This window comes from Anser brachyrhynchus (assembly GCF_964034855.1).
Source record: "Anser brachyrhynchus genome assembly, chromosome: 13".
In the NCBI taxonomy this organism is placed as follows: domain Eukaryota; kingdom Metazoa; phylum Chordata; class Aves; order Anseriformes; family Anatidae; genus Anser; species Anser brachyrhynchus.
The window spans coordinates 10,690,598-10,826,418 of NC_137708.1; the positions used below are offsets into that span (position 1 = coordinate 10,690,598).

The 135,821-nt window shown below is 53.3% G+C and overlaps 8 protein-coding genes and 1 long non-coding RNA gene across 20 annotated transcripts; 6 read left to right on the forward strand and 3 right to left on the reverse strand.

Moving 5' to 3' along the window:
* Positions 1 to 15,669: 15,669 nt before the first annotated feature.
* Positions 15,670 to 25,386, reverse strand: DNAAF6 (dynein axonemal assembly factor 6). Its single transcript, XM_080553505.1, has 6 exons — positions 24,995 to 25,386; positions 23,214 to 23,277; positions 21,648 to 21,753; positions 19,655 to 19,751; positions 18,792 to 18,877; positions 15,670 to 16,453 (listed from the first exon to the last, which is right to left on the reverse strand). The coding sequence occupies exons 1-6, from the start codon at positions 25,091 to 25,093 to the stop codon at positions 16,324 to 16,326; spliced, it is 582 nt and encodes a 193-aa protein (XP_080409631.1). The 5' UTR covers positions 25,094 to 25,386; the 3' UTR covers positions 15,670 to 16,323.
* Positions 25,387 to 25,521: 135 nt separating this feature from the next.
* Positions 25,522 to 36,277, forward strand: NUP62CL (nucleoporin 62 C-terminal like). Its single transcript, XM_080553492.1, has 12 exons — positions 25,522 to 25,953; positions 26,692 to 27,095; positions 27,796 to 27,906; positions 28,341 to 28,469; positions 29,538 to 29,633; positions 30,751 to 30,853; positions 30,995 to 31,139; positions 31,457 to 31,506; positions 31,631 to 31,765; positions 32,433 to 32,544; positions 33,339 to 33,405; positions 36,064 to 36,277. Exons 1-12 carry the CDS (start codon positions 25,670 to 25,672, stop codon positions 36,153 to 36,155), a joined length of 1,728 nt encoding a protein of 575 aa, XP_080409618.1. The 5' UTR covers positions 25,522 to 25,669; the 3' UTR covers positions 36,156 to 36,277.
* Positions 36,278 to 37,112: 835 nt separating this feature from the next.
* Positions 37,113 to 43,020, forward strand: RBM41 (RNA binding motif protein 41). Its single transcript, XM_080553494.1, has 7 exons — positions 37,113 to 37,259; positions 37,375 to 37,491; positions 37,618 to 37,810; positions 39,802 to 40,006; positions 41,095 to 41,468; positions 41,937 to 42,084; positions 42,414 to 43,020. Exons 1-7 carry the CDS (start codon positions 37,252 to 37,254, stop codon positions 42,569 to 42,571), a joined length of 1,203 nt encoding a protein of 400 aa, XP_080409620.1. The 5' UTR covers positions 37,113 to 37,251; the 3' UTR covers positions 42,572 to 43,020.
* Positions 43,021 to 43,141: 121 nt separating this feature from the next.
* MORC4 (MORC family CW-type zinc finger 4) lies at positions 43,142 to 58,476 on the forward strand (the record flags this gene model as incomplete). Of its 3 annotated transcripts, none has more annotated exons than XM_080553489.1 (16): positions 43,142 to 43,361; positions 43,747 to 43,879; positions 44,920 to 45,137; positions 45,907 to 46,054; positions 46,528 to 46,690; positions 46,858 to 46,986; positions 48,490 to 48,609; positions 49,287 to 49,378; positions 50,430 to 50,528; positions 50,886 to 51,014; positions 52,567 to 52,641; positions 52,862 to 52,931; positions 54,396 to 54,577; positions 56,548 to 57,247; positions 57,464 to 57,747; positions 58,194 to 58,476. In XM_080553489.1, 16 exons carry the CDS (start codon positions 43,142 to 43,144, stop codon positions 58,345 to 58,347), a joined length of 2,916 nt encoding a protein of 971 aa, XP_080409615.1. In that variant the 3' UTR covers positions 58,348 to 58,476. The 3 variants fall into 3 exon arrangements, with proteins under 3 accessions (XP_080409615.1, XP_080409616.1, XP_080409617.1); XM_080553490.1 differs by having other exon boundaries at positions 52,862 to 52,922; XM_080553491.1 differs by lacking the exon at positions 57,464 to 57,747 and having other exon boundaries at positions 58,194 to 58,357.
* Positions 58,477 to 63,261: 4,785 nt separating this feature from the next.
* PRRG3 (proline rich and Gla domain 3) lies at positions 63,262 to 79,130 on the forward strand. Of its 3 annotated transcripts, XR_013938756.1 has the most exons (7): positions 63,262 to 64,045; positions 69,807 to 69,885; positions 70,552 to 70,631; positions 70,709 to 71,495; positions 72,649 to 72,690; positions 73,272 to 73,452; positions 74,243 to 74,653. XR_013938756.1 is itself a non-coding variant. In XM_080553503.1 (4 exons), the coding sequence occupies exons 2-4, from the start codon at positions 72,684 to 72,686 to the stop codon at positions 77,334 to 77,336; spliced, it is 699 nt and encodes a 232-aa protein (XP_080409629.1). In that variant the 5' UTR covers positions 71,402 to 71,495; positions 72,649 to 72,683; the 3' UTR covers positions 77,337 to 79,130. The 3 variants fall into 3 exon arrangements, 1 of the variants encoding a protein (XP_080409629.1); XR_013938757.1 differs by lacking the exon at positions 72,649 to 72,690; XM_080553503.1 differs by lacking the exons at positions 63,262 to 64,045; positions 69,807 to 69,885; positions 70,552 to 70,631; positions 73,272 to 73,452; positions 74,243 to 74,653 and adding exons at positions 76,454 to 76,614; positions 76,806 to 79,130 and having other exon boundaries at positions 71,402 to 71,495.
* CLDN2 (claudin 2) lies at positions 65,549 to 68,220 on the reverse strand. The gene has a single exon (XM_080553504.1). It carries the CDS (start codon positions 66,717 to 66,719, stop codon positions 66,024 to 66,026), a length of 696 nt encoding a protein of 231 aa, XP_080409630.1. The 5' UTR covers positions 66,720 to 68,220; the 3' UTR covers positions 65,549 to 66,023.
* LOC308176981 lies at positions 78,259 to 79,586 on the reverse strand. The gene is made up of 2 exons (XR_013938758.1): positions 79,505 to 79,586; positions 78,259 to 79,419 (listed from the first exon to the last, which is right to left on the reverse strand). It is a non-coding gene; the product is annotated as an uncharacterized lncRNA (long non-coding RNA).
* Positions 79,587 to 80,119: 533 nt separating this feature from the next.
* LOC308176977 (mitochondrial fission factor homolog B-like) lies at positions 80,120 to 88,929 on the forward strand. 8 transcript variants are annotated; one of them, XM_080553498.1, is made up of 7 exons: positions 80,120 to 80,225; positions 81,979 to 82,332; positions 82,727 to 82,893; positions 83,657 to 83,745; positions 84,632 to 84,793; positions 87,012 to 87,090; positions 87,524 to 88,929. In XM_080553498.1, the coding sequence occupies exons 2-7, from the start codon at positions 82,143 to 82,145 to the stop codon at positions 87,653 to 87,655; spliced, it is 819 nt and encodes a 272-aa protein (XP_080409624.1). In that variant the 5' UTR covers positions 80,120 to 80,225; positions 81,979 to 82,142; the 3' UTR covers positions 87,656 to 88,929. The 8 variants fall into 8 exon arrangements, with proteins under 8 accessions (XP_080409624.1, XP_080409623.1, XP_080409628.1 ...); XM_080553497.1 differs by having other exon boundaries at positions 80,154 to 80,225; positions 82,077 to 82,332; XM_080553499.1 differs by lacking the exon at positions 80,120 to 80,225 and adding an exon at positions 80,304 to 81,207 and having other exon boundaries at positions 82,077 to 82,332.
* Positions 88,930 to 89,039: 110 nt separating this feature from the next.
* CNGA2 (cyclic nucleotide gated channel subunit alpha 2) lies at positions 89,040 to 104,198 on the forward strand. Its single transcript, XM_080553493.1, has 6 exons — positions 89,040 to 90,633; positions 91,035 to 91,502; positions 92,043 to 92,213; positions 94,544 to 94,651; positions 95,080 to 95,186; positions 95,874 to 104,198. The coding sequence occupies exons 3-6, from the start codon at positions 92,152 to 92,154 to the stop codon at positions 97,259 to 97,261; spliced, it is 1,665 nt and encodes a 554-aa protein (XP_080409619.1). The 5' UTR covers positions 89,040 to 90,633; positions 91,035 to 91,502; positions 92,043 to 92,151; the 3' UTR covers positions 97,262 to 104,198.
* The last annotated feature ends 31,623 nt before the right edge of the window (positions 104,199 to 135,821 follow it).

Sequence of the window (135,821 nt, forward strand, 5' to 3'; positions counted from 1 at the left end):
GGGAGCAGCCCTGAGCCTGGTGCTTTCCATGCTAAAATAGATGGAAATGCCTTTTGATGTTCCCTTTGAATCACTCCTCTCTCTTCCTTCTCATCCCCAGGGTATTTTGTTGGGCTTCTTAATAAAGCTGGAGGGGGGCGAAGGGGGAAAACTTCTTTGAGCTTATTGTAAATGAGCAGAATCTTATCATCTGTCTGCTTCCTTTTTAGATTTACACCCTAATCGTATTTACAGACTGAATACCGAGAGCTAATCAGTAGGTGATCGATAGCTGAGAGGCTCCTTCCCGATCTGCCACCATTTCAGATCAATCTGCTCACGGGCGTGTGCGCACGGAGGCTGCTTTTTGGGTGGAAATGTGCTGGGGGAGAGCCCGGCACGGCCCCTCCGTGCCTGGGGAAGCAGCTGGGGGTGGGACACAGCCAAAGCATCCCCGAAGGGTCCCCTTCCCTCGCAGCCACCCCACCAGGCCACCTCCTCTCCTCCGGCCAGACCAGGAGCAACGCTCCCCAGGCACCACGCGCTGCTGCGGAGCTGGGAGCAGGCACCGGGGGCCGCGGGGAGCAGATCCCCCTTCCAGCCTGGGCTCGTGCTCGGGAAGGTGCCGGCCCCTGCCTGCTGCTGATTAGCACGGCTGCTGTCTCCTGGGACTGCCGGTCTGATTGTTTCTTGCTGCTCTTTTTTTCATGTTCAGCTTTGCCTTTCATTTACCTGAGAATGCTGGCAGCCCTCGGGGTGCTTTTAATTAAAAAAAAACAAAAATAAAAAAAAATTAGTTTTTACGAAGGGAGGGGCGGGTAGAGGGCTTGTCATCTCTCTGCTAATCTTTCATTTTGCCAGAGCTGGCAAAACCAGGTGGCAAAATTCCACCAAAATTCATGGGCAGGGTGCTCTGGGCTGCCTCTGCCCCCTCCCCTCTCCCTGTCCCCCTGTCCCCTCTGTTCCCCCGTCCCTCCCGCCCGCTGCCTTCTCCTTACTCAGCAGCAGCATCCCCCCAGCCCATTCATCATCCCAGATTAGCCATTAGTAAAGCCACCCATTTGCGGGGCTGCAGCTCAAATGAATTGTGTTAGTATTCCAGCCACCGCAATGAATGGCCTGACATCGAAACCATTTTGGATCACGGGGAGAAAGCGATCAATTACTTCCTTCCCCTGCCAGCTGCCAGTGCCCAGCCACTGGGGCTGGAGCACGCTCTGCTCCCTTAATGGCATTTGGAAACCCCAGTCTGGAGAACGGTGCATTTCATCTCCCTCCACGCCTGGCAAGCACCGAGGGGTGTTAAAACCCCCATCCTACCCTCCTCCGTAGCCTGTGACTTTGCTGTGGATGGGGTAACAGCGCAGCGGCAGAGGTTTCCTGCCAGGAGGGTGACGGAGGCTGTCCCCAGGTGCCACCTAGCACCGCTGGCTGTCCCCACACCCCTCCCGTGCCTCGCATCAGCACCCTCCTGCTCCTTGCAGCCACCTCCTGCCTGGGCAGCACCAGCCCCAGGTCGAAAGAAACACGGTGGGTGAAGGTGCTGGGTCCTTCGCTAAGGCACCGCTCGCCCCAGCAGCGTCCCACGGGACCGCCACGGCCAGCAGGAGGGGGCAGGACCACTTCCCTGCCTGCTCCCCGGTCTCCGCGGGGCTGACGAGAGCACAGCTCTTGCTGGCAGAGCCCGTGTTTGCTGAGGACGACTTGATGCTGCGCTTTCTGCTCCCGAGGCTGTGTGTAAATAGAAACAACAGGCTGGGCATGCCAGGACTGCTCCCGCTCCCTTCAGCTGCTGCTAAATCCAGGGAATAATGATTTCACTGCAAACAAGCCTCTTTTCCTGGCTTATGTTTCCAGAAGTTTCCGTCTCCCTGGGCATCCTGAGAAGACGTTGCCCGCTTGCTGAGCTCCCGGGGAGGAGGGACCAGGTCTCGTTTCACACGTGTGGAGGGGAGGTGACCCCCAGCCAGCTCCCTCTGCCGCTGCCTCTGCCTTGGGACTTCCACTTCCCTCCACGGGCGCCTTATGCGCCCTGATTAACGCTGCTATGGAGCTGCACAAGTGCTGGTGTTTTACTGATGCTCCCCCCGCTGGGATTTATGCTGCAGCCATGCTCCGTGTCACGACAGGGCCAGGAACACCAGCCCTGGCTCCTTTGCCTTTCCTGGATGAGCAGCAGCCCTCTTCCAAAGCCAGCATTCAGTCAGCAGCTTCCCCTCCAGCCCTGGGGTACCAGCCGCCTCTCCCATGCCTGCTTCACGCACATGAAGGCATTTTCACTCAATAACAAAGACATTTTCACTCTGTAACAAAGACATTTTCTCTCTGTAACGATGCACAAAGCGAAGGAAGCCCCCTAACAGCACAACAGCAAGACAATGCTAGCAGAGGCGATGTCCTCCTCGGTGCCCCATCCCAAAGCAGCGTGCAGTGGCACTGCTGGAGAGCAGCTTTCAAACACTTCTGCGAATGACTTGATTGCGCGGCTTTTCTCTGTGCAGGCGCGGAGAAGCAGGCTGAACGCAAGGTGCCGGCTAAATATTAGCTCCGATTTAAAAGATAAGTGACAGTAAGTGCTTTCATTGTTTGGGAGCAAGGACTTCCAAACTGTTTGCCGAAAGAGGCACAACCAGCCCCAGCAGAGCCAGTAATTAAAGGTAACTGCAGCCCGAGGTAGTTACAGCGCTAATAAAGCAATGAATGGAGATTACGCTCCCCCTGCCGCGGCTGTAAAACCAGCGCTCTTCGGTGGCTGGGCATCCGAGGGAGCACCCGGCTGCAATCGCATGAAAAGCGCTAATTGGAGAGGAAGATTTCTTCCCTTCTCGCTCAGCACACAGCGAGCCTGCAGGAGGGGCAGCAGCGAGGCACGAGGGAGGGAGATTGCTGAGGCCAGAAATGCTGTGCCGGCAGCCTGACCTGCGGGCTTCTCCCCAGGTGCCCCCTTTGTGTCCCAAAGGCTGGGAAAGGCTCACGTCACGGCCAGTGGAGCAGCACAGCGGCCTTCTAAGCACCTCCATACCCTGCGGGGTCACCGGGGACCGTCCCTGCACCCCTGGCAGACGGGGAGCAGCACGCTCGGGCTGCCACCCAGCTGCCCTCCAGCATCCCCGCACAGAGAGCGGCTCCCAGCGCCTCTTGAGCAAGAATGGAAGCATCCCTTGGGGACGCAGTCCTCGCCACATCAGGCTTCCGGAGTGGGCTGCAATATTTACATGAGCAGAAGTGAAAAGATTCAAGAGGCAACGGGAGGCCTCTTGAAGAGAACGAAAGGGATAATCTACAGCGATGAAGAAAAGAGACGGCGCCTGAGCCACGGCGGGGACGAAGGGATCTGAGGAGGAGCAGGCGGCGGTGCCGGTTAGACACCGGCGAGCGCAGGGGGATGCCGCGCGCTCCTGCCACGTGCCGGAGGGACTCCTGCAGCCTGACGCGAGGGAAGGTGTCCATCCGCGGCGTGAGCCTCCTCCTGAGCTGCCCCCGCGGCCCACCCGTGGGTCAGGAGGCCACGCAGCTCACGAAGGAGGAGGGCGAAGAGGAGCGGCAAGGGACGGCCCTCCTGCCAGCCCTGCGGCGCCCTTCACTTGAGGGCCAGGCAGCTGCCACGGGGGGATGGCTCCTTAACGTGGGGGGAGGCACGGCTCGGGGTCTGCGCAGTACACGTGCCCCAGCACGGCAGGAGCTCGGCCGCTCACGGCCAGCGCCTGCAGAGTGAAGATCTCCAGATCTCTGCCAGGCCTGTTCTGCAGGAGGCAGCGGTTTTCTCCCTGCTCTGGAGGGATTTATCCCCCGGACAGTTCAGGACTGCCTCCTCTCCCTTCCCCTCCCGGTGCTCGTGAAGGCTCTGCCCTGACACCAGCAAAAGGAAGCGCCTGTCCGAGAGAAGGGAAGATTGATCAGGCTGCAGATGCTGCCAAATGCATAAAGCCAACACGCTGGGAGAAATGAGGAAGGCAATTTTATCCCACTCGCTTTCAGCAACGGCGATGTTAGGTGTTATTTGATACAAAAGAAGAGCCAATATTTCCAAACTGAAGGGCAATTATTTAAACCGGTGTCTGCAGAGGATCTGGAAGTGCTTCAGAGCAGCATCATCTGACTCAGGAGCACACTTATCGAGAGCCCACACATTTCTTGATGGTTTTACCCTAGTCCAGACTTCCATTTAAAGAAAACCTCGGGCAAGGTTTTCAAACGCAGCGCTGTCCTAACTCCTGTCTGAAATCTATAACCACCAGCTGGATTAGAGCTCGGAGCCAGTGCCGAGAGCTTTTGCAAACGCCGTGTTTTCAGCTAGAGGGAAGGAACAGTCCTGTTCTCCTCGCCGAGCGTGAGCTCTGGAGCCCCATCATAATAATGTAAATGTCAATTGCTGAACCTCCAGCCGGCCTCTGTGGGTGTCTCTGGCACAGCAGCGCGTTGCCAAGATTGTGAAATATTAAATGAGGAGTCAGAGCCTAAAGAACAAAATTACGCATCTGAAGGCCACTTTCCAATACCCTTAGGGTTTGGCTCCGAACGCCCGTGACGTAAATGGGTATGGATTTATGGCAAACCCGCCCTGGCACAGGCAGGGGACGGGAGGTGGCTCCTCCTCGGTACCCGTGTGCCCCTGCCTCGTGCTTCTGGTGGTGAGAGCGCATCCACAAACCCCACCAGCCAGCACGGCGCTGGCTGTGCGCGGCTCGCATGATCCAGGTCCCCGGTGGCATTCAGAGCCCCCCCATATCCCTCCAATTCCAAGCAGGAGGCAGGGCTCCCAGGGCTACCCGCAGGGCCTGAGGCAGAGGATGGTGCTGGATGAAGGCTCCCCCGTGCCAAGCTATTGCTTTCCCCGTGGATCCGTTCCATTTTGCCAGGGGAACAGCCAGCAAGCTGCAGCACAGGGACGCCGTAGGTGCGTCTGAAAAGCCCCAGCTGATGCCTTGGTGCACCCGCTGGCACTGAAGCGGCTTTGAAAGCTTGAGCTTCTCAGACCGGATCTGCCTGAAATGAAATAAGGAGGCACTGCCAGAACGGCAGGGACATCCTGGAGAGCGGGCAGGAAAACAGAGAGGGTGCAGAGAGGAGAGATGCCGAGATACTGCGGGCTGCAGAAATCCAATTCCCTGTTAAATTGGAAATAGGCAGTGCTTTGAAGATAATGCTGATAGGGTAACATCTCAGACAGAGATGAGGCTGCAGGTTGGAGATGCAGAAAGGCACTCGTGTGTATACACACGGGCGTGTAGATGGAGATGATTGAGAGAGCCCGTAAGAGTAATGTTGGAGAATATGGAAATGAACACAAAAATCAGCCTGGAAATTCAAATAACCAGTGCGACGCAATGGACTGGATGCGTCTGGAGCAGCAAGCTCCCGAGTGCTCTGCAGCTACACAAGGGGGATGCGAAGCCCGAGACATCGGGAGCAGCCGTTAGGATCACTCATCTCTGGAGGCTTTTTAGGAGCTATTTTTGCATTTCTGCGCAGTTATTCTGCAGGATGTGCACCCCCACCCCCCAGTGACGTCCACCCTTTAGGGGACAGCACCTTTAGCACAGCGCAGATGCTAAACACGTTTACAGAGTGCAACGCAGGTGTCAAGCACCAAGCCCAGGGCTGCCTGTGCTAGCCTGGGTCCTGGGCTGCCGCAGAGCACAAGTGTCAGCGGCACTCGGGCTGTAAGAGGGTGAAGAGGTCCTGCTGGATGGACAGGGTTATCTCCACTCCTGTCGGAGCTCTAAACGGATGCTGCTGTTCTTACAAGGAGCCAAGGAGGCTTTCGTGGTTGAAGGGAAGGGTAAGGAGATTTTTAAGTACCCTTCTTAGGCATAACGTGACCCACAAGTCAAGGGCTCCTGGTGATCTTTTTCTTGAGAAAAAGCAAAGATAGTGACAGGACCGTAGGGTGTTGGGATGTGAGATCAGTGCTGCCCGGGACAGAGGCGGTGGTTGCCCTTGCCTCAAGGAGGCAGGAAAGCGGCTTCCAGTGCACTGCGTGCCTACGCCTTGGGACCACCAAAGGGGTTAAGGGCTTACAGGTCCACATCTTGTTAATCCCAGCTCTTCTCACCCTGCTGCTTCTCGAGCAGCTCAGGAACAAATGTGGCCCGTGAGCAGCCCTTCGTATCTGCATTGCTGGACGTATGCAGCCTTCACTACGTGCTCGTGTTGTGCTACTAGTCCTTCTGGCTTCTGCCACATAGCTCTTCTCAGGATGGATTGTTTCACTCACAAATCCCTCACAAGTATTTTTGACACCAGCTCTCCAGCAAAATTATTTCTGCATAAACAGTCACTGTTCTCTGCTCGCAAATATTTTTGTGCCTGGAAACTCATTGAGTCAAGAGGGTCCCTGCAGCCTCAACACCTGTCCCTGAACTTGAGAGCATCATTTCTGAGCGGTGCCAGACTTTCCCCAGCCTAATTAGGGCTGTCTGAATCCGAGCAGAGGCAGCCCTTCCCCGAATGGCCAGCTGCTGCATTGTGCCGCTAGCCCGGAGAGAAAGCGAGCAACTTCGGCTGTACTGACAGAATTCCTAATGGAATAATTAAACTCAAATAATTCAATTAACATTGCAATTGAATAATCGTGTTTGGAGCATTGCTCTAATTGAGCAATATTTGTATTGTCCCGGCCGTGAGGATGGGCACAGTAGCCTTTTAGCAGGCAAAGGGAGACAGATGGTGCTAATGAAGGGCAGAAGATAAATGCGAGGCCACTGAATTAAGCGCTCTTTCTTATTTGGCCAGAGAAGAAAGTCAAGCCATTGTGATCCTGTTGCCTTTAGAAGCCTGACTTGGTAACAGAAATAGAAGGGACTCTGCAGGATTGCAGGAGTCTGCTCTACCGTTAATTACTTCTTATTGAAAGCTCGCAGCCCGCTTGGCGTTGCATCAACGAGGCGGCAGCCCTGGTCTCTGCCCAGCTAGTCGTTATCTTAATCCAGCGCTGCTTCAGAGCTCAGACGGCAGCAGCGAATGGGGAGCTAAGACTTGTGGAGGAATTTCTGCCTCCCTTAGCAACCTGAAGGAGCCTGCAGCAAGTGTCAGGCCAGAATTCGGGAGCCCAGATCTCAGGAACGTAAAACGGAGACAAAAATAAAACATTGTGCTTTAGGATGCCGCATTTGTAGTACCAGGTGTAGCTGCGCCTTGGGAGGCTGCAGGCACAGCAGAATTGCCACGCCAGCACAGTTCTGGGGAAGAACATCCAAGGTAGCTGCCTCACTGCCCGTTAAGCTTGGTCCAAGCCAACCCACTGACCTCCCTTCCCTAAAAACAAGAGGGGGTCCTGCCGAGAACATAAAAGCCAGTATTTCCCATTGTCTCCTCAGTTGCTGGGTGTGTGTCTGTCCCTTGAGGCTCAAGCAGGTGGTTAGCCATGGGAGAACAGGGATTAACCAAACAAAAACTACAGCTTACGGTTGTCTGTATTTGCAGAGAACTTAGAGATACGGGTGCCCAACTTCATCACGCAGCCTCTGGTGCCGGGAACGGGCGGGCTAACAACATGGGTTTTTTGCAACATTGCCTTCAGGTCTGCTAAGTCATTGCGAGCATTATGCACATCACCTCCAGCTACTCTGACCTGGGTCCACAGCTTTGTTCTTGTGCCATGGATCTGCCCATCTCCTCTCCCCAAGCAATTGCAGTCTTGTTTCCCCACTCCCAGAGCTCTCTAAGCAATTTAATTTGTTTTGGCAGAATTTCTTAAAAAAAGGCAGCTGATACGATCATGCTGTTTGCAGCTCCTTTCCCCTCCCACTCTCGGTAACTTCTGAGCTTGGTGGTTAATTACTATGAGACCTCTACGCCTCTATCAGTGTTAGCTGGAATTATGTTTTTACACCCTGCATGTCAAGAAGCAACTAGATGGAAAAGAAACCTACTTGTGCTCCTACAACGGGGGAAAGCAGGGCATGGGTTCTGGCTCTATCACAGATCAAAATCCACAGGGACTACAGCCGCAGCCTGCTTCTGCAGGAGAGCTCTGACCACCAAGGTCTGCGTTAGGTTCTCCTCCATCTAAGTGCCTGTACCTAAGGGTTGGAGATCTAAGACCTAAGCTGATAAGAGGCAGAAAGAGAAAGCAGAAGCAGGCCTGCTCCTTTGGATAGCGAGGGTCTTGCTGCAGACCCATGGCAGAGTAAGTCACAGATCCGAGTTCAGGCTCCTCTTCCTTCAAGAGACACAGCAGTGTGAGAGAGGACAAACACGTCCTTGTGACTGGAAAGCCACATGACGGTGACGAGTCTGCTTCTGACTCACAGCAGAAGCGGTGCTGTAATATGGCACCGCTGGCCTGCTCCGACCACCCCAGTGTCCAGGCAGAACCTAAACATTCACTCCAGGATCCCCTTTTCCCACCAGAAGAGCAACTCCAGATCACACGCTAGCTGGTAGAAAAGCAGACGCTGCTGGTTTCAAGAATGCAGTCTTCAAATTCCCTTGTTTTTGTTGAAGAAACCCCAGACCAGTTGGTTTTGCCTCAGACTGAATGAAGGATTGCAGGTTGTGGGAAACAACATCACAAAGTTTCTCTGGGTAAGGAAAGCAGGACTCGGAGTCTTTACCTCCTCTCTTTGATCCAAGTTGAATGTTACAGTTGTGCTGCTGGTCCGGAAGGGGTGAAAAGAATCAATTTATTTGCAAAGCCCAATTTACTATTGGGCAGCTATTCACTGGCTGATATGAAACAAGCCCATTTGCACTTGGAAAGGCTTCCGCATCCCAGAAGGCACACCAACCATCAGCTGTCAGCCCCAGCAGCAGTGCCAGCAGCTGACTGCAGGACGAGGAACAAGCTGCTTGCCCGGAGCCCCCACGCCAGCGGGCTGCTGCCCGGTCTCCTGGGCCAGGTGCCGCGAGAGGAGGCAGAGGGCTGGCCTCAGCTGCTGGCCTTGGGGGGCCTGAACAGCTCCAAGCCTCACCAACTCAAGCATCAACACTTTGTCCACTCAAGCATTCTTTTTTTTTTTTTTTTGCTTCTTTTCCGTTTTAAAGGGCATATAACTAGCAAGTAGGTTCTCTCTTTTGAGAGCTTTCCTCCATTTTTGCCACAATGCTGGACGCTGGCTGTTACACAGAGCACATCTTTGGAACAAGGAAAACTATAATAAACTCATACGTAAGTGGTATTTAAGCTGGTCCACAATGCTTCAAGGGAGAACAATGCCGACAGAAAGAAATCTAGCTTGGTAAATGCTGCCCAGGAACATCCCCGACCATCCTTCCGCTGCACTGCACAGCCTTCATTAACTTACAAATGAATTCCTCCTGCGTCTCATGGCTTTCTTCAGCTGTTATTATTCCAGCCTCCAAGGACATAAACAGTTCTCTTGATTTAAGGAACTAGCCTGAGATGCTGCTCGACTATGGCTTGGGGAGGGGCAACAGAACTGGAGAAGATGTTTTATTCAGGAAAACAAAAAAAAACTACTTCCAAATAGAAGCAGAGGTCTTATTGAAACCCACAGAGCATAAGCTGGGGAATTCACAGTTACAGAGAACAGCAGAGACAGGGTGTTCTCATTCAGTCCCCACAGCACAGCAAACAGTTGATCAACTTCATCTCTCTCTTATCTGAGTGCTGGTCCAGACAACCTTCTGGATGATGAAACCCCGGCTCTTCATCCAGGAGACATCCTGGCCCGGAGGTAGCACCTTGCTGCAGAGTAAGAGCAACTCTAGTCTCATCATTTATCTTAGATTATTTTATTTATTTTTTAATTAAATACAACCAAAACATGCACCCAACAATGAGATGTGCTCTAAACGGGGAAAAGAGCGGAGCCAGGAAGGCACGCACACGGCCCTAGAAGCAGAGGTGGCGGTCGGCGTTGCAGCACGGCGGCTGACACCACACACTTCACGCACTAACTCTGCTTACCCTGAAACAGCCGCAGCAAGGGCGGCACAAAGTCAGGCTGCATCTGCGAGGGTTTGTGGTCTGCGGCCACGTTTCCCCCTCCTCCCGCACCAATTCCCCTTTCTTCCCGTGCTGATGAAAGTAATTGCTGCGTGCCACCTTGGGCTGACCCTGGAGCGAGACAGGGTTCCCGGCTCAATAGATCTGTGCAACCTTAGCTCTCAGCTTCTCTTGGAGACCTCATAGCTATTCCAAGCACACTTCCCTTTCCACAGCTTCTCTTGGCCCAGTATTTCTACGGCTGGTGACACTCTAACAGAGGTATTTAATCCGTCCTGAGCTCTGTCTGCTCCGACCTTTCCCTTCAGCACAGTGGTTTTAAGGAACCTCGATACTTTCCCTCCCCTCCCTACCGCGCTCTTGCCCAGCACGCCTCACTTCCCCACCATCCCCGTCTCTCTCCATCACCACACACGATTCAGCCTGTTGCTCGCTGCCTTACAACACAGTTCCGGCTCTACGAGACCCCAGCCCTGACTTCCCACAAGGCCTCCAGTGCCCACATCCTTCAGAGCCCCACCCCCCGCACACATACACCTCATCCAGGCCGGGTGGCGAGGCACTAAAGGCAAATCACGATGAGGGTGGTGCTTGGTGGCACACTCAGTGTTTTCTTGGGGCCGCCAGAAGCCGCGCAGCCCGCTAAATCACACTGACGCTCAAGCCTTCTCGCAATGCCCGTGACCCAGAACAAAACCAGAAACATTTCTCACCTTGTCAGAGCTTCCCACATCCGGCCGTCACCCAATTATTTCTTGAATCACCCCGGGCACAATGCAGACAGCCCCAAAACCAAGACAAATCACATATCTTCCAGCTACCTTCCTGCTCCTTGCAGAGCAGTCATACCCCCTTTCTTTTTCCCCTCCACGAACACAGCACGGGCTCTTCCTGCTAGCTGTGCACCCGTTTAACCCCCCGGATGGGGCCCTCTGACTCCCAGGTAGCCGGGATCAGCTCAGGTGAGACCAGGCCGAGCTGGCCATCCCAGGTGAAGACAAGCCCTGCCTCCCCTTCATGAGTTTGCCTGCTTGCCTCAGTGCCACCTGGGGCTCTGCCTGAGGGACAGAGCTGCAGAAACCTTGGGGTAGAAAGTTGTTGGTCAGGAGAACCCCTCACCTGCTTCCCCAGCCTGAGAAAAAGGCATCATCTCCTTAAAATTTAACGAAATCCACTGTATCCATCCCCATTCCTATCCCTCCCCTTTTTATACAGCTTTCCAATGGGTGAAGAACTTTCCAGAAGAATTTTCTTCTCTGCCTTGCAGCTGCAGGAGACAGGCGGCCAAATGCAACCGAGCTGCCTTAGCAACCTTTGCTGGGTTGTGATACCACCAAGTTAAAATAACTTGGATTATCAACTTCAGAAACGAGCTGACAGGCTGCTGGGATCCACAAAGGAGGCTAATAATTAAAGAGAGATGGTCTCCAAGGATTGTAGGTGGACAGCATCAGCTAGCATACTGGTAAATTCCTATGATCTTCTCTTCAGAAACGAGTGCATGAAGACAGGAAAGAGATGAATAGGAGACATTGAGTTGAGAAAGGCCAAAGTGGTCAAAGATTTCACTGGATTGAGAGAAATATTCCAAAACCAAAGGCGTTCCTGCGTTGTCTGTGTCGCTGTTGCCGTGGGCTGGATCTCAAAAACTTCTTTAAGCACCCTGCTGGGACACGCAGAGACGTATCAGGAGCAAAAAGAAACTTTCAGGCTTTGGGAAAGGCTGAAATGCTGAACGATTCCGGCTTTTTCTGGATGGACTCACTATTTGCACCAGGGCGGTGTGGGGCTGGCTGTGTTTGAGGAACAGACGCACGCTAGGCTTGTCTGTTAGAGGGGCCCCTTCCCATTTTTGCCCAGGCTCCTTGCACAGCTCTGCCTTGGCCTGCAGCCTCAGACCTTCGATGTAACTGCCTCATGCACTTCGGGTTCTGACCTGCAGCGCTGCGGTGCCCCTGCACGCACGCGGAGCAGACGCAGAACAAAGCTTCAGCCCTGCATTAGGCTGGGCGAGGAGAGGGGGATCAGGCACTTCGCCGACATCTGGCACGTCCAGCCAGGGTCAGATGTGCCGAATGCCACCTGTGGGGAGACTGGTGAGACACGTCCGAATGTGAGGACGACTGGGGGAAGTGAGATGAAGCACTCAGGGGAGATCAGAGTCCCCTGAAATGAGACTGGAACAAATAACTGGGAGGGAAAGGGAAAAATGGGGCTGCTCGGCATCACAATCCGCATGTAAAATCTGCCTGAAGGAGACAGAATGAGTGAAGAGGGACAAACAGAGAAGTTGTCCCCTGTTTGTGGAGATTACAGGACAGAAACAAGACACCCGCAGTAGATTCAAGGCACCTTCCCCGGGTCCAAGACAGCAGACTGACCAACTGTGTCTGGCAGCAGCTCCTGAAGGAGATCCCAGAGAATAAGGGTAAATCCAGGCTGCAGGCACCACAGAGCAGAGGGTAAAGGTCTGCTAACGCCAGCAGGCCCAAAGGCACCCACTCTGGTGTGAGACGGTGCACGGGCAGTGGTTGTATGAGCGCTCAGCGAGCACACTGGCCACGCTCAAGCCGCTGCCTGCGTGGCTTGGTGCTGCCGCGTGCTCTTGCCATCAGACTGCCTTGCTGTATATCCGGGAGCTCAGGCTGCCAAATATCTGGAGTAGGTACTGCTAAAAGCAGTCCCCTGCTGCCTGAATGAGACAATCTGGGATGCCCTGGGGACAGTGCTTCACTGAAGGTTTCCTTTGTGTATTGGTGTTCCTCTGCCGGTGCCGGCACTGCAAGCTGCGAGGGGCGCAGGGAAGCTCGTCCTGCCCCCAGGAGCCCCGTCACACACAGAGCACTGGGGGCCAAGGCTAGATGGGAAAGACAGAAGCGATACTGATCTTGTCTCCTTACTTTCTCCATATGCTGTAGGGGAGTGAGAGATCTGTCTGTATACCGAGCTAGTTATTAGATCCAGCTTAGCTATTTCAGATAACCTTTATCTGGTGGGAAGCAGATACTGATAAAAGAGTGTGTCACACGATGAAAGAAGTACGTAGAAAGTCTGGATACAAACTTTATGCTGAACAGCAAAAATGTGAAGTAATTTTTGTTTTAAAACAAATACAAAGGCTATAGCATGCTGCTACCTGGATGGAGAAAGATAGAAATGAGAACAGTCCAGAAGCTAGTCTAAGGGAAAAATCTAAATTTAAGTTGTTGTTCTGTCTCAGGCACTTACATGGAACAACTCCTCTAGTTTTTCTGTTTCTCAGGCTGTAGAATGAAGAAAGTAGCTTTGCCTCAGAAGTTCAACACGTAGGCAAAAGTGAACGTGAGGAGAACAGAAACAGAGCAAGCTGGGCTGTGTGCTTTAGCACAAGACCGTGGTTCAGATGGAAGGCAGGAGCAAGTCAAAATGGGAGCAGTGACTCTGCCACCACAACTGGAGGACGCAACGCATGACCGAGGCAATACAACAACCTGCAGTTTATCAGAATGCTACTGTAAACAGCCTCTATCTCATTTCCACAGCTACAGTACCCTCTAGTTAACTGCAATACATTTAATCAAGATGTTTCTTAGGGAACCAAATAAAGCTTGATGATGCTTAATGGCTGGGGCTTAATGGCTGGGTTGTTTAACTGGGCTCATAATTTTGATTAATTAAGATGCCTGCAGGTGTTGGAGTGGTACTTAGGCAATAGCTTTGATGTTCAGAGGCAAAGGGGGTTTTGTATCCCCTTCAAAAGCATTTCTACCAGAGCTAGTTCAGCAAAGCAAAATTGCCTTCAAGCATTGCAAAAAAGTTAACTCTCTTGTAGCCAGCTGTACCTCCCAATTTTCTGGGAAAGTTAGCTTGCATGTCCCTTTGACCACCTTCCTCTTGGGATGATCTGCAGAAAAAGACTTTTATTCTAGGGCAGCCTCTGTCTCCTTGATGAAAAGGAAGTAAGAACACAAGAGGATCTCCAGGTGGTGATGCCAGTTGACCTGATCAGAACAGCAATCTGCACATCTCTGGGCAGATGTTTCTACTGTCTTGAAAGCACAACAATAGTTTGTCCTTTTGAACACTGGAAAATATGAAGCCTGGCTTCTCCTGAGCTTGTCCCCTGTGTTTGGGCACCCTAACACTGCAGTTTCAGCGTGCCCTGCCCTGCAATATCCTCTCTATCAGTTACGTCACCAGCTCGCCAGCTTCCTCCCATGGACTGGTGAGGATCATCTATTGTAGCCTGGAATATGGGTGTAGAGTGACTGGCCAGCATATAAAAAAATACAAGCCCCAAAATACACAAGAACTTCCCTTTAGGCAGAACTAAATTGTATTTCCCTCCCATGTATTTGTATTCAGCAGCCAACTTTCTTATAAAACATATGTACCTTTGAGATTTTTGTCTCTTGAATGCAGATGAAATGTACCCAGGTTAAAAAAAGATCTGGGGAGAAAACAGGACATGAATACCAGTGTGGCACATTCTCAATTCCTATTAGAAGGACTGGAAAGAGGCACAATGAGCCAAACTCACCTTTGTAGTCAGTATCAAGCACTAACACTAAATTATGCAGAACTTACGACTGAAAGCTTAGGTAATTACTACATCCAACTATAAGGGGAATATTGCCTTGTGGTTGGAGGACTGGAATAGGGCTCAGAAGAGCAGAGCTGTACTCTCTGCTTTGCCATGGACTTACTGAATGACCTTTGGCAAATGTTACGTTCACCTGTGTATAAATACAGTGTCAACCTTCCATTTTGTAATGTACATAAAAAATGCAACAGCATAACAGCATATTGTCTAGGGACCTCAAGGCAACCTTTTTTTCCAAGAAACAGCATTACTGTAACTTCTTGGCAAACACACGCAGTACAAACTGAGTCAGGAGGAATGATCTCAGCCTCTTCATACATCTGCATTGTTCCCCTCCACCATGGCTTCCCTGGAGTATGAATAAGAGACATTCAAATGCAATTTATGGAAACTTTAGCAAATACAAACTGGAGTAGCCCCTTAGCGTTGTCAGCATATCCAACTGCTTGTGATGAATCATAACAACCGAGGTACCCATTTTCCATGCAATCCAGTGCATTAACACTAAAGTAGAGGTTGAGCAGTATTATTCAGACCCAAGGAATAGGTCTGCTTTAAGGGAAGTGGTTGAAACATACAAACATCAGCTAACTTCATCCTAGAGTTATAAGGAAGTATATTACAAACAAATTCTGAAAATTCTAATTGACCAAAAAGATGTCTGAAAAAATCACCATCAGTGTCTTTCATCCATCATGGAAAATTCTTCTTCTCGGTTGTCTCAGTTCTCAGTCACAAATTTCCTGTCACAAATATAGCTGCATGGATACTATCCACAATCTAGCTAGTCTCTATTTATTTATTTATTTATTTATTTATTTTTATGCCAGGCAAATTCAGGACCCAATCTATTTTGTTGTTAAAGTGATTACAAGATTTTAGTTAAGCGTGCTTAAATTCCATCAAAGTGTGAGTCCTGTTTCTCCTCACCTCTTTGATCACTGAGCAGATATCTTTGCTTGCTGCATGACTAACAATGCTAAGTGAATGTATTTGCCCAGAAGCTGGTAACATCATGGTTACTCGTCTCTGTTGCTCTAGATTAGACCCAAAGGCCAAAAGAAAAGCTCCTGTGCACTTCTGCCCTTTAAGAAAGTGGTACTTTGTTATGCAAAGTTCCTCTCATTCCACGTTTAGGAAGTCTCTCAGGACATAATGCAGAGAAGGCAGAGTGAAAGGTAACTGGAACAGTTCATTAGAGCACATTCTTTTATTAACAGAAATCAGAAGAATAGCTGGAGGGACAGCAGGTGAATAGATGACATCGAACCATACATTGTCAAAAATTGTTCAAAAGAGCCAAGTTGTTCAGCAACACAGTTGTAGTTGGTTACCTTGTTCTGCCAGGGCAAAGAAGCCTTGGAGGTGTGGGTACGGATCCCTGATGAGCTTTGATTTTCTCACCAAATAGCTAAGAGTGGGTTCTGAACTGGTCCCAGTGCCAGTACTGGAGGCCAAACAAATATCACTTGCAAGTCTTCTAACAGTAACTAAGAACCAGCGTCAATGGCCAGGGCACCATTGTGCTACTTATCAGCCATAACCAAAAAAATACTTTCCCTGGCTTACAGAATTTGTAATCTCCTATCTTCTAATTCACGGAGGCTGTAACAGACTGAAGGAAGCAGAATACTAACCGGATCAGTGCAAGAGCCAGACGGCTCCAGCTTACAGAACCTATGGGTGCTATAAATAAGTCTTTTTTCCTCCCGACCTACTGAATTTATCCAAGGATGTTCCCCTTGGACTGTTCAAGGGGAACAATCTCCTATTTCAGGACCACTTAGATTTTGAGAAGACTTCAAATTTAGAGATTACTGTTTGAAAACTTTCTCCACTTCTCTATCCGTCAGGCAAAATTGATGAAATCAAACTCCCTTGTCATCCTCAAGGTGACTTCTAAGATCTCCTCCTCAGAGAGGAAACGAGCTTTACCATTCTTGCTGTCTACGGGGCAAGGGAGATGCAGCAGCAGCTTCCTGTAAAAGAGGACACTGAGTTTTAATGTTCCAAACTATGTGAGCAATTAAGATGACATTGAAAGTTACTCTTGCAATTCACCAATCAGTATACCAAGGAAAGTCCATTCAGTATATCCTTCTCATGATAGATTGTGGAGTACCTGCAATACTTGATGCACAGCTATACAGGCCCTGGAATATTTCCAATGCTTCCTTTCTTTTCTCTGTGGCTACGACAACAGCTTCCAATGATGGATTGTGAGCTCTCTCCACTGTTCTTGCTTATACACAATGCCGCATTTTAAATGCAGATGAAGAGCTGCACTGATAACGCTCTCCTGGTGGTAAAAATCTGAATAATGCCTAAAGCCTGAAAGTGTCTTTAGGAGCTTGTCTTGTAAGAAATAACTAGCACAGCTGGAGATTCTGGACAGTCCAGTTTCACAAAAGATATATCTACACTGTAAAACACAGTTACAAGAGTGAACAGAGTTGTAAAGCTGTTGAAATTCTTTTTTGTAACCTACATTGAAGATTAATTCAGTGATCCCCTACCTTTGGCTCAGGCCCATACTACACAAAGGTTAGACATTTGACTCAGGAGTTATTCGACATTCCCTTGCTATGGCAGACATTCCTGGAATGTCTGACAATACTTCTGGTTTATCTCCTCATTAGGATGTCTAGGTCTGGACTCCTTCAACTCTAATAATAGTTCAAGCTTACTTGCTCATGCAGAATCTGGACTCTTTCCTCTTTATCACAGGCTTATCTATTGACGATATGAATGATTGGCCAGTCTTGGACCTCCACTGATTTGATAGTGCAAAGAGAACCAAGTAGACTTTAGAATAAAGAAATTTGCCCAGCCAAACACTATAAAGCCCTACAAGACAACATGGTAGCGTGGATAGGGGTTACTTCAAACTGGGGTTTAAAATCATGGTGACTCTTCCAGACCTTTTCATCTGTGTAACAGCAGCCATAGATGAAAGCAGCACATTCCAAACATCTTTGCATCCCACCTACTGAAGGCAACAAGTTGTTATAATTTGGAAAAGTCCTTAAAACCAGATGGGCTTAGAATCAACCCCAGGACTACAGAGTTGGAAACAATTCCTTTGAGCTTTCCCATACATCTGTGAGATCACAATGTTTTTTTTTGGTATGGGGAACTTGAAATCTTATTTGTTTCTTTCATACTGAGAAGATTTGCACTTAAATTTACAAAAGCAGCACTGGCTCAGGCTGTACCCAAGCAACCATTAGATTTACAACAAACTTTGATTTGCTAGGCTTGTGACAGCTGGATACTAAGATAATGGCAGATCTGAGTCACCAAAAAGACAGAATTGCAAAAGAAAAAGGAAGCTGAAGCTTTCCTACATCTGCAGTATTGCATTAAGCTACCTCTTTTAGTAACTACAGGTCATGCTAGTTATTAGCTGGACAATTATTCCTCCTGCTTTACCTGTTTCAGAGCCAGAACTTTCAAACATTCTTTTAGTACTGTTGCATCTTCAGGTTAAATTCATGCAAGGGGTAACCGATTCAGGCTGGTTTTGTCTATGAGAAAAGTGACTTTTCTGCAGTTAGTTCTCTAGGGAGAGAATTTATTTTGGCCTTAATCTATGGTGCACACCTTGAACTGATTTGCCGGAAGCTATTCACGTATGAATCTTCTCACATCCCATTCAGTGCAGAAAGGTGCAGGTAGAGGGTTGAGCTTTCTTATGAAACACTTTATTGTGAAGAATTTAGAGCAGAACAGACATGGCAATTACCTGTGCATCTCAGGCAGGGCAATTGCACAGATGGAAATATCGAGGAAGATTGTAAGAAGCCTGAGTATAAGTCAGTCAGTTTGTTATCTTCATAGTTTTGAAATAGCTAGCCCTGTAACAAACTCAAAGGGAATCTCTTCAGGGAAACCTTGTACCATTTCCATGTCTGCATCCATGCCTAGTTATGTCCAGAGTTTCAATACCTGAAAGTGTCTGCACATTTTTGAGCACCTTCAGTTGTTCATTTGTACAAATTAGTATTTAAAAAGCTAATTCCCAAGAAGTCCTTAAAGACTGGGCAGTTTTTTTGCCAGACATTTTGGGCCCTTGAAGCCCTACTGCTTAGATAACCAAAACTCTGTTTTAAAACTATTTTTGCTTGAATAGTATCACAGATTTAAAGCTAGCAAACTATAGACATAAGGGTGAAATATAGTTGTTTATTTCTTCTGTGTAATTAATAATCCCATCTTTGTCTCTACCTTTGATTTCCAGCATTCTCTGGAAGGCTTGATTAATCTTCCTTTGAAATAATATATTACTTGTACTTCTGTCAATTATGTTTCACTTACTTTTGGGGAGTTCGAAGGTCAAGAACCTTGTCCTGGATATCTAATGTGATGTCTGAGACCTTTGTCTCCGGCAGCTTGATTTTAATCTGAAATGACAGGCAGAGGTAAAACTGTGATTAGAAATATAGACCTACAAGCCATAAAATACACCATCTCCACGAACATTTTGATGCTAGTGTCAGAGCAACATTCTGAGTAGGTAATATGTATTAGAGAAAATATGACAAAGCGATAATTGTTTTCAATAGCTTAGTGATGTGTGTTGATACCTTAATTTTCTACAAAATCCTGGGCTGATAGTATACTTGGCAGGTATTCTTTACCCACCAAAAGCCCCTGGATTTGTGTATTCCAAGGACAGCTTGCTTCAGCGAGAAAAATTGCACAGCAGTTATACCAGTCATGAAGTTCAGAAAGCAGGGAAGTCTTTGATCATATAATAATGGGACAGAATCTGTTCCCTGTAACTTTAAAAACTGTCGGTACTGTGGCATTTTGCTAACGCACACACGGTAATAAATGCAGACAGATGAAAACTCTCAGTCCCTCTCCACCCCAAAACTGTGTCCATGATGAAAACTCATTTTAGTTACTTTCATTTCCCTCTGGTCTGTGTGGCACACACTTTAGCAGAGATTCTCTCGGGTACACTAGGTCCTTGAGGAGATACACATGAGTTCCTCAGGTTAGCAAATGTAAATATCTACAGATGCTTAGATAACTGTAAGAAAATCCTACAGGAAGCCAAAGACAGCCATACAGCTTGGTGTTTACATACTTTCTCTCAAGAAGAAGGACAGATTGAAGACAAGTCTTCAGAGAAAGGGCACAAGGAAAGGATGGGAGATACAGGTTTAGCTCACCACCATATCTTCACAGCAAGCCGTGGAAGGGTCTTTCCTGCTCATCCCAAAGAAGACATCTTCTGTTCCCACCTGCTGTTTGAATAAAATCTCATACCTGAAAAAGAGAAGTAGTTGCCTAATACCAGAGAAGAGGCAGGAAACCAAAGGAGATTGTATTTCTCCGGGGACCATAAACCTTTGTATGAATGCTGATATCCTTATCACCTTTCCTCCTACTTTTCAGTCTCCCTTCAAGCCTTCAAGCCAACCGCACTGGAATTCTGTCCAGAGTCATGACAGAGTTAGCTACAAGACACGTGAAGAACATTCACTCCATCTTTTAGGATAGTCACCTTGCTGTCTCTACTTAACTAACCAGCCTTTGCAGGATCATGGAACAGAAAATGCATTCCAAATGAAAATGATACTTATCAACTAGTCAAAACCCAAAAACTCTTGAGAAAAGGCTTTGAAAAGGATGCTGTCACAATTACACGTGTTCTGTTCTGTCATTCAGCCTATTCTTGCAGCCCGAGAACACCACTGTTATCTTGTCTAATTTTAATTGCTTTGCATTTGGCCAACATCGATTTTCTTCCCCTCAAAATCAATTTGTTTAATTTAGAACCCTACAAAATCTAGAATCACATGTTCCCTTCCACTTGATATTTAATGAATGAGGAAATGCAAACTAAAAGAATGTATTTAGAACATATTACTCCTGCTAAATTGAGCAAAATAAATGGAGTCGCTTCTCAAAGCTGTTGGAAAAAGTGTATGGAAAGTCTTTTTTACATCTCCAGTGTTCATGTGCATATGTAATAATTCCTAAGTCAATGAGAAATCTGTCTAACCACTCTGGATGCACCTCTAACCATCTGTTTTCCTTTTGGGCCTTTTTCCATGATTTAATTTGATGAACTATTACAAAGATTTATATTCTCTTCTCATCTGCGCAACACAGGACAATTACTTGAGGCTAGAGAAAGACCACACTTTACCCAGCAGAGAGGGGAAGGTCAAAAATAGCATGAGAAAAGCCTCTGTTGTGCACCCACACAAAGAAAACATGTTCTGTACCTCACAGGTGACAGTTTCAAGAACAAGCACACAACAGTATGCAAGGATGCAGCTGAAAGCCAAACCATTTTTGGAAATGCTGAGCCTAACTTCAGACTGGGCTCAGTCCAGTTTTTATATCAGGAAATTGAAAAAATAATGGCATGACTTATGTGCAGAGAAAAGTGATGATTCTGGACTACGATCTCGTGTGCAATATGCAGCTTCCTGGATTTCAGTGCATCTGTTCTGACATCTCAAACTCTGGCATAGTGCATCAGAACACAATGGTTATAAATTCAAAGTCTTCTTTGTGAATTACTTGACCCTGAAGGCTTTCTGACCTCTACAAACTGCAGCATAACTCGCCTCACTATCCATTTCGAAAACATTGTATTTCTATGACCAAAGGAAAAGACTGGTTTTAGGCTGTCCCTTGACAGACTATGATTGAATAACAAGATTTTAAAAAGTTTAAAACTGCCTGCATGTAGCCTTCTTTCCTACTGTAGTATTCGTCTCTGAAGAGTTGAATTATTTGAAATATAAACATGAGTTTTAGTATTTTATGAATTTGAGAATGAAAAATGAACATGTTTCAGTTGCAGCAGGAAGAGCCAGGTATTCCACACAAACTTGGCATGTTTCAAAGATAGTAAATCACTTTGCTGGTCTCCTTCCCCTCCTAATCCCATTTGGTACAAGTATCTGACACTGCAAATAATCTTGTGACAGCAAAAACCAACTCTACATTTCTGTTACGAGATCAGAAGGCTTCCAAGGGAGAAGTTAAAATCCTTCCTCGCTTGTTGCTTTAGTTGAAACACTGATGTCATTCCTTTGCCCTTTCATGACTAGCTTTTCAGACTGCTATTTTTCACTCACATTGAAGTTAACTCATTTTTCCAATAAAACTATGTAAAACCCATGCACGCCGTCTCAACTGACTTACTCTGGCTGTTCTCTAGGATCCCAGGTATCATCAAATTCAGATCCTTCTGGGACCTCCTCCGTATTCCAAATAGTTTTCTTGTTTTCAGATTTCACTTCAGAAGTACCTGTAAGTGATGAGAAAAATCACACTGTCATGTTTTATAGAATGTCTGTTTCTCTAGGTTTTCAGCAAACTTTCATTTTTCTAGACTTAAGAAAAATCTTTGTATCAAAAAAACACATTATAATTAATGATTACAGTCTCCTTCCCCTCGATATGATATGAATCAGAATTTGCAGAGGGAGGATGTTTTCTATTCTATTCCCTTAAATCTCCTTTACTCAACCTCTATGTCAAGGAAATTGTCCTATCAGGCATGAAATATCTAGTCCTTCAAAATGTGTAGAAGTATGAAGTATTAATCTTTCCCCATGTCCCTGACGTGAGATTTTAAGTGAGCAGAGTCATTTACAAAAGGATCTCTTCCTCACATATAAATCCAGTTCTTCCCATTAACTATTGAGCACAGCACAGATAAGGTACTGAAGACGCATGAAAGTCCACGGGAAGAATAACATGGTTTATACCTATTCTACAACAAAAAATACATTTTCTAGTTAGCTGGTAAATCTGCAACCTGGAGGTTTTTATAGTAAAATCTCTGGTTATTTCTGGATTCCAAGCAAAAACAGTCAGTTGTATTTACGACAGTTCCTTTCCTGTTAATTTCATCCCGGTCCTTCTTAAACTGTCTTACAGGTTTAAGCTGTCCAATTACGTGACACAGTTAGTCCCAGGAAGAACTTCACATTAACTTTGCTAAGACTAGACTTGTCTTCTTTTCTCTCCTGAGTACAATTCGAGGTGTTGACACAAATTTATGAACCTTCAGGGTATTTGTTCTCGTTGTCTGAGAGTCCGCCTTTCTCTAGGATGCCAGAACACCTGGAGTCAGCTAGCGAATTGAGCTGAACTGGGTTTCAAGGCAAAGAACAAGGTGCAGTAAGGAAAAAACTGAAAAACAGCTCTGGGTTTGTTGAGGGCAGCCCTGAACAAAGCTTATTTTTCATCTCAAGTGTTGTCTAAACAGGGTTGTGAAACTTTTGGGAGTAACAACATCTCTGTGTTTCATGGTATATTTCATAACTCTAACACTACAAGCACAGACTCAGTTCCATGCAGTTTACTCCATGAAGATCCTTTAGGATGCGTACTGAAAGTCCCATCTTCTGTGTTTGCTCTAAGTAAGAAATAACAATTCCATGAGGTGCTTATTTGGAGCCTTTTGCTGCTCGGTTATGACTCACCCCCCCGCAGCCCATGACCAGGCTGCATTCTCTGCTCAGGTTATTATCACCACTTGAGGCTGGTACCCTCTAGAGTTACCCTTTCTGCTGCTCTTTGTATGCTTTGTGGTTAAGTTTTCAGGAAAATGAGAATTTTAGCGTAACCAAAATGCAGTGCTATTTCCATCTCAAAAGTCCACCCACTTACTGAAGCAAACTATTTGTGGTGATTTACTGCAGCTGTTACGGTCTGCTAACACACAACTGAACGCTACGACATACAAACACTCCTGCTTACCAGAGGTCTCTTTCTTTACTGGTCCAATGCTACCAGGAGTCATAGCACTAACAGAACAGCGTGGCTGCAAAAAAAGTCAAATTGAACTCCAATTAATTTTCATAGACAGCAGCCCCATAACAACGAGTATGTATGTCAGTAAGCATAACATTATCTGAGGTCAAGTAAATCACTGCTAGAAAAAAAAAAAAAGAATTCTCCCAGTTTCAAGCCTGAATCTCTGAACATGTTCTTTTACTCTCACTTTGCAGAGAGGAGCTTTGATAACTAACTGGGTTTAGACAGGACTCCCAAAAGTAGAGTTAAAGCCAGATGTGCTTCTTGAGCGTTAGTTTCTATGGCATTTTGACAAAATTGTCTTGCTTTGCCTGCCATGAAAATATTGAGTGAAAGCAAGGGGGCTACATGCAAATCCCATCATAGCATTTAGATTCCTTTTAACAGAAGAGATCATATGAGGCAACAACATTTTCCTCTAATTATGAATCAATTTAGTGTTAATAGGCCAATGTGAGGCATTTCTATACATAGAGAAATTCCTTGGTTCGATAAAAAGTGCCTCATATGCACAGAACATTAAATTAAATCAAAATAAAGATTTCAAATTACCCAGATTGACTCAGACTTAATTGACATCACTTGTGGCAATTTTCCATTTCTGCCTCTGAAGTGTCATTCATTTTATTAATAAGATGTAAACAAATTATTTTAAAATCAGGATGTTTACTGCAAAGATGTACAGCAGTAATACTAGCTTTAGAAATCAAGCATTAAAGAGAAGTGTAGCTAGAGTATGATGGACCACATCTATCATCTACTGAAAGAAACTTCAAGAGAGGCATCTCTTTTCCCCAAACAGTCCCATTGCCACTACTAGTGCACAACTGCTGGGTCAGCCAGCTGGCTCCTGGAAGAACTGATGCCACAGAGGAGCACTGAGAGCTTTGCCAATTTTTGTTATTCATGTCGCCATACAACTTGTTGAAAATCCTCAGACTTGCCAAAGTTTTGAGCTTTCACTGAGGCTGTGCACATTGTGATTGGTGGTACCTGTGGTCTTCCCTGAGCGTGACAGACCTAGGTATTTCTCCCCAGTACATATACATGCCTAAATTAAAGCAGCAGTTGTATATTGCAGGAGAAGCAGACATTTTTTCCAAAATATGTGATTTTCTTCTAGTCCTGAGGTGAACTAATAAAAAAGAATAGAGAGATATTTCTCTCATTAACCATTCGGATCTTTCATCTTAGCATGGTTACTCACTCTACCATATTCTATCATCTCCAACATATCTAGTGTACTTCAGTGATCAGTTATCTCTACAGTTCTCGGATGTCTGATGCAGATTTAATGTATTCAGTTGCCTCTGGATGTTTTAGTCTTTATGCAGAAATTGAGCAGCAACTTTTTTTTTTCTTCATATGAAATCCTAACCGTAATTGCCTTCACCTCTAACAGACTTCAGGGGAAAGTAGATGGAAATCTAAGTAACTATACGTCTCTCAACTACACGTTCTCATTTCCTTTAGGATGAAAAAAGTGAATATCCCTCCCGTTCTCTGGTCACAATCTCTCCTCATACCCCTGGGACAGCATCTTCCTTCAAGAGCGTATTACGTTAAAAATATCTCCTATCTGTTTCAGTCGCTCCAAAACCTTCTAAGGTTTTAATTCTCTTTTTACTCAGACTGGGAAAAAAGGGATTTGCATCTCCGTAGCTGACACGGATCGGCTGCGGTGCAACAGGTGGAAGAAGCACCACTTCTTGTGACAGACTCACCCCTTGGTCGTCATCATCATCGTCGTCGTCAGGCGCATCACTGAGCAGTTTGGCGAGGGCCTGCAGGGAGGAGGCTGAGGAAATGCTGCCCAAGTCCATAGCCGCTGCTGCAGGCAGAGGAAAGCACGGCTCAGAGACTGAAGGAGCCGCGCTTTGCTCTGTACTGACACTCCTCAGGGGCTTTATGTTCTAGGGGCATTGCTCTCGATTTAAATATTGTGTGCGTCAATACATGCATAAGGGGGCCCGATCTTTTTGATGAGGGACCCAAACTGCAGGTTTTTGCCCCCAAAAGGCTCTCTGGCTGCAGGGCACAGGGACCGGCCCGGGCCGGGCCCAGCAGCACCTCACGGCCCCCCGCGTCCCCGTCCCCATAGCAACCGCTCTCCAGCTCCTCCCCGCTTCTTCCAGCCAGCCAATCCGGCGTGGCGGCTCAGGAGCGACGGCAGGCTTAGCCAGTAGAGAATGAAGGCGGTGAAAAGCTGCGCGGCGATTGGGAAGCTGGGCGAGAGGGGCGGGAGCAGGGACTCGAATGCCGCCGGGCGCGTGCGCGGAGTGCGTCATCAGCGCGCGCGGCGGGGCCTGGTCGTCGGTGGGTGCTGCGGGTGGGCTCCGTGACGGGGCCGGGGGAGGCCGCGGGTCCCGCCCGTCCCGCGCCGCCCAGGCCGCTCCGCCATGAACCAGTTCAGCTTCGGCTCGGCCTCGGCCGGCGGCGGCGGCTTCACGTTCGGCACGCCGAAGACCGCCGCCGCCACCACCACGACGGCCGCCGGCTTCTCCTTCACGCCCGCCCCGTCGGGGGGCTTCAGCTTCGGCAGCGCGGCGCAGACGCCCGCCAGCAGCCAGCCCGCGGCGCTCTTCTCCTTCAGCACGCCCGCCACCACCGCGCCGCCCGCAGGCTTCAGCTTCGGGACGCCTGCCTCCGCCGCCGCGCCGGCAGCCAGCGTGTTCCCCATGGGGTGAGCGGCGCTCCCGGGGGCGGGGGGGGCCCCGAGGGGTCGCTTTGGTGCTCAGGGTTGCTTCCGTGCTCCGGGGTCCTCCGTGCTTACTGCGAGCAGCGAGACCTGCCGCCTGTCAGTACCGGTGCCCGGAGCTGGCTTTAAGAGCTGCCCGTTCTGTAGCTCACCCTGCCACTGAGTCATTGGGGGAAAAACGGCTAAGGCTTCAGCCCTTAATATAAAGCATCTTTTGTGATCCAAATCTGAAGCACTGAGAGCCCCCCCCTTGGTCAGGTGGGGCTGTTTTGTCCTTGGAAGTGACTGCCAGGCTTTGAAATGTTTCTTCAGATTTATTGTTTCGGAAGCCTGCTACATCACAGCGGTGGGAAGGGAGCTTAACTTGGGGTTAGTTGTGATGCGTAATTAAAAGAACAGGCTTGTGTGGAGGAAGTGGAAAAGATGCTTAAAAGCTGAGAGAATAAACAGCTTTATTACACCGCTGTAAATGTCTTATAGCGTATTAATAGGCAGAAGTAATTAAGGGGGTGTCAATGTAAGGAGACTTAACAGTATCGCAGTTGACAGGACTTATAATACAATCTTTGTCAAAACAGAAATATGATCCTGGTAGAGTGCCTGTCATTTTCAAAGATGCTTTCTGTTGTTTTGTCAGCAAACGGTCCGTAAGAAAGCTGACTCAGTATTCACTGGATGTATGTCTTAAACAGACTGACTCACTGCTTTTTTTTTCTTTTGTAGGGGAAATGCACCCAAATTAAACTTTGGAAGCAGTAGCACAACTCAGGCTACTGGAATCACAGGGGGGTTTGGGTTTGGTAGCTCTGTACCAACCAGCACACCCTCGAGTCAAGCAGCAGCCCCTGCTGGCTTCGTGTTCGGAGCTGCTGCTGCTGCCACCACCACGACGACAACCACCACCACTCAGTCTGGGACAACTGGAGGCTTTACTTTCGCTAGCGGTACCACGACCCAGGCGGGGACAACCAGCTTCAGCATCGGTGCTGCAAGCACCACGACTCTGCAAGCAGCGCCTGCGGGGCTGACCTTTGGAGCAGCACCCGCTGCTGCGGCCACCACTGCGGCCGCCTTAGGAACCACAACCCAGCCTGCAGCCCCCTTCAGCCTTGGGACACAGTCCTCGGGTGAGTGCCTGGGCTTGAAACGTGAGCTGTCTTTGGCAGAGTTTGTATGTGTAAGTGAACTAATGAGCTTGCCTCTTGGCTAACAGTGTGGCTAGCAAAGTATCTGTATGGAGAAGTTGCTCAGAATGGCACCTTGCTCTGGCTTTGACAATATGTCTGGGCTGTTGTAGGGAGGGCTTGAGTGCCATGGATACAGGCTTCTAATCTGAGTGGTGTTTTACAAGTATTACTTACGTGGTGGGTTTGAAAAGTGAGGCTGGAATAATATTAAAAGGGTGTGTAGAGGTGCCAGCTCTATTTGGAGTCTTATAAAAAAATGTTCTTGGTGGCTTTCCTAATGCGAGGGGAAAGGGCTCGAAGCAGTGGGGAAGGAGTGCTGCGGGGTGTGCACGAGCCTGTTTGCTTCTGTAGAATTGGCAGAAATTCAATTCGCAGCTTTTGATTTACTTGGTGATAGTTCAGGCCTTTGAAGGAAGATCTGGGGTGAGGATGATGTTCATCTGCATTAAATCATTTGTTAAAGCCTCTTAAGTAATCTTCCTAGCTCTACTTCATTTGCTGGATAATGCAGAGTATTTGTTACATTAAACATTAATGTTTTGCTTAAACTGTTACTTCTGCTGACTTGAATACTGTGATCAGTTTCTCTGTAGCAAGAGGTTCATCTTTCCTTTTCTGTGTATCCTGTGTTTTGTTCCAGGTCTAAACTTTGGATCGTTGACTTCAACAGCAGCCACTAGTGCACCGACGGCAACTCTGACTGCTACTACCAGCCAGGGACCCACTCTGTCCTTCGGAAACAAACTGGGAGGTAGGAATAGATTTTAGGAGATGATTACTCAAACTCGGTGAATCTGTTGCCCTTCTGGGTATAGTTTTCTAAACTGGCTTCTGGAGGTGGTCTGGAACCGTTACTGTGAGTTTGCAATGGCATCAGTACTCTGTGAAAGCTCATTGAATGTAATTATAAAGCTCGATTAGTGTGCTGTGTTGTGTCCCGTGCGACATTCTGTTCTGCACATCTTTCTGGAGTGTAACGGAAGGGAACTACAAGTTTAAAGGGTACATTAGAAAAGAGAGAGTTCAAGCAGAACACAGGAAAAATAATTTAAAATTCTCTTGTACCCATGCAAAAGATGGTCTGATTAGGCAAATCTGTGTCCCACTCGTAGCGTGGTTCTTCTGAAATGTGTGAAAGCCCCAAGGGCTCTGCTTGTACAAGATCTCCACTTCTTCTGTTTGTAGTAACATCCACAGCTTCCACAACGGCGGCTACCACCACAGCTTCTCTTCTTGGTTCAACGGGCCCTACTTTGTTTGCGTCTATAGCAAGTTCTTCAGCACCGACCTCATCTACCACCACAGGCCTCTCACGTGAGTCACAGTATGCAGATCTGGTGTGTTGGGGGAATAAATGAGTAGCATTTATTGATGAGGTGCTGTCTGTCCGTAGTGAAGCATCAGTTGCTGAGATAATACGGGACAAGGCTCTTCTTGCTGTTTGGTGCCTTCCCTCTTTAAATTGTGGCAAAACTTCTTCAGTAGCAAGGCACAGAAAATTTTGTACAAAATAAAGCATGCTTTAGATTCAGTGGGCAAAGCAGCAAGTGGGAATTTAATCTGTATGTGAATTTTTGTCTGCGTAATATCACAGCTGAGCTTTCTGGTGATGCTGCTGTTTTCCCAGACCAGTGCCTTGAATCTGGTTACATCTGCCTTTGACTCTTGTATTAGGTGCTCACGCTTAAAGGGCAGAGTGGCCTGTGACAGTGGAGGTGCAGTGTGGTAAAAACACACTGTATTCATACAGCTGTACATGTACAGGTTCCTCTGGTAATAATTGACTTGTTTCCTCTTGCAAAATTATTTTTGGCAGGAAATAGTATCTGTTAGTATCTGTTTTCTGACAGCTTCAAGGCAGAAGCTGAAGTTTAAATTGAGTTCTAACAGTTTCCTTTCTCAACCTGCAAGGACATGTTAACACTTCGGTTTCCTTTGATTATGGAGACTAGCTACAGCAAATGTTAATGTTTACTAGAGTTAATACAACTTTTCCACATAATAATACTGCCTTACACCTAGCTCTGAAAACTTAGTAGATGCTCCCAGGGAGCTTCAGAAGTTTTGTTAGTCATCATTTTTAATTAATCGGTTGTAGTTTGAGTTAAATGTCAGATAATTCAAAGTAAGAGAAATGGTTGTAGTTTGACAGCTGAGCTAGTAGTTTTCTATAAGTATCATACGAACAACAATGCCACTGGCTATTTTATGACTTCAGCCTACCTCTTTTCATGTGTCTGTATGATCCTCCATGTAAACAGTGATCATGGCTAATGCAAACAGAAGACCCAGTGAAAGTGGGTGGACAGGCAGGGTGGTTTTTTGGTGGCGAACTGTATTTAATGGGACATGCAAACTCTTAATGTTGTCTTCGGTTCACAGTTGGTGCTCCTTCCACTGGTACAGCTGGTCTTGGAACTTCCGGATTTGGCTTAAAAGCTCCTGGAACAACAGCTGCAGCAACAAGCACAGCCACAAGTAAGTAGTTGCAGATAAAAGATGAAGAGAAGGAAGCCTGACTTCTGTCTAGGAGTAGTGTAAAGGTCCATGCTAGTGTAGCAGCACAGCACAGTTGTGCTAATTTCTAGTGTCCAGTGACTGAAAGTAATACCGTATTTCTTTCTGTGATCCTCCTTTTTCATATCCACAAGTCCACAGTTACTTACGGCTTCTGAGAGTGTCCACAGCAGGGTGTGCGTGAAGGCCTTTAGGGCTTTGATGTTCTAGTCTGGAGTAAGCAGGTACATTAGCTGCTTCTCCTCTAGCCTGTCTGTGTAGATGCAAAATTGCTTTAGATTTCTCTATTTGGGATAGAAGGGAAGGGAGAGGTCAAAGATTTGTAGGGAAAGTTAGGGAGAAATGTTTTATGTTTTGATTCTGCCCTATTAAGCTGTTTTTTCCACATTTTAAGTTTAAAAGCATAGGATTTCACTAGCTTTTCTTCCCAAAAATGTGGTGCTAAGTGCTGCATTTAAATGTTGACACTCATGTGAAGATCTGCAGTGCTGCACAGTGTTAGGATTCAGGACTGAGCATCCTTTTCGGGATGCAGTTACCTGTCAGTGTTCACTGTAACAATATGGATGCTGCTCAGCTCAAGGCATTTCTCAAGTTTGTTTCTAGAGTGACTGAAGAATTTAGTTCAATACCTAAGGTGTTGTATGACTGGCTGGCAGCATCATCTGGTAAATGTTCCTTAGCTTTGTAAAAACAGAAATCAATCTCCTACAAAGCGCACCATAGCAGCAATGGTTCAGGGCAGGAACTGGATGTGCTGACAGATTTTAGATCTAATATTGAAACACGGATTGAGAGGGGTGTTGGCTATGTTGTGTTTCTTTGAATAATGCACAGGTTAAGGGCAGATTGTCAGTTCCTCATTTGACTAGATCTAGCAGTCAGGTATTTACAGTCCACTATTGTTAATTGTGTCAAGATGTGCTTGGTTTCCTTCTTGACACACCCAGGATTTGCTTTTTGTTAAAGGGACATTTGAGCTCATAAAGCACTGCATTCGAATTGTGTATTGGATCTGTTCTCAGTTTGTTACGTACCGGATGTTCTTTCGTTATTTGACCGGAATCTCTTCATTCAGGCACTTCTGCTTCTAGTTTTGCTTTGAATCTTAAGCCATTAACTACAACGGGTGCTATTGGAGCTGTGACTTCTACAACTGCTATAACCACCACAACAACCAGGTGAGTCTTATTACAACTATTTCCTGACTGGGACAAGAGTCAGTATTAATGCTGGTATCTGGTGGAGGAAGGGGAAACAGGCGTTACCACACTTGGACTTTTTTGATCTCATATTCTGTACTGTCTCACGCTTCCTCTCAGTGCGCCTCCAGTGATGACTTACGCCCAGCTTGAGAGTTTGATAAATAAGTGGAGTCTAGAACTGGAAGATCAAGAGAAACACTTTCTTCATCAAGCTACGCAAGTTAATGCCTGGGATCGAACACTGATAGAGAATGGAGAGAAGGTAAGGTGATATCCAGTGTGAACTCATTTTGCTTGCTTAGATTGTTAAAGGCATTGTGCCACAGATGCAGCAAGCCCTCTGGTAAGACTTCCTGCTTTTAAAAAGATAAATGTGAAATGCCTTTGAAAAACTCAGTGCCTATTCTACTCTCTTTTTATAGCCAAAACTCCATTAGTAAACTTTTTATCTGTAAACATTCGTGCAACTCTTTCGCTTTACTAGAAGATAATTTTATGATAATAGCTTTCTCAGTTCCACTCATTTTCTTTTGAGATTACTTTTTGAGTATTCCTGCTATAATTGTCTTCTGCTTACAGATTACTTCATTACACAGAGAAGTAGAGAAAGTGAAGCTTGATCAGAAGAGGTAAACTATGAACACTTGAGATAATGTTTTCATTTTTTTGCATCGTTTTGCATTGTGTGGAAGTTCTAGAATGTATATAGCCTCTAAGCCTGTTCTAAATTGTAGGTGTTTTCTTTCTGTTCAGATTGGATCAGGAGCTAGACTTCATTCTGTCTCAGCAGAAAGAGCTTGAAGACTTGTTGACCCCTCTGGAGGAGTCTGTGAAGGAACAGAGTGGGACTATCTATTTGCAGCATGCAGATGAAGAACGGGAGAGGACGTAAGACAAAAATCTGTTTGAACATGTGCTAAAACAGACTAATATGATGATGATCAATCAGAATTATAATTGGGATGCATGATACATAACTATCAATGGCCTTTTTCAAATATGTAATCCACTTTTATGCATGGCAACTTATATTTTACGCATTAGAAACACGAGAATTGCAACTGGAAGCCCCTTAATGAGCATGAAGAGAGCTTTGTTGGATGTTCTAATCAGCTGTCTGGGGAAAGGTTTCTAATTTAGGCATAATCTCTAAAAATTAATGATTATTTGGTGATAAGTGATGAGAACAGAATGCACTATGTGCAGCTCAAGCTTTCTTCTAAGCATAAGTGTTGAATTTTAGCAAGATAATTAAAGTGTTTTGTTCAAGAGAGAACCTCGAAGAATCTGGACAGGTGGTTCAATTCTGACTGAACCTTCCAGAAAGAGCTCAGCAGTTTTGCATGTCTGTCTCTATATCTTATAGAGTGAAATACATTAGGAGTTAATTCATCTGTGTAATAAAATGCCTCTCATGGTGCTCTTCACGTATCTGCTATGCCCTGGTTAAAAGGCACGAATGCTAGTTCTGATTGACTGAAGTTAGTGTGATTGGTCGTAGGTCTGCTGAAGTACACTTTAAATGTTCTGACCTTGGTTCCCATGCATTTCGCAGCTATAAGTTGGCTGAAAACATCGATGCTCAGTTGAAGCGTATGGCACAAGATCTCAAGGACATCATTGAGCACTTGAATACATCAGGAGGCCCAGCAGACACCAGTGACCCGGTAAATCCAAGCTTGATTTTTTTTAATGCTGGAAAAGAGTCACAGGATATTTAAACAGTGCTGACTCTTCATTTGCTTGCTCATGGATACTCTGCTTTTAGTTTCAAGCTAGGAAACATATTTTGTTTCATCTTTCATTTCATTCACTTCTGATAAGACTTGCATTATAACACAATGCAAGCCAGCCTGGCTTGCCCATTTAGTCTGCGATTGTTAGTAGCTTTCAAAGTATCTAATTCTGGTGTGAATTTTTTTCCTCTTTTGGTGTAATATTGCCTAGATAACTAGTTTGAGACCTTTCTTGACTTTTATTCCACTACCTGCTCCTCCATTTTGTATGAGATGCAGTAGCTGTTGAATTCTTTCTATACTACTTTAGAAGAAGACCAGAATTGCTAGCTTCCTGATATGTATTAAATTGATCTTGTTACCACTTGCATCTCTTTACTACAAGGCTTTTTTCAGTAAAAATTTCCATTCGGTGGTTCAGACTGAGTTTTTTCCCTTTTTTAACTTCTTCCACCTCAAGACTGAGATTAATGATGTGGTGGATCTTACGGTTGAATTTGGCTAAAACTAAGCCACAGGCATGTACTTGGTCTGTTTTCTTGATGTCAAGGAGAAGCAAACTAGCACAGTTGCTGCACAGCAAAAATGACTGCTGTGTTAGTGGAGTTGTATGTTTGAGAAATATTACTTCTATACCCCGAAGACGGGGACAGGAAGGCTGTCTTTTACTGCTGTTAGTTTTAATGTACTGTAACAAATAGCTCTCACCTTCTCTTTCTATTCAGCTTCAACAGATCTGTAAAATTTTGAATGCACACATGGATTCATTGCAGTGGATTGACCAGAACTCAGGTGAGAGTCCATCTTGCAGCTTTGGGGGAATGTGAATACGAAGTGTGTAGTGTGTATGCAAGTGTACCTTGGATATATGAGTTCCTGAAGATCACTGAGGAATCTTCTCCTCCTTGTCTTCAATTACATTGTCCCTTCTCTGCTTGAATTCTCTTGATGTGCCTTGAGGGCCTCTGCTGAAAAGTGATTTGTGATAACAGCTGGTATTTTATAAAAAGTACTATTTGAAATGCATCAATGCAGAGCAGATGACGTGAAAAACCTTATCCTTGGTTCCACCAAAATGAGGTTAAATATTTCAACTTCTGAAGTGTTCCTGGATTCCCCTTAGAAATAAGAAAATGTATGTTTTGAGGGGGGTGGAGATAGGGGAGGTTAGTGTTAGCAGCATTCCCCTGTGAACTGTGGAAAAGCCAAATCAAGGCAGGACTGATCTGCATGTGTTTATCTGCAAGCATGGTAACTGGAGTAATAGTGTGGAAATGTCAAAATAGCAATTGCTTGAGAATTAATGCAGAGCAGAAAATGTGCTCTATAGTGAAAACTTGATAGCGTAGTTACTGTTATTTCATGTTTTGGATTCACTCAACTAATATAATGTGGTGCTTTCAGGGCTCAACACTGAAAACAAAACAAACGAACTCTTCTGTTAGGGTCTGTGTCTTTCTGAGAGATTCAAGAATTCTGTGGCTTTGCATTTAACAGATGTTAGCAGCCACAGGAGGGCATTGCAGAATAAAGCAGTGCAGCTCTCACCAGTACCAAACTGTGGCTGTCTGACTGCAGGGCTGTTCACACCTGCTGTAATTCTTGGGTGAAAGCAGGCATGCTAGTAATTTATTTTTAAATAGCACTATTGGCTTGCTTAGGTCTGGATTAAATTTGCCTTTTTCTTCTAGAAGACAAATGCTAGCTTTCACATTCCCAACATGCCTTTATCATGAAATCTGGTATAGCTCCTTTGGCACCAGAACGCTGACTCTACAGAATGTTTGAAAAAAGCAATCTGTTTCATTTCAGCTTTACTAGAAAGGAGATAATTTTTTCAGTCATTCTATACTAAAGTAATTGTCTTGTCAGTTAATCATAATTCATTATCTTTACTGATAAATGTGCATTTTCTAAAGAAACAGTTCAGCTTCAGTTTATCTTCAAATAAGAAGCAAAAAGCCTAAGAAAATGCAGTTAAATTAATATATCTGTTTCTGTGGAGTTCTTGGCAAGGAGAAGAATTCCTGTTATTGCAAGGGGGAGGAAGATGCAGTTCTGAACGTAACCCTCCCAGCAGCTCTTGTCATTAGTAACTTGAGAGTAGGCCTGGGAAAGATCCATTTCTTAACATTCTTTTTTAAATCAAAAACAAATGAACAAAACAACTGAACTCCACAAAAGAAAGACATCTGTTCTGTAGGTGGTGTTATCAGTTTTATCAGTTTTATTTCCCCTGAAACACCTTCGGGGCTGTCTCACAACAGCCAGTGATCTTTTCTAGGCCTGTGTGTACACAGCGGTTATTAACTTGTCTGACGTGTTCAAGAATTATGTGGAGCTGGGGCACTTTAATCAAGCTAATGTTAACTTGTCAGTGTAACAGAAGCTGAACATGAATGGACTTGCTGAACACGGGTACAGGGTGATGTTCCTGCCATAAGGTGGCCTCAGTGAAAGGAGGATTTGGACAAAACAGTGTTCTGAAACTTCCTTTTTCTGAGAGGAACAGGAATTCTTTTCTTAGTTACAACTGAGTTCTGAGTGGAGATGGTGAAGCAGGCTGTCATTTCATGCCATGATAATTTTTGCACAGTGAATTTTTGAAAACTGACAAACTGCAATGTGGTGTTTAATATGTTACTGGAAGATTCTGGGTTTGGCAAACTCTAAAATTAAAACTTAAACTGGAATATCTCCAAGCCACAGACTGACATAATGCCGTAGCCCTGTTGAATAACTTCTGATAAGCTTTCATGAAATTAAATTAAACATTGCTCTAGCTTGTGCCAAGAATTTTTGTATGTTGCAATGCCTCCTGCATTTAAAGTTGATAGTCAATCAGTTTATTTGCAGATCACTGATTTGGAAATCTATATAACAGGTTATCTGTACTGCGACTGCAAGTGATCTGCAGCTCTTCTGTATGATTGCACTCTTTTCTGTATTTACAGTTAAAAGCTTGTTATGGCTGTGTGATATCCTGCAGGAAAATATGTATATACTTCAAACAGATTGACTAACCTGTAATTTGCATAATTCAGAAGTAGTTTAGCATGAGGTGGGCAGGGGAAGTTCCTTCATACAGCAATTACTTCCTTTCAAGCTGCAGACCAGCTTGCAGCTCCTGTTCAGGAGGGGTTTGCTCTGCTCTCTGGTGCTGTGCCCTGAAACGACAAGCTGGCTCAGCAAGAAGTGTGAACATGTCAGGTTTTTTTTCTGATTCTGCTTGCTAGTCCCTGCCACAATACTTTTTGGACAACCTTTAAAGGCCGTGGAAGGTTAGCAGTGCTCTGTGTTGTGTTTTCCTGTTGCACTGTGCACTGTCAAATTCCAGTGAATGTTAAAACGGAAAAGTATTTTTCTTTCTCTTTCCCCAGGCTTAACTGTGCAGGGTTATATTTTAGGATGATTGTGAAATTGATCACTTTTTTTTCTTCTTTCCCCCAGCCTTGTTGCAGAGAAAGGTGGAAGAAGTGACAAAGGTTTGTGAGAGCCGCCGCAAGGAGCAAGAGCGCAGTTTTCGGATCACATTTGATTGAAAGTTTCAAAAGTTGTTAATATTAACCTAATATCCACATAGGAAAGAAGCTGGTGGGGACCTAAGTCTAAACTTGTGATCTGTTTTTCTTTTTGTTGCAATAAAGTTCGTTTTTACTCCAAAGCTACTCTTTGTAGTGTCTTTGGAATTCACCAACTCTGTTCTGAGAGCCTGCATGAAGTTTGTGCTCAAAGTATATGCTTTTGTTTTCTGTTTTTTATAGCTGCCTGCAGATTGTTATATATACAGTGCTCAAATCCCTCAAGCACAGCATTTTTGTGACTTCACAATGGAGCTCTCCAGCTCTGTACTTAATTGTAACTTGAATATTTTCCATCAGAACTCTATGAAATTTATTCAGAGCCTTACAGAGGTGGTTTAATGAACAGCTGTCCTCACAAGAAGCTGTAGAAGTCTGATAGATCCAGCTTCCCAATATCACAAGCTGGAGGTTGCTTCCACTTCAGAAAGTGGGCCTCATTTCCTGTAGTTTTTGGATGAGCTGCTTTTTACTTTGTGCCTTCAAATGTTCCAGTAAGCAGGCTTTTTAGTTGAAAAAGATTAGATATTTTTCAACTAAACATTTAGGTAGTACCAAATTCAGTAGTGGAACGTGTTCAGTTGCAAGGGTGAAGGAGAACATGTTGAAAAATCTGCTGTGAAGACTTAAGACGAAGGGTATTTTAATAACAATGTAGTTTATGCACATTCCATGGTATATTTACTAATGCAGTAAATGAGTAATTGTGTATTTAGCAGAGCTGCCCCAATTCTCATTTGCCCTTCATGCAATGGGTGTGCTTTATATTTACTTTTTCTCTTCCCCCCATCTTCCGTACATAATTATTCTCTGAAATAACAGGGAAGGGCCACCTCACTGTAATACTTCACTGATTTTATTGGAATCGTCGCTTTTGTCCTCGGGCCTGTTCTGCGCCGCGGCTCTGCCCGCGCTCCCAGGCGCCAGGCGGCGCTCGGTCCTCCCGCACTACGATTCCCAGCAGCCCCCGCGCGGGCCCGCCCCCCGCCGGCCGGCAAGGCCGCTCGCGGGGGCTGCCGGGAGTTGGAGTCCCGGGCGGGAGGCGAGAGCCGCGGCCATGCGGAGGTGAGCGGGCCGGGCCGGGGGGGAGCGGGTCCGGGGGGGGGTGGCATGGCGCTCCGGGAGCCGTGCCGGTGTGTGGGGCTGCGGGTGTCCCCTGAGCGCTGTCTCTGCTCCCCAGGGTCAACAGCAGCCTGGCCAGCGATGAGGTGCTCCTGGAAGACTTGGAGACGGAAGGCGAGAGGCAGCTGAAGAGCCTGCTCCAGCACCAGCTGGACACCTCCGTCTCCATCGAGCAGTGAGTCCCCACCTGCCCGGAGAGCCCTGGGGGGGGGGGAGAAGCGTGGCCGTGCTGGGGGACGGCAGCGGTGTCACCTCGCCGGGGCCGGGGACCCTAAGGCACTTCTGCCTCTTCGGGTTGCAGGTGCAAGTCGAAGCGGCGATGCTTTGCCCCCGCGGCTTTCTACAAGCCTTTCGGGGAGGAGGCCGCAGGAGCCCTGACCCTGTCGCAGTTCCAGGCCCTGCAGGAGAGCGACAAAGAGACTGCGGCGCTCCGCGAGCTGGGGCTCTCGGACCCGGAGATCCTGCTCTGGAAGAACCGGGCTTCGGCGGGGAAGGTGAGGCACGCTCTGCTCCATCCAAACGTGGTCAAGCCTCTCTAACCCCACAGAAAACCCTTTTCTACACCCTTTTAGAACGCTCAAGTTCTTTGTAAGTCCTTCGGTGAAGGATGGCCGCTCCACGTATCTCCTGCCTGTAGCCAGCACTATCAGGTATTTTTTCTGGCCCGTTTTCTTTGGTTAAAGGGTCTGTGCTAAAAGCTGTGGCGGAAAGAAGAGTTGGTTCTTTGCACCACAGCAAGACCTGGCTATATTCCTGTCACAGGCCACCCTGATGGCCTTGAGCAAATCATTTCAGCTGTTCATACGCCTGAAAGACGGATTTAAAAGCTGGACCAAAGCAGGTCGTCTCCTTCCCCTGCCTTTGCCTCTTTCACATCCCAGAGACAAGGTGCTTTTGGGGTCATTCTGTCAGGTGTACTGGAGCGTCTTGCTCTTAATTTGGTAAAATAAAAGGTGCAAAATAGGACTTGGCCACCCATCTTCTCCTCCTCCTCTTCCTGATCAGTAGCCATGTGCAGAAGGAAGCTGTCTGCAGTAATCATGGGTTTGCCTCTCTTCAACTGAAGTCATTTCTCGCTTTGGTGTTTAAATGCAAACCCAGCCATGGTGGAGCCTGCGTTTAAACTTGGGTAATTTAAGAGTGAAAACAAATATCAATGCTACAAGTTTGTTTGTTGTATTTGCTATAAAATTGGTTCTGGGGTGTTCAGAAATAAAGAATAGAATGGAAAACAGTACTCTGACAGAAAGAACCAGTGACATTAGAGTACGTTCTCTACAGCTCGTGAGAGGAGAAGAAAATGTAGAGAGTTCAAGTCCAGTAGAGATGTGCAACTTTGTATGTGGAGGCCCCGAGTGAAAAGATTCCACCAAGGAGGAATCAGCTGAGACAGAGGACTCCAGATTGCCTGTGGAGCTCTCAGCAAGGTATCAAGTGTAGGCTGCTGTTACTTTCAGCTGCTAAATTGCAGCTTTTTTGAAAACGAAGTGCTACAAATGATTTCCCAGAATTGCTATTCCGTATAAATAGCCTTTTGTGCCCCAAAGAAGCCGTGAAACGGTGAATGGAAGTAGGGCAGATACTGGCCCAGGCAAGGAGGGAGAGATACCCATGGGAAGGTCTTTTAGGTTGTGAGCAGTGCAAGGAAAAAGCCTGATTTCTTGCCTGAAACAGAAGCATTTGCCACTAATTCTTGAACTGAATTTGAGAAAAGAAAATCCAGCTACAACCTCAGAAAAATGTATTCTTGGGATTCTGATAGAGATTGAGGTGGGGGCAGAAATGGCCCTCCAGGTGTTGGGGTATGTCAGTGGGCTTTGGAGTGCAAGTCTGGTGAATCTTAGTGGTGCCCTGGCCCCATGCAATGAGGTTTATTATTCATACAGGAAGATTTAGTTTCAGCTAGGCTAGCTAGTCCAGTCTGAGGTGCAGGATCGGGATGGTTACTGAAAGCTGGCTTGTGTGAAGCTGGCCAGGAATTTAGTCCTCAGCGTAAACCTTCCCTCAGGTGCCAAGCTTGGGGTCCACCTCTCAGCAGACAAGGTTCTCCAAGGGATGTCGGGGTCGGACACCAAAAGCTTTGTGGAGGTTTAGGCTTGTGGATGCTATAGCTGTGGAAAAAGAAATGCCAAAGAGGAGTTTGTGCAGTAACTGTAGAGGGCTTTAGAAAATGCCTGTAGGTGACAAGAGATGGGGACTGCTGGGAAAGAGGACACAGACACCGTAAGACAGTGAGGCTGGGGAGAGGAAAGCAGATCAGAAAGGTCAGGAGATAGGGGCTGTTTGTCCACTTCTCTCAAGAACTGAGGCTTTCTCAGTGCTTGTATTTCCGTCCTAACCTTGCAGTAACAGGACTTCTTGGTGAGCTGCAGTTTGGGGGGTGGTTCCTAGCTCCAGGGCTGGAGAACGTGAAGGCTGGCTGCTGAACCAGCCTCTGAGGAGGAGGCACGTGCTGTGCCTGAGCAAAGCTGTGCCTGTCTTCCAGGGCTCTGGGCTGGGAGCGGCCCCGGAGGCCACGCAGGACCGGCTCCATGCCATCCAGGAGAAGATGGAAGAGCGTCAGCGCATCCTCGCGCTGCCCCAGAGGTTTGCTGGCAGCAAGCAGTTGAGCCGGCGGGAGATGGAGATTGAAAATGCCCTCTTTCAGGGAACGGACCGCCACTCCTTCCTCCGGGCACTCTACCACCAAGGTTTGTGTGCTGGTGGCTGTTCCTGTCTCTGCTCCAGCAGGGAGAGATGGGTGCGTGGGGGTCTGACACATTTCCGTCTGGCTTTCCTGAAGGTGTTCTGCTTTGGCACCATGTGGGTGGGGGTGTTTTCAAGGGTAGAAGAGAAGCAAAGGCACGGAGCAGGAAAGAGAAGTGACTTGTTAAAGGCCCTTCCTGGTAGCCCAGTAGCAGAGGTGGAAATGGAGGCCAGCTGCTGCTTCCCAGTACCCTGACCATTGCATGACACCACTTCTCACCTCAGCAGTGTTGTCTCCGAGCCAGTGGTTTCATTTGGCTTTCTGGATGGAGAGTCTGGTGTTGTTCAGAGTTGGTAACAGCTGCTCCAGTCTGCTTTAGCTGGAGAAATGTACAGGCATGAACCCACTGGGATTTGTTTCTAAGACAAATAACAAACAAGATGAGGAGGAACTCCTAAACTTCATCTCCTATCTCCTAAAACACCACTTTGGTCAGTGTTTGCTCTATAAAGTACAGCTGACCCAGCATCCTTTGTCCCTTTCTCCCTCCTTTGGTGTCAGTGTTGTGGAAGTTAGCAAAACGGAGAAGTGGCAAAGTTGAGGCTGGTAGGCGGGGAGATGTCCCCCTCAGTTCCATGCTGCAAGTCCGTGGGATGGACTTTCTTTAAACCCAGGAGTTTAACGCGGTGTTGACCCTAGAAACCAAATATTTATATTCCAAGTAACAGCGCAGAAAGGTAGCATGGCACATCCTGGCCGTGCATGCAGGAGGAGCAAGGGTGTGGTGAAGGAATCACTAGAATGTGCTGAAGTGTGGCTGCAGATAAGCTGCTGAGGTCAGCTCTGGAAGAAATGAGCACTGCACAAAGCACTGCTGGTGGTGCTGCTCCTGCCTGTGGGTTTGTTCTAAGCAGGGACACCAGCACCTGCTGCCTGCTAGGGCTGCCCTCCCTATTTTAATTAACCTGCGTGGAGGCTGGTTCAGGACGGGGTTTTTCCTGTTTTGGGGTCCCGTCTGTGTCTCTTTTGCAGTCTGCATTTTGCAGGTGTTTGGTGGTGGTCACATTGCCATGTTTCTCTGTTGCGCATTAGATGACACTCGGAGGATAACAGATGAAAAGGACCCCATGGTTCACCTGGACAGTGTTTACCAAGAGCTGCTGAGCAAGCAGCTACCTGAAGAAGTCCAGCCAACCAAGAGTGACCCGTGCTTGCTCCCTTCCCCGGCCCCACAGCATCCTGTGGTCGAGGAGTCATCGCTTCCAGACCAAGAAGAGCAGACAGACCAGGAAAAAAGCCCCAGCCTTCCTTCAGCAAAGCCCCATCAGTCCCCTCCAAGACCTGTGACTATAAAAGAGCCAGTGGAGTTCCTCCCAGAGGAGGAGATCTGCAAGAACCGTCTCTCAGAGGAAGAACTCCGAAATATGCCCAGGTTTGCTTCCTACCATCCTGGAGAGCCCAACAAGGTATTTGGAGATGAACCGTGATTTATTCACCTTCCCAGCCAGCATGCCCGAAAGCTGCTTCAGCAAGCAAAAGCTCCTCTTCCCTGCTGCATGGCTGCTGCCTGGAGGGTGCTTGCTTGATGCTGCCTGCCAAGGGAGAGCAGGGGGCTGATGGCTCTAGTGGGAGGTTACACAGCTGGCAAACAGCTGTGCTGCAGACACTAGCCCCTCCTGGCTCTGGCATGTCCCTAGACAAAATGTCCTCTCCCTCTCTGAGCCCTTCGGAGACTGGCTGTGACTTTATTTAAACTGTGCTTAACTGGTAGCTGGTGCTTGTGTTGTTTTATAAATACGGCAGATGGTTTATAAATATGGGATGGCAGGGTGGCTGAAATAATTCATACGCTTGAGGTGTACAGACTGGGAATGGGCTAAAAAGCATCTGTTGGCGTGGCACAGGCCAGCTGACCCTGTCTCTCTCTGTTACAGGTGCTGTATTTGAAGAACCTGGGCCCTCGAGTGACGATGAAGGACCTAGTGTCGTTGTTTGCTCGGTTCCAGAAGGAGAGTAGCCCGCTGATCCAGTTCCGCCTGCTGAGCGGCCGGATGAGGGGTCAGGCTTTTATCACCTTCCCCGGTGAGTCGCTGCCTCCTGCCTCTCGGTTCTTCCCTGACTCCTGAAGGTGCCACATCTTCCCACTGGGCCCTCGGCTGGCGCAGAGTCCTCTCTCCATGGAGCAGGAGGGGACTTTGCTCCCTTTCCTTCATATCATGGCATAGTCTTTGCTCTGGGCTGGGGGAAGATTCATCAAAACAGCAGGGATGCGTTCTGCTGCTGTATTTATGCAGCTGGAGAACCCCAGAACTGCGCTGGATCACGGTGCAGACTGATGACGTGTGAGCACCGTGTGTGTCTGTGTCAGAACCTGCTGTGTCATCTCAGCCCATTTTGCTCTTTTCTTGCAGATATTCAGTCGGCCCAGGATGCGATGCTGTTGGTGAACGGGTACATTTTGCAGGGGAAGCCGCTGGTGATTGAATTTGGGAAAAGCAAGGGGCAGCTGACAGAGGCAGACTCTGCCGCCCCCTGCTCCTCTGCTGGAGAGACCCCCCCCGCCAAGTAAGGGATGGAGGAGCGGGGACCTTGTAGACTTGGCATGGACCATGGGAGCTTCTTGGTCATAACTGGGACAGCGAAGGACTGCTGGGAGTTAACGTGGCAGTCTGTAAATCTCAGAGTGGGGAAGGGAGAGAGCTGGGGATTTAGGATTTTGGAGGGGAGAAGCAGCTCTGTCCCAGCCTGAGCCAGCAGGGATGGCTTGGGGTACTGGGGCTGGACGTGGCCTCTCGGAATGGTGCTGAGGAAGCGTGGCTTCCCTCTGCCTTGGTGGCACACAAGGATCTTTGTGAGGGCCTGGGCAGCGTGGGGCCTCCTACGTACAATCCTGTCACTGTCTGTACGCTGTGCGGGCTGTGCGGGCTTTTTCCTCCCGTTCTACCTTTGTGTCTGCATTCTGCCTTTTGTGGCAAGGAAGGGGAGGGGAAGCCATGTAAATAAATGTATTTATAAGGTGTCACTCTGAGTGCTCATTTACAAGTCACTGCAGCCGCGCAGGGGCGAGGAACGCTCTGAGGCCCCAGCTGTGGCTTGGCGCCGGCCGCCGCCATCTTCTTGTACGGCGCTGGGCGCCGCCATGTCGCCCCGCCGGGGGAAGGAGGAAGTTAACGCTTGGAGCCGCCGGCCCGCGTGGGGGCCGCCATCTTGCCGTACGGCCGCGCCGCGCGGGGGCTGCCATCTTGTGGCATGCGGCGGGCCGTCAGGGTGCGGCGCCATGGCCGCCGCTGCCAGCCGTTACCTGAAGGGCTGCGGCTCCAGGCACACGGGGCCTTTCAGCGCCGTGGCCGAGCTGCTCGGTAAGCACCGGGAGAGGAGCCTGGTGCCTTGCCGGCGGTGCCTTTGGGCTCGGTTTGTGTCGCTCACCCCCCGTACCCCGGCGGTGGGGGCACAGCTGTTGGAGCCCAGCCGCTCACCGGTGTCGCGGTGTCCCCCTGTGCTCCTGCCCTGTGGCTCTGGAGCAGCTCGGCCTCAGGGGGGGGAAAAGATGTCCCTTGTCAGCAGTTGGGTTAGCGGATGTGCCACCCCTGCTTCCCCGGTGGTTGGGAGAGATGCGGTGGGAAACTGACCCGCTGGAATTGACCGGAGGGCAGGCAGGGTTTGGGAGGGAAGAGGGGCAATGTCCCGTACTGCTTCCAGCCTACGTACCGTACGTCTCACCGCCCGTGGTTCTTCCTTCCCTAGACAGTGCTTCAGATCCCGGTGTGACAGCTAAGCTTCTCTGCATTGATGTCGTGAAGCTCAAGGGTCACCTTTGTTTAACTTTTACGGATAACGGGGCAGGAATGACTCCTCGCAAGCTCCACCACGTGCTCAGGTAACGAGCCACAAGCCCGCCCGCATCCAGCTGCTGGGCTGCATTCTCCCACCTGTCAGCATCGCCACTGGCCTTTGGCTTCCAGTTGTCAGCATCCAGCATAATGTGTGCACACACAGGGAGGACGTTAGGTGCTACCTGTAGTGAAGAAAATACGACAGAATAAGTGTTCTTCTGAAGTCAGTCACAGGACAGCAGAAATCTGGTTTTTTTCCTTTAACTGCCTCTTTCATGTTTTTAAGAGGCTGTTGTGTTGCTGGCAGGTGCCCAGCCTGCACCTGAGGTCTCCCTTCTTGCTCTTCCGTCAGGGCCACTTCCATGTTCCTGGTGTCATCTACATCTGCAGCATCTCCTTCCTCTCCCATGTCTGTCAGAAGTGCCCATGTGGACAGGGATGTCTCCTGGTGGGGGGTGATCCTCACACCAACCATGGTTGTCTCCTGTCCCAGAATTGGTGCTGCTACAAAATGTCCTGGCTTTGATTTTCCTGTACGAGTTGCTCCTTTTCTAGCTTGCTTGGTAAAGCGTGGTCATTTCAGGGTTGGAAGTGGAGGGGTTAGGACCTGGTTCTTTATTTCTCTGACAATTTGATTTGATATAAAAAAAACATGAGGGAGCAAAGCAGATAAACTAACCTTTCTTGAAATGCAGCACACACAAAGTCCACGGCTCTTCAGAAAAGCAAATAGGTTTCAGGAAATAAACAAAAAAATCAGGCCATGTCCCCTTCCTGCCCTGTATTGTGTGGGAAGGAGGAAAGAAATGCCCTGGGCTTGGTAATTTTTTCTGTACTTGCCTGTGAATCGAAGTGGGGGAGGGTGACAGAAAGCTTCAGGAAACCTGAATGAGATACAGCAATAGCAGATGGAAGCTCCTTGCAAAACCTTTCTTCTTTGGTAAGAGAGCAGAAAGCTGGTGATAGTAAGAAGGCAGGGAGGGAGGCAAAGCATTAAAAGCTGCTCTGGGGCAAACATGTAGTGGTCTAGGTTGAGATGTGGCAGATCCACGAAATAACAGTCCACTCCTTCCTATGCTTTCAGCTTCGGTTTCACAGAGAAGGCTGAGAACAGAGACCACCCAACCTCTGGATTGAATGGAAATGGCTTCCAGTGTGGCTCCATGCGGCTGGGGAAGGATGCCATTGTGTTCACCAAGACTGGAGGGGCTCTCAGCGTGGGGCTCTTTTCCCAGACCTACCTGGAACTTGTACACGCTGAGGAAGTGATTGTCCCGCTGGTGCCATTCAGCCAACAGAACAGTATCCTTCCTGGCCGAGTGGCTGAGCTGCTGCTCTCATCCAAAGGGGCACGGGAGGGCAGCAGCACTGCCATGGTGTTTGGAGGGATGGGAGTAACTGTAACGGTGCTGTACCTGGAGAATCCGTGCAGCAGGCCTTGCTGTTAATACACTGCCATCCAATATCGTTCCCTTCTGCTTGGGCTGGAACTTGTCATGTGTCTGCCTGGGGGCATCTGCTGCTAGCCTGGCTCCTGGCAAGCCATTGCAGTCCTGCTCCCAACCTGTGGACTATCTGTTTCGGTCCCTTTTCCCCCATACAGACCCATGTATGCATGCCCTGCCCAGGAGCTGTGCTCTCTGCTGCTTTTCTGCACCCATACTGGTGCTGCCTGGGGAATGCTAGCATATTTCTGGGCTGTGTTTCCTTCGTGTTAAAGGCATTTGATAATACACAGCTCTCCGGCACTGCTGGTACGGCCCTGCTTGTACGTTATCAGCTGGCATGGCGTTATTGCCATATGTCTGTGCCCTACCCTGCTTGATACTTGTGTTGATAACACAGCTTGATAAATTTTTTTCTTCAGAGCATCCTACTGTCATGTCTGTCCTGGCTCAGTCTTTGTCTAAGACCATCCTCCTGTAGTCTGCGTTGCGTCTCATGTCTCTGAGAAATAAGGCCTGTGGCAAGCTCTTTGTAGCTGATTTTTTATTTCTTTTTTGTCCCCCTGTGGCAGAAGGGAGATAGGTGGAGTGGGCAACTCTGTTCTCCTTGACCGTGTGGCTTCTAGAGAAAATAATTGTTACTGAAGACTCTCTGCTCAGCCTGAAGGCCATCCTGGAGCATACCCTGTTCAACACTCGTGAGGAGCTGCTGGCACAGTTCGATGACATTCCAGGCAAAAAGGGCACGCGCGTCCTCATCTGGAACATTCGCAGGTATGGGGCTGGGGTGCCCGCTGAGGCAGCAGTGCCCCCTAAGCATGGGGAAGAACTGATAGCAGAGGCAGCTTCTGGACAGTCCTTGGCCTGGGTGGTCTCGGGCTGCTTTCATCCAGTCTGGCTGCTGGAGGAACAACTGCAGGGGTTTCCCCCTTCTCTATCGGGATGACTGAGTGCTTGGGATGCCCCGCTGTGAGTTAGAGAGATGGCTCTAGTTGTCTGTCACACCTGTGCAATGGAAAACCCTCATTTTCTGTGTACCAAGACTGCTCTGAAGTGTTCTGCTTCTTTGGCGTTCTGCACTGAAATGTCTAATTAAACAATTGACTAATGAGATCCATGGGGCGTGTGAAATAAGCTGGTTTATCAGCTCCTCAGGAAATTCCCTTGGGACCCTGATACGGAAGAGCAGACTGGGGAGCTGATGACTGGAGAAGATTGTCCTTATTTTTGTGTCTGGTGTTTTTCAGAAATAAAGATGGGAAGCCGGAGCTGGATTTTGATACAGATAAGCACGATATTCGGTTAGCTGACTTCCTTGCAGACAGTGCAGAGATTCCAAGGAGAAAGGGGCTGCGCTCTCAGGAGAAGGTTCAAGAGTTTCCTGCCCCGGAAATGGAGTACTCGTTACGGGTAAGTTGATGAGGGCTGAAAGGGAGCAGGGCGGCCTTTCCCTGAGCTTGTTATGCACATGAGCTGCAAAAACCATGAAATCCAAACTAGATTTTGGGTTCACCTGGAAAAGATTACACAAGACTAGGATTCTGCTTCCTGTTGCGTTGTGCCGTCCCTTCTCCTAGGCATACTGCAGTATCTTGTACCTGAAGCCTTGTATGCAGATCATCCTGCGGCAGAAGAAGGTGAACACTCAGCTGATCACCAAAAGCTTGGCGAACACTGAACACGATTTATACAAGCCGAGATTCTCTGTATCCTTTCTGACGCCTTTTGGCATTGCTCCCTCAGTACATGGTGGCAGTTTACCCCAACATCATGGCTAGGCTCAGGCCTTGTCTAATGCATAGAGGAACTCGAGAGTTAAATGAATAGAGAGGCTGAATTATTTTCTTCTTCCCATCTCCTGGTCATCTTTGAGAAGCAAAGTCCTGATGTGAAGCTTAGAAGGGAGCTTTCAAAGCTGCTTCGACTGGAGCAGTGGATAACAGGCTGAGGGGTCAAGCTGCATGTCAGCCAGTTCCTGCCGTACCCCAAAGGTAATGTCCTGTGGTAGGGCAGAATGACACGGAGAAGGACTTGAGGCTTTTCCTGCCTGGTTAGTTCTGCTTTGAAAATACCTTCCAAAAGGTTGACGTGCTTTTGGAGAACAGTGCCCACAGAGCACAGACTATTATCCCCAAGTCAAAGCCAAGTGCAGAGAAAAATTTTCCCTTCAAATCTCTCCCAGAAAGAACTTTGCATATATTTTTTTTTCTTTTCACTTTGTTTTGAATTACGTCTGAGCATCTTTTACCCCCCTTCCTCCCACGTGCTTAACTGGTGGTTTGGGGTCCTGAATTTCTGTGCTTACATTAATATGAAAACATTGATCAAATATGAAAAGACTTTATTTGCTTAGATTCTCTACTTACATACTTGCTTCAAAGGCGCTTTGTCCTTGCATAACCAACGTGCGTGAAATAACGGCTCCTCACGATTTGGAGTTTAATATCTGCTGTGTACGTATGAAGTGGCATTGTATTGAAAAGCACACGATGACTGTGTACATTGCAAAGACATGAACTCTGACTTTAAGAAATAAGCAAAATAGAATGTATTTAGACAAAAAAAAAAGGATAGCTAAATATTTTAATCCTACTACCACAGTTCCCTATCCGAGAGCAGTCTGGAACGGAGTTCATGTAACAGCAGTCTGCTGAAGGTGAGCTCTTCCTTCTTTGATGGACTTTAGTGTCATTATTAGTTGTTAAGATTTCTGCAGCCCTGACTGAATGTGCTTATTTCGTTTTGTAAACACTGGTTGCTTATCTTTTAATAGCAAGTAAAATTACTAGTCATTAGTTATCTTGTTTGTGATTTCCTCAGAGGCAGCTTCCTTGCACAGATCTGCCTGTTCTATTATCAGGGCAATGTAAATGACTATCAGAGGTTTTATTAAAGCTATAACCAAAGCATATTTTGACTTGGCAGGAACAAAGTGACTCCACTCAGTACTGCTGTATCCAGCTCACCTTCAGTCAGTTACACTTGTTCTTATCTGATTGTTGGCTGCGTGCACGAGGTGGTTGTTGGTAGGCCGAGTGCTGTTTTCCTCCCGAGGAAAGGAGGTGGCGTGCTGAGGAATGCAGCGTGGGCTGCTTGATCCTGCAGCCTCTCTGGTGTGCTTCACTTCTTCCTGCGGAACTCATGTGCATCTCCCCTACTCCTCCTCTGGGGCTTGTTGTTTCTTTCTTCCTTGACGTGTTTTCCCTCAGAGCGAAAGGGTGAAGATCACCTTTGGATTCAACTGGAAGAACAAAAACCACTATGGGATCATGATGTACCACAAGAACCGGCTCATCAGATCTTATGAGAAGGTGGGCTGCCAAAAGAAGGTGAGTGGCTAGTGTCTTTTAACCCTTTTTATATGGGAGAGGGGAAAAAAAAAGGCTTGAAAGCAGCCTTATATCTACTTTGCACAGTGTTCAGAGGTGAACTAAGGGGCCTGATGTCAGACGCCATGTCCCTAGGATCAGATCAGTGTGTGTCTGGACAGCAGGTGGTTGTCCAGGTTTTAGTTAACTAGGAATGTCCAGCTGCTGTTTAATACTGCTGTGGCTGGAGGTGCTACCAGAGGACAGGCAGGCTTGCCTGTCTTCCAGGGTGGTCCCCAAACGGTGATCTGCTCTGGCAGGATAGCCTGCACCCCATCAGGAAGCTGTCTGGGAAGTACTGAGTTCTAGCTGTGGCCTTGCAGCAGTATCTCAGAGCTGTGGCACACCTTGGAGATGGTTCCATCGTAGCCTTGAAAGTTCTCATCTGTCAGTTAAACCAGCATGTGCTTTGCTTTCTGGAACAAAAAGCTCCAGTATATGCTCAAAATACCCTTATGGCATGGGGTTTGTACCTCATACATGCTGCTGGCCTACAAGACACAGGCCATGGTGTTGCCATCAACCTTTGTATCACAGGATTTGGGGCATCTGCACTCCTCAAAGGGCTACTTTCTTTTTTGTTGTGAGCAGAACTGGCTAAAGCAGCTCTTCCCCTTGGTTTCTGTCCCCCAATGCAGGGAGAAGGTGTAGGTGTGATTGGGGTAATTGAATGCGACTTCTTGAAACCAACACACAACAAACAGGACTTTGAAGAAAGCAAGGAGTACCGGTAAGACAGACCTTTGCCCCAGGGATGCTGCTTGGAGAGGGCTTTTCTGTGATACAGCCTTTGTTCTGAGCACTGCACGTGTTCTTAGGTCTGGTTATTCTGAAGTAGCTCCAAATTAGACCATTTTTACTTTCTCTATTATGCCTAGAGATCATGGAGAATTTTGTCCTGGAAGTCTGGTGCAAACATAGAGCCCTGGGTTGAGGAAAGGACACAGTGTCTGTGTTCCGTCAGGTCTGGCATCCATGCTTGTTCCCCCACAAGAGTCCAGCCTTGCAATTGGACTCTGTTTGGAACACAATAGAGTCGAGTGGAGTCAGTGATCATGTTCACTTTAGCAGAGCTGCCCAATCTAGGAGCAGACCTCCAAAGTCAAAAAAATAAAGTTGGAAGCTTTCAGGGAGCCTCCAGTAAAGGGGTGCAACAGAAGGAGGCGACATCCTCCCTCTGGGCACCAGCCCCTGCTCTCCTAGGGTTGCAGCACTTTGGGAAGTGCTGCGCCTGGGGAAGGGGACTTGTGGCAACTAAAGCTTGTGACAACTTTAAGCAAGACGGGGGCAGAACAGGCCAAAGTAGGTTTGTGCAGAACTAGTTGGGGTGGGTCTAGCCAGGCCTCCTTAGTTGCAGAGGTGTGGAATGGCCATTTGATGCAGTCTAGCATGTTTGTGCTACCCGCAGGTTTGTGGCCAGAGGGACTGGCTCCCCATGTGCTGTGCAGCCCGTGGGTCCCCAGGCAGGCCAGGTTTTGCTCTGGTTTTCATGGGAGGTGTATGTGACTTTGAATACCAAAACTGACACACCCCAGAGAGGATCAGGAAGGGTTTGAGGCAGTGGAGCAGCTCTTGGGGATGGCCTGACATTTTTTATGGTGATATTGGCCCATTTTTGGCAAGTGTGGGGTGGGTGACAAAGTAGGGTCAACCTAAAACCTGGAATTGCAAGTCTGAATCAAGACCTTGGGGAAGGGGGTTGTGTTTGCCCTGGTTCTTCCTTGTTCTGCCCATTGTGCCAGTGGGATTAGTCCGACTTCTTATGGAGTTCTTCCTTCCAGACGGGTGATCTCTGTGCTGGGACAGAAACTCAACAACTATTGGAAAGCAAAGATGCAACAGATGAACTTGGAAAACATGGATGCAGCTTGTGTAATAGCGTAAGGACCAGCTTGCCACTGCTCTGACCTTTTCCAGCATTAAAAGCCCAATGTTCTCCTCAGCCAGCGCGGGATGGGGATGTGTCACCCAGAGGGACAGAGGCTGTGAGGGGGTGACTGGACCCCTCCTTCCTATAGGGAACTGAAATGTGAACCTGGGGAGTTAGGCCCTGTGGTTACTGGGGGGATACCACACCCTGGGCAGGCTGTCCATGGGAGAGCAGAGGCGTGCTGGCTGCCCCAGACCATTCCATGTGCTGTGCTGGCATTGCCTTGGGATCAATGCTCGTTCTGAGCAGCCTTTCCTGGTGTTTGTTCTGCACTTGAGATACTCAGACCGAGTGTTGGTTTTTGCAGGGACAGACCAGACCAGATATGGGTACAATGTGAAGAGTGTCTGAAGTGGAGGAAGCTCCCTGACAGAACTGACCTTACATCATTTCCAGAAAAGTGGTTTTGTCATCTCCATCCACTCCACAAATACAGGTAAGGGACTCGCAGGTTGAATCCTGAGTGACTTTTCTCCATGCCATCATGCGTCTTTGAAATACAAATGGTTTCTGCCAAATGCACGAGTTCCTGCTTTCCCTCCACATACCTGTGAATATACGTATTTTTTAAAACAGACGGTGTTAGAATAGGAACCTATTTCAGTACATGCTTGCTGTGGTCACTGTGTGATCTCTTTTTCCTGATGCATTTAAAATGAGACTGAGCAGCGGAAGCTGGCCATTTAAATTAAAAGCACTTCTGTAGGAGTGGGTGGGTTTTAGTTAAATGTACTGATTGAATTACAGCCAAATGTTAAACGCGCTAATAACAAAATATGGTTTCTCGTTGAGATCTGCTGACCTATTGGAAGATAAAAAAAGCTTCGCCTCCTTGCTAAGGATATCAGCTAAAGTGCTAAGCAGAAAGAACTGATAGACTTGGGACTGAGACCAACTGTCTAGATTTTACTGAAGGAGAATCCTTTCCTCTGATGAACAGATTCTGGAGTGCAACCAGTTTAAAAGGCTGAACTGCCTTTATCCATTGAAATTTGGCATTCCACAAAGATAAATAAGGTAGCCTTCATAATACTGTTATGGAAATCATTTGGCTTTGGAGCCAAAGAGGGTAAGTTTTTATGGCATAGGAAATAGATAATAAAGCCACTTTTCAACAGAGAAAGCTAATAAAGGAGTGGCTCCGTTTAAAGCTGCTTGATACATTAAAAGTCTGTGACCTGGGAGAGGAATCAGCATAGATTACAGATTTGAGACAGTTCTTTGTCAAGCCATACAAATGGACTGTGGGATTTGTGAGTACCTTCGGAACGACCTGGTTCAAGTGAGCAATCACACAGCAAGGTACTGGCAGAGCAGAGCAGGCAAGTAAGTTACTGTGGAAGGAGTAATTAGGATTGCCTCGGTGTACAGATCATTTCTAAATTAGCGTTACCGTCTGAGGAGGGAGACCTAAGAATGTGTTTAACAGTTCAGTGGAAGCATCTGTGCACTACTTGTGACTGTCACAAAAGTGATGCTTACATTTATTTTTGTTGGCTTTGAAAATCTGTGTATGCAGAATTTGTACCCTGTGCTTCAGGACATCCCTGCAAATGTATAGTGGTGCACAGAGGGAACTTTCCTGTTGTCCCGTGGCTCGTGACTGTGACAGTTTCTCTCCTTTGAAGCAGCTGGTATTAGTGGTCTACACTGCCCACACTGGCTGTGATGCATTTCTCTGTCAGCTCGAAACCGAAGCAGAACTGGCTGGCATACTGTATAGTGGGCTGAACTCCATCTCGTAGCCTGTACTTTATTGCTCTTCATTTATGTTACTTTGTGACTCAAGTGGCTCTTTTCCATTTAGCGTTTCAGCACAGAAGCATTTAACTTCTTCAGTTATTCTCTTGATCCTCTTTTATATGAAATCCTAAAGGATTAGCGATGTTGCTGAGCTGTCCAAAGAGCGGAGATTTTTGATGGGTGAGGGGAGTCAACCTGTTCTTTCACACACTCAAATATGGTTGACTGGTTGACTGCTCTTGTAGAAGCTGTTTGGTGCCCGAGGAACTGGAACACAGTGATGAGAATAGCCCCAGATACAGACAGAAATGCAGGAAGCGGTGAGTATTATCCAGTTCTACTTTGCAGCTCAGCTACCTTGAGCAAGAAGTGGGGAAAGGGAGGCATTGGGTGTCCCTTATGCAGCAGTGGCACGTGGTTCTAATGTAGGAGATGTCTGCTGCGTTCCTCCTCTATCCCATTCTTCTCCTGGCAAAAAAACGTTGTACTCCTCAGTGTGACAGCAAGAAGAAACTTGCTTTTTTCCCTTCTGTGTTCTAGGGAGCAGAGTGGAGAGAAAAAGAGAAGGTCATCATTGTCTGAGGAGAGTGTGGAACAGCAGGTGAGGCAGGTGGGAGAAGGCTGCAAGAACCAGCACAGGGAAAGCCTTTGTGCTTGATGCTCTAGGGCTTGGCAGGTTCTTACCCCTGCCCTGCTGTTGTTCGCATTCCCCCAACAGGAGAGACACCAACACATGATGTTGGAGCATCTTATAAAATGAGACCTTAATTTTTATCCGCCTACAGCTTAGAAGTGCTTCAAACTCTTAACAGTAACAGGGACCAAGGCAGTTCCTGACCCTGTCCTGCCACTCCTGTCTGGAAGAGGAGAAAAAGAGCAGAAAGCTTCCTGCTGCTGTTTCTGGGGTTGCAGGACATGTTCTGTGTGGCCTCCTCTCCTGTTTTCAGGTTAACTGGTTACATAAAGACTCTGGTGTTTTGAATTTTCAGGAGAACTGTCTTTCGGACACGGCTGCCCAGAATGGGTTCTCCGGGCAGCTCTGGACACTGCAGCATGCGATCAGGTTGGCCATCCTGTAGGGACAGCTCCCTCCCAGCACTCACCATAGTGTCCAGATGCCTTCCTGTAGCCCTGCAGCTCCAGCCTTGTCCCTCTGTGTGCCGTCTTCCCAAAGACACCTTCATGTCACATGCCTTCAGTTCTCCATACCTTCATGTCTTTTTCTCAGTTCGTTGGAAAGGGCAAACCTGGTAAGGACAGGGGATTTCTCTTCCTCCTTCCCACAAACCATTTTTCTGCTGTGCACCATCTCTAATCAACTTGCCTAGTGCAGACCACATAAGTAAATGAGAGTTTGTTCGCTGTCATAGAGAGTCTGCCCTGATTTGAGCCTTGGAGGGTTTCTGGGAGTAACTCTGTCCTCACTCACGTTTGTCGCCTCTTCCATGTTGTAGCATCCGGTTCTTCCTTCTCTGCTTTGCTCACGTTTCCTCCATGACATGGTAATTTCATGTTATTCCAGGTGCATGGATGTAGAGGCAGTGTGTCTGTTGCGTATTTGTCTGTAATAAGCATGAAAGCTCTCACTGCACAGCAGCAAGTGCTTTGTCAAAGCACAGAGGAACTAACACGCTGTTCCCAGATCGAGGAGATACGCTTCTGCAGCCTGAAACACCACCTGTGCTTCCATGGTACCGGGCAGCGGGGTGGCAAGGGAGCGGGCATTACTTTGTGGCCAGTGACTGCATATATTCGTCGTGAGTCAGTTAACTGCAAGGAGGCCAGGTCGCAGCTGGCAGAGCTCCTTGGAGTGGTGTCTGTTGGGAACAAGACCGGCCCCTCGTAGCCAAATGGATATTAGAGGGACTGGAAACTGATCCTTCCTGGCTGAGTCCCAAGGATCGTTGTTGCTGGGGTGTATTGATTTTAGTACCTGCCTGGGGGAACCTGCTCAGAAGGGCCTTGGTTGTCTCACTGTGCGTCTTTCCTCTCGGCTAAGTTTTGGTTTCCCCCAGTGCAGCTGATGTATCGAGGGCTGTTGTTTTACACTCCTCAAAGTTCATTTCTTCCCCAGGTGTCACCCCCTGCATCAGTGTCATTGCCTGCTAAAGCCAGCAGTTTCACCTGCACCGGGAAGCTGGAGCCTGAGGAAAAGGACGCTCATGGGACTGCTGCCTTTTCCCTTCCTCTCAAAAAGATAACTGCAGTCCAGGGAGAGGATGGACCTTGGGAGCGAGACAGCTGCTTAACAGCAGGGTAAGTGGTAATAGGTTGCATGCTTCTGCCCCACCCGTGTTCTTTCTTCTGCCCACGTGTTGGGATCCATTCTGAGGTCAGCGTGGAAGGTCTTGGTGAGGTGCAGTTTGTTGGAAGTAGTGCGCTGGCCAGAGCCAGTGGATCTGTCCTTATCTGTCCTCCCTTACTGGGAGACTGGTTTGCAGGGCTCAAACGCTCCTTCATCCTCCTGTATCCCCACAGAGAAGGTGAGCAGGGAGGAACTGAGGAACGATCAAATTGATGGTTTTAAATCTTCCAAGTTTCAGCTCAGCCAGTGGCCTGTCCATGTCGGTGTTAACACCTTCACACCCCTTGGACTTAAATTAACTTCCATCGTTACAGTTCTCCAGCCCCATGGTCAGTCTGAATGGCAGCTGATGTGACTGCCAGAGCCAGAGCATTCAGCTCTAGGAATCGCTCTGTACAGAGGATGTTTCTATCCAAGGGAAGCTGAAGACCACGTGGCTTCCACTACGAAAGAAGGTTTCTGGAGAAAATAATTTCTCTAAGTCCCACATTCTCTTCAAGTATTTTTTTTGAGATATGGTTTATTTATTTGTATATTTTCGAATTATCTTCCTTACCCCCTCCCGTGCTGTTTGTAATTCTGTAAGTGCTGACACTTAGTGCACTTCAGGAGGGAGCAATGTGGCCTTTTTCCCACACGGTGGCACTGCCAGCCTGCCTCTGCCCCAGGTGGCAGCCTGGCCGAGGGGCAGCCTCGCCACCTCCCGCATTTCTCCCTGTACGGCCTCTGGGCTGCATCAGGGCAGTGCCTTGGGGCTGCTGGGGTATTTTTGGAGAATGGATGCGATGCGCTGAAGTGGACCCTCACATTACTCCCGCTCTCTGTGGGATCGTTTGCACGTGATGCAGCTGGTTGGTGTATCGCGGATCCGGCTGGCCTGATGCTTTTCTGTGCTGGGATCTCTGGGAGGGAGAGGCCCAGTAGATCATACCAGGTTTTAAAACATTGTTTGATAATAGTCCTGCTCATCACTAGCTGACTCAGAGTAGTAATTCTCAAAGCTGCCTCTCATTGTGGGGCCAAACGCCTGCTGCTACTCCAGTTACTCCTGTCTTAGCTATTCCCTGGCCCCTCTTGTCTCTCCACTGCTGTCACATTGAACTGTTCTTTCCAGGCAAGCTCTCCAGAGCACCTCTAACAAGCTGCACCAACATCTTTGCGCTCCAGCCCTGCTCACGTCTTCCAACATCCCTTTTACCCTCCACTCTGCTTTTTTCTGAGCTCCTCCTTGTGTCCACATTACCTGTCCTGTCATCTGTTTGCCCAGCGCTGTTGGGAATCCACCAGAGGGCCTGGGACGTATCACAGACTCGCGAATAGACTGGCCTTTCCCTTCCTGAATTTGGCTGTTACAAACAGGTCAGGCATCTGAGGCTCTGACAGGTGCAAGGTCTGGTTGGGTTTGTGGACAAACATGCTCCAAATGATTTTATAGCTGAAGAAACTTAGAGTGGCAGCCCATTGGGAACAGACCTGCCTGGCATGTGAAATGAAATGCATTTGGCAAATGAATTTCAGATAGGACGTTTCGCACATTTCTGAATTGCTTTTTCCAGGGATCACAGGCCAACCCCACTGCTGTCTCAGATGGGGGACGGGCAGTGGGGCTGGGTGGTGGGGAGCCAGGATCCTTCAGCTCCGTAGGCCTGATGTGTCCCCTGCATGAAGTGGGCGTGACAGCTGCTAGTTGTAAGGGCAGAGAGGGAGTGTGAGGAGCAGCATGGTATGAAAGACAGATACCACGAGTTTTCCTTAGCAGCGACGCCTTGTACTGGGCAGCAAACACCTGGCCAGGAGGAGGATTGATCCCCACAGTCAAGAGCTTGATAGTGTGCTACAGTTGCAGCAGCTACTGAGGTCAGCTGTGCTGTGAATTGGAGACACTCCTGCCTGCTCTCACCCCCATTTTTTTGTTTTCCAGCAAATCCAAGTTGACCAAAAAAGAAGAAATATTGGAGAAGTCTGAGAACATAGTGGTGGTTTCACCCCCAGACCTGACTTCTCCTAGCCCCCATTCTTCCTCTCTTCAGAAGAGCTTTGTGTTACTTCATCGAGCAAGGGAAAACCTTTTGTGCAGAAAACAGGAGGATGTGAATGTAGGTGGCAGCTTGCACACTTGTGTGCTTGAAGAGCAGCTGGGCACCAGCCTTGCTAACAGTGTGTCACGCTGGGAGCGATGCTGCCTTAAGGCATTGCCCAGTAGCTCAGCAGAAGGTGAGAAGAAGACTGGCGTGATCCAAAGGGGGCAGAAAGAGCAAATGCCAAAATTGAAAGCAAAAAGACAGCCTGCAGACATGAGTGTTTGTGTAAATGCATGCAGGAGCACAAAGGACATAGAAAAGAAACCTTTTGTGCCAGTTGTCAGTGTTTTGAAGGCTACTACGGGCAGTGGAGCTCCCATTCAGCTCTGCCCTTTTGGATGGAAGCAGGAACTTCACAAATTAAAGGTGGAGAAAGCCCCACACCTCAGTGATGGAGACAGAGGAGGAGAAGAATTGCAGGTCCTCAACACCCAGGAGCAGGAGGGTATAACAGAGCAGGAGGATGTGAGAAGAGCAGCGGAGAATACCTCTGTGGAACTGAAGAACATTTCTGCAGAGAGGGATTTGCTTCGGTGCAAGGTAACGAATATGCAGCTGTGTATCCCTGCTGGTTGGGAGGGTTTCGGAGAAGGTGGGTCAAAGAGGAGTGAGGAGGAGACATGACGTCTGCATAAAGAATGCATTGGGCTTTGTCCTTGATTTGCTGACTCTTAGCTCTTCCTTCGGGCCTGGCAAAACTCATTTTATCTTGCTGATTGATACCATTCCTGTGCATGCACCCTCCTCACATTTCAGGTGGAGAAAACTGAGCATGAGAAGTGTTGCCTGAAAACAGAATTATTGAAAAGCCAAAAGGAACTGGCAACGCTCAGACCTCAGAAGGTGGAAGGCTTGTACTGGGGCAAAAACCACATGGGTTACTGCCAAGCTGAGCTGCAGGAGCTGAAAGCAAAGCTGGCGAGGTCCACAGAGGAGAAGGCTGAGCTGATGGAGAGACTCAAGGATACAGAGATGCACTTAGAGGCGCTCAAGGAGGCACAGGTTTCCTGCAGGGGCCCAGAGAAAGACGATGTGAAGAGGTCAGAACAGTGGGCTGGCCGTTCGGCGGTCCCCATCATCCCTAACGTGGGGGGAGAGGGCAGGAGTAACCATGGGCTGCCATTTCCATGGGGCACTGCTGCCCTGATACTCATCACGCTGTGTAGGTAGCGGGATTACAGCTGAGGATCCTGCTGCTGTGAGGAGGCAGAATCAGCAGATGGATCCACGTAATTTGATGAGGCTTCAAAGATGCCTTACAGAAAAGTGCTTTGTCCGTGCAGTGTCAGCGCTACACTGTGGCACACTGTTGCTGGATCCCTCCCACAGTGTTGGGTCTGTAATGGAGATAATTATGGGATGGAGCTGGAAACCCCAGCGCTGGTGGTACTCCTAGCAGGGAAGGTGGCAGCTGTGTGTGTGATGGGAGGTATCGGATCCAGGCGCTCACCTCTGACTCCTCTCTTGGCTTTTCTCTCGCCCACAGTGTTACGGAGAGACTTAAGAACCTGCGTAGGAACGTGAGCTGGCTTCTCTCGCTCATCCTCCCCCACTTGGAGCTCCGGAATGTTGACTTTGAGTCAGATCAGGTGGATGAGATCTTGCAGACCATACTGGAGGCAAACCGCACGCAGGAGTAGCCATCTCTCTGCTGCCGCTGGGCCTTTTGCGCATCACCAATAAAACCCTGGTTTCTTCACTCGTGCTCTAGGTGGTCATTCTGGTGGGGCGGGAGGTTCTCTTCCTCAGCCTCCCCTGCTCTGACAGGACCTGCTTTCTGCTCTCTGTCGCCGGAGGCTGGGTTTCCCCGGGGGCTGGGAACCCGGGGGTGCTGTGAGCCGTGGCGGTGGCGCAGGCAGGGCTCTGAGCACGGTTAGCGGTCGGACACTGCCGGGGGGCAGCGTGATGGCGAGCTTCTGGGCCCTTGCGCTCGGGGAGGCGGCCTCGAGTGCGCGCTCTTCATCAGCCCACGCAGCAGCTAAACTGGGTCCCTGCCTGCGTATTCCTCCTGAGTGCATCTGTTTGTTTGTTAAATAATGTAGCAACACAAGGTTCCTCGAACTAAATTTATCTCCGTATGTAGCTATGGGAACAGTCGGTGGCATGGCGACGCTGGGGCGTGCAGTCAGATCTGCGAGGCTCCGGGCTAGCGTGGCTAAGGCAGCTTCTTTCCGCAGTAGCTGTCCTGTGGGGGGAGCTTCTCCTTTAAACTTTCTTTTCAGGCCTGCTTTCTTGGCTTTTTAGCCAGCTGCACGTCCATCCTTTTGGCTCAGGGAATGCAGACGAACATGATGCAGACGTCGGTTTTGAGAGCAGCCAGGTACGACGCAGGAGAAGGGTCACACGGACCAAAGGATGCTGTAGCTCCCTGTCCTGCCTCCAGCAGGCGTCAGAGGAAGAAAATAAGGGCAAGCGCATGTGGCAGTCTGTCAGTATTGTTCAAGCCCGTATTTATCTCCAGTTGAGAAGCTTCCCAAATCAAATCTGGTTTCCTGCAGGTATGAAATGACTGGCGTAAAGGAGCTGAGGAGAACCCCTCTCAAATTCCCGCATCCCCTGTTCTGGCTGAAGGACACATCCTTCTCGGGCACGTTCTCTTGGTGGGCCTGGAGGACAGGGCGTGTGTGTGTGTGGCCAGCACAGCTTTGCTCTTCTGACATGACTTAAGCCCTTCATTTATCCTGTGAAGGCGTGAGACCACATGACAGAAACTGCTCCGGTGGTGTCACCAGTCATGCGGTTTGTGTTGCCTGAAAGTCAGGAGTTGAGCAACCCGGCTGTGTGCACACAGCGTGCCTCATCCTGCGTGCTGAGGACCTTGCTGCCGCCTTTTCCCCTGTGGCTGGGCTTGCGTGCAGTACTGCACCACTGACTTTCGCTGTTGCTGGTGCAGGCAGAAAGGACGTTATCAATACAACTGTGGGGTTTTTTTTCTGCGGTCTGTAGGTACTGTGCCTGTGTCTACAATTTTTGATTTCCTGTCCTTCTGTTTGAATCCTGCTCTGTTTCTAGCTCATGTTTCCAGATCTCAGATCTGCGTCTATGAGCTCTCTTGACATTTTCAGATTGAGCTGTCTGCTGTGTTTTCAGGTCGGTACTGCAGGTGGTAACACTTGAGTTTGAAGGTAGCTCCCTTATCTCCCTCCATTCATGGTTTGAAGGCAGCGTTTCTTATCTCCATTTATGTTTGCTTTTTTTTTTTTTGTTTTGACATCTTGCCAGCTGGTCCTCAAACCACAGGATAACACCCCCATGGCATTTAATTTTCAACAGAGCTATTGAAGAGATCAAATCTCCACCGGGATATCACAATGAATTGAAGTTCCCTTTCACAGCGTTTGGGACACTTGCATGAATTTTACAGTTGCGTGGAGTACAGTTTTGCATAGCCAGGGAGATCGTGGGGAGCTGTCATGCTTCTGGCCATGCTGGGAAGTTTTATACCATAAGCTAGTCATCCTTTGAATCATCTGCCGTGGGAAGGGGAAGAGACGGAGCTTTATTTTCTTCTCCAAAGCTGCTGCTAAAGCAGGAAATGTCTACACCTCCATTAGGCTTGATCTCCACATGTGTTAGCTAGTAATCTTAGTTGCTGCTGCTCTTTGCATCTTTTTTATTCCATCCCATTATAGCTAGCTCTGGGATCTGAAGTTTATCCCCAATACTACTTGACCTTACTTCTTTACGAGATTATTTACAGACATCCCCGACGTTTGTCCTGCCTTGTGCAGCTGTACCCTGTCTCCAGGATCTTGGCTGCTGCCGTGGTGGGAGCCGTGGCAGAGCCTGAACAACTCAGGGCTGCTCTTGTTTAATTCCTGCCACCCAGGGAACGGCGACCGTACTTGCATGACACACACAAATAAGGCGCTTGGGCGTTAGCGATAGGAATGAGCTTTTCTGAATGAGGAGGTGGTGAGTAAAGGGCAGCTTTGATGCAAGCATCGATCGGCAGAGATCCATGCGCCTACAGAAATGTTTAACAGCTTGTGAACAGTTAGCGGGTTTCGTATTCTTACCTCTGCGTCTCGCATTACCAGCAAGGCAAAATACAGGCTCTCTACAGTAATACGTGGGTCTTTGACATTTCTTGAGCTGGTTTGTTTTTCTCGGAGTAAAGAAATAACACAGAAAGCGGTTGCGCGATGGATCATTTCCTAAATGGGTATAACTTGGCAAACAGTACAGCTGTTTGTTTTCCTTAGATAAGCTGATATCAAAGTACCTGATTTTGAAACTTGGCACTTGTCTCCTGCATCTCTGAAAGCACACCGAGCAGCGCCCGTGCCAAAAGCTCGCGATGCCGTAATGGTTTGGGGGAATTAAGTTGTGTAGTGAAGATAAATACTTATTGCGGGTGAGGAGGTCAGTAAAGCATCTCCAAAGATAAGACCACTTGGCAAAGCTTTCTCCTCCTAGAGCTCTCCAGGTCCTCCCTATCAGTACCATGCCGTGTCTCATGAAGCCTTGGAGCCGCAGCAGGCAGCCCTGGCAAGGCTCAGTGGAGGAACCCAGCCTGTCCTCCTGCGCCGCGTGGGAGGCGTGCAGGTGCCCTGCTGCAGCCTCGGAGCGGTGCGAGGAGCCGGGGAAGAGCAGGGCTGCGTTTCCCCTCGGCTCGCGCTGCCGCGAGCAGTGCGGCTTGCTCCATCCCACCCGGGAGCTGGGAGTCTTAGCGCTGTGTTTCGTGGGCAGCTTCCCTCTGTTTTACAAAGATTTCCCATGGGGAGGGGTAGCTGCGCTCAGGGACAGCCGAGGATAAGCTTGTCTCTTCCGACATGACGGAGCTGCCATCGGAGTGCCTGAGGGCACGATTATTCCTTTTGGCAGACTTTTACTCAGCCAGAAGTCCCAAAGCTGGGGGAATTAGCTGCACCTGCCTGTGACCTGTGCAGTAACAGCTGTCTGCAGCTGCAGACTTACGAGCCAGGGGCGTATATGGGATGCTAGGCACTGTATGGTGCGCTTGGGAGGGAGGCTACTTCAGTTCTGGGGAGCAGGCTGTAAGGCACAGCAAGACCCTTGTGTGCAAACAGGCCCTGGGACATTTTACCTGCTTCGGCAGGGGGTTTGGACCCGACGATCTCTTGAGGTCCCCTCCAACCCCTACAATTCTGTGATTCTGATCCCGTGATTCTGCCGAGGGCTTGGCTTGGGAGCAGGGGCCGTTGCCCTTGTTGAGGAACGCAACAAGGGGACAGTCCCCAGCCCTGCGGTGCCCGCTCTCCTTGCCTTGAAAAGGAGGAGTTAATTATTCCTGCCATCTGCCGCCTCTTATCTGTGCCCCCTGCCCCAGATGCCGAGATGGAGAGAGCAGCCTTCGCAGCCTGGCACCACCGTAGCAGTGAGGTGGCTTGGGAAGAGCAGGAGGCCAATGAGGAAGTGTGCAACGGCAGGAAAGGCAGGGCTGATCAGAGATTAATCGATCTCTCCCCTGCACTCTGACAGCTGTCCCCTGGCCTCTGCTGCAGCCAGGGGAAAACTGAAAGGCAAAGGGCAGCATGGTCTTCCCAGTACAGCCTTACTGGAACAGCTCAAAGGGTGTGGGAGCATCAAGGTTGGGGAGCCAGTGGTGGCCTCAGCTCTGCAATGCCTGCAGACCTCTTGGGTGTCTCTATGGCTTGGAAGAGCTCTTCTTGCTTCCACCCACCCCATAAAAGGAAGAGGGCTGAAAATTTGGGTAATAATACATCCGTTGTAGCAATCTTGGGAGTGTCTGCCAGGTGTAGCTGGTGTTGTGGGACTTTGCTCTGATGACCTAAAGAAACTTAGAGGTCTTCTAGGGAAACAAGTTCAGTGTAGTCATGCTGTTCTGTGACGTGGGTTTTGTCCTGGTTTTAGCCTCTTTTAGCAAGCTGGACATCCCAGAAATAGAGACGGTATTGCAAGTTCTGTGAAAAAAGGCACCTGCTCAAGGAAAGATTAGTTCCCCGGTGTGGGAAAGGCTTCTTTGAAGCACACCCTTCCTTTGAAATCCTGAGCAGAGGCAAGAGGCAGCCCCGGGGCTGGTGAAGCCTCCGTGGTTCCTGTGCTTCTAGGATGACTTCCAGGGTCACGCAGCGTGGCTGAGAGCCTGGAGGGGCTTGGCTGCCTCTCGGGCTGGGTGTCTCCGAGGTACAGACCTAGAAGTTACCTGCAGAAGTTACCTAGAAGTAACCTACAGGTTAGCAGCTGCCAAAATAGGGGTGCCCCTGGACCGCAGCCCTCAAATGTCCCGGTGTATCCTGAGCATGGGGACAACAGGCTTGCTTGGGATGACTCTGCGGCCTGGTTAACGTGGTTGCAGCTCGGTTTGTTCGTGTAAAGGTTTAGGACCCTCTGGCCTCGCTCTCTTCCTTGCAGCACGCCACTGGTTAACCAGAGGTGGGCAGTGGAGCTGCCCAGGGTGCGGCACAACTTCTCTTCAACTCTCCAGGTGCTTCCCAGTTCTCCAGGATGGATTTTGTCTGGAGATGAGTCTGCTTTCCCTGGAACAGGCTGCCCAGTGAAGCTACTCCATCCCTGGAGGTGTCCAAGACCAGGTTGGACGAGGCCCTGGGCAACCTGATCTGGTGGGTGCCATCCCTGCCATGGCAGGGGGCTGGGACTGGGTGGGCTTGGCGGTCCCTTCCGACCCAAGCCATCCTGTGATTCGGCGATATTTCTGTGAAGTCCCTGGTGTAGCTTCTATTTACACTCCTGTACAAGTGTTTCTTGCTGATAAAGCTTGTTTTGCTGGCTCAGTTGGTGTAGGCTGCACTGATAAAGATTGTTGCTGCTGCAGATTGCATGTGTGCTGGCTTTGCTGAGATCGCTAACCTGGAACTCTTCTAGGGTAGATTAGACTTAAGTTATGGAAAAATGTGATTATGATATTAATGTAATGCCATGAAGATCGAACCTCTGTGTCCTTTTCATGAGTCTAATACCTGATTTTTCAAGGTAAACAGTTTTTATAGCTCTCCTGATAAATTTCTGAGCTGTTTTTCGACCTCAACCAGGAAAGTGCTTTCTAGGAGCCTGCTCTGGTGCACCCAAAGGTCCACTTCCCCTCTGTGTCGTGGAGTTTGTTCCGCCTTGCTTACCTCATATTTTTCTGTCAAGAGCAAAAGATCCTTTAAGGCTCCTCTGAAAGCTCACTTTTCAGAACATGGGTAGCCGTGAGGCGCAGGACCGGCTTTTCCTCCGACTGAAGGTGCTCCCTGAGGAGGAGCTGGTTCCTCACCAACCCTCACCCGCAAAGCCTCCCGCTAAAACCAGAAGAGCCGGGCACCACCGGCCTCACCTCGGTGTCCCAGCTCTGTGGCTCCAGCCAAGGCCGTCCCCGAGGTTTTGGGAGGGCAGGAAGCCTTTGGAGGTGAGGTACGAGTGCCGTTGCTGCCGAGGGGCCGGGAGGCAGCTGGGGAAGGAGGAGGGCAGAGGAATGCGGAGGCCGTCTCCAAGTGCCTCGGCCCATCAGGAACTTGGCCTCAATTTTCTTCCCCTCCCTTCTCTCCTCTCTGCGTGCTTCCCTGGGTTGCACGGGGGGAGAGACGGTCTCCCCCAGCACCTAGCCCCATACTCCTTAGAGAGCCTCCGTGAATTATTTGCTGCTTCGGATCCGCTGTCCCGGGAGGGAAGGAGGCAGGTGCGGGGTGGCAGAAGGAGCTAACCTCCGGCTGCCTGGAGGGCTCCTTGGTGCTGGGGGATCCTGCCAGGGCTGTCCCTTTTAGTAAGTGCTTCGTGTGCTGCGGGATGCCCGGGGAAGGCGGCATCACCTGCATCTGTCCCCAAGGCAGGGGGCACCTCTGTGCTGCTCGGGGGCTGCCTGCAGAAGGCTTGGGGCCGAGCGAGTGTCCTTCTGAGGAGGAAGTTAGGAAAGAGTGACGTGCTTGAGAACCACACTTCTTGCGACTGGCCTGGGAGGTTGCAGCCCGTGGCCCAGGTGTGGCTGCAGGCTTGTGTGCTGGGCGTTTATAGTGCCTCTATTGCTTCAGAAGATAAGGGCACGTTAATACTTTATTGCCCCCCTTCTTTATTTGAGGCACCGTCCGGAGCCGCAGCTCTTGCTCGTTTTGCACCCCCGGCCCCTGTGACCCCGGGTCTCCTTCCCCAGGGCAGCACCGAGCAGCTCAGCTGGGCACGCACTCTGTGCCCCGGCCGTGGGGAGCGGGGGAATGGCCTGTGCCGTGAAATCGCCGTGGTCCCTGATAGTGAGCATCTTCCTCGGGGAGAAGGGGAGAAAGCGTGACTCACGCTGTTATCGGCAGCGTGTTAGCCCCGCGGGTAAACACGGTTTCACTGGCGCAAGGTTAATGGTGACGTCTCAGTGGGGAACCCGGTGCCCTCCTCGCCGGGACCTAATCTAAATCGTTTTATGGGGGGCTGGCGGGTGAACTGAAACCCCCGTGGGCGCAGGGGTTATCGCGCCTCTGGCAGTGGGATGCAGGACCGACGGGCATCGGAGCTGGCGCGGGAGTTAAAACGCACTCGTTCCTCCGCGGCGGGCTGCCTGCGCCCTCCTCTGCATCTCCCCTGCCCTGGCACACGTGGCGCTGCTCGGTGCCGCCGGCAGCCCGCACCCGGACCCTCGCCAGCTGTGGGGCTGCAGCTGCACAGTGCCCAAGGGCTGCGTGGGGAGGGCTCGGCCCTGCCTCCCCATCCCAAACCAGCCCCTGCAAGGCCCCCCGGGCTCAGAACCCGCCTGCGAGACCCCGCTGTGTTTTATTTGTCTCCTGTAAGACCCGGAGCAAGGGATGGGGCTCCCTGTGCGTGACGGACGCCAGGCAGGGCAGCACAGCCCCACCACAGCCCGCCCTGCCAAATGAGACACTGGGGGGGCTCCTGGCCCCCTGGTGCCGGAGGAAAGCTCAGTCACAGCCTAGCTAGAAACACAGATTTATTGCGACATCAGTTTGTAATCAGCACTGCACCCCCACCCGCCTCCCGCAGGGATTCAGGGCCCCCGGGGGTGCCCCGATCCCCCCCCCCCAACCCCTCCGTGGCCAGCGGCTGAGCCCTGGGGGCACGGGGTGGCTGTCCCTGCTGGGGCTGGGGGCTGCGGGGCTGGGGGCTGCGGCCCTGGGTGCGCTTCCAGCCAGCCCACGGGGGCAGCTCCTGCGGGCCGGCGGCACCGAGGCGGGAACAGAAGCCAGATTCGGGGTCCTTCGCTGCCAGCTGGGGTTTCTGAGCAGTCAAGGTGACCAGAGTCAGCGAGTCAAACCCCCAGGCATGCACGCATGAAGGAGAGGGCTGAGCAGGGGAGGTGCTGCCGCGTCCCCTCCTCTCGCCGCCTTCCCTTGCTGCCAGCCCAGGCGTTCGGGGGAGCTGGGAGAGGAGCCAGGCAGGGGCCCCGCCGCCGCTACACGTATCCCGTCAGGTTGTAGGAGTTGAACTCGCTCTTGGTCTTCTGCGTCGGGCTGACGGAGGGCCGGGGGCTCTTGCTCGCCAGCAGCCGGGACGGGTAGGCGTTCGAGTAGGTGACCGGCGGGTCCCGCGAAGGGCAGGAGGCGCAGAGGATGAAGCCGCCGATGAGGGAGAGCAAGGAGGAGATGATGCCCAAGTAAAGAGCCTCCCCCATCTCGTACTTGGTGCTGTCGGGGAGGATGGGGTTGTAGAAGTCCCGCAGCACCACGTGGATGTTCCACACCAGCGGGATGAAGCTGAGCAGCCCCCCGAGGACAAAGACCACGCCACCCGCCACCGCCACGCGGTCCTTGCCCGGCGAGCCCTGGCCGAAGACGGTGCACCGCATGCCGGCCACGGCCAGGAGGCAGGCGAGGGAGGAGACGGCGCAGGAGCTCACCATCAGGGCCTGGGCCGCCTGCACGTCGGAGGGCAGGTTGAGCATGGAGCTGTAGATGTCGCACTGCGTGATGCCCGTGCTGTACGTGGCGCACTCCATCCACAGCCCCTTGGTGAAGCTCATGGCCGTCACGATGCTGGAGCCGATGTAGGAGCTAATCTTCCAGCTGGGCAGCAGCGTGGTCGTCAGCGTGCCCACGTAGCCCAGGAAGGCGATGGTGTAGCCCGCCAGCTGGAGCCCCATGGACACCATGGTGGGGCCGGGCGTCGCCTCTCCCTGCCGCACGCTTACCTTCCCATGGCCCTGCTGGCGGCTGCTCTCCCCGGGCCGTGCCTTCGCCCCGCTCCCCTGGGCGCCAGTTTTGTGCGGGCCCCGCGCGTGGGTGGGAGCAGGGGGGAGGAGAGGTTACCTGCAAGAGTGGAGAGCAATCCCTCCCCGATTAACGATTGACCCGAGCCTGCGGAGACGCGCCAAGCACCCTTTCGCCTCTGTTATCTTCCCAGGCGAGCTTCAGAGGCACAGCAGCGCCGCCCGGGCAGGACGCCAAAGCTCTCCCCGGTGCCGCGGCCGTGGGCAGGGATGGGGAGCGCGCCCGGCCCCGCGGGGCCATCTCCCACGGGAGCAGGAGGTGCAAGGGCAGGGAGAGCGGCGTGTCCCGGTGCGAGCCTCCCCAGGTGCCTCTCCCTGCCCCCCGTGTTGTACGGGACGGAAATATTTCTCTGCTGCTACGCGCGCCTCGAGCTGCTTTTGTAAGCTCAGCTAATCCTTATCTTCCGCTGTCCGGAGGGAAAAAGCCAAAAAGCTGCAGCTGCGTGCGGTGTGTTTGGGACCTGGCGGTGGCGATTTGGGAGCTGACCCCCGAGGCTTCCCCACCGGAGGAAGGGGGTTGCTCCTGTTCCCGTCGGGGCTCGCTTAAGGCTCCTGCTGCTGCCTACCCGCCCTGCGCTCCAGCGGGGCTGGGACAAGAGGATGCGCTCTCTTGAGGCCGAAATTCGGCTGCCAGCTTTTCCATGGCACGGTGACAGGGAGGAATGGCAGGTGCCGGTGACACCTGTGTCCCCAGGAGAGCCCAGAGGCCCGCAGAGGACAGAAACGCATCGGGCACAGCAGGGGTGACCCGCCCTGCAGCGGGGTGCAGCCTGTGCTCCCCACGGGGGTGCTGGTGCTGCGGTGGGAGTTTCTGCCCCTCTGCTGCCGCCGGCCCCGACTCGGAGCGGGCAGCGGGGGTTTGGCAGGCGCAGGTTTGTTTTCCCTTCGCCTTGTTTCAAAATTCCCCCTGGTGCGGTTCTTGCGAAACGCCAAACCGCACGGTGCCGCCCGGCCACTGGCCTCCCGCCCTGGGAAAGTTGCCGGCTGAGGGCGCAGCCCCTGCAGCACCTCAGATGTCTGCTACCAAAGTTCCCTGACTTCTGTCTCCTTTCCCAGGCACTAACCAGCCCCTCTGCTCGATCTTAGGGCTGCCGCTGCTAAATTAGCACCCGGGGCCCTCGGGGGCTGGCAAACTGAGGCAGGCGAGGGCTCCGTACTTACAGAGGCGGCTGGAGATGCGGCGCGGGGCCGAGGGAGGCTGCAGGCGTGCGGGACTGGAGGAGGCTCGGCGGGGCAGGGCGAGCGGCCGGGGATCCGGGGATCAGGGACTGCGAACTGTTCGCGGCGGCTTTGCAAAATCCATCCGCAAATCTCAGCCCGGATCAGAAGCTTATTGTAGATCAGAATTAAACCCTTTCGGCATCAGGAAGGATTGGGGAGCTGGGCCGCCTTGTTTTGCTCGTTTTCTATTAATTATCAGGGTGGGCGTTTGCCTAAGTGGCTTGGGGTGCCAGGCTGCGGGGGGCTCGTGGCGCGGGGGGGAGCGAAGGGAGCCGAGCGAGGAGGAGGAGCAGCTGCAGAAATAAAGCCAAATTCCTCCCTCGCCCTGCATCTCCGCGGGCTCCTGGGAACCTTCACCTTTGGCGGCGATGCCCGGCTGGCGGGGGGCACATCGGGGCCGTCGCTGCCTGCGGGGCTCAGCAGCCCCCGGGAGCTGGCGTGGCAAGAGGAGAGCAGCTGGAGCCCGAGCGGGCGTGGGGCAGCGCAGCGGGCAGGGGGGCGAGGTGCCCCGCGGCGCCCCGGCACCCGCAGCGACGGGCGGCCGCGCCGTTCTCATCTTGTGCCCGAGTCTGAGCCGGGCCGGGCTGCGTGCCCGCTGCTGGCAGGTTGAACCCCCCGGCCCTGCTCGTCCTCTGCGGGGTTTGTTATCACAAGGCTCCTGGCCCAAATGAGGAGCAAATGGGGACGGTAATGAGGGCTGCGCTCGCGCCGTGCCCCCTCCCGTTCCCCGGCTGCCGCAGATGGAGAGGGGCAGGGAGGGCCCCCGGTGACAAATTGCACTCGGAGCCAGGCCAGGTCCGGCCGGTGTTTGGACACTGGCAGAGCTACAGCAGCGACCATTTGCTATTTTCTTTCCTTGTCCCAAAGTGAAACTCTCCCAGGACCGCGAGGTGACCTGACCGCCGGCAGCACCTCGCCTCGAGTGCCCGGGCAGGGGCATTACGGGGGGTCAGGACACGGGATGGTGCCAGGGGGGTACAAACCCGGGCAGGACCGTTTCATCCCCCGCCATCCATCTTCCCCCTGTCCCCTCCTGAGCATCCCTTCACCCTGCTCCTGGTTGCTCTGTGCTCAGCACCGCTGCAGCCCGTCACGCTGCCCCCACCGTGCCCATCGCATGCCACTGTGGTGCCCCAGCACTCCCGAGCCCTTCCCAAATCCCCTCTCCCTTATGCAAATGGCTACGAAGAGCACTTAATCATCCTCGTTAATTGTCTCTGCCCTCCTCCGTTGCCCCCCTGGTGCCCCTGGTGATTTTCTCACAAACGGTGTCTGACTTTTCCCTTCTGTGTTTTGCTTTTCCACCGGAGATCCCAGCACCCCGCTCCCGGTCCCCCCCAACCCTCTGTTTACACAACTGGGACAAATTTCACACCCCGGGGACTGCTGCCCCCAGCCCCGCGCTCCCCTGCCCTGAAGAATTTGCGAGTCCCTGGCCGGGGCAGGGCTATAAAGGCGTCCTCGCCGAGGGCCCGCAGCCTCGGAGGGGACACACCGCTGCCCGCATGGAAGCTGCTGCCTGCCGCCTGCCTCCCCGCTGCCTCCCGGTGCCTCCCGGTGCTCGCCTGGCCCCGGGGCTGGAGCAGAGGGGAAGGTACCTCGGGTGCCGCGGGGCGGGGGGTCTCGGGGCGGGTGGGCTCCGGCTGGCTTTGGGCGAAGGCTGCGCTGCTCCTGGCTCGGGTGGGGACCCCAGCACTGGGGGTGCAGAGCCAGCGCGGCCACCGCGACCAACCCGCTGTCCTCACCCAGGCCCCTGCCTCTCTGGAGACCGTGGCTGCCCCGAGAGGAGGAGGAGGCGACCGGGCGGCAGCGGGGACGGACGGACGCTGTGAGTTTTGGGCTCCCTGCTGGGGCTCCCCTTTTCCCGCCGGCAGGGTTGGGGGTCCACGTTGGGCAGAAAAACCAGCCTTTGGCCCCACGCTCCTTCACCCCTGTGTCCCCCGAGGGTGCCCGCACCCTGCCATCCCTTCTGCCCCACGCCAGCACTGGCTGGAGCCTGCGTGGGGGTGGCCGTGTCTGTGGGGAGAGGGGGGTGAGAAGGGGCCACCCTCGGCGCCCACGTCCCCCAGCACATCGCCTCGCCGGGGCAGTGCCAGCCGCGGCGAACACAGCTGCTCTGTGGGGGCCTCAAAGGGCCGCCTGTTCCCGGCCCGGCGGGCATTCCTCAGGGGGTTAGCGGGACGCCTGGGCACAGCGGGGGAGATTACTCTGGCAAAAGGCCCTTGTCTGGGGTTTAGATGCCAGCTTCCTTTTGCGGGGGCGCAGGGACCTAAATCCTGACGGCAGAGGAGCAAGGAAAAGCAGGGCTGGGAGGAGCCCGGCCCCTCAGGGACTCTGCACAGGGGCTGTGGGGTCTGTAAGGGGTAATCCTGCACTGGTGGGCGAGAGACGGGAGAAATGCCCCTGCTGCCACCCGCCCTGCCGGAGCGCCACGGCAGCAGGAGGGGGCAGCAGCAGCCCCGGGGCAGCTCCCACCCCGGCTCCCTCTCCTCAGGCCCAGCCTCGCGACGTGGCGGAAGCGTCGAGGGACGGCAACCCCAGCAAGGCGCCGGCGCTTTTCCACCACCCGGTCAGGTACGGCCCCGCCGCCGTGCCCCTGCCGTGCCCGAGGGCGGCGGGGGGAGGCCTTCATCGCCCATCTCCCCCCGCAGGCTCCTGTGGCCCAGGTCCAAGTCCTTCGACTATCTGTATGGCGTGGGGGAGAGGCTGCTGCGGAACTTCCCTGTGCAGGCCACGCTCTGCCTTTACGACGACTCGGGCAGCGAGGACGAGGAGGAGGAGGAGGAGGAGGAGGAGGAGGAGGATGAAGAGGACAATGATGAGGAGGACGCTGAGGAAGGGGAGGGCAAAGCTGGGGGTGCTGTGCCTGCTGTGGGGGCTGGCTCCTTGCGGCCAGCAGCCGGCTCGGCCAGGCCGGTGTGAGGGCGGTGTACGTGGCGTGGGGATGGAGGAGAGGCCGTGAGCGGCGTGGGGCCGGGGGCCGGCAGCGGGCTGGGGGCCGGGAGCACCACAGAGGCCGGGAGCAGCGCAAACGCTGCCCTGCTGCAGGGGCAGGCGGGAGCCCGGCGCCCCGACCGGGCGCTGCCAGGCTCCGCGGGGGGCTGGAGCCGCCTTGCGGATAAATAAAGCGTGCGGGGCCCCGCCTGCCCCCCGCGGGCGGACACCTCCCCGCCGGGCCGCCCGCACCGCAGCCCCGGCCGCGGCCCCGCAGCGCCGCCTGCGGCCCGCACGGCGGCCCCGCCGCGGGACTACACCTCCCGGCGTCCTCAGCGGCAGCAAGTCCCGCCCCCTCCGCCCGCCCACCTATGGCAGGGGCGGGAGGAGGAGGAGGGGGCGGTGCGGGCGGACGCGATTGGGCGGGGGGGCGGCGAGGGGGCGGGGCTCGCGTCCGCATCCCTCCTGCCCGGCGGCGGCGGCGGGGCGCGGGGCCGCCATGAGGTACGGGGCGGGGGGGGGGGGGGAGCTGGGGGCTCCTCACAGGGCTGTGAGGGGCTGGGCTCGGCCGGGGGGCTCCGGGCCGGGGGGTGCCGAGCGCGGCCAGAACCCAAAGCACGAAACCGAGCGGGGGGGCTCCTCCTGCGAGCGGGTGGCAGCGCCCCGCGGTGCCGCGCGGCTCCGGTTCGCCCCTCTCACGGGGCGCGGGTTTGGCTCCGAGGTGCCCGAGCGGCCTTTGCGGCCGGGGGGCGGACGCCCCGGGGAGCCGGGGAGCCCCTTTGGCCGCGCTGCCCCCGGCCTGGCCGGCCGGGCCCCGGCAGGGGCGAGTCCTTTCCCCCCCCAGCCCCGCGGCCGCCGGTCCGGCAGCGGGGAGCGCGGCCCGGCCGCGCCCGTTGCGGGTTGCGGGAAGGAGCCGCAGCAGCGGGACCTGGCGGGGCGGCGACGCGGCTGCGGCGCGGAGTGGCTGCTGACCCTGCGCCCGGCCAGCCCCTGGAAGGGCAGAGCAGCAGCCTGTTGCCGGCAGCGTCCGGTCACCCCGGCTCCCGAAGCTGCAGGGGTTCTCCTTCACCCTTCCCTTCCCTTCCCGGGGGGCTCGGTCAGCCCGTGGGCAGGGTCCCGGCGCGGCACAGACACCGCAGGGGCCGCCGCAGGCGGCTGCGGGCAGCAGGCGTGCCAGGCACGGGGAGGCTCTGGTGCCAGCTGTGCCGTCTGCGCTCGGCAGAGCATCGCCCGTCGCTTCCCAGCCGCGCGTCCTTGTCGGGCGTGCCTTGGTCCCGTGAACGGGAGGCTCTCCCTTTCGCTCGTTGTCCTGTGCTGGCTGCTCTGGAGCCTCCTTTTCTCGGGGCACCCTCATCACTTTCCGAGCATCCGTAGTTCTGTGCACTCCAATAAAGTCAGGAGCTTGACAAGGTTGCAGGTTGGGCCTGTTTTACTTTGCCCTCGGCCAGAGGCCGCATCAAACAGGGCTGGGGAGGGGGGGTTCCCTGGCTCTCGGAGGAGGTAGCGCTTGGCTGGCAGCTGTCGTGGGTCCTACAGATATCGCGCTGCACGAATCTGGCCCTGGGTGGTGGAAGGCTTGGGCTTCAGGGGCTGCTGGGCTGAAATTTAAGCTGTCAGTGACTCTCCTGTTGTGTTTTTTCTTTTTTTTTCCCTGCAGGTAGGTGGGAGCTCCCTGTAGCCGAGTGAGGCAGCATGGCAAGTAAGTGTTCCCCGCTCTAGGTGGAGAGGTGGCAGTGGTGCTGGAGGGGAGAAGGGGAGTGTTCTGCAGTCACCTCACAAGAAGGGGTGCCTGTGCTTTCCTGGGGGCTCAGATGCCGTGACTGTTATCCCTGAACGCGGTCTGAGGTCCAGCCTGCCTTGTGCCTCTCTCTGCGCAAGGTCGGAGTTGAGAGGAGGTGCTGGAGGGCTGACCTCTCCAGGAACGCCTGTGTGCTGCAGCGTTTCTTTACCCCCATTAGGCTTGTTGTGCACGGCAGCCCTCCCTGAGGCTTTTTGGTGCCCCAGGGAGGTGGCCCATGACTTGTGCCGTGCTGTCCTGAAGCCCTCGTGGCCGGGGGCACTGTGGCTCTGCGCTCCCAGCAGGAGCTCGTGCAGCTGGGGCACGCTGCATCTTGGCGTCCGAAGGAGCCCGTGCCTGGCAGCTGTGGCCACCTGGGGCTGGTGGCCGCAGGGACTGGCCTGGAGAAAGCTGGGCCGAGGCTAGCGAGGGTGCAGGGAGGAAAGCGGTGCGTGGTCTGGGAAGGGCTGCGCTCAACCCGCCCTCCTCGCTCTTCCGGGCAGCCTGCGCGGAGGCTGCGCGCGGCGCTGCGGTGGGAGCTCGAGGAGGACGGCCGTTGTGAACGGGGGCAGGCCGGCGATCTGGCTGGGATCTTGGGGTCCGCTCGGGGTGTCACCGGAGCCGGCTGCGAAGGTGGAGGCCGCGTCCAAGCTGGGCAGGAGGAGGAGGACTGCGGGATGACAGGTACGTCTGCTTTTGTTGTCTGCGCTGTGCTAGGTGGGGGAGGCAGCAGGGATCGTCAGGCAGGTTCTGCCCTAAACGGTGCTTTTAAAAGGCAGTTTTGACCTTGCCCTAATGAGGGGGGTACCCAGCTGGCTCCCTGCCCTGCTGCCCTTTCTCCCTCCCAGGGCTTGGGTGCCGGCGTAGGAGCACTTGCTGTCCCCGGGAGGTGTCCCTAGCGGCGGCAGTGCCCCCTGCCGAGCGGTCCCTTTCGTGCTGTCACTTGCAGGAGCGCTGTGTGGTGGTCAGCACGTTCCCGCCGAGCCAGGGCTGCGGCCCTGTGTCCTTCTGCAGGGAAGCAGCGCTGGGGGTGTCCCCAGGGCAGGGCAGCCGAGCTGTGGGCAGAGGCATGGCCCAGCCTGCCTACCGCCAGGGGCCAGCAGTTCCTTAGGAAACCTCGCGGGGATGGCAGCGAGCTCCTGCTCCCCCTGCCTAAAGCTCCGATCTTTCCTGAGCACCGGTGCTCCCACTGGTGTGGGGAGGCTTGGAGAGGCACGAGGAGTCAGTACAGCCACTGCTGGGCTCTCTCTACCATTTTCCTGCTCTGCTCGCCAGGCCTGTGGGAACTATTAGCGCTTTCCACGTGAAAGAGAGGAGGGAGCAATGACTTAGTTTCTGCTCTCCTGTCATTTCTAGGTCCCTGAGGGAGGTTGGCTGTGGGAAGAGGCGCATGCCTCCATCGCAGCATGCTTTCAGCTGGGGCGTTGCTCCTGATACCTGCCTGTCCGTGTGTCTGTTTTTATTTCTGTCGTAGTGGCCAGTTCAGCGAAGCAGGGACGGGCTCAAGTGACTGGTTTCTGCGGGGCTGGAGAGCCTGCAGGTGAGATCTGCAGCCAAGCTCGTTGCTCCAGGGTGTGTTGAGGAAGCCGGAAAGAGGCCGAAGGCGGTGAGGCCAGGCTTCTCCACTGAAAGATGGGACATTTGCAGAACGGATACTATCTTTGTAAAATTTCGTCTGTTTCTGGAGAGGCTCAAGAGAAGGCCGGCCTGCCAACCTGCTCGCTCTTCAGCCAGGACAGCGCTCCTTGGCTGGGAAAGCCAAGGCAAGCTGATCCCTGCCCTCCTGCGAGATGCCTTCTGTTCCTCTTGAAGATGCTTTTTTTGGTTGTCCTTGTTATTTAGAAAGAAAAAAAAAAGGCATAATAAAGTCGCTTCTGAAGGGAAAGTCTCTGACTCACATCATTCATGCTGTTCTTCATTCACACCTCAGTGGCTCAGCCCTCTGCAAGCTCTCCCTGAAGCAAGCCATTAATAAATCACAGGGGAGAAAACGCACCTACACAGCACAAAGAGAGCACGGTATCTCCAGGCACGGCGTGGCACAGCACTGTAGTGCTTGCTTACTCTGTCCCTGCCCTGACATTTTCAAGTTTTCTCACAACCACCTTGCTGCCTTGCTTTAGAAGCAGGATGAAGGGAGGATGGAGCAGAAGGAAACCTGTCAGTCTCTCTGGTGAAAGGCTGCTAATGAGCGTTACGTTTGATCGTTTGGCGAGCTCCTTACAGAGGGAGGATTTCTGCGTTACAGCCGAGCTGCTCTGACGGGAGGCTCCAGCTGTCCCCTCGCCTCCTCGCCCTGCAGCTGCTGCGGTGCGGGTCGGTTCGTCTGGCTGAGCCCGAGGGCGAAGGAGGCGAACAGGCTGCAGCGCGCCAGCCGCCCGAACCGATCCGTTTGGCTCAAAGGAGGCGGCGAGGTCGCTGCCAGCCCGCAGCTGCGCGTGGCCGGCCGTGTTAGGGAAGCGCTGCCTTACAAAAAGCGCCCGAGGGGCCGTTGCATCCTGCGAGGGTCTGCGTGCGCCGCTGCTTTCTGGGCAGCAGCTCACCTGCCTTCCCTGCGCTGCCACGGGTCCTGCAGGCGCTTGCTCCCTGCACCCCATGGAGGCCTCCCTCCTGCAGAACGCGGGGGCAGAGCTTTCGGAAGGGCTGCCTCTCGCGGGCAGCCAAAGGCTGGCCCTGCTCGGCTTTCTGAGCGCGTGCTCTGTGGGACGTCTCTCAGGGTGACGTGGGCAAGCTGGAGTCTCCCGGGCTGTGGGAGCAGAGGGAGGTTCGCGAGGCCTCCGCGCCCAAATGCGGCAGGGCTGAGAAGGTGATGCCAGGCGTGAGGAGAGGTCGCTCAGGCCTGTTCAGTGTTGGGCTCACGATCCCCGTGCTGTCCCTGGGTGTGGAGGTTGCTTGCCCTTGTTGGTCCTGGGAGAAGACACGCTGGTTTCTCTGGGGCAAACCTTGTACTTGTACGGCCCCACAGCAACTGCAGCGTGTGTGCCAGCTTCCAGCAGGCTGTCTGCCCCGGGCGCCCGGTCCTGCGCCTCCCAGAGCCCTCCTGGAAGTGCAGGAGGAGCCGCTCGTCCTAAAACCTGAGCTTTGGGTGGGCAGGCAGTGTCCCCAGGTCATTGCTTAGGCCCGGCTGTGGTGGCCAGCTCCTGGGCCTGGGGTATTGCTTTGCCGAAGATCCGCTTGGCCTCCGGCCTGCCTCTTCTGAGAGGCAATGCTAAGCTCTTGGGGATTTGGGGAAGCTGGACGCTTCTCCTGCAGTCCTTGGGGAATGCTAGAAGGCTTCCTCAAGTCTGCCCAAGCAGCTTGCCGCCTGGGGGCTCAGTGTCCCTCTGCTGGCAGCTCTGCTTTCCCTGGCCCTGGGGCCGTTTCCCTTCCCAGCCGTGCTCCAGCAAGGACCTCGTAGCAATGCCGGGGGGCTCTGCTGCTGCGGGGTGCCCGTGTGCCTCCCCAGCTCTGTCCTGGTGGAAGGACGTTGCTGGTGCCGCGTGTCTCTGGGCAGCCCCCAGCAGCTCCCCTCTGGCTGTGCCCCGTCTCAGCGGGCACCCTGAGCTGCAGCTCGGGGCTGGGGGGTGTTTGGGGTGCCTGATCCGCCTGAATCCTGGGCTGCAGCCCCGCAGGTGGGGAAGCCTGGCTGGGCAGAGGCCAGGCGTGGGCTTGTCTCTGTTCAGCATCCGCGCCTTGTGTCTTGCAGTGTTCCTGGGGGCCAGGAATGCCCACTCGGTCCTGAAGCGCTTTCCCCGAGCCAACGGCTTCCTGGAAGAGATTCGGCAGGGCACCATCGAGCGGGAGTGCATCGAGGAGGTCTGCAGCTATGAGGAGGTCAAGGAAGTGTTCGAGAACAAGGAGAAGACGGTGAGTTTGTCCCGCCCTGCTCCTCGGTGGGTGCGTGTGGCACTTGCATGTGGCGGAGTGGCTCACAGCCCCGGTGAGGGTGCTGCAAGGCAGCCAAAAAACCTCTGCCTCTTTTGTGGGCCTGGGGATGGTCAGGGGCTGCTCGTCCCATGCGCAAGCACACGACGGTTTCTTCTCTGTTCCTGCTGCAGATGGAGTTCTGGAAGGGCTACACCAACTCTGTCTACTCTGTCAAGGACCCCGGGCACAACACAGAGCGCTCAGATGCTATGTACGTGGTGGTGCCCCTCTTGGGAGTGGCCCTGCTGATAGTCATCGCCCTCTTCATCATCTGGAGGTGCCAGCTGCAGAAGGCCACCCGCCACCGCCCTTCCTATGCCCAGAACCGCTACCTGGCCAGCCGAACGGGACGCAGCCTCCCCAGGGTCATGGTGTACCGGGAGCGGTCGCAAAGCCAGGGGGAAAATCAGCGAGAAGCGAGCAACCGGGGGGCTGGAGACGGCAGAGCAGGAGGCACCCCTCAGCAGGACGGCGCCCTCTGTCCGCCAGAGCATTCGGTCTCCGTCCTCTCCAGACTGTCCAGTGCCACCCCTCCGCCTTCCTACGAGGAGGTGACGGGGCACCCGGAGAGCAGCAGCGGTGAAGAGACCAGCATCTCCTACAACGACCCACCGCCGAAATATGAAGAGATCGTGGCTGCTGCCCCCACTGCGGCCAAATAGCGGGTCTGTGTCCCTGTTGCCTCTTCACACACTCATGCCCGCTCACCCCCCACCCCTTGCCGTGCCCGGAACCCCCTTCAGGTGCCAGTTGGCTCCCCATCTCGCTGGTACCATCACTTGGTGCCATCACACAGTAGCCTTACCCACCTTACCAAAACCAGCTGTCCCCAAGCAGGGTGAGGATGGGATGTGGGGATGGCTCCGGAGTTTACCAGCCGTCTCCTTCCCCTCGCTCCCCGCTCACAGAAGTGCTGCAGCAGCCAGAGCAGAGCAGCAGCTTGTTCCTGGCTCAACGCGGGGGTCTCCCCATGGTGCATTTGATTTCCTCACTTGCCCTCAGACATAACATTTCCCACGATTAAAACAGCCTCACTGCCTCCCTGGGGCTCTGCTCAGCCTTACCCTGTGCGCACACCAGCTCCTGGACCCGAGGCACGTGCGGGGCTGGTGTTGGGGTCAGTCCTTTCCATGCCCAAGTCGGCAGGGCTGGTTTGTGATGTGCTGAGACCGCGGTCCTCACCGGGTCCTGTTTCGCTGCTTGGTGCTCTCGTTAGGAGCCGGGGATGCAGGAGGGGCGGCGCTGATTTCTGCCCGTGCCCCCAGTTGTGCATGGGGAGAAAGTGCCTCCCTCGTGCGTGTTTGCTGCCTGGTGGGAGCAGGGAGCCCATCGCATCCCGCGGTGCCTGCAGTGATGGTTGCTGTTGGGAAAAGGGGGAGGGAGCCAGCAGGGAGGTGATTTGTGATCTCCTAGATCCCTTTGGAAAGGGAGCAAGGCTCGTGGTGGTCCTGCATGTGGTGTAAGTCACTTTGGAACCACCAAAGGTGCTCGCAGGGCTTTAAGCGGTGGGGATGCTCCTTCGTCCTGGAGGCGGCCTGTCTGGTGCCTGCCCCAGAGGAGGGATGCAGGCACAGAGGCTGTGGACGTGCCAAACCTCCCCTCTGCCTGCCCCGAACCTCTCTGTCCTCTCTGGCCCTCTCTTTGGGGCTCTTGTCCTCCAGAGCAGGCGGGGGAATTGAGGCCCCACTGTCCTCCAAGCCCCTCCGGTGGGCAGAGCACGGGGTGGCCGTGGCCGCGGTGTGGAGGGCGTGCTGGGAGAGGCGGCTGCAGGGCTGAGAACCGACTGATCGTGCCACAGCCGGGGATGCGGGAGGGACAGGAGCAGGGCTGAACCCTGCCGTGCCTGACCCCTCGGTGGTCCCAGCGCCCGGGCAGGGCACAGCCACGTGCTTTGCTGTGGGACCAGCGTGTCCCCTATTCCTAGGCGGCCACTTTTGGGGTCCGCACAACAGGGCTGTCCAGTAATGTCTCTGATTTCCCAGTAACATCTGATGGGCTGTGAAGGGGGTTCTGCTCCCCAGCCCCCCAGACTAGCCCAGAAGCTCCCAGCACTGCCACCCCGCGGGGTTTACCCCAGCACCAGTCTCCACCAGCACCAAAAGGCCGCTGTACGTCCGTGGGCCGCCCGTGTCCCGCTCGGTCCCAGCGACGTCTCGCAGCAGGTCCCGCAGCCCAATGCGGCCGTTTCTGGGGCAGGATACAGGCCCATGGGGGCTGTGGCTGCCGGCACCTCGTCCCTTCCCCAGCCTTCACTCTGCCTTTCGGCCTTAGGGTGGGGGGGCTATGGGAAGACCTGGCACGAACGCCAGGGTCAGAGCTGGAAAAGACCAGAGGGAGACGGAGGGGCACTCGGATCCTCTGTCTTCGATGTGCGGTCGTTATCCTTGCGGTTTGTATTCTGTAAAACTTGGTATATTTCTGTGCAAAAAGGTATTTATTAAAAAACCCTCACTGTCTGAGTGGCACAGGGTGACTTTTTCCCCAAACTGGGACAGGGGTGTCTCGCTGGGTGCAGCCGGGCTTGTGTCTCGGGGCTGAGCTCTGCGGGGCGATGGAGGCGGCTGTGGGGCGGTGGCACCAAGGCCCCCGCACGCACCCTGCAGCACAGCCCCAACCGGGTCCTCTGCAGGGTGGGCACGGGTTGGAGACCGGGGTGTGCAGCCACGGGGCTGGGAGCGGCACCCCAAACCGGGCAGGGGCTTCCCCGGGCAGGGGGTGCAGCGCTGGGGAGAGCTGGAGGGCGTCCTGTGGGCCCGGGAGGGGGGTGAGGTGCGGAGGGATTTCCCAAAGGCTGGGAGGGGATTCGGGCACCCGGCTCGTCTCGACGTACCTCTGCGCGCTCCTAAACCTCTTAGATAATCCCCTTTAAATAGCAAGACTAGGGCGGCGTGGGATTTATTTTAAGCCCTTTCAAAACTGGATTTTGACGGTCAGGCCTTGCGCTCCGTCGCCATTCAGAAGCGTTTCAGACCGCCGCTCGTCCCAAACGGGTCGTTTTGTCGCTGCAGACTCCACTGCGAGGCATTAGAGATTAGCTCGGGCTCGGGCACAGCCCGCTGCCGGGCGGCCGCAGCCTCCGCGGCTTCCCCACGGGCACCGGGGGGCTCTGGGGCCGGGCTGGGGTCCCCCAGCCAGCTGGGCCGAGCCCTGCGGGAGGGTGTGTGGGGTTGTTGGCCCGCAGCCCCCCCCTGTGCCACGGGGACGGGGGGGAGCCGGTGTGGCTCCTGGCTTCGCTTTGGTCCCCCCAGCTCTGAGCTTGCCCCCCCGGGGTCGGTGCACGGGGCCGGAGCTTTGGGTAAGGCCCGCGGGGGAGCCCCCAGGGCCGCCGTCTGCCTGCCCTGCGGCCCCAAGGTGCCAGCAGCGGGGCCTCCCTCGGTGCCGGGGAGCAGGCCTGCGGCCCAGCGGGGCTGTCGCCTGTCGCCGTGTCGCCTGTCGCGGGGGGAGGCGGCGGCTTTAAGCGTGCCCCGGCAGGCTGCCAAGGGGGGAGGGCTTTGTCCCGCCTGCCGCCGCCTCCCGCCGGCCGCCCGGGCAGGAAGAGCTGCTGCTTCCAGGTTGGGAAACCGCTTCAACGGCTAAAAAATAAAATAATAATGCTAATAGAAGTGCCCCCCCCTCGCCCCCAGCTCCGCCCCGAGCTGCCCCCGGCACGCAGCGGAACGGGCGGGAGGAGGCGGGGGGGGGGCGGCGGCCTCCACAGCCCCTCCGCGGGGCAGGGAGCGGGAGGCGAGGCCTCTCCGGCCTCCAGCAGGCGGCTGCTGACCCCCCCCCGGGGGCAGCCCTGCCGGAGGGACGCCTGGGCTGGGCAGGGGGGGCCGGGGGGCTGCGGGTTTCCCCCCCTGCCCAGGGGAGCAGGGCTCCGCCCGAAGCCGCCCCCCGCTGCACAGGGAGCGCGGAGGCGGGGGCGGGCTCGGGGCTGCTTGGCAGGGGCTGGAAAAAGCCCCGGAGAAAGTTAAAGGAGGAGATCCGGCCGTTTGAGCGCTTCCTTCTGACGGATTTTGACAGCTTTTATTTGTTTATTTATTTCTTATGGTCCTGGTGGCCTAGACGCTCAGAGCCTGCTTCTCCCTCCCCGCCCTGTGCTCCTGGAGCTGCAGCAGCTGGCCAAGGGGGGGCCGGGTGCCCCGTGCAGGTTTCTCCTGTGGGATCGGTGCCTCCAGGGACAGCCCCGGGATTAACGCCCCCCTCCCGGTGTGGGGCAGCCAGCTCCCACCGGGCTGGGGGCTGCTGTGCCCCCAAAACCACATCCCGGGGCGCCTCTCCGGGCAGAGCCGGCTTGCAGGGACGCAAACCGCCGCAGATGACGCCAGACAACTTTCTGTCTCTTTAATTAAAAAAGCTTTTTAACGATGGAGGAGGAGAGAACAGAGGGAGGTGATCGCTGGAAGTGCTGATTGTCGCAGGCACGGAGCCGGTTCTGCTGCCCTCGTGGGCCTGGAGTTACGGGGCCTGGCTGCTGGGGCCGTGGGATGGGATCGGGGCCGTGTCTCCTGTGGTCCGTGGGGCTCCAGGAGGCAGCAGGGTGCTGGGACGAGGGTCCGTGGGGCTCCAGGAGGCAGCAGGGTGCTGGGACGAGGGTCCGTGGGGCTCCAGGAGGCAGCAGGGTGCTGGGACGAGGGTCCGTGGGGCTCCAGGAGGCAGCAGGGTGCTGGGACAGGGGCAGCAGGGGAGGCGGCACTGGGCGGCCGTGGCCGCCGGCGGCTGTGAGCGGCCTGGTGGGCTGGAAATGCAGAGACCTGGGTGCTAAAAATAGACCCTGATGTGATCAAAGAAGGCAGGGCTCCTGCACGCTCCGGCTCCTCGCCGCCTCCTGTTCTCCCCCTCCAGGCTTTGAAGATGGGAAACTTCCCTTTCCCCAGCTGCCTGGGCCGTGCAGGGGGCACGTAGCCCCTTCTGCGTTGGAGATTTCACCCTAGAAGCAAAGGGGGGGCCCTTCTGGGGCATGGGGCTGTGCTTTTCCTTTCCCTCGGGGAGGGCGGCTGGTGTCCGACAGCTCTGCTCCAGGCACATCCTATTCAGCTTCTGGTTGTCCGGGCACTAGAGGAGATGTGCGGGAGTGGGATATAGCCCTAGGGGATCCGGTGGTGAAAGCGTGCGTGGAGTCAGTTTAGTCCTCAGTTTTTCCTGTGCTAACCTGGAATTTTATCACCAAAGCGTGTGTTTTGTTTTTAGAAAACCTCGCTTTTCCTCTAAGGTGCATGAACACAAAAACGTATTCCTAGGTCTCCAAAAAACTTTACTCCTGGATGGAAAGCCCATAGGAGCTGTCTTTATTGCTGTTTCTGCCTGTGTTTAACTGCCTTACAGCACGAGCCTTGTCCCCGTGCAGGGGTCAGTTTTGAAGACCCGCTTGCTGCCGCTTTCCCTCAGCCTGCTGCTTTCTTTCTCCCTGTGTGAAACCCCAGGCCCCTCTGGTTCATCCTGCGTGGCCGTGGGCAGGCGCTGGCGGCAATCTGAGGAAAACAAAAAAGATGTGGCCGTTTTGGGGACTGGACCGAGCCCGCTGTGACCTGCTCTTCACCGAAGCCATCAATCAAAGGATGCAGGTCCCCAACAGGCTGAAGGTGGCAGACAGCTACAGCCCTGTGGACGAGGAGCCCGCAGCCGAGGATCTTCCTCCTTCCTTTCGGATGCACATCCCTGAGAGGATCTCTCTTGCAGGTAATGTCCCAGGTTTTTTTGGGGGTGGCTGAAGTTTGGTGAGGCTCTTTAATATTTTAGGGGGCAGGATTGTTTTATAAAGCCCTCCCTCCGCATCTCTTACAGTTCCCTCTTGGTCTTTGGCAAACTCCCTGCTTTGAGATGCAGAGATGTATGGCCCTGCTTTGAAAAACATTTCCTCAGACTTGCTTTCCTGGAGCGGTGTGGCTTTTCGGTTCTCACCTCTCCAGGCTGTCCCACTACTCGTGTCTGCGGGATGTGTTTTTGATGTACATCTGTTAACTCTGGACAGTGAGTTGGCTCTCCGACATGGGAGGATCTCTCCTCCCCCCTGTCCTGAGGACAATGGGCTATGTTCAGGTTTGTTTAACGCTTCCCTCTCTCCTCTCTGTAGAAATATCAGATGCCGGTCTGAGGCCCATCCTGCTGGAGCAGCAAAGGAAGGTCCCCTCTGTTGTGTGGCACGCGTCCGCAGACTCCTCAGCTCAGCCCGCCGCCCCAGGGGAGGTCCCTTTTCAGCACGTAGCTGGCAGACCGAGCTCCCAGAAGCGCAGACGACTGGTACTGTGTCGAGAGCAGCCGGGCTTGCCTGTCATGGTGGTGGGGGGCATCCCAGCGGTTGTTTTTCTCTGGAGGTCTCTTACCAGCCCAAGCCAGAGCCATTTTCCAGTGTGCTACCTCCTCCCCACAGAGGGTGCTAGCGGCAATGGTGTAGTGGGACCTGTTTCTACCCCATAATCAGTACACAATCCCACACTGGGTCATCAGTTCAGCCAGATCTTCTACTGCATTTTATGAGCAGGAGATGGGCTGAAGTAGGTGCAGTCCCCTGCAGCCTCCTTCTGGTACTTTTGAAATCCCTTTTCAATCACTGTTTCTCCTGGATGAAGTGTAAGGTGGAGCTGTTTCCTCACTGCAGCAGAAAGGATTGTGGCGTTGGAGCTGAAAGCAGATTTTAACCTAGTGGGAAACTAATTCAAAGAGATGCCTCTGACTTAAGTAGAGAAAGGCTTGTTTTGAATGCTGGAGCTGCTGCTCTGCCTTCTCAAGTGCTTTCACCTCCCTAAAATTCAGGAGCCGTTCCTGGATGTATCATGTTCAGGTCTTTCTCTCCAGAATACACCTTCTTTGCTGACCCTGTCCTGCTCAGGGCACATCTTCCCATCTGCTCCAGCATCATCTAGCCGGGCTGGGGCTTGTGCAGTGCTACTGAGCATTTCCCTCGTGCTGGTGGGGTCCTCACCCTGCAGACTGCCCGGGGGCATGGGGCTGGGCTCGCCCTGTGCAGGCTCTGCCCTAACGCAGCTGTGTTTGATGCCAACAGGGCCACAACAGCGGCAGGTCACGGCGGGAGAGGATTCCGAGTGACTACACCCAGCTGGCCTTGCACAGCCCGGGCCAGCGCCACGAGCGGTGAGCACGAACCCAGAGCAGTTTGGGGTGGGCAGGGGCCGCGTCTCCTGGGGTCCGTGGTGCTTTGGTGTTCCCTGTTGGTGCCCCAAGGTGTGACAGATCCAGATCGGGGCTGGTCCCGCTCTTGGACGAAGCTGGTTAAGAGGAAAGCGGCCTCTGGTGTTGGCAGGGAGAGGTTCATGCCAGGCAGCATTGAAAGGCAGCTGTGCTGGTCCCCGGGGAGACGTGCTGCCCTCTGAGACACCCAGGACAGCGTGACCCCACTTGCAGCTCGGGGCAGCGCTCTTGGTCCTTGCCTGGCCATTGGGCCACCAGGATGGTGCTGCCACTGCTTTGGCTGGTCCCAGTCTCTCCAGCTCTTCCCATCTTCCTCCCAGTGCCTCCTGACTTGGTCTCCTGCTCCAGCACTGGTGCCAGGGCTTAACCGAGTTTCTGCGTGGACTGTTGAAGCTTGCAGTGCCTTACAGCCAGGGTGGGCTAAGAGCATACTTGTTTTTCAGCTCTTTGAGCATACCTTGTAAGCAGGAAGGGGTTTAAGTTGGTCCTTTCTTCATGGGCTTGGGCTCTGGATTCAGTGGAGAAAATTCTTTAGGTTAATCCAGAGCAGAGCCGTCAAGAAGTCAAGGTCTGTCCGGGGGAGGCAGGAGAGGTGTGACGGTGAAGGTCTGCTTATCGTGCAGCCGTGGCTGGCTTTGGAGGAGTCAAGAGACTGCCTCTGCGCCTGGGCTGCTGGAGGGGCTTCTCCCACCTGCTGACGTGGAGGTCTGGGTGCCGCTGGCATTGCCCTGAGATGCTGGGGGCAGCCATAGGGACGAAGGGCCCCGGCAGCCTTTGCTTTTGCCCTATGAGGCCAGGCAGTAACCGGCGCGGTTTTTGTGCACCCCAGGCCGGACGTGTGCCCCCTGCCCCCTCGCAGCGCCCCGCTCCCCCTCCTCGCCGAGACGGGCAGAATCTACTCCATGCAGAACATCTTCCAGACCATGTACCTCCTGGGCCAGGTGCTCTTCCACCGTGTCCAGGGCTCCCTGCAAGACCCGACGCCATCCAGGTGACTTCGGCTCGTCCCGAGCCACCTCCCTGCCGCTCTGCAAGGACCTGCCTTTGCCTTGCGGAGGCAGCAGCCAGGCCTGAGCTTCGTAACCCTCATGGGAGCCACGCGGGCAGGATGCTCCCGCACGGCTGCCCCGGTCTCTTCTCCTTGCCTGTTCTTTCAGCTTTGGGTGCCCGGTGCGGTCGGGCTGGGTGCACCCTGCTAACCCAGCTGGGCTGGCACCTCCTGCTTGGCTTAATAGCGTTCCTCTGGTTGCCCCAAGCGACCTAACATCACCCGTGACACTGCTGGGTCTCAGCTGCTCTTCGGTGGTACTTTTTCTGCATGCTAGATGGAGAGAAGTGTGGGAAGGGGATCAAAATCCAGGACAAACGGCCCAATCCCAGATCCCGTCACCACAACACCCTCTCCTGCAGGCGCACAGCACCAGTTCTCCTTGCGCAAAACCTCCAGGCAGACAGGGAGGAGAGGGAGCATCCATCATCCGCACCACTCTGGCACGTCGTTCCTTCCCTCCGCAGCTGGAGCTGCGGGCATTGCCAGGGGATAGCCAGCACACACTGAAAAGCAGGGACGTCTTCAAATGTGGCTTTTTTGACTAAGTCTGGCCATGCTGTCTGATCTGGTTAGCGGCCGCATGGCACCTTCTCCCTCCTCCTGTCAGCCGTGGAGGAGGTTTAGCCATGGTACCACGGCAGGAGGTAACTTGTGGAGCTGCTGTAACACAGCGGGGTGAGCCCTGAGCCTCTCCCCAGCTCTCGATCTCCCTTTCGAAGCCAGGCACCGTGAAACACCTCTTCCTGGTGCTTTGCATCATTTCAAATGCATACAGTGTCTCTTTCGTACCCCCAACAACAGCAGTAAAAAGTGATGGAGCTGACTTGCTTATGCTGAATTTTTTATGTAAAAAAACCCACAACTCTGGCCTTGGCTGGAGACTGGAATATTTCCGTGACAGTGACCTCTTGAAGGGTACGAGTCATCGGGAGGTAATTTCTAGTCTCTCCTGTAAAGGGTGGTCACCTGTGTCAACTGGGATTTTTCAATTAAAAGCTGCAGAATGTGTCCAGTTTTAATGGCTTTGTGCTGGGGGAAATTGGATTTCCTTTCTGTCGTGACTTTCGTATTATACCATGGCTATGTTACGTGGAGGCATTATCTCATAAATGTATTTTCAGGCAGATTCCTTTAACCTCTGCATGCTTTTCTGTCTTCTCTTCAGTGAGATCAGTATCAGGTTGCAAACGGGAATAAATTCCCCCCTTCCTGAGGTCCCCAGAGGAGTGGTGTTTGACACCTGGTAACCCATCATGTATCAGCGAGCGCCTGTGGGGGACACTTGGTTTACAGACGGGCTCATGTAACACTAGCCTCTGACAGCAGCAACAACAGACTGAACGTGGCAAGTCGGACGTTTCGCCGTGCATCGACTTCATTTTGTGGCTCGGTGCTGTGGGCCCTGGAGCAAGGCTGTGTCTCCAGGGGTGCTCATCCGTAGCCTCTGCCGGTGCAGCTGCGTGTCCCGGGGTGGCCCCCGTGTTCGCAGGGGTGGAAGGAAGCGTGGCACGGCTGGGATGCGTACTTACATTTCCAGTAAGATTTGCTGTGAGGGCAGAAGGCGACACTTTCTTGTGGGGGAGTCATGGGAGAGGGCAAATCCTTGTCTCAGCAAACACAGGACCCTTTTCTGCTCGCTGACACACGTGTTCAGATAGGTACCCCCAGCTGGTGGCTGCTTCCCACCGGCTGGATCCCCACCCGCTGGTGTAAATGATACCAGCCCTCCAGTTTGGCATTGGCCATGTGGTCTGTGTTTGTCTGTCTTGCTCTAACTCTGATTTATCCAATCCTCAGTGAATTCCTCTGGCTGTAGAAAATGGATGCTGGGTAAATATCGTGTTTTCTCTCTGCTGGGCCTCTAAAGAAACATAAGCACGTGTTTTTACTCTTGGCTGCTGTAGCATGTGCTGTAAGTTTTGTTGTGATCACTTCGGGGTGCATGGTGGAGGGGTGTAAAAATGCATGATATGGGTAAGAAGAAATCAGGAGGTGCTGTGCAAGCGCCGTTTCCTCTCTCCTGAAGCTGCATTCAGCTGGCACGACCTGGGCACGCATGCGCTGCCTGCATGGCTCGGCTCCCCGGGGCAGTGCCACGTGTGCAGGAAGATAATTGCACCTCTCGAGCAGTGTTTGCATCTCTGTTTTTCTCCCCCAGCTCCCAGGAGGCTGGCCCAGCCCCGGAAAGCTCCCTGGAGGAGGTCGGCACGGCTGAGATGGCAGCAATGAGAAAGCAGGTGAGAGAGGAGGCGGAGGGCTGCGGGTGTGTTCTGGGAGAGCCACAAGAGGGTGGATGAGGGCGCTCCAGGGATCTGTTGCTCAGGCTCGATTTGCTGGCGTTGCCAAGCCAGCCCTGGGTGATGCTTCCCATGGAGAAGCAGGGAGAGCTGGCGTGTGTTGACCCACCAAGCCCTTCCCTTGAGGGGCTGCAGGAGATGGCCAGACCCCCCCAGCCTGCCTTCAGGGAGTGGTTCAGGTACTCTTCCGATGGCAAGGAGCTTTTCCTGAAGCATCCCCTCGTAGGCTGAGGTAGGGCTGCTAATTCTGCCACGCGGGAGGACCTGAAGGAGGTGGCAGCCCCCCATTTCTCCTTCCCTCCGTCGCCGTCCCTGCGCCAGCCTCCTGTGCCGTACCGCAGGGCTGCTGACGGCCCCGCTGCTTTCCTTGCAGCTGACGAGGATCTCGGGGAGGCTGCGCGTGCTGGAGGAGCAGTGCAACGCCTGGCAGCAGAAGGAGGCCCTCATCTACTCCGTGCTGATCTCCGCCTGCCTCGTCAACACATGGCTCTGGCTGAGGAGATGACTTTCTGTGCCCCGGCCCACCGGGAGCAGGGGAGGATCCTTGCTCACCTACTTGCAAACAGTAAAACCGTGTGTTTCTTCTGAACTTGACCTGCTTTTTGCACTGTAGGCCCTGGAGGACCCGTGTCCTTCGGGCCCTGATGACAAGGTGCCACTCTTTAGCATCAGCAGTGGGAGAAGTGAAACCCTGAGGCCGGAGCTTGTGCCGCAGCAGCTGGAGATGGGTGTCGGGGGGTGGTGGGGTGAGACAAGGAGTATAGGAGTAGATAGGGGGGATGGACGTGGGGGAGCTGGGCGCTCCCATCCCTGCAGCCCCTGCTGTGCCATCTCCTGGGCTCTCAGCACGCTGGAGGCCGCCCAGCAGCGGGTTTGCAAATGTTCAGGTCCAAAGTGACTGTCAGCACTGCTGAGCTCTGGGCTTATCCAGAAGCTTGGCCTTTTCCCAGAGAGATTGAAATGGGAAACGTCCCCATGGTGACTCCCTGGATTATAACACCTCGTAACAACAGCGCAAGCGCAGCCGGGCTGTGGAAAAGTGCCCGTTCGGGCAGCAAGTAGGGGTTTGTTAGGTTGCTGGTGCCAGAGGGCAGGATCGCTCCCAGGTCTGCTGCCAAGCTGCAATTTCAGCAAGGGTGCAACAAGACAGGTGAGGGGAAGTCTCGGCCCAGATGCTCTTTAGCTAAAAACAAGCGCTGTTCAACAGCTCTGCTGCTTCTTGCTTTCCTTGGAGTCCAGGAACACCTGGCTTCGGGGGGAATTTGGGACTCTCGGTGGTTCATGCAGCACGTCTGCTGGAGCTGTGCCTGCAGGCTTGGGGCAGGTCTTGGCAACGGGGGCCTCTCTGTGCCACCTATAAATGATCGTAGCTGGATCTGCAGGTCACCCGCATGTCCCGACAGTTTATTTACAGACCTGGGTGCTTAGGTGTTTCCTGCCTGCAACTGCATCAAGTGTCTGTGACCATAAATCTGGCAGGTGGATGTTCACTAATAAATAAGTGCCCCACAAGTAATTGCGGGTCTGAACCTGTGGCTGATGTCTGGGCTGAGGAGAGCGCTGGGATTTACTGGTGCTGAGCTGGTTCCTGTGGCTTGCAGCTCGGGGATGTGGTCAGACTGGAAGTATTGGGAGGTGATCAAACTGTATGTGTTCCCGGAGGGTAATTATTGGTGGGCTGGAGGGGATAGAAGATGACTTCTACATAAGGTGTATGTCTTGGTTTAAATCTGGAGCCACTAACCCATAAAATGCGTATTTTAATAAACTCTGTGTGCTGGATGTGTCTCTTGTGCCATTGTGGAGCCTGATCCCTGTATCGGGATGGGTGGGGATGGGTGAGGTTCGTTCCCTTGCCAGCAGGACTCTGACCTGGTGCCGGCTTGCTGAGCCACGCGAGCTTCTTTAATCAGACGTCGCCAGCTGGGCAGCCCGGGGACAGCAGTTTTGGGGCTGGGAGGAGGACGAGCTGGGGATCTGGAGCTGCAAAGCAGCTCCCTGCTGCCCACCTGCAGCCCTGCCCTGGGGGCGATGCTTTTATTTATTTCCTCTCCCTCCAGGGTGGGCACGTGTGGCAGGGCTGGGTGTCCCCGAGGGTGGCTGCCACAACAATGTGCGTACAAAAAGAAGCGTCTTGTGCGATGTAGCGCTCGAGGGAGGTGCGTGGCGTGCGCCAAAGGGGCAGAAGCAAAGTGTCTTTTTTTTTTTTTTTCCTGTGTGTGGAAATTAGGGCTTTGAAGAAAGTAAAGGTAAACTTTTGGTAGTGAAGGGACTCTGGCTGCTGGTGCTTTCAGATCAGCCCTGCTTGGGGTGCACAAGTCCCGTGCCTATGGCAGGATGCAAGTGGAAGAGGGTAAAAATTAACTCCTTCTTTATGGCTTCGGGGATGCAAATGTTCTGCTGCCTGGTTATCAGAATGGCTTTGTGAACAACATAAGAGAGCAGAGACCGGTGAAAGGCGCGCTTCATGGTCGTTATCAAACTCTGCAGCTCTCTTCTCCAGGACTCCTGAGCAGCAAACGCGACCCCTGCTCCCTGAGCACAAGAGGTAGCGGGATGGAGGGAAGGAGGGGTGGCGGGGGAGAAGGGGACACGCAGGGAAGCGGAGCAGCCCTGAGCAGCGTGTCCCTCCTCCCCTTTCATCCCTGGGCTCGCAGCCGCTGCAACCAACTCCTCTGACGTGCAGCGAGCTGCTCAGGGCGTCGAGGGAGCTCAGGGGCCGGGTGCGTGCCGTAGCGAGGAGACGCGCACCCGCTGTCACCTTCCCTGGGCGCCGCGGGGACTCTCCTGCCGGGTCCCTTGCTTGGGCCGGGGAGAAGGGCAGGAGCACGGGTGGCACTGGGGACAGCCCGGGAGGCCCCTGGGGGAGGATGCTCCCCATCCAGCCCCGCTAGCCCACGCGAGGTGGCAGCGAAGCCTCAGAGGACGCCAGGCTCGTAAGTGGATGGCGGTGGGGTCTTGGTGGTGGCTCTGCCCCGCCGGGGAGGTGGCTTGGGCTGCAGGCAGCTCTGTGCGTGCGGGCTGCCAGCAGCGTGCTGTGTGTGTGTGTGTGTGGCTGTGTGAGCGCAGCGGGGACGCGGGCTGGGGCGTGCAAGGCATTGCCTGCACCCACGCAGAGCATCGCCCGCGGGCACGCCATGCGGGAGCAGCAGCGTGCTGCCCCCAGGAGCCTGCCTCACCCCTGCTGCGGGGCACGGAGGGCTAGCTGTGCCCCCGGGGGGGGGGTTATCCTCTTCCTCCCCGAGGCAGGGCTGGGACTTTCCCATATGTGCATGTCTGTGCACTGAGCGGGCGTCAGGCGGCGGGTGCGAGGGGTGCGTGTGATGCTGGGGCCAGACAAGCCCCGCAGGGCATCTCGCACTTCGTAGGGAAATCAGCTCCCAGACTTCACAGCTCCACGGCAGCCTCTGCGTGTAAACGTCGAGTTTCTCTGATGCTCTCTGAAACCAGACGGTAGCACTCGCCAGCAGGAACCTCAGCAAGGTGCTTTATTGTTGTTGTTATTATATATATATTTTTTTTAAAGAGCAAACCTTAATTTCCAGTGCAGGGGTGGGCACTGGACAGAAGAAAGGCTGCTGTTCAGGTGCATATGGCCTTGTACACGCACCGCCTGCCTCGTGCTGCTGCCTGACATCTCCCCACGGGGCTGGCCTGGCCCTTACCCCCTGCTCACCCCCGCGCCCTCGCCATGGGGCAGGCGGTGGGAGCAGCGCTGCGGGAGAGCTGCAGGCCCGTGGCAGGGCTCGCTGTGGGTGCCGGTGCCCTGGCGATGGCCGAGTATCCCTGGTGGGATGGGGACAGCACCTTTCGGGGGGCCACGGGCAGAGCTGGGACCTCAGGCCGGTGTTCCCTGCACTCCTGGCTGCTCTCTGCTCTTCCAGGTCCCCGGCGCAGGCGTGTGCCCGTGGTCTCCTCTCGGGGAGGATGACGGCCAAGAGTAACGGCCTGCAGCGCTCCCCGGCCGCCCTCAGCCCCTGCCCGCCCGCCCCAGCCGCAGCAGGGCCCGACGAGGAGGGGACAGAGCTCAGCACCGGCAGGTCAGGATGGTCGCAGCAGGGTGGCACTGGCGGGGCAGGGCCGGCTCGGGGTGTGCCGAGACCTGGCGTGGGTCTGGGGGCACGGGCAAGGCTGCGATGGCGAACCTCGGCTGCCTGTGTCCTCTGGTTCATCCTGCGTGGCCGTGGGCAGGCAGTGGGACGTGCAGTGTGGCCGTGACCCCCCCCTTCTCCCCGCTGCAGGACCTGCTCCACCCAGGATGAGGCCTCCTCGGAGCTGCAGAGAGGGGCTCCCGCGGCAGGGGGGGAGCAGCCGGCTGCCCCCGCTTTCCAAGGCAGGCGAGCTCTGGCCAGGTACCTGTGTGTGCAGCTGGGCTGGGCGCCTGGGTGCGGGGACGGGTCCTGTGCAACGCGGGGAGGAAGCTGGAGAGCTGCTGCATGGGCTCTTGGCTCAGCCTGAGCCCTTTGTGCCTGGCTTCGACCCACTGGGGGTGTGTGGGGTCGGGATCCCCTCCTGCTGCGTAGGACTTAGGGTTGCAAGGACCATCTGTGAAGTGCAGCTGCATGCCCCAGTGCCCATGGAGAGGACCATGTCTGGGGGCTCCTTTCCCTCACCGGCAGCCCGGCTCTGCCCCTGTCACCCACACGTTCCTTGTGTCCCCACGGGAGTGGTGGCAGGATTCAGGGAGAAGCTGTGGGACTCTGCCAGGGTGGGACCTGGGCTGCCCTGCTATATTCCTATATTCTTGGGCCCACACCATCACTGCAAGGCGCAGAAAGATGGTGTTTAGGCACGTAAGGCCTGCTCAGCTGTAGCCCCCTTCCTTGCTCACAGGCTTTTGCTTTCTCCTTGCTCCATGGACACCTCCTGATTCTGCCTCTCCCCCTGTCCAGGATAGTCCGGCTGGTGCTGGTGCTGAGGGACTGGGCCAGCAAGAGCTTGCACGAAGAGCAGCAGAGGCCTGACCCCTTCCTCGAGCGCTTCCAGGGCCCGGAGCTCCAGATGGTGGCTGCAGACGCCAGCAGCGATCCAGAGGATGAGGAGACCGAAGAGAAAAGCAAAAAGTAGGCTCCCTTCCCTGTGACCATGCATGGTGCTCGGGGTCTCCCAGCAGTGATGGTAAATGGGGGCAGGTAGGGCAGCAGCCGTGGGAAGGGTCCCCCCTGCCCTGCCCGACCTTGGAGCAATTCAGCACCAGGACTGGCATTTGAACCCAGCCCTGGGTCCCTAAAAAGGTGTGCCTGCAGCCTGTGCACACGTGGAGCTGGGGAGAAGCCGAGGAAGGTGGGGTCACCCCCCAGGAGACCCCAGCGAGCACAAACCTGTGGGCTTTTCCAGCCTCATTCATCATCTCAGGAGGAAGGGAGATGAAGGGAGCGCGTTTGCTGCCTGTTTCCACCACCTCCAAGGGCAGACACTGTGACGGCAGCTTTCTGAAAAGGCTCTTTCAAATCCAGCCCTTTCATCTCCTCGGCTCACGCTCCTGGTGAAAAGCAATAACCCGGCTTTTCTTCTGCTGGCTAATTAAAGGGCAAAGCTCATGGACTAGCCTGGACCCTACCATTACACATGGTAATTAAAGCACCAAGAAATGATTGTTTTCTATAGGAGGAAAATATCTGAGCCTTGTATCTGGGTTTTTACTAGTCGTGGACAAAAAAGTGCTCTGCCCTGCGGGGTTAAGGGGAGCTTGTTAATTATCGGAGAGGCCCTGAGTGTGCCATCAGAGGGCAGCTCCCTGCCGGTGGGCTCCTCGCGAGGAGCTGCGTTGCCTGAGCTGAGGATATATCTGTGGGGGAAGCAAGAGCAGAGCCAAGTGCTGTCGCCTTACGGCCAGTAAATGCCACTGGTCTGCCAGCCTGGCTTCATCTGAGGGATAGGATGAAAATCCCCGCACTGGGGTTTGTGTTGTTTAGTGCTGCCCTACAAACTTCTGAAAGGAGAACACCATGGCTCACCGGGATGAGCTCCTGGGGAGACGGTAGCAACTTCTGCTGCTTTCCCAGATCCTCAGAGCAGTGGGTGAGAAGAGTCCCAGGCCTGGTAACGCTGAGCATGGAGCTGCTGTTCATGGCATGGGGAGCCCCCAAGGCTGCAGAACGGGGTGCAGAGCCTTCAGGGTGCTTATCCCCCTTTCTGGGCTAGTCTTGAGCTAGTCTGGGGTTTTCCAGCCCCAGCCCTGCTGCCAGAGCATGCATCGGCACAATGTCAGTGACTCCAGCACTGGTGATTTAAAGCTGAAGTTACCAACCTGACTAACACTGTTATTGAGGTTATTAGTGCTCGTGGTGCGGTGTTACAACAGTACCGCCTGGTGTCAGGTGCTGTACGTCCCAGCGAGCAAGGTGTCCCTGTCTCAAAAAACATCAACCCTTATCTGAGCAAAACACTGCCGTTTTCTCCCCACTTGCAACGGGAAGGTTGAACCACCTGCTTGTCTGTGGCTGTGCCCGGGGTGAGCGTGAAGCAGCGCCGCTGGCTCTGCTCCGAGTGCCGGTCCCCACGCTGCGGGCAGCCTGGGTGCCGCTGGGGAGGGAGGCTTCAAGGCAGAGGTTTTGCTTTTGAAGCTGTTGGAAGCAGTGAGGTGAGCGCGGGGAATGGGTTGGCAAGCGGGCTGTTCTTCCTAGTGCTGGAGGGAGTTTTACGTGTTCAAAAGCTGGAAGTGAGGGGAGGATGGAAAGGGAGAAGGCGTTTTGCCCTGGCAGGTGGCAGCAGCCAAGCCTATCAGCCAAGCCGCAGAGTTGCTGTTTCCCTGCTCCTCCGGTGAGATCTGGCCGTGGGAGCACATGCTGCTTATCTCAGAGCCCCAAGACGAGCAGGATCAAATGCTTGGGAGCAGTTCAAAGGCTGGACCCCGGGCTGAGCACCGACTGCACGCAGGCAGCGTGGCGATGGCAGCCCTCTGACGCCGGCCACCTCTCTGGGGCTTGGGCAGCCCCTCCTGGTGCTCCCGCTGATCTGCAGCATGTTTTCCTTCCTGCTCTAATTAATCTTCTTCTCTCAGATCTGTCTGGCACCAATCCATGCCTCGTTTGGGAGAGGCGATGCCATCTAACAAGAAGTTTTCTGGTCACCCTCTTTCATACACCTGTCTGGCTCTGCCTCTGAGGTGCACGTAGGCCACCTGCTTTGTCTTGCCACGCTACAGTTTCTCTTCTGGTATGTTAATAAGCACTGTTTTGGGGATAGAGGAACTTAAACAGTGCTGGACGTTTTTGCTCAGCACTCCTGGGTTTGGTTTTAGCTTACAGACTGTCACTCAAGCTGCAGCTACCTTTGATCCAGTCTAGTGCAAAGGATGAAGGAGATGACTCAGATGGTTCCTTCCAAACCTGTTTTCTGTGTTTAACCCTTTATTCACACGTTGACAGCTCTGCCTTCTCTCTGCTTCCAGGAAGAAATGGCAGATCTTTGTGGTGGACCCTGCGGGGGACTGGTATTACCGCTGGCTGGCTGTCATTGCCGTTCCTGTCCTCTATAACTGGTGCTTGCTGGTGGCCAGGTGAGCTCGGAGGTTGTAGGGCTCCTGTCTCCTCTAATCCTCCTATTCACCTGGCTGTTGTGGCTCAAGCAGGAATCAGACAACTGGTGTTGGTGGGGGGGAGCTGGGGGTGCCTAAAGGAAAGGGACCTTCAGCCTCACGGTGACTGCAGCATGTAAACGCAGAGCATCCCTCATCTGGGCCTGGCTGGAAAGGACTGTCATCTCGGGGTGAAGCTGCTTGCAGAGCTTTTGGGATGTGGTTTCAAGACATTGCTTCATGCAGGTCAAGGGATGGCAGATTCTTCAGAGAAGATGGTTTCAACCTCTCTGAGTAGAGGGGCAAGTGGCCAAGCTCTGTTGCAGAGTTAGCAGCCCCAGAATCAGCCTATACTCGGCTGTAACAGAGACTTACTGGTCTCACCGCCCCATTATATGGTCCTCCTTCAGGGCTTGCTTCAGTGACCTACAGAAGACCTACATTGTCCTCTGGCTGGTGTTGGACTACGTCTCAGACTGCGTCTACATAGGGGACATAGTGATCCGCCTGCGCACAGGTAAGCAGCAGGAGCCTCCTGGCCTGCGATTGCTTTGCTTTAGTGCCCTAAAGGTGGAGGTGAGCTGCAAGGGAGGGACCTAATCTACAGCTCCGTTAGAAGGAGGGTTTTGTCTACCTTGGCTCTCACTTGTATGAAGCAGTCTCCAGAGAAATAGTCTAATTAAGAGATCTGAAAAATGGAGTAAGTTTCAGAATGAAAGATTAATCATCCTAGCTTTCAACTTCACCTTTGAATAATTGTACAAAATTACCCACATTACTATTAGTATTCAGGCATAGTTGAAGGTCTGTATCTCTGATTTTGCACAAGTTCAGCTAATGAATTATCTACATGGAAAAATGGTAGAATTTAATGTTCTCGGAATGGGGCAGGTGGCTGTGCTTTCTGTCCAGAGCAGCGGTAATTCACAACTGGAGGAAGGAAACCTTTGTGTCCCTATTACTTCATGGCAACAGAGTAAATCCTTAAGTGATAGCTTTACATGGCTTTTGCCAAATGAGGAGCTTGCGTGATAGCAAAAGCTTGTAAACAGAGTAGATCAGGTGCAACTGGTAATGTATGGATAACTGTATACATGCACAAAGATGCATGGCATATCCTGAAATATTTATCAGAAGCACTTACAAAGCCAGTAGAAGAGTTGAACATAAGCCAAGATCATTCTATTATTTGCTTCTCTGTTAGGCTTCTTGGAACAGGGCCTCCTGGTTAAGGACCTGAAGAAGTTACGGGATAACTACATCCACACCTTACAGTTCAAGCTGGATGTTCTCTCCCTCCTGCCCACAGACCTGGCCTACTTTGCTGTGGGGTTGCATCGTCCTGAACTGCGATTCAACAGGCTGCTGCACTTCTCCCGCATGTTTGAGTTCTTTGACAGGACAGAGACCAGAACCAGCTACCCCAACATCTTCCGCATCAGCAACTTGGTTCTTTACATCCTGGTCATCATCCACTGGAATGCCTGCATTTATTATGCCATCTCCAAGGCCATAGGCTTTGGGGAGGACAGCTGGGTCTATCCCAATGTCACAGACCCTGAATATGGGTATCTCACCCGGGAGTACGTCTACTGTCTCTACTGGTCTACGTTGACTTTGACCACCATTGGAGAAACCCCGCCCCCTGTGCGTGATGAAGAATACCTTTTTGTGATCTTCGATTTCCTCATTGGTGTCCTCATCTTTGCCACCATTGTGGGGAATGTGGGATCCATGATTTCCAATATGAACGCCACCAGGGCAGAGTTCCAGGCAAAAATTGATGCCATAAAACACTACATGCAGTTCCGCAAGGTGAGCAAAGACATGGAAACTAAAGTCATCAAGTGGTTTGACTACCTGTGGACAAACAAGAAGGCGGTAGACGAACGGGAAGTCCTCAAGAATCTTCCTGATAAGTTAAGGGCAGAGATTGCCATCAACGTTCACCTGGAGACACTGAAGAAGGTGAGGATTTTCCAGGACTGTGAGGCAGGTCTACTGGTGGAGCTGGTGCTGAAGCTTCGCCCTCAGGTGTTCAGCCCAGGGGATTACGTTTGCCGTAAAGGAGATATTGGGAAAGAGATGTACATCATCAAGGAGGGGAAGCTGGCTGTGGTGGCGGATGATGGAACAACACAATATGCTTTGCTCACTGCGGGAGGCTGCTTTGGCGAGATCAGCATCCTCAACATTAAAGGGAGCAAAATGGGCAACAGGCGCACGGCCAACATCCGTAGCTTGGGCTACTCTGATCTTTTCTGCCTGTCAAAGGAAGACCTGATGGAAGCAGTCACAGAGTATCCTGATGCCAAAAAGGTCTTGGAGGAACGGGGCCGGGAGATCCTGACCAAGGAAGGGCTGCTGGACGAGTCAGCTGCAGAGGCAAGCATGGAAGGGAAGAGCGTGGAAGAGAAGCTGGACAGGCTGGCCTTGAACCTGGACACGCTTCAAACACGCTTCGGCCGCCTTCTGACAGAGTACAACGATGCCCAGATGAAGCTCAAGCAACGCATCACTGTTCTGGAGTCCCAGCTGAGGCAGCAGGATCTGGAGGACTTCTTCTCGGATAGCTCAGACAGCCTGCCTTAGGCTACAGAAGAAGCTACACCTGGTGGCATGCAGTGCTGGGGCGTAGAGGCCAGCTAGGTGGTCTTGCCCTGTGTGAGATGTGTTATTTCACACGGCAGTGCCTCTGGCTGCCTTGCCTGGACTTCCCTCAGGTCCTTAGCACTGCTGCTGCCGCTGCCTCAGTGGCAGCTCGGAAGATGGCTCCAAATCAGGTGTCTGTCCTCGCTCCTCCTCAGGCCTGTCTCTGTTCTCATCACCTCAGTGCGAGACCTTGGGCTTGGATCAGTACAAAGAGGGGAATGGCCAATGCCACTGCTAACGATTCCTCCCCGCTTAGCAAATGGTCTCTGCCCGACTCAATCCCCTCTTACCATTTGCCTTAGCAGGAGGTGGGACGTGACCCTTGCTGGAGGGGTACCTGGATGTACCTGTGTGTCAGGGAGATGCGGAGTCTCGGCGCACACAACCTGCCATGTGCCACCTCCTTATCTGCGCCAGGGCAGGGGAGGCGGTCTAGATGCTGCATTCCTTGCAGATAACAAAACACCCCACCGAGAGGGACCAAATCACAGGCCAAATATTTACAAAGGCATTTTAGGTCTGGCTTTTATAGCTCACTTTGTGTAAATACAGTGCCTCCACTGGGTGTCTGCAGACACCTGGTCCGCACTAAGTGACTCCGTACCCGCAGCATACCCAAACTTAGCTAAGAAAGCCCAATCTGTGCCTCTTATATCTGCAAATGAGGAAGCTTGTCTGGGTCACTGTGACTCCATAGGTCACCTCCACCTCCTACTCCGAGGCTGGATATCTAACTGGAAGGGCAGGCAGCTGCTCTCCTGCCCACCACTCTTCTCCCTTCTGCTATATTCAGTGCCTGAGCTGTCAAATTGCCCCGGCACGAGCAGCTGGGTACCCTGCACCACACTTTCCTGGGGAACAGCATTCCTGAGCCCTCCTGCTGCAGAGGTGGAGTGATTTCCTTTTGGGCTGTGGAGGACTCAGATGACAAGTACAATACGGAGGTAGAGACCTCTCCTCGCTGAACGACAATGTCCGTCATGCCATGTGCAGAAGGAAGACAGTAACTGTCTCTCTCATCTCTCTAATGACAGCTAGATGTGCCAGGAAGGGTTTGGCTGAACGGACACGTTCTTTAGGAACAAAGCAGCGATGGGACCCAGCTGTGCCCGTATTTGCTTTACCATTGGTAGCTCGGAAAGAGCGCAGAACACATTTATTTTCTTAGGCAGGAGGTTTTCTTGAACTCGGTGGGAGTTTTGGGGCCTTGCAGGCCAGTTGCAGGAGATGTGAACGGCAGAGTCATGGGGACATGCCTGTAAGGGCAAAACCTGGCACCAGCACAGCCACTGGCAAAGCTCTGCCAGGCAAAGCCCCGCGGGCTCCGTGGTGCAAGCAACTTGTTGGCAAGAGTGCAGTGCAGGAAGGGCCACCGAATCCCTGCAAGCCCCCTTGCACAGCATCCTTAGCACTAATGCTACCCATGCCCACGCCTAACGGGTGCCGTGCAGGTGCTGGGACCAGGGGATGCAACCTCCCTGCTTGCTTCTGCCATGCAGCTCACCGTGACTGCATGAACACCTCTGGGACCTCCTGCTCCTGCCCACCGGGTCCGTGGGGTGGGCTGGTTTACAAGGAGGAGGAAGTTCGATGGAGAAGGGAATCTGGGGGAAATTTGTGCTCTGGGCCAAACTCAGCCCATAGTTTGGCTAAAACAATGGGGTGGTGTGGGAGCGTATCAACACAGAAAGGCTCGTGGTGGAAAACCAAGAGTGTTTGCTTTGGCCTTTCTTTTCCCTCAAAATGAGACTGCCCTTCTTCGTTATGGATGAGGATTTTCTGTTTAAAATGAAACGTCCTTGCTTTTGGGGTCGCTGGGCGAGGGAAGGTTAAATTACCGACACCAGAAGGCGGAGCGAGATCAAACCCCCTTTGCTGCCCGTCCCCGAAACGTTAGGCTTTTCCGTTTAGTTGGTACCCAGGCGGGGCGGGGTGGAGGCGAACCGGGCTCCTGCTCTTTTTCCTCTCTCGAGCCCGGGCTCCCGGCTGCTCCCGGTGCCGCGTCCCGGCGCCGCCGGGCTGGCCGCGGGCTGCAGCCTGGGGATGCCGGCCCGGGGCCGGGAGAGGGAGCTGTGAGCCGCGGAACCGGCCGAGCCCGGCGGCAGCAGCTGCCAGGCATTGCCCTGCCACCGCCTGCGGGCTCAGAAACTCGGGGTTTTGCTCCTCAGCTGCAGGGGAGGAGGGTTCGTCGGGGGGTGCCCAGCTCCTGCCCCCCTGCTTGGGGAGCTGCTGGCAGCTCGGGGGATATCCTGGCTTCTTCTTGGGGGGGGGTGGGAGGGGAGAGAAAAAAATAAATAAAGGGCAAAAAACCTCTTCCTTCCCCAGGTTTAATCCGAGATAATAATCCACTCGGGAAACTCGAAGCCTCCAGACCAATTACCCCAGAGGACGGCTTTGCAAATGCCGAGCAGAGCCCGCTTGTTTTCCCCGTGGCGGCAAGCCAGGGAATCATAGATTGATGAACCACTTGATGGGCCTGCTAATGAAATTAGCAGCAGCTCCATGATTTTTCCAGTGAGCAGGACAGGCAGATGCTGGCGAGAAGCACACAACGGCACAGCTGCGCTTCTGGGCTGCCTGAATTCCCAGCACAGTGGACAGGGGGCACGGCAGGTGCAGCTCTGGGGCTGCCCATTTTACAGGTGGCTTCAGGACGAGCCTCCGCTGCGTAAGGCTCTCCGGGAGATGGGGAAGAGAAGCTGCCAAAGGCTGCTCCTGCGGGCTGGCACCTGGAGGGACAAGCTGAGGGTGCAAGGGTCTGCTCCCTGCAGAGGTTTGCCTCCTGCACCATGGTGCATTAAGCTGCTTTGGCTTTATGTTATCAACATATATTTTTTTCTAGATCTCTCTCATTGCAAAAAATAACCCCCTGTACAATGGAAGCTTTCTCAGCTGTGTGCTGTGGGTGGGAGACATCAAATACGGAGCAAATTTTGCAGTTTTGCCTCCAGAGAAGGCAGACTGAGGGGAAGTGGGGGTGCCTCGCCAGGCAGCTGCCCCTTCCAGTGCCATCGGGCCAGGGGAGCCCCCTGCCTTCTGCTGCAGTTTTCTGCAAACCTGCTCCCAAAGGAGGGTGTATCTTCAGCCCTAGCCTGCCTCTACCAGAGAGGCAGGAAAAGGACTGGGATTTTTGGGTGAATCAACCGTAAATGCTCCGTGTGGTACTGGGCTTCCCTCCTCCTCTCTGAGCACCATTTCTAGGAAAGCAATCATCGCTGGATGATACCCAGAAAAAGCTCTCTCATGGGCCTCCGGGAAATGTGAGTACACATTTCAGAGCTGAGGGAAATGGAGCCATCTTGGCAGGACAAAACAGGGATGATTCCTGCCTCCTGTCCACCTGCTTTTTGCCTTTCTCAAGCTGCTCGTGAAGAGCTGTGTCTGCTAGGGGCTCAGCTGAACCGGAGCCTCCTGAAGCTGTGAGCTCAGCCCAAGGGTCTCTGGTGGTGCTGGGCAATGGGTGCGGCGTTTGCAGCCCCTGGTGGGTGTCTGCAGGCTTTTAAAAGAGACAAAACTTCCTGAGATGTTTTGGTGAGTCTTGATTCACTGAGGATGGGTCTGCCCTTTGGAGGGGAAGGCTGGTGCTGAGCGCCCAGCGTGCCGCACAGACTGGAGGATGCTCAGCTCCAGTTTTGTCCTGTGGAGCTCAAGCCCTCCGTCACCCGTGCCTTCGTGCAGGGTCTCAGTGTGAGGTGGGCACAGCATCATGATTCCCCTGGTCACGTTGCCTAGCGGAGAGGAGCAGGGATGAAGGGGCTGACCACTGCAGCTCTGTCGAGCTTCCTCCCCTGCTCCTTCCCTGCTCAAACACCGGGGTGCTGCCGCCTCCTCGGTTAAACAAGCAGAAGTACCCGTTCCTCCCCGAATCGGAGTCTGTGTTGCCATGACAGCAGCTCAGGGTGAGCAGGAGGTGAAGGCACCCGAGCGGAGGGGAAGCCCCGGGGTGCCTCCCCGACACACTCCTCCCCTCGGCCCACCGCATGCTGCCGGCTGGGGAAAAGGAGGTTCCCCGGGTAGGAAGTTCTGGGGGAACTCCAGCACTTCCCAGGGGAGCTGTTAGAGCACATCCAAGGAGAAGTCCTTGCCTGCAGGATCACCCTCCTGAGCCCTCGGGTGGTGGTGCTGCACTTGGGTGCCCTGCTCTGTGAGCTTGGCCGTGGAGGCATCCGCCCGGTGCGTGGGATTCAAGGGGCCGGGAGCTTCCAGTCCTGGTTGTTGGCCCTTCTCCCACCGTGTGAGGCCAGCCGTTGGTAGCTGCACAGGACGGAGGGGTGGGGAGGTGCTGGCACGGGTAACGAGGAGCAAGAGCGCGGCTGTTTCTCACCTCATGGGTGACTGCAGGTGTTTCCAAGTCCATTCATGGCTGTCACTGGCAGAGAGCTGTCAAGGCACTCCGCTTGCCTTGTAATTAAGACACAAAATCCGCTGAGAAGCGAGGACCCAGCGGGCACCCTGCTCTCCACACACGGGCAGCCTCAGCCCCCACCTTCCCCTCCTAACGAACCTGCCGGACCGACCCCTGTCCGGGCCTGCCGCCCCCAGGCACCTCCTCGTCCTCCCAGCGGCTTCTCCCCAGTCTCCGTACCGGTGCCTTCGTCTGAATTTGCAGACGTGAAGGTCAGAGAGGACTGCACACGGTAACCCCTGCGCGAGCCGTGCCGCTGCCCAGCTCTGCCTTTCCCCCATTTCAGGATTTTTGCCCGCCTTTCGTTAGCTAACCTTGTAAACACACAGGGCACGCTGAGCTTGGTGAGTGTTGGTGCGGAGCTGATGTAACGGCAATCCTGGGGGCTTCTCTGGTGAAGAAAAGACCCGGTGTTTTGGAGAATTGCCTCACAGAGCAGGACTGCTGGAGGACAAGAGTGTTCCCCACGGCAAACAGTCACAGGGAGCAAGGGGGCAGCCTGCGGGGCACTGCAGCCCTCTTGCCCCCTCTTCTGCTCGCGGGCTCCTCATCCCTCCTGGCCCTCTCGGGTAGCTTTGAATGCCACATGAATCGATACTTTTAATTAGCTGCCATTCCTCATTTCCGCTTTATTGCTTGGGTAAGCAAATTAAAAGCCAGCATGTTGTGGTGAACGGTTCCCCGGGGCGGGCTGCAGGCAGCCGCTGCTGCTAGCCCCAGGGCGGGCAGGGGGCTGCCAAGGTCTGGGGACAGCGGCTGGGGGTGGCAGGAAGGGCTGGGGGACGGCAGAGGAGCTGGGGGAGCCCGCTTCTGGCCCCGCAGCATCCTTCAATTCCTGCTCATAGCTGGGATAATGCTGCGGCTGGAGCCGTGGTGTCTGCAGGTGGGAAGCCCCAGCAGCCACGGGGGATGTTCTCCACCCCAAAAAGGGATCCTGCTGATCGCTGTGTACGGGACCAATCCTCCACCCCAAAAAGGGATCCTGCTGATCGCTGTGTACGGGACCAAAGGGCCCTGCTGCTCCAGGGGCTCAGCGTGGTGTAATGCTCGCAGGAGCTGATCTGAACCAGTGACACTGCTGCTGTCCGCATGGGGACAGAGGCGCTTTTCTGTGGGCAGGCTCATCCCTAGCAGACTTTTAAAGCCTCCCTCTGCCGCCCCTGATCTGGGCTGCATTAGGGATGCGGCTCAGCCACCTGGAGCACGGCTCTGGTGATCGCTATCCTCTTACCCTGCCTTGCAGCAATATCCCTTCTCCCTCCTCCCTGCTCCCTGCTCGCTGGCTGATGGCTGTCCCAGGCAGGTGTCCCCGTGCCACCCATGTGTCCCCGTGTCCCCGTGCCACCCTCCTGCCCAGCGCTGTGCTGCGGGGTGAGGGCTGGTGGGGCAGGGCCGGGGGGCTGTGCCTGCCCTCCTCCTGCTGAGGCCAAGGGAAATCAGGGGGCAGGCACCAACCCGAGCTGACACGGCAGCCTCTCCTCGCTGGCTCTGTGACCCCGGGAGCCCCGAGTGCCCCGTGCTCCCCTCCGCAGGGGGCTGTCAGCAGCTGCCCTCGGTGGGCTCATGAGGCTGGGTGGGTGTCTGCTCGTGCCCACCTCGCAGCTCCCTCACTGGCAGGGAAGCCTCAGTGGTTGCTCTTAATGATGGTAACGAGCTTGCAGCTAACGCGCCACGTGCGTGGTTGGGTCTGGGCCGCATCAGTTGTGGTCCCTGCTCTGGTGCCGTCCTCCAGAAGGTGCTGGCAGGAGCAGAGCAAGTTCCTGAGGAGTTTGTCTGCGGTGCTGGAGGATGGAGGACCCTGCACATAAGGTGACACATAACAGGGACATGGAGACCTTGTCCCCAGCCAGCAGGGACACGGAGACCTTCCCTCCTCCAGAAAAGGCTTCCAGAGTCCAACTGTTTCCCAAACCTCTCCCCTGCCTACACGTGGGACACCACAAATCTTCTTCCTATTCAGCCCCATGTGGTCCCTGCAAACCTCGCCACTGTCCGGATGCTCTCCTGAGCACCTGTGTCCTGCTACCTGGAGAATGCCTGCTTTGAGATTTCCCACTGCTGCTGTAGCTTCTCCCTGGGAACAAATTTAATTGTAAGGCTTCTCCCGTGTGAAGTCCTGCCTGGTGCTGATGCTCTTGGGTTTCCAATACTGCAGCGGCCTTGGAGGGGAAACTCCATTAGGAGAATAATAAAAAAAAAAACATTGAATGCAAAACCTTGACTGTAGCTGGGAGGCAAAATGTGGTCTGACAGTTCCTTTGGCCTGTCAGAGCCTCTGAGTGATGGGCGCCAGTGGGCTGCTGTCTTTAAAAGTGACCTTTTGTGAAAGACAAATTGAGGGAAAATGTCTCATGGGCGAGTAAAAAAAAAAAAAAAACACCAAAAAACAAACCAACCAGCAGTTTATGGAAATCTCTCTACTGCAAAGCAATGGCAAAGGTTCCCTGCGAGCTGGCCTTGGCTTGATTGCTTTCTGTCAGACACGAAGGGCAAAGCGAGTGCTTTCTGTGAGAGCTCAGGCTTAGGGACCCGTTTGCACAAAGCGCTTGGCTTTTATTCCTTTTCCTTTCCCCAATCTTTTTTTTTTCCAGCCTTTTCCTGGTAAAACCTTGGGTGGATCTGGCATCCTGAGTTTTTGAGAGGAAGTTCTACGTGGCATTTGGGAATGTGATCATCCCAAATTGCTCTGAACCCGAGCTGTAAAAACCCAGGGGTGGCATTTCCCAGCCCTCCCAGCAGTGCTGGGTTGCAAACCCTTTTCTCTCAGCCACAGCCTCCAAACCCAGCTCTGTCCGGGACCTTCAAGAGCTCCAGTGAGCTACGCAAGCCGCTGTGCTGCGGTGCATCGGCCCGCTGAGCTTTCCTCTTGCTCCAGAGAGGGACATTGGGTGTTGGTTTCTGCTCGTGCCACCGTGCCCTCCCAGCTCCACGTCCCCAAAAACCTGGGGTGCAGGGGAGGGGAACCCCACCTGCTGCATGAGCCCAGCATCTCTGGAGGCTTTGCTGGAGCAAATCCCAATGCCTTGGACCTCCCGTTGCCCAAGTTCTCCATGCTCGGCCTGGTCTCCCTTTTTGGAGGGGATGGGCTTTGTGCTGTGGGATCTTCGAAGAGTCAATGAGTCGTATTGATGTTAATTTTCTCTGTAAATTCAGGGAAATTACCAGATAAATATTTGATGAGGCTAATTAAGGCTGAATTACTGCCCCGCTCCCCCTTTCTCTGCTGCTCTTCTCTCTGGAGTGTGGGTGAGTGTTTGGGTCCCTAAGTTGTCCTGCCCCTAAAGCCCTGGACTTTGGCAGTCATAAACCAGGCAAGGTCCCTGTAGGACCACAGCAGAACGTAAAACAACTCGGTCAGCTCTAGAAGCCCTCAAAACCACAGTCTGTGGGGACGTTGGCACACGCCGGGGCTCTGCATGGCAGGGCTGCTCCCTCGGTGCTCGGAGGTGCTGGGGCTACAACGTGGGGACAGCTTTTGTTGGAGGCATGAGTCTTCATGAAACCCTTCTCCTTCCCCCCGTTCCACTCGTGGACCACAGCCTGCATTAATGGTAATGATTTAACGAGCCGGGGTAAGCGACAGGGCTTTGCTCTTGGCCTCCCTTTTTCCCAGTTCACCTTTCCAGGTACGAAAGGTGAAAATAAAACAAGAGCAGCTCAGCGGGCACACCTCCATCCTCCCCCTTCTCCCAGCCCTTCTTCTCCCCTCTCATCCACCTTTCCCTGCTGCCTGCTGTGCCCTGCTACGCCCCGATCCAGGCAGCGCTGAGAGCTGCTGCTGCTGTCAAGGATGCCCTTATCTGCAAGGGTATGGCTTGCCTTTCAGGTTCGGAGACGGCATTAGGATCAAGGCTCTGACTAATCTCCTCCGATAAGGCGTGCCACAGCAGGGCGGAGGGTCCGACGTCGCTGCTGCTGCTTGAGCTGTGCTTATCCCCTGCCCGGGCACAGTCGGGGGGATGCGGCGGTGTCTGCCGAGGGGGTTTCTTCTCCGCAAAAAGCTGAGCATCCAGCGGGATGCTCAGCTCCCAGCCCCTGCCCGGCAGCCGACGTGAGCTGCCCGTTGTAAAACAGCACAGGTGTACTGCGGTAAATGGAGTGGCAGGCAGAAATAAGCACAAAAGAAATAGATGGATAGATAGGAATGAGGGATCGATAAACCGAGACTAAAGATAGCAAGCGAGATGCACCGAGGGCTGTTGACAGAGAAATAGATGTTGCAGCCGGAAAGATCCTCGAATCAGAGAAATATCGAACGAGAGAGCCGAGGCTTTGAGAAGGGTCACTCTAAGTGCACTTCACTGCCAAGCTAGGACTAGCCCACACAATACAGGGCTAATGCTTCCTATTTTCTCTCCCTGTTTTAACCCCCTGGAGTGGCAGGACGTGAGCAGCTCCAGCAGCCCCCCTTTCAGACCTCCGTCTCAGCGCCAGCCCGTCGCACCTGCCGAAATGATCTTTTCCACGCTGGGATGCTGCCATGGTCCTGAGTGCACCCGAAAAGCTGCTCGGAGGGATCTCGTGGAGCTGGGCTGCAAAACAGCCAGCAGGGACAGAAGGAAGGCAGAGAAGGAGCAGCACGGGGCACTCGGGTCGTGGGGGTCCCGCGGGACACAGCAGGACAGAGGGATGCTCGCGGGAGGGGAGTTTGGTGGGTGGGCAGTAAGGGCTCCCGGGTGCCCATCTCTGGCAGGTTCATTTGTTGCACTAAGCCTGGAATTGGCTGGATTTGGTTATTTGTCACCAATCTAATGGCCGGTGAGCTTGGCAGGGAGTCCTGGAGGGATCCTATAATACCTGTCTGCGTGGGACCCTGCTGCCCAGATATTTCTGAGCATGGCTCTCTACCTAAAGGAAACATCCGAGTCTGAGGCAGCCTCATGCTCTGGCATTGCTTCATTTCTTTTCCTAAGGGCTGGTCTGGCAGAGAAGCGAAAGAGCTCAGCAGCTCCAGAGCAGCTATTCATTTCCTCTCGTTAATTAGGTGATACGCTCCCCATCTCCCTCCTTCTCTCCGGGCATTTGTTTAAACCCCATGAAAAGACTGAAGGGAACTGAACTCCACCTCTCTCTCCATGCACCCGGGGCAGCCCAGTGGGGCTGGAGGGTGTCTCCGTCTGGGGTGAGGGCATGGAGGGGGTGAGCCTGCCCTGCCTGGAAATGCCCCCGGCGTGGCCCTTCCCCAGGGAGGTGTCGGTGCTCAGGGCACTTCGTCCAGCAGGCTCACGGCGATCCGGAGCCGTTTATCAGTCCTGATGCATATTTAATGCTGAAATGGTAAGCAGAAGTGGAGCGGTGTTTGCAGGCAGGCGAGCCGAGGAGCTTTGCCACGGTCGCTAACGGTCCTGCATTAATTATGATAGGATAAATAATTCACAGGGCTAATAACAAAGGCTTGTTTTTGACAGTTATGGAAATCCCGGCTCGCTCCTGGGAGCGGGGTGAGGAAGCAATGCCCGGCCCCGTGCTCTAAGCCAAGCACGCAGCGGGGCGCGAGGGATCTGCTGGGGCTGCCGTGCCGGTGGGTGAAACCGTGGGGTCCCTGCACGACCCCGGGGTCTCCTGGCTCTCCGCAGAGCCTGCCAGTGCACCTGGGAAGCGTGGGGGGATGAGGGCAGGAGGGATCAGACACTCTCCTGGGGAGCAGGACAGCAGCCACCCCCTCCTTCTGCCCACCCGGTGCCGAAGACTGTCTACCTTTGCCTCGCCATGTAACCTTGGCCCGTGGGGATCGTGTGGGCCCCAGCTCGGTGGCATCCCCCTCAGGCAGGATGCGGCGGGCACAGCCTGCATCTCCTCTGCCCTTACTTCAGGCCGTGTCCCCCTCCCTTCCTTCTCTCCATAACCTGCTCTTTTGCTCCTTTAAACATTAATATGGATGTTTTCTTGCGCCACTGTTGTCCTTCAGCTTAAATAGCTTTTTTCCCCCTCCCTGATGTTTACCCTCCAGATGTATTTATAGAGAAAAAAAAAATCACATCACTGCCAGTTTGCTTCATCCAGGCTAAGCGAGCTCTGTTCTGTACTCCTTCCATACCGTGTGCCCTCCATTCCCTGGCCCCCAGGCAGCCCTTCTCTGCTCCTTGTTACCCTCCTCAAAGCGGGCAGCCCTCTGGCTGAGCCACCGCAGCGAGAGTGACCTTGGGCAGCTCATGTCACCTTTCCTGCCTCGGTTTCCCTACATGTGGAGGCAGAGCAGTGGCCCCATCCTGTGGCATGGGTGGGTTAGGTGCTATGGCAAGTGTAGGAGCCTTCTCCTTCCCAGTGCTGAACCTTTATGGGGACTCATTCAATATTCTGTGCATTTACATCTCCACAGGAACATGAATCCTGCCCCAGCCCCTTGCAGGCAGCCACAGAACATCTCAGCAGTCCAAACGAGCACCCGGGGTAGGCTGAACGACTGCCCCACACACCGCTGCACATCCCAGGCCCTGACATAGACCTTAAACTGGGGCAAAAGCCATGGTCAAAAAGTTTTCCAGGGCAAAACAACAGCAGCTGGGACCTTGTGCGGTGCCACCTCTGCAATCTGTTGCATATGTAAAAAATATCTACCCAGTATGTATTTTAACCATTTTTTTTTCTTTTATATCCGTGCTGCTCACCTCCCTACTGTTTTGCAGCCCCATATGCTGAGAGGGTGCAAGGAGCAGGGCACCCTACAGGATGCCCGTACAGAGGATGTGTTTGCATGGATAAACAGCCGCCCTTGGGGTGTTCCCATCCAAGAAAACAGGTGGGCTAGAGGAGACCGGGACAGCCCCACGCAGGCTCTGTTGACACAGGAGAATGCAGCAGATTTCACCTAGAAAGTGGCTGTTTGAACAGAGGAGTGTTGCACAGCTCGGAAGTGCTTATGTCTGGAGAGTGGATGTTTACACAGGGGAATAGCGCATCTGCCTTGCTATTAGAGCACAAAACAAATGTTTGCCCAGGTAAGTGCAGGGCTCCAGCTCGGGTTTTGCACTGGGTGTGTGGCTTTGGGGTGTACACAGAGGGAGGCGCCGCCTGGGCGCATTCACAGCAAAGCCCACCTCAGTCCTCAGCTGGCTCAAGAATAAAGAACCATTAAGCTGGTGAAAAATTGCTTTTAATATATATATTTTTCATTAGACATGGTCCTTCTCTTTCTCTTTTTCCACGAGGAATCAGTGGAGAAAACCCCTGCGGGAAGTCCTCTCCTTCCCATCGGAATCAAATTAATATATTCCCAAACCACCAAATTCCTGTCCCACCTCCCTGAGCCTTTAGAGAAACTTTTGTGGCTGCCACGGAGGAGCAATCGCTGGGGGGTGGCATCCCGTGCCTCGTCACACTCAGCCATGGCAGGACGCAGCCGCAGATGCCCTGATTGTTAGCGAAGGCAGCTCCCGTCCTCCCTGCACCGCTCGCGCAGCGCGGCGTGGGTGCTGCACCTGCCACGGCAGAGCACGGCTGGTTCATTGCAGAGCAAGCGCTAGTTTTTAGCCTCTTAACAGGAAAGGGAGTGGGCCCGGCTGTTTTCTGCTGGGGAGGGAATGAAAAGAGCCAAACAGCTCCACGAGCTGCAAGGCAGCCTGCTTTCTCCTTGGCCCTAGTTCCGAAAATTGCCATGGTCCTTAGGGCAAGCGGCACCTTCCTGGGGCCAGAAGGTGCCCCCCATCCACCCACGCTGCCGGGAGCATCTCTCTGCAGGCGCGTGGGTCTGTGCAGGCAGCTGGGGGTCACGCACAGGGCTGGGGTGATACCACACATCCAGGTGGGACCGCACAGGCTTTTGTCGCGGCAAACGGTGGTGGCTGTGGGGATCGGAGGGAAGCGAGTGCCAAGACGGCTGCGCTGAGGGCTGCTGTTGTGGTTTCTGTGCTGGAGCTTGTGGGCTGGAGAGGAGGAGGCAAACCAAAATATTTATACCATAAGATGTGCACTTTTTTTTTGAGCTGAAGCTTGGGCAGCGTCCCAGCCCCTCCATATGTGCTCGTAGACATGGCTTACCTGATTTCCTTCCCTGCAGGGAGAGCGCGGCTCGGCTGCTAGGCAGAGGGGGATGCGGGCAGCTCCTGCGCCGGATGCCGGGCACACGGGGGCTGCGCTGGCCGTGCTGCTCTTCCCCTGTCCCCTTGTGCCCCGGTGTCCCCAGCTGAAACACCAACCCCTGGCTGGAGCTGGTGGGGCTGCAAGGACTGGGCTGGGGCAGCGGGGTTGGTCCGTGTGGGGTGTGTGCACCCCGGTGCTGGCCTTGCTCCCGATGTGCGTGTGATGCCGAGGGGGCAGCTGCTTCGTGCACCTTGTGCTGGCGAGGAGGGGACTTTCTTGGGATCTGGCCCTCTGCAGCCCCATGGAACTGGCTGTGGGGCAGGGAAGGGACAGGAGCTTTCCTCCTTCCCGGGGCCGGGACGAGCAGCGGCACAGCGGGCTGGCGATGCCACAGTTAGTGAGGGCTGTGGGAGCTCAGCTGGAGCTCAGCACCCACTGCTCGGCCCCGAGCAGCTCCGGCAGCGCGAGCAGCCGCCTGTGCGGGGGGCTCGTTCTGTGCCCATGCTGCGGAACAACAGCGTTAAATCTTCCCGTCTGCACACCGGAGATGGCCCCTCTCATCCTCCCCCTGACAAGATTTAAGATGGTCACGGATAACCGGCTTTCATTATAGCTGTGCTCATAAATCCTTCCCATATCCTCTTTGGGGCGGGCTGCTGCCACCACCCACACAGCGCGCGGGCTCTGTCTGCGGCGGCAGGGGCCTCCCCTGCTCCCTGGCTCCCACCACCCCCGTCCCCAGAGATTGTCCCCGTTTCCAGGCGCAGTTTCTGCTCTCGCCCTCCATCACCTGGCAGCTCCCTCCCTCTCGTTTCTCCGATGACAGCACAAACTCTGCAGGAGCAAGAGCAGTGCCCGGGCCATTCCCCCTGCTGCTCCCCCACAACACAGAGCCCGGTGGCCGCGAGTTCTCCTCTCCCAGGCACCGATCTCATGAGTCCCATCACGCCGGGGCTGCTCAGCCAGGCAGGGCACGCTTTGGCCCTTCATCGCTCCCTGGGGGTTTGAATGGTATCTGTTACTTTCTTCCAATTCCCAGCTCGTTTCTGTCATGTTTTTGGCTCCGGCTGCCCGGTGGTATTGATTGGACTTCTTATGCTGTGGGGGTTCTTCCTGTATATAGTTCTCATGCAAGACGCATTTCTGTGGTACAAGAGCTACAAACTGGAAAAAGAAAGAAAGGAAAAAAAAATATCACATAAAATCAGACCTTATGTTCTACTCCTCTAATTGCCTGTGAGCGGAGACGGCAAATAAAAGTTTGTCAAGGCTTCTTATTTCATTTTAAGAGCATTGATTTTTGCAGACCTCTGGCCCTCCATGCGGGCTGATAAAGGGTGGGTTGGGGTTTGTGGAGGAGCCCGCAGTGCTTTTCTCATCCCCTGAGAGGACGATAACCCTGCTCCTGCCTTTCTCTGGGAAGCAAAGCAGTATGGACGAGTATGGGAGTTTTATGGCCAAGGACGTACTCCAGGTTTGTGTAAAGGAAGAGTCTGACGGTGGTTTGCAGAGACTGGTGTTTAGAGGTGGCCGTAAGACCCCTGCGGACCCCTAAGAGCCAGCCTTGTAAAATCAGCGTTGGTGACGGGGCTGACACGGAGCAGCTGCCGTGTGAGCGTTAGGAGGAAGGGACGGCGGCAGGAGCTGATTAGCACTGACGGCTAACGGACCCCGGAGCTGAGGGGTCAGCCGGGGGAGATGGAACAAGGACGAATCAAGCAGGAGGGCTTCACAGAGGGAATGGTGGGGAAAACACGGAGAGCTCTGGCTGCTGTTTTGGGGATGCTGCCCAGGGAGCAGGGCCAGCGCTGGTGGGGAGCGTGGGGCCACTGATGCCTGAAATGCAGCAGGGATGGGAGCCAGCGGAGGGAAGAGCTGCTGGGCACTGGGCTTGCTGTGTCCAGGCGAGGAAGGCCCAGGAGCTGGGGGGGGGAAGCCTTCCTCCCTGGCCTGGAAGGGGACCGCGGTCTCATCCACTCGGCTCACGGCCTCTCCCTCCCCATCCTGCCAAAACGTTTCCGTTTGGGGCACGGACACCTGCCAGCCAAACGGGGCTTGGCCAGAGCAGCTCTCTGTAGTGGCCAAACAGCCCTGGGAGACGGAGCAGGGCTTGCTCGCCATCTGTCTGGGCAGGCAGCAGGGCTGCCACACTGGGTCCGGCTGGAGCTGAGGCTGGCACCGGGGCTGCCGGGGCAGAGACCCCGGGGACTAAATCCTGCTCTGTGCACAGCACCTTGGCTGCACAGGTAGAGGCACCCACGCTGGGCACTGCTGCTCGCCCACCTTGGGCGGGGGGCTGGAGGGGAAGGCAGGAGGAAAACAGGAGTCCTGCGTTCAGGGGGTGCCTATTTGGAAGGAAAGCGCAGATCCTGGGCCAGTTTTCCACTCCATTTGTTTCCCCCGTGGCTTGATGGGGACGCTAAATGGCAGGCGTTATGTGCCAGGCTTGGGAATTTCATGCCTGCGTGGAGAAGCTGATGAAGAGTAGTTCTCGGGTATGAACACATCTATAATCATTAGCAGAGCTGACTGTAGTCATCGAGGAGAGCGTCTGCGGTGAGAAACGGCCGGTGTTCGTCGCGGGAGCTCGTGGCATGGGGGGTTTGGGTGTGAGACGGAGGGTTTGATCTGTGAGCTACAGCGGGTGAGGGAGAAAATGCTTCTGGAAATGGACTCTGCCTTGCTGAGCCCCAGGTGGGCCATCGCCTTCAGCGGTGTGTGCTGGGGATGAGGCTGTGCAAACCAGGGGTGGCAGCGCAAGGACCACACATCTCCGGCCTGCCTCTAGCCCAGCCTCAGGCTCTCTCTGCTCCCAGCAGCTGCACTCCAAACAAGGTATTTTTTCCCCCGTAGTTGTCTGCTCATTGACTAGATTTTCAATAAGATCACTGCAGGTCTTAAGCAAAGTTTCCTAAGTTAATCCCCCTGCACATAATCATCAGAGAAAGCCTTGTTTTTGCAAGGCTGTGCCTTACACTTGTCAGGAGGTGAGCGGCAGCAGCTGTCACTGAATAATCGTTCTCATTAACTCATCTTTGTACCTTACTTTTGCCTGATGAAACCCTCTCTCCAAAACACAGCCCCGAGGGCTGCTCAGAAAAAAAACAGACAAACAAAGCCAGCTAACAAAGCAGACAAGGACAACCAGGGGCCGGGAGGAGAGGAACTCTTCCACCTTCTCCTTCTGCCATGGAAAACGTGGATGGAAAATGTGCCCCGGCTCCTGGTCCCTGCCCTCCAGGGGCAGACTGACCCGCTGCAGCCGGGACTGCTTTGTGGTGTAGCCACAAGGGCCCTCTTCTCTTCCCAGGCTGCAGATGGTTCCTGGGCATTTCCATCACCGGGGATTTTCCTCTCTGTCAGCCCCCGGCCTTTCTGGGGTCCCCGGGAGCCCCTCGTGAGACGAAGAGCTATCCGCCTCCTCCTGCTCCTCCCGTTGCGGCTCTCTGAGCACCTCCGGCTTTCCTTTGACCAACGGTCTCCTGCTGACAAGGAGCATACGGACAGGGAGGGAGCAGGGGGAGAAGCCATAGATTATCCTTAATTGACTAGAACAATTGGAGCTGACCTTCAGAGAACAAAGCCATGAATCTCTGGACAATGGAGTGAGTGCTACATGGATTTACCGTCCTCAGGCTTGAAAGGCCTGACCTCCACCATCCCCGTCCTTTTTCTGCAGGAGGAGAAGGACAAGGAGGATCTGCAGGGGAAAGCCCTGGATTACAGGTGTCTCTCAGCACACGTGAGGTTTCACACGTTTTCCCCGCAAGCTCAGCACTGGCTGGCTCAGGGGGAGAGCAGACGGGCAGATGGACACAGAAACAGCACAGCAAAGGATGGAGGGACACAGTCTTCACTGTGGTTTTCTCTAGGCTCCTTTGGTCCCAGATCTCTTGCTGCCTTTGGGACAGGGTGCTGTGCTTCTGCCAGGGCAGGGTGCCACATCTGCCTCTCCCTCTGCCCAACCGGACCCTGTCCTCGAGGTGGCTGGGAGCGGTGGCCAAGGCTGGCTGCCACTGGGGCTCCGGGGCGCGCGTCGCACGGAGAGGGATGAGGGATCGAATGTGACGGTAGGGTCCTTCTGTGCAGCCTCCTCCTCTGCAGCGCCAGGAGTCCCAAGGAACGTGTCGTTGATGCGGGAGGATTCGTATCAGATGCTCGGTCACTCTGAATCAGGGATGCTGCGTTGATTTGTACCAGCTGCAGCCTGGCCCCTCCTGCAGGCTCCTGGTTGTGCTCAGTACCGTGTAGGAGCCACGAGAAGGAGGCACAAGGGGGAAAGAGAGGAAAGGAAGGGTGTTTGCACTTTTTGGGGTCTGGGAACAGCACGTCTGGGCCCTGGGCATCTTGCAGGGACTGTCAGGGCCAGGAAATCAAGAAGGGCAAGAGGGGACAATGTGTTAGCAAGGAACAACCAGCACCTTATTAGCAGTCTGAGCATGCTAATCTCTATGGGAGCTGCGTGTGTGTGTGATTTTCTTGCTTCTGGACCACTGTGTCTTGGTGCTCAGCTCTCCTCTCTGCTCTTCCTTGGGGCAGGAACTGATCCTATGAAATAAGGGAGAGAAACTCTGACAAAACACATCTCCTGCAGGAGGAAGGCGAGGTTTCCAGAGGGCAGCACCGCTGGCTTGGCTAGTAGGCAAGGCAAGCTTCTGCCTGGCAGCTCCGTGCTTTGCCATCCGCAAGCGCTGGGAGGAAGAGGAGATGGGCAGTGACAGCCCCCTCTGGGTGGTGACTGTCTGCACAGAGAAGGCACTGGGGAAAACCCTAGGACTAGCAGAGGTCCTCTTCTCCAAAGGCTTTGGAGCATCGTGAGGATGGCTGGGAACAGAGAAGAGCAGGTGCTGAGAGCTCTCCCCGGCAGTGATCAGACCCGTCTGAGAACCTTGAGCCCTGACGCTGTTGGGACATTTCTCAGATGTTGCCGATCCTCAGGCACCAGATTGCATCTTCCTTGCCAGCACGCTTTTGAAATCCTGCCCCGTGCCGCAGAGAGCCCCTTGCCGTCATCGCCCACCATGTGACGCATTGAATTGAGCATGGAGGATGATCACGAGGGGAAGTCCCTTTTGTGAGAAGGAAGAGTGAAATCTTCAGAAGGCATCCAAGGGAAACAAGCCTGGGATCCTTCTGCCAATTGCTCTTCTTCCAGTAAATTGGTTGCTGTTTATGTATTTTCTTCCCAAGCTTTCTACAGCCTTATACAAACTTCACATTATAAATACGCATTAAACTGGGGACTGCTGGGTTAAATCCTCCAAGTGGTTTTTATTTTCCTTCTGCCAAGTGGGACTGCTGGAAGAATGCAGTCCCCTGCACGCATTTAAATCATGCAAAAGTGCAGAAAACCTTTTAATCTCTCCTGCCTCTATTTTGTTAACCTCTTTGCTTTCCGGAGGACTGGCAGCCTCATAAGGGAGCAGATTTCCACCGTACAGGGTACTGTTTTCATGCCCCTCAGGAAGTCCTACCAGAATTCAGAGATTCGGAGTCTGTCTGCTGCTACTTTTCACATCCTAAACATTATTATTATTGTTGGTGTTGTTACTATTGGTGGACCCGCCCAGCTTTTCACTCATGTCTTCCATTTTCAGTTGCTGCTTCCCACTGAAGAAATACCCACAGGGAAGACCTCTGTTTCTTGATCTGTGACCCCCGACAGACCCGCAGCACCCCACTTACCTCGGAAGGGTCCCTCCGAGTGTTTGCTCTGTGGTTTCCTTTGCCCAGGCAGTGGCTGGCACCTCCCTCACTTACCCGTAGCTCATTTTTCCCTGCACAGCCCTGCCAGTCTTGCCACGCTTCAGGCTTGCTCTCATTTTTAGTGCTAGTATACTTAGGGCTATACCTGTTCATACAGGGATGGTGCTTTGGTTTGTTTTTGCTTTCCCCTCCCAGCTCTTGCTGAAGGAGCAGGTGTGATCGCACACGAGTGTAATCTCCTTGCCAGCAAACAAGGCATTGTCAGTCTCGTTCCTGTGATGCTTTTTGGCTGCTATCTTGGCACAGCACAAACTTGTAAGTCAGACTTCCCTGAAGAACTTCCCTGCTAAGCAAGCACGGCAAAGGAAGGCGAGGGGAGGACGCAGCATTCTGAAATGAGGTTTTTATGTTTGGGGGTGTGTGTGTAAGTTCACTGAAGATGATGAACAACTGGGAGTAATACTACATTTTCAATTATCTGTCACCTTGCTCAAAACATACATATAAAATAATAAACTCTCAGTAGTCTTGGCTGAAATGATTGGTCTAAGAAGCAGTTATTAATTCTTAATCATTTGCATCATGTACTGTGCCTCACGACTGCTTGTACTGTTCGAGGCGGATGAGAGAGCAGGCAGCATGAGAAGCATGGCCCCAGAAGCAGACACCGAGAGCTGCAGCACCCCGCTGAATTTGGGAGGATAAAGCTGCACAGCAGAGTTAAAAGGGATGCTAAACCACGCTATTCTGGGAGCAGCAGAACACGTGCAAGCCAGGGGGATTCTCCAGGGTCTGCAAATGTGGTCGTGCCATGGGTCTGAGGTGGGAAAGTGCAAGGTGGGGTCTCTCCTCCCTCTGCCCAGCCACCCATGTTCATCACGCAGGTGGGATGTTGATGTCCTTCAGACCTCCTTCCCCAGCCAAATTTGACTGATCTGGACATTGAGGAGTGATGGTGGTTTGCAGAAACCACAGAGGTGAGCAGAAGAGGGGAGAAGCAGAGACGGGGTCAGGTCTGTCGGTGGCTGGGGTGGGCAACACCGCCTGCAAGGGGAACCGAAGGTGCTCACGGGGGGCTGACATGGTGGGTGGCTCCATGGCTGGTGGGCAGCACAACCGAGCTCCTGGGGCTTTAGGAACAAAATAAAATGATCGATGAAAGCGTGGCCAAGGGGAAATCCTGGGGGGACCGTGCCATGGGTAGGAGGGGCTGCCACAGCTCCCTGCTGCCGCCTCTCCGGGGGTTCGCCCACATACTCGCTGGGATACAGGACAGGATGGAGCAGCAGAGGGAGGTAAGCGGCGTGGAGCTGCAGAAGTTTTCCAGTTCAGAAAAAAAACATTTTGAAGCTAAAAAATAGAAAACTAAAATCCCCTCTTGGGAACCCCCTTGGAGGATATCAGAAAATGAGGCCGAGTAGAGTTTCTTTGGATCCTGTGGAATTTAACACAGATTTGTCATCTAGCTGTCAAACCCACTGGAAATGTCTCACTCTATTAATAGTTTCATAGATTTTAGAGATTTTTCCAGCTCAAAGGACCATTCTGTTCGTCTCTTCTGGCTTCTTGCACAAAGTGGGCCGTTTCTGTATCAGGCCCTTCCACCCCGGCTGAACACAGACGTATCTTTCGGAAGGATCTCCTCTGAGGTTTAAACACTTCCAGGCGCAGAGAATCTGTCACGTACTTGGTGAATTCTCGCAGAGGCTAATTGCTCTCACAATTAACCATGTCTTTCTGAACGTATCCAGCCTTCCAGCTGCAGCCTTTGATCCTGCAGGCAGGGATTCAGCTGGGTTAAAGAGCTCTTAATCGTGAGGTTCGCCGTCTGGGGACTTGTTCACATCAGCAGCTTTTAGTCTGCTGACCTGCGGGGCCTTTCTCAGAGGGTCTCAGCGAGGAACCTGGGAGAAGCCGGCCTGTCAGGAGGTTTCAGTTAATTACACGCAGGTCACCACCAGAAAAATATCAGAGGTCTGCTAAAGAGAAAAGGCCGACGCTGCTGGCTTGTGGGTCTTTGGAGAGCTAACAATGGGATGCTGGTGTTGCAGTGTCTGCGCCCATGTGTTACCCTGGGGATGAAGGAGTGAGTTTCTGGAGGGAAAAAGGCAGAGCAGGATGGCAGTGTGCTGGGACGGGTCTCATCCAGCTTCTCAGGGACACCTCCCGTCCCCATCTCTGTAGCGTGCAGCCCTAGACGTGCCAACACACGTAGCCGTGTGCGAAATATGTTTGGTGCACGGAGCCTGAGATGGGTGCTCTGTGGTGTAACTGAGCCCGTCTGTCCCATAGGTGGGTGCACATCCATCCCACCCAGATTCCTGGGGACCTGGGCCCTCTGCCCTTCCTTCCAGGTCTGCAGTGGGGAAGGTGCAGGAGCATGGGGAGCTGCCGCAGGCGGTGGCACGGTGCCGGAGCGCTCCTCCTCGCTGTTTTCCACAGCACCAGCTGCAGACACTTGTGCCAAACCTCGTAATTAAGAGCCAGTAAAACCTTCCCCTTGCTGCTGTGGCTTCTCCATGTGGCTTGTTACGGCCGCGTCCCAGGAAGCTGATTTAGAAGTGTTATTGGGGCTGGGACGTTTTTACGAGGTGCTGCTTTCACACCCCACCGCTTGGGAAGCCCAAGCTGCCTTAATTAAAGACCTGGAGGGACGCAGCTACCGGGCTAGCGAGAGATGCCTCTGCAGCACCTGTGGCCTGCCTCCCGACGTGGGACGACTGCTGTCCCCAGCCCCCAGGTGTCCCACTCTGCCCCGAGGGTCCCAAGGGCAGGGCCGGTGCCTGGCAGAGCAGAAGGACACATTTCTAGTGCAGGATTGTTTTTCAGGGCTTGTCTTCTCAAGCACCTGGAGCGTCGTGCTAGTTCCGCCTGGGGATAATCTATCATGAGACAAGTCTCTTTCCTGCACTGGGCTGTATTTTACAGTGATTGTCCTTGGAGCCTGAGTAGTTTGGATGTGTGGCTCCAGCAGAAGTGAGCCCCAACAGCAAATGAATGCGGCTATGGGCTGGACTGGATCTGCTCAGCCTTTTGGTTTAATGTAACAGCTATATTTTTTTCCAAATTAAAACGTACTCTACTATCAGCCTGCCTCTGCCTGCCTCTTCAGCCAGCTGAATGCTCTGGTACATAAAAACCTGCACATGGACTGTACTTAAAAAATGGTAACAAAATGACTTATTAATTTTGTTAAATTTCTTGAGACAGGCAGCCGGGATAGACATGTTCAACACACAGATTATTGCAATAATTCATATTTTTCAAAAAGGGCAACAAATCTAATCTGTCCTTTCTGATGGAGAACTTCATGAATTGCATAATCTCCAAATGCTCTTTAGTCATTAAATCTAATTACTGGAGCTAGTGACATCCAAATTTACATTTGCAACTGGGAGAGCAAGAAATCTAGATATTTAAATAAGCATTTGTCAATTTTGTTAACCCTTCTTCTCCCTGCAGAGAGCAGTGTGAGGTAGAAGGATAAGTCTGAGTGACCTTGCATGCAGGAGGTACCCGGCTTTCTAATTGCCAAGCAGGTACAAGCTGCAAAGCTTAATTTCAGTAACGAGGCATCCTCTTTTATTTTGTTAAGAGAAGGTTAGAGGTGATGTGATAATGGTCCAGAAGTACCCACATCCAGGGGGAGCTTCTGGGAGGCTCTTTAATCTCTCAGACAAGAGCACGGTGAAACCGGAGAGTTGGCCGCAAAGAATGGTTAGAGGTAAAGCATGCGATGTGAGTTTAATTATCCAGAGGAGCAGTTCTCTAAGGGTGATGTCTGCTGCTTTCAACTTACTTTGGAAAAGTGATGCAGCTTGGATGTGTGTAGCGTGGGAGCCCCAGCTGCCCAGCAGCTGCTGGTGGGGTCCCGTCCCCGTGTGGGCACAGCAAGCACATGCCTCTCGGAGCCCATCTCAATCCCCAGGCTTCCAGGTGGGACTGGCATGTTGTATATCTATCCCAGGGCTTTGCACAATTGCTTTATTTTCGGCTTCCTCTTTGATGTGTGGTTCATAACGGCTCCTCGGAATTTATGCGAGCACGGGAAGAGCTGGTGAGTCAGGAGGCAGCCAGTCATTAATTCCCAGTAATGCCTTGGACTGAGTTCATTACTGTTATCAGAAGATGAAATGATGTGGAAAGTAGATTTATTTATTTTTCTGAGGCTGATGCAGTTTGCTTTTGGAAGGCGCTGCTCTGGGGAAAAGCAGTGCCAGGATGTTGGCAAGCGAGGAGCCTGAGTCCTCTTGCAGCAGTTTGTTCGACGCAGAACTGTTTGCTGTGTTTGAAGCAAGAGGTTGTATCAAGGTCACCCCACTGAGATTCAGCTTTGCAGCCTCTATGAAAGCAGAGCTCTCAGCGTCCTCGTAGATCTTTTTTACTCCCCTCTGCACGTAAAAGGCAGGTCTAGCAAGCTCTTGCAGGAAGAATAAAAGGTTTGCAGAATGGGACTCTTATAAAGTGTCCTGCTATAAAGGACTGCTCTGAATCAGAAACTGTATCTGCTCCAGAAACTGTCCCTGCCTTTCTCCTACCTTCCCTCTGGGTTCAGCCTTTGCCTCTGCTTTATTGCGGGGGGCAGCTTGGTGGGTGTGAGCAATTCAGTGGCACCAGACCCTGCAGGGAGGTGGGAGGAAATGGAGAGGCACCCATTCGAAAAGCATCTAGTAGATAATGACAAAATGAGTCTAGCAGTTGCCATAAAACATTCAAGAACTGTCCTGATGGAGTGTTTCCCTTTATTTTTTATTTTTTTAGCATCGCATGGTGGGTGTAGGGGTAGCAAGACCTGCCGCACTCCCCACTGCCGGCCCAACGCATGCAGGAGCTGCAAAGCCATTTAATTCCGTGCTTCGTGTGCTGTCATACCGGGCTCGGGATGTCAATCTTGGTTTTAATTTCATTCCTTTCCTTCAACTTACTGCAGGCAGAGTGTGTCCCGATCTCCCTCCTGATGCCACAGGGAGGGAAGCAGGCTGGGATGCCCCGAGCCCCCGGCGCGCTGCGGGACCGGCCTTAACGCTGATGGGGACGGGGATGAATTCAGCCCCTGCTGGCACTGGGGGAGGGACAGGAGCACTGATCCAGGCTGGAGGCTGGGCAAACAGAGACACTGATCACTGGAGAGTTTTACAGGGATAATAAAGCACATCATAATAAATGGCCATGAATATTTCATGGCAGGAGTAGCACTGATATGATGTATCATAGAGGAGCAACGAGGTTTTTCAACATTTGGATGCAAATGGAGAGCGTGCTCCATATTTTACAGGTTTCTCCCCAGACACGCTATGTTTTCTGAAAATCAGATTGACTGGGAGCTTTTGATATGAGAAACAACACCAAGGCCCTGATTAGTTTGAAAACAACAGCAACAACAACAAAACCCAAGCAGTATCAGAGGATTGTCGGTGCTGGGGATGAAGAAAGCCCATGTAGATGAAGCAGCCCATGTCCCTAAACACCAGGGGACGCCAGGCGGGAATCACTGGGGGGAAATCAGCTGCAGTGCCGTGTTTGGAGCAGCATGTGGGAGCGGAATATATCCCTATAACAGCACCCAGTTCCTGTCGGGACCCTGAAATGGCGGGTGGCTGCGGCACGGCACTGGTACCTGGGAGAAGAGGCAGAAGCCAGGGGCCAAGTCCTTTTTCCTCACTTGCTCTTCACTGACAAATATTGGGCTTGCTTAGGATCAGCCTGGGGCAGACAGTGAAGGAACCTCCTTCCTGGAGGGGACCAGCTGAGTTTTTGAGTTTCACCCGAAGTCACATACTGGCACCGTGCCTGCCATCTGAACAGGTTCCTCCACAGGTACACCCACTCCAGCTCCTCCTTGCCGTGCCGATGGCACACGCAGGGGTGCTCTGCCCAGGGACAGCCTCCCGGCACCGGGGAGAGCCCCTCAGGAGCCAGCCCCGTGCTCCTCCATGCGGCCAGAGGGAGCTGCATTTCGTGGGGTTTGTTTCTTGCTCTGCCGGCATATGTTTCTGCAGGAGCACAAGCATGTTTCAGGGCGAATGCTTGCTAATACATAATCCCTTGGTAGCCTAACATCTCTATACCATCCCACACAGGAGCACAACCACAGATGAGCACAGGCAAGTGCTTGCAGCTGCCAAGGCTGAGGCTGTGCCTGCATCCAGCAGCGCTGGGGAGGGCTGACAGCTCGCCGCTTCCTTCCCTTTGCTGACGCATGCTGTACAACATCGGCCCGCTCCACAAACACCTTTTGTGTGCTTGTCCCGGCGGAAGTCCTGGCTCCCTCCTTTTAATGAATAAGACCACCAGACTCTAACAAAATGCAGTTGGGTATTCACAAGTCTGCATGTTGCAAAACCAGCTTCTAACGCTGTCTGCTACCCTCTCCTCCCTACAATGTTTTCTTTCAGCACAGGCAGCAGTGCTGTGGTCTGAAATGAGACGGGGCAAGAGGAGGGAAGCCTTTCCAAGTGCTTGGTATGAAGGAGATGACCTGAAGGAGACAGGCTGTAGCCTCTCCATCCTTCTGGGGACATCAGTGCAAATACCTCACTGCTATTTCTCACCTCAGCCCCCAAGTGATTCCCTTGAGTTTCTCACTTAGATCCTCATAGTGGCACTGATGATCTGGTGGCACCAATGATTTTTTTGCCCTGGTTCTCGTTCGCCAAAAAGGTTGCTCTATGTCTTTGCCCTCTGTGGTGTGTTGGTGGCCTTAGGTGCCCCAAGGCCTTGCTGCTGCCTTTCCAGGGGCTCGTTCCAGCTCCCCAGGCAGTGTTACCAAGGTCTCATTTCACTCCTGGCCACCCTGCTCAGGACGCAGCACTTGCACCAGCAGTTGTTTGCACCAACGTGCCAGTGGGCAAGCAGGTCACAGCCCCCAGCGAAGAGAATCGGCAGGGCAAACCTCAGCTGGGGTGTTCAGCCAGATGGCATCTCAGCGGAGCCAGGCCCATCAAACTGCAAGTATCTCTCTGGAAAACAAACAAAACAAAAAGAAAAAAAAAAGAAAGATTAAATGCACTTGTTTTTATAGTCTGAGATTGAATGATGCTGTGAGCTAATTCTTCCCAAATTGGGTGTTGTCAGTTGATGAAAACTCTTCTGTAAAGGTGTTAAGCTCACTCGCTGGATCAGAAGTATTTCTTCTTGGAGAGTGCTGATGAGATCGTGCCTCGATCAGCCAAAATGAGCCTGATTTTAATGCGCTTTACTACAAAGCAGTCATTACATTTCTCTTTAGGATTCAAACGAACATTTCCTCCATATTTCAGCTGTGCTGAACTGGCTTTGCAAAGACCCCTCCAGGCATTTGCTCAGGAACTGGTGAAATTACCCTGCCTAATGGCCTCCAGAAGTGAAGGTACCCAAGCAGAAAGTGTGCCACGCAGGTCCCAGGAGCTGTGTGAAGCAAACGGCACGTTGCTTTCTGTGCCGGTCTCAAGGTAGCAGCTGAAGCATAAACCGGGGATGGAAAAAGACTTAATATGCTCACACTCGTTGTTTTGCTTTGGGGCTTTTTTGTCCATTTATTTGCCAGTGCTCCTCCTGGAAAACGCGCGGATGGGAGGAGAGTTTGTCCGTTTGTCCCATCTGCTCTGCTCACACCTCGGGTCAGCAGGGCTGGGGCTGCTGGCAGCAATTCCCATGCTGAGTGACCCAGGGTCCCGGTGGGGACTGGGCTGGCTGTGCAAGCAGGAGACCCCCTCCTGCCGCCTCTCTGACTGCAGGACCCCGCAGCAAAGTGCCTCGGGCTCTTGCCTGCTACAGCCAGCAGCGAGCTGGCAGCGTGGCCAGGTAGGATGAGTCCCAGTGAGCTGTTCTAGGCAGCATTTCCTTCATGTGGAAAGTGGTGGGGTTAGATCCACAGGGATGGACCAGGCAAATACCTGTCGGCTGGGCGATGGGCAGTTTCTGGCTGAGGCTCTTCTCCTCCCAGGGCACTGCAGTGTGAAGAGCTCTCTCTGGGCTGAGCAACATGCTCAGGTTTCCTTTGTAAAAGTGTAACAAGAAAGCCCGTTTCAGCCCCAAAATAGCTAGCAAGCTCCAGGTAATATTTTCTGCAAAAATTGAATCAAATCAGACAGAAGATTTCTTGATTAAATCTCCCCAAGTACAGAGTTATAGTTAGGAGCTCATGGGAGTACTTACATGTTCTGGTTTGTCACTCAGAAAACAATTGGGGAAGAGAAGGAGAAACGCTGCTAACCAGCATCTTGTCACCAGCTGCAAGGCAGCTACAGAGAAGTCAGCACCGTAAATATGGGGATTCGGAGTCGGTGTCACCCCATGCCCCTTCACGGGGCTTCTCGCATTTCCTCCAGGCAGGAGCACAGCTCTGCTCCGGGGCTGGGGCTCCTGGCTCTGCAGGGCTTTTAGACCTGTTGAGGGTTTCAGGACGTTAATTATGAATTAAGGATGTTAATTATGAATATCTGTAGATTTTCACTCAGAGGCTTCTTGACTTGAGGGCTCTGCCCTGGGAGGTGTGGGGTGCCATGCTGCTTAACGCGGTGCTCCTGCCAGGGCGCAGGGGGGCTGCAGTTACTGCCTCCCCGTGGCAATGTGCCCAGCAGCTCAGAGGGTGAGATGTCCCACCCAGGGTGTGAAGAAGGTACAGAAGCAGCAGGCTACACAGGGAGAAATAAATAGGGACAGTTTTTGGGGAGTGCCCCCTCAGTGGGGGAATGTGGGTTCCCCTTTTTTTGGGGGGCTCTGCAGCCCCTCCACTGGCAGAGGGCAGGGGGGTGGTGGGCAGAGGCAGTGTTCCTGGGAAGGAGGTGTGCAGTCTCACTGCTGAAGGCTTCTTAAGTTTTTAAATCATGTTACTGGCTAGATTTGGCAAGTGCTATCGTGCATGTGAAAGGAGGAAGCACGATAAAGCATCATCAGAACGAGGGCTGGCTGACTGGGAGCTCCAGCACCAAGCGTGCACATCTTCTCCCTGCCTTGGTTTACTCAAGAAACTTTGACTTATTGCGGACCTCTGAGATTTGCTCTCCATATTTTTACAGTGAATAGCTGTGAAAGGAGACATCTTTTTCACTTGTCCTGTGTTAAGCACAAATGAAGCACTTCCCTTCTAAAAGCATTTTAAGATGAAATAATTAAAAAGCAGGAAAACAACCACCAGTTTGGAGCCTTGTGAATCTCTTTATGCTTCCCTCAGGACCCTTCCTGTCTCTCATCCCATTTCTCCTGCTTCCCTTGCAGTTTATGGCCCTGAGCTGGTAAATCACATTCAGACCTGTGCCTCACTCCGCACGTAAGCAGTGGTGTGATCCCGTGGAAGAAATGTGTGCGATGGGAGCACCTTCAGCGATGTGCAGCCCTGCTCCCCCCCAGGGCTGGGGAGTACTCGGCTCGTAGGTTTATTATTTATCTTGGTGAGCTGTGTTCAAAGCCGAGGAACTGACTTCACGGCCCTGAATTACTGCACCAAATGTGTGCATAAAGACCCGTGTTTCAGCAGTGACTGATATGAATAGGTCTGCCTGCAGCTAAAAATAGAAAGCACGGGGCAGGCTTCCTGGCAGAGCTGTAGTAACTTCTAATCCAAGGTGGCTCGGCAGCAGTTCCCATGGCGAAGCTCCCCCGAGGCGGTGGGGATGGCTGTGCCGTGCTCTTGAGCCAGTATTAGACAACAGAGATTCCTGTTGAGAATGGGCTCTCAAGACGCAAAGGCCAATGTTGAGGTTTGAAGTTTCCCTTTTCCCCAGCACAAGGGCACTGCTTGGCTTTGTATCCCTCTGTGCCTTGGTTTTCCCTCTGTAATGCACTCTGGGTGCTGTGTGGATGTGTTTTATCTGCATGGTTTTCTTGCTCTCCCTGCAGCAGGGTGGCTGCAGATCTGGAGCCCCCATCCTGCTCCCAACGCACCTGTCCTGCTCTGCAGCATCCTCCTTGACTTTCATTCCTCCATGTAAGGGTTTGGTTCTCCCCCCACTCCCAAACCCAGGGAAAAGAGCACTTCCTCAGCGCCCTGGCTGTTCTGCCCCAGCTATTGCTTGCAATGAAGTGTTTCCTTCCTCGCAAGGCTGGACATGTCTGTCGGAGCTCTGTAAATCTCCCGCAGCACGCTGAAGTCATTTCTCTGCTCATTAGGCCTTATCTGCTGTGAAAATCTGCTCCTTCCCCACTCCCCCAGAGTACTCGTGCCATCAGTCATGACAACGGTTCATCACGGCGGTGCTAATCGCAGCGAGTGGCTCGTTGTCCCCCCGTGCTGGAGCATATGGTCGCCTGCCTTAGCGCTGCCCTGTGCAAAGGTTTCTGCACGAGGAGCAGCTGTGAGCAGGCGTAGTGGTTCTCTCCCTGGACAGCCAAATGTGATATCCACAGCTGGACAACTGGCAAGAAGAGGCAGCAGGAGGGCAGGGGCAGCTCGTGGAAGCACCGCTGCAGCCCCACTGTGGCTGCCCCCATTTGCCCAGGTGCGACGGTGTCGGAGTGCAGCTGCCTCCGGGGAGGAGGGTGGCAGCAAGGTGGCGTGGGCACGGGGCTGGGCAAGGCAGGGGGAGGAGGAGGCCTTAGTGCTGGGCTCAGCTTCGTGTTTGGGCAAAATGAAAGCGCTGTGATCCTTTCAACCCCGCGGGAACAGCCTGCTCCAGCACCAGCCTGAGCAACCCCATAGGTTCTGACTTGGTTTCTCTAGAGCTGAGGGGAGGTGGCAAGTGGAAGATTTCCTGGGGCTATGGCACAGACCACGGAGTAACTAGTGGGGCTGGGACCTTCACCTGCAAGGGTGCTTAGTCCCTGTGTCAGCATGAGAATGGTAAATGTGTGTGGTGGAGAAAGGAGAAGTCACTGCTCCCCAGGCTGTGTGGCTTTGGAGGGGAGGGAGGGCGAGCACATGCCCTGGGCTGGTTCCCCTCTGCTCTTCCCCATGAGGGGAGAGTCTTAACAGATAGGATCAATTTGACTTTGGATGGAAAATCACCCTTTTGTTATTTCATTACTTTAATGTATGATTTACCTCCTCCTTGCATTGGGCTTGGATGCACAGGGTGTCTCAGGGCTGATTAGGGCTCTTGCAGCATCATGTCTGCAGGGTGAAGTGAGCAGCCCCAGAGCAAGGTGGGTGCCAGGGATATGCAGGGGGAGGAGAGGGCTGCCCAGGAGGGGATGCAGAGATTAGGGGCATGCTGTGGGTAAAGAGAGCCTTTTATTTGGGATGGGACCCCTCCAGACCTTTGCTCTCATGTTCCCCTGGTTTCAATCCTGTCCTCAGAGAGCTTCTGGGAAGCCCCAGGACTGTCACTTTCCAACACAACAGAGGCCTTGCTGGGTAAGCACAAAATCCTCCCGTAGGAAGGCTGTCACTTGCTGTTGTGCTCATGGTCCATCATTTGATGCTGTCTCTGCTGCATCCATATGCAAGGCAGGATGGAGATGTGCTTGTGGCTGCTCACGAGCCCCGGTCACTCACAGACCCATGCCGAGGGCAGCTGCGCTCTCCAGAGCCCCTCCTGGGGGGTTGGCTGGTGGGTACGAGCAGAGCCCAGCCCTGGCAGGGTGGTCCCCCCCATCTCTGCCTAGAAGGTTTGGCAGCATCTGTAGGGCATATTTTGATGTTGCATAGAGATCAGACGTGCTACCGAAGGTGCCTTCCTCAATTTGCTGTGATAATGGCTTTAGGACTGTAGCTGGCATTCCTTGAGTTGAAGGTGCACCGGGGGATTTTAAGTCATCTTTTCTCCTGCTCTGCTCTGTTTTTTTCCTTTGCTGACATCCCACATCCTCTCTTGTTTCAGCTCTCAGGGAGCTTTCCAGCCTGCCTGAGTCGGATGGGGTGGATTTGTGTTCTGGGGGTCAGTGTTAGCTCCCCAGTCCCATCCCAGCTGAGAGGGGACACCAAGAGATTCCCTACACTAAGCCAGTGACGGATTCCACTTGGTGTCTTCAAAGGTGGAAATAACAGGAGGGATGGGCTGCAAGATGGAGAGCCACGTACCGATGTAAGGTGGTGGAGCTGCAGATGCTGTGGTTGCTGTGGCTTGCAGCTGGGTTAGGATGTGTGCCTGGAGTTCACTGTGAGACCCTTGTAGGATCTGGAGAAAATCACTTGATTCTGAATTTTGCATCTGTACGGGGACAGGCAAAGGGCGCCCTGGGCAGCTGAGTGCCACGTGTCTGTACCACTCTGCTCACAGCAGAAACAGGAAAGTCACACTGGCTGCTGCTGCTGCTGCTGGGAAAGGGGTTGGCAAATGCATTTCTTCTGGTGTGGAGAAAAATAGCTGAACAAATGGAGATGTGCAGGTGATCTGCAGTTCAGGGACTTGCTTTCTGTCTTTTTTTTTTTTTGGCTTGTTTTGTTTTGTTTTATTTTTTATTGGTGAGCTCTGAAGGGATTTGGATGGTTGACTCTCCCCAGCCTGCTGGCCTTGGCAAGAAAGAAGGCTTTAGCTTCTCAGGGCTGAATAAGATAACTGCGCAAACTCGAGTGCTTCAGCCAGCTTGGACGCCGAGCTGATTTATTGCTCAATAGAGCCATTGAGGAACTGGAAATTGGATGTGATTTGTACTCAGGGCCAGCAGTGGCTTGCTGGGATGAATTCTGTTCAGGGAGTCACCTCTGTGACTGCTGCCTTCCCTCCCCTTCACCTCCAGAGTAACAGTATGGAAGGATTTCACAGTGGACCCCCCCCTTCCCCATGGTGGGAGTGAGAGTGGGGTCCCCACTGCTGCCCCCATTTCCTGCCCACACAGGATTAGCCAGCCCAGATATAATCTCTTCATCCCTACTGAACTGCTGAGAGATCCTGCGCTGGCTGCTTTTGGGCAAAGAAAGTTCTTCGCAAATTCACAACGCTGGGAAAAAATAACAAAAAAATAACAAAAAAAAAAAAAGAAGGAAAGAAACTAGGCAGAATAATTGGCCGATTCCTGGCATCCTCAATGGCTGCTCTTAAGCAATTACGGGGACTCAGCAACACCCGTACCACAGCACGTTCTCAGAGATTAACCGTCTGCTCAGCTGGCAATTAGAGCTGGTTAAATGGGAAGCTGCCACTTAGTTTTGACTTTGCAGCGGCTGTTTTCACTTCTCCAAGTCAGGCTCCAGGCTCTGAGGGGAGGGGTGTGAATATGTGTGGGGAGGATTAAGTGTGAGCAGCCTTTCCTGTGCTGGGAGAGAAAGGCTTGTGGACGTGGTGGCTGGCAGGGAATTAAAGCAAGGCTCTGGTTTCTTTGTTAGCCCCCCTGCCCCTTTTCCACCAACCTGGGAAGCACAGCCTGCTCCCCGCTCCCTTGTTTCCTCCCTAATTTTCCCTCATCTTTGTCTGGAACCTTGCAAAACGACCTAGCTTGCTGATGCCATCAGTGAAAGTGCCAGTGCTCCATGTTTATGAGCAGACCTCACCCGGACAGGAAAATCACTGAGATGAGATGTGGGCTTACCTCCCTGCCCAGGCCCTGGCCCTCCTGTGGGATCCTAGGGAACACTGACATGGCTGCCTCGGCACCACAGCCTCTGTTGCCCGCCTCTGGTGCCGTGGTGTATCAGGGGGCCTGAATGGTAATAAATCCTTTAGCCTGAATTGTTTGGGTGACTGATGGTGAACTGCTTCAGTGCTTCATGCAGCCCCGCCGGCCCTGGTGAGGGTGGCAAGCCTTCATCTCTGGCCTCCCCAGGGCTTCGTGGGGCTTAGTGCTGCACTGAGGTAGTACCAGGACTCCTGCCTACCTCCTTTGGAGGAGCTGAGTGTCTCAGATAATGACACTGTAAGGAAAGGACTGGAGTACAGAGGCCACAAGACCCTGCAGCCCACTTCGGCCTTGTTTGCTGGCATGCAGAGGCTTGGTACAGCCCAGATCCCTGAGCCTGCACTGGGAGCGTGTTGCCTGTCCAACAGCCACCTCTGTCCTGCAGAGAAGGTCCCCTGCTCATGGGGAAGGCCGTGCAGCCACCTGCTTTCCTTGGCTGCAAACCTTGCTGACATGAAGGGCTTCGGCAGCTGCCAGCCATGGCCAGGCACAGGCCGCCGGTTCCGCTCGGCAGCAGGGAGGCACAGCGGGAGCCTCTCTCCTGTGGGCTCAGCAGGAGCCTCGCACTACGGAATTAGCTTCAGTTTTTTCTTGCCGATTTATCTTTTGAGCTTTCTAGGCCAGCTGTCCTCCTTTATTATCCTCACAGTACCTATTTATCTCATCTGCCCCCTCTTCTCCCCGCTTTCCTCTCTCTGGTTGCCTGTCCGTTGCTGAGCTCCTGCCCGCCAGCAAAAACAAGCCTCGGCGGCGGAGCGTGACAGACCCCGCTGGAGACACATCGGGCCCGACAGCCGGGACCGAGTCAGCAAAGCCGGTCCCCGCTCACGCTCCCCTGGCACCCGGCCGGAGCATGGGAGGGAGCTCCGAGGTACCCGGTCCCCACCAGCTCCTTGGACACATCAGATGTCCTGCTGCTTCTGCTCCCCGAGGCCAACCAAGGTGCCCAAAAGCTGCAGGTGAGAAGGCGGATACTGCCTCCTACACATACGTGGCGTGCTCAGGCCAGCTTCTTCCCTACCCTTCCTCTTGTCCATGCTCCCCTGGGAGCACTGAAGGATTGATGGGGCAGATCGCGGGGCGGTGCTGGCCGCACTGGACACCATCAGGCTGCAGATCATCCTCCTGGAAGTCTTCAGTTGTGGTCCGTGGGCCTCTAGACATGGCCTTGGTGGTGATGGTACAACCTGTTTGTACACAAACAGGAACATTTTGCATTTTTGTCTTCTGTGCTGGGCATCGGGGCTTTCGTCAGAGACTGGCCAAAGGGATGAGCTAGAGGAGGTTGGGGTCACGTTCAGATGAAATAGTCTTGGTTGTCGGACCCAGAGGGGCTGTGGATACAAGGCAGAGCCCAGGGGCCCATCATCTGGCCAGCCAAAAATAAAAATTACCTGTGGATGTAGCTGCCATCAATACAGCCTTTACAGCTGTCTGTGTTAACTCGCCCCTTGCTTCCACATCTGCTGCACTCCAGCCACCGTGCCCAGGCATGAGCTAAACTGCAGGGGCCCTTAAGTCAAAGGATTTGTGGAAGTACAATGATTAAACCCTGCCCCAAAATATGCTGCATTTAACTTTGCTCCCTCTTGTCCTGCAAGCCAGCTGTACCCCACAGCAGCTCTCATCTGTAATCAAAGATGCTCATCAGAAGTAGTCTGGTGCTTCTGCAATGTGCTTCCACTGAGGCTGGAGAGGAAAACAAGCCTTCATTGCTCACAGCTGCTGATGCCTGGCCCTTTCCAAGGGCATTGTGCCTGTGTCAGAGCTCTGCTTTTGGGAAGCTTTGGGCTTGCATATATATTGTCTGCAAAGCGGAACCTCAGCACCTACAGGATCCCAGGGGAAGGCCAGAGGGCTGACTCAGGTGAGACCTTGTATTACAGCTGACTTACAAGCTCCAGCCCTCTAGGATAAGGCTGTGTAAACACATAACCATGACTATGCCTCTGGATGTGCAGAACACCATCAACCCCTTTGGCGAAGGGAACGAGAATGAAATTGAGATTGAACTGAACTTTCCTGGTCACACTCCCTCCTTTATCTCTTTCTGGCACCGTCAGACTTTGTCAGGAACTTCCTGACAAGGTACCAGGGTGAAGGGAAGAGAAAGCAAGTAGCCAAATTCCTCTTAACTCCTGAAGGCAACAGGGAGCTGGCAGAGCCTTGAATGTCTTGTTCAGCTCAGCAGCCAGAGCTGTTCTGCACGGCTCTGATTCAGCCCAGCTGGAGCAGAGTACGGGCCACATCTGTAGTGCTCAGTGCACCCCCTTGATGAAAAGCAAAAAGGTGTGCAGCATCCCACCTGCAGGGGGTTTTAGAGAAGTAGCTGAGGGTAAAACAGCATGCAACCCATTGGAAAAAAGAAAAAATCATCAAAACCTGTGTGGCAAAGACCCTTCCTGATGGCTTGAAAATGTGGGTGCCTGCCTTGGATGGGGAGGAAGGGCTGGGAAGAACTCCCAAAGAATTTAGAGATATGAAGGTGTCTGTCAGGAAAAGGTCACATCGAACCAAAAACAGATGAAGGGAAGCAGACCTCATTCTGCTGTACTTAAATTTGAAGGGCCACGAGAAAAAGAGGACATGGTAACTATCTTCCAACCTCCCAAACTGGAATTAAATTTGGGGTGTGGGTGTTCCTCTGGGGAAGGTTAGGGCTTAGGAAGGAGGATTTCCTGGCCCATGTAGGCTGGGTTCAGGAGCCCTTACTATTCCAGCCCCGACATCTCATCAGAGGCTTTGTCTTCTTACCACTTGGGCTGGAAACTGCTCTGGTCTCCAGTCCCCCAGAAAACACAACCAAAGTGCATGTGTGACTATAGGTATAGTAAGGTGTTTTTTGTAGTGATACTGATCAAATGTATCTTTGTGGAAGTTGTTATCAGCAAGTTTTTAGCTAAAAGGTTGAACTTGATGATCTTAGAGGTCTTTTCCAACCTACTTGATTTTATGATTCTAAAACTGCCGTGTACTGGGGGGGCACTGGGCAAACTACACTGGGCAAACTGGCTGGCACTGTGGTGGGATCTGCTCTTACCTGGGGTGACACGCAGCTAGGACTAAAGCTCAGGGGAAGAAAGTCAATAAAAGCTGCCTGATGCTATACAGAAGACAGGACCTGGATCTTTCTTTTTCTTTCCTTTTTTTTTTTCTCCTTTTTGTTGATGGAGGTGGTGCATTCGTGTCTTTGCCCTCAGTGCCTTATCCCGTCACCAGACTGCGCGCTGAGCGCACCAACGCACACGTCTTTATGCAGGCCACTTGTCCATGATGAGCTGGGGTACTTACGAGCTGCTTTTTAAGACAGCTGAACTTCTGCAGAGATGGAGGGCAGATTTTACTGTAGCATGGGACTGTGGAGGCTGGGGGTACCTGGGCTGCTTGGTGCCACTGTGCTGGGCTGGGAGCTGCAAGGGGGTGGTAACCTCCAGCAGGATCAGAGAGAACGTGGAAATGAGAACCCTGAGTTTGGATTAAAGACATTTGAAAATCTCTTGTATCAGCAAGCTCTTTTCTCTGGAAGAGATTAGGCGTGCGGTTTCTCTCGCCGTGCTGTTAATCTGGTCCCCATGGAAACACGATGATGTTAGTGGTGACGCGCTCCCCTGCACGGCTGCTTGGCAGCCCTCTGAGAGGGGGAGCCTTGCTTTAGTTTTTCACCCAAACCTGATTAGCTTGTCCCCTGTCAGTCCCTGACGGCTGCTGCCAGGGGAGCTTTTGCTGCCTGTTCTGTGCCCGTGGCACCTGCACCAGGCTCCTGTGCTGCAGGTATTTTCCTGGTGAGTTCACAGAATCGGGTCTTCACACCTCGCTCAGGCAGCCCAGAAAAAACTGCAGATGTTTACACAATCCCAGTTTTACTGAAAGGCACAGGCGGTGGCTTTCCAAAGCTGTGTGTCTCTCACCCTCCTACAGTTCCCCGGCTGACAGAGGTACCTCCTTATCCTGGGACCATATTCAGGAGATGTACTGGGTCTGCTGCAGTGGCCGCTCTTGAATGAGTATTGCAATGCAGCCTATGGACAATGCAGCCAGGAGTCACAACACTTGCCTTGTCTGAAGGCAAATCCAACCTTGCAATGCCCAGCAAACAGCAATCACTGACACAGTTTGTGTGTCTTTGCTCTGTGTCTGCCGGGGCTGGGGAGAGGGGAAATGCCTGTCCCAGGGACTCATCCCAAACGCTGGCCAGCCTGGCCCCTGAATGCAAACTGGAGGTGCTAATGTGGCCATCCAGGTTAAGGGTGAAATAGTGGGTGGCTTGTAAACGTTCCCTGCGTTTTTCTAAATCACTTTTCATCCTGATTCACACATGAAAGGAGTGTGGGTGAGTGTGAGTAGGCAGAGAGAGAGGGATGGGAGGGCTGCATGAATTTGGGTAAGCACATCAGCTATCAAACATTGTGCAAAATTGCTGTGAAAGCAAGGAGAAAAGATAAGTTTCATGTCACATTTTTTCAGATGATGAGCTACTGCTGTTAATGTTTTCTCTGTTAGTGGAGTTAAAGTTATTGGCTTGGATACTGAGATGAGCAAGGGGTCTTCTGCACCTCATATCTCCCTATCCTAACCCTTTCTTCTTGTTTCTCCCCACTGCTCCACAGTTATGTTTCCCTGGAACAAGTCCGTGGGTTTTTCCTATAGAACCCATTGCTTTTTCAGCCCTCGAGAAAGTTCTTACAGAAAACATGCCTAGTCCAAATAGCCACTTCAGACTTGTTACATGAGAGAAGGCAGATAAACACCAGCTACAGAAGCACGTGCCAGCCAACCCCGGGAAGCTGATCAGAGAGGCCAGACCTAGTCTGGGAGATGGGGCTCTGCACACCCTGCCCGGGTGGCCCTGTCCCAGCTCTCAACCCTACAGAGGAGTCCTGCAGCCTCCTGTGTTGTTCAAAGTCATTCCGCTCTGAGAGGCGGGCATCAGCTCCTGTGTGGGCAATACCTCAGCAATCTCAATTCACCCGTTTACAAATAAGATATTTTTCCTTGACTGCTATGTCCCAGTGACATCTCCAAGTCAAGCTGTGATCTCCATGTCCTGTGAATCATCACCGATAATGGCGATCCTGCTGGCTGACTCCGACTTTTGACAGCTGTACAGCACCAGAGATTGTGGATACACCTCACACCAACTTCTCCTGTAACTGGGGTCTGGATAACAATTCTGGGGCTGTGGCAGGAGTCTGGAGAGCATTTTCCTTCCACTTTTAATACATGTAGGACAGGCAAATAGTGGGAATATGAGCATATGTTGTATGCTGCTACCACCAGGAGCTGGGGATCCACCTGTGCTTGTGCTGGGGGCACAGCTTCTGAAGGTGAGGCTGTTTTTACATGGATGCTATGCTCCCCGTATGCTCAAGGCTGCAAGAACAGCCTGAGGAAGAGTGAGGCAGGGAGAGCTCCCTGGTGCTCAGGCAATGGAAAAAGTCTCTTCCTTCTGGAGCACAGATTGCTGGAGGGATGCTCTTATGGACAGCAGGGTGGTACAACTCACTTTTCTGTGCCTGGAAGGCATTCCTGCCTCCCTGTCCCAGCCTGGGGAATAATTGGCCTCTCCCTTTCCCTTCTTAAACATTCATGCTTTCTTCTGGTGCCAAGACCAGTTTAGGTCTGATTTTTCTCCCCTCTTGCCTTCAGAAGTGTTCACTGCCTGGCCTAAGTTCAATTGTCTCAAGCAAAAAGTGGAAAACTTTGGCTATTTTGGGGCTTCAATATCTCCTCCTGCTCATCCCTCTGCATCATCAGCATCTTGGTCTCCATCCCTGGGATTTTTCCCTGCCTGGTTCAGAGCTCATGTAAGTTCTCTGCTTGCTCTGTGTCCTCTTTTCCCTTGCCGCAAATACATTGCTCTTCATCAGAATGAAAATAATATTAAAAACTGTGGGGCTTAGCTGCAGGAACTGGCACCAGCTAAATCTTGTGGTGTGAGAGACCGGAGCCTGAGCATTTGCTGTGTATTACTCAGATGATGCTGGAAGGACCGGCTGGTCCATGAGGTGCCTTGGGTCCGCTGCCTGCCTCGGCTACATCCGTCTGGTGTAGCTGACGGTGTGCCATTTAGTCGCTCTGCATCTCCCTTACAGCCGGGATCACAACACCTAGTGGGGGTGAAAGTAGATGTTCATTGGCATTTGTCATCTACTCTGCTGCAAGCACCCAGGGGAGACCTATAAATAAGTGAGGGGCTGTGATTCAGCAGCCGCTGGAGAAGCAGCAGCTGCCACCGTGTCCGTTTCATGATTACTTCAAAACCCTAAACTCTCTTTTTGATGTGGGGCAGGGAAGGCGGTCTGCTGTGGCTCCAGGGAGGAAGGTGTGGAGGTAACCACTGACATAATGACGCAGCCCAGGGGACTGATTGCAGGCTCACCGCAGCACCCTCATTCCTTATTGATGTGCACCTGCTTTCATGTTTCTTTCTTCTTGTTTGCCAGGATGGGTTTTCCTGATGCCTCTGATCGCTGGGCAGAGAGAGGCACTAAAAGAAATTGTTTAGGTCAGGCTTGGGGAGAAGCAAACAGGTATCTGAATGGGCTTTGGAGGTAGCAGCAATTTTGTGTGTGCAATGACAAGGATGGGTTTAGTACGAAACCGAGTGAGCTGAGCAAAAAGCAGAACTGTGTACACCTCAAGGCTCTGAGCAGCAAAATTGCAGCTTGGATTTAAGTTCAGATTGCTGAGTTCAGCTTTGCTTATCTAATTCACCCAGTGCTTTGGGACATTATTGACAGTCACGCTTTTGTAAAGCTGTATGGACCTGTGTCTGCTGGGATGTGCTGAAGGAAAGATCCTTTTCTGTGCTCACACGGGGGGGAAAAAGTGTCTGTGTGTATGACCTTCCGTCATCTACAGCATCTCCATTTGGGAGGGAGGATATGTGTCCCTTCC

What these genes read in the sequence shown, in the direction of transcription:
- LOC308176977 (XM_080553498.1), top strand. Translation starts at nt 82,143, where the DNA reads ATGTGGCCGTTTTGGGGACTGGACCGAGCCCGCTGTGACCTGCTCTTC. An exon ending in TGAGAGGATCTCTCTTGCAG is followed by an intron (nt 82,333 to 82,726) that starts GTAATGTCCCAG and finishes TCCTCTCTGTAG; the next exon opens with AAATATCAGATGCCGGTCTG. An exon ending in CAAGACCCGACGCCATCCAG is followed by an intron (nt 84,794 to 87,011) that starts GTGACTTCGGCT and finishes TTTCTCCCCCAG; the next exon opens with CTCCCAGGAGGCTGGCCCAG.
- NUP62CL (XM_080553492.1), top strand. Translation starts at nt 25,670, where the DNA reads ATGAACCAGTTCAGCTTCGGCTCGGCCTCGGCCGGCGGCGGCGGCTTC. An exon ending in CTTCGGAAACAAACTGGGAG is followed by an intron (nt 27,907 to 28,340) that starts GTAGGAATAGAT and finishes TTCTGTTTGTAG; the next exon opens with TAACATCCACAGCTTCCACA. An exon ending in CAGCAGACACCAGTGACCCG is followed by an intron (nt 32,545 to 33,338) that starts GTAAATCCAAGC and finishes CTTTCTATTCAG; the next exon opens with CTTCAACAGATCTGTAAAAT.
- PRRG3 (XM_080553503.1), top strand. An exon ending in TCGAGAACAAGGAGAAGACG is followed by an intron (nt 76,615 to 76,805) that starts GTGAGTTTGTCC and finishes TTCCTGCTGCAG; the next exon opens with ATGGAGTTCTGGAAGGGCTA.
- CNGA2 (XM_080553493.1), top strand. Translation starts at nt 92,152, where the DNA reads ATGGTGGCTGCAGACGCCAGCAGCGATCCAGAGGATGAGGAGACCGAA. An exon ending in TGGTGCTTGCTGGTGGCCAG is followed by an intron (nt 94,652 to 95,079) that starts GTGAGCTCGGAG and finishes GTCCTCCTTCAG; the next exon opens with GGCTTGCTTCAGTGACCTAC. An exon ending in AGTGATCCGCCTGCGCACAG is followed by an intron (nt 95,187 to 95,873) that starts GTAAGCAGCAGG and finishes CTTCTCTGTTAG; the next exon opens with GCTTCTTGGAACAGGGCCTC.
- DNAAF6 (XM_080553505.1), bottom strand. Translation starts at nt 25,093, where the DNA reads ATGGACTTGGGCAGCATTTCCTCAGCCTCCTCCCTGCAGGCCCTCGCC. An exon ending in AGTAAAGAAAGAGACCTCTG is followed by an intron (nt 21,754 to 23,213) that starts GTAAGCAGGAGT and finishes CATCACTTACAG; the next exon opens with GTACTTCTGAAGTGAAATCT. An exon ending in GACCTTCGAACTCCCCAAAA is followed by an intron (nt 16,454 to 18,791) that starts GTAAGTGAAACA and finishes CCTCTTTTACAG; the next exon opens with GAAGCTGCTGCTGCATCTCC.
- CLDN2 (XM_080553504.1), bottom strand. Translation starts at nt 66,719, where the DNA reads ATGGTGTCCATGGGGCTCCAGCTGGCGGGCTACACCATCGCCTTCCTG.
- RBM41 (XM_080553494.1), top strand. An exon ending in CCGGGCACTCTACCACCAAG is followed by an intron (nt 40,007 to 41,094) that starts GTTTGTGTGCTG and finishes GTTGCGCATTAG; the next exon opens with ATGACACTCGGAGGATAACA. An exon ending in GGCTTTTATCACCTTCCCCG is followed by an intron (nt 42,085 to 42,413) that starts GTGAGTCGCTGC and finishes CTTTTCTTGCAG; the next exon opens with ATATTCAGTCGGCCCAGGAT.